At 46.8% G+C, this 116,345-nt stretch overlaps 1 protein-coding gene across 1 annotated transcript; it reads right to left on the bottom strand.

Moving 5' to 3' along the window:
* Positions 1-27,356: 27,356 nt before the first annotated feature.
* On the bottom strand, positions 27,357-101,764 carry FBXO21 (F-box protein 21). The gene is made up of 13 exons (XM_038762757.1): positions 101,738-101,764; positions 101,460-101,644; positions 84,188-84,323; positions 78,989-79,083; positions 74,347-74,468; positions 71,204-71,350; positions 63,567-63,703; positions 57,532-57,668; positions 51,121-51,297; positions 37,294-37,426; positions 33,327-33,517; positions 30,997-31,154; positions 27,357-27,518 (listed from the first exon to the last, which is right to left on the bottom strand). Exons 1-13 carry the CDS (start codon positions 101,762-101,764, stop codon positions 27,358-27,360), a joined length of 1,806 nt encoding a protein of 601 aa, XP_038618685.1. The 3' UTR covers position 27,357.
* Between the last annotated feature and the right edge of the window lie 14,581 nt (positions 101,765-116,345).

Below are 116,345 nucleotides of genomic sequence, written 5' to 3'. Positions count from 1 at the left end.
CCGCTTGTCGGCTTTGTGACTTGGGGCAAGCCACTTCACTTATCTGGGCCTCAGTTACCTCATCTGTAAAAGGGGGCTGGAGACTGTGAGCCCCGCGTGGGACAACCTGATTACCTTGTATCTACCCAGTGCTTAGAACATAGTAAGCACTTAACAAATGCTATTACTATTCTTATTATCATTATTATTATTATTATTATTATTATTATTATTATTACCTCATCTGTAAAATCGGGATTAAGACTGTGAGCCCCACGTGGGACAACCTGATTACCTTGTATCTACCCCAGTGGTTAGAACAGTGCTTGGTACATAGTAAGCGCTTAACAAATACCATCATAAATACCAAATATTATTATTATTATTATAACAATGGAAGTTGTTATGCACTTACTATGTGCCAAGCACTGTTCTAACCACTGGGGTAGATACGAGAAGCAGCATGGCACAGATACAGCGTGGCTCAGTGGAAAGAGCATGAACTTTGGAGTCAGAGGTTGTGGGTTCAAATCCTGGCTCCGCCACTTGTCAGCTGTGTGACTTTGGGCAAGTCACTTCACTTCTCTGGGCCTCAGTTACCTCATCTGGAAAATGGGGATGAAGACTGTGAGCTCCCAGTGGGACAACCTGATCACCTTGTAACCCCCCCACCCAGTGCTTAGAACAGTGCTTTGCACATAGTAAGCACTTAATAAATGCCATTATTATTATTATTATTATTATTATTATTATTATTATTATTAAGTTAATCAGGCTGAACACATTGTGACCTTGAAATCACTTCAGTTCTCTGTGCCTCAGTTCCCTCATCTGCAAAATGGGGATGGAGACATTGAGCCCCACGAGGGACAGGGCCCGTGTCCAACTCGATTTGCTTGTATTCACCCCAGTGCTTAGTACAGTGCCTGGCAAACAATAAGTGGTTAACAAATATCACGATTATTATTACTGCTACTACAGCTACTACTGCTGTTATTAATCAATCAATCGTATTTATTGAGTGCTTACTGTGTGCAGAGCACTGTACTAAGCGCTTGGGAAGTCCAAGTTGGCAACATATAGAGACAGTCCCTACCCAACAGTGGGCTCACGGTCTAGAAGGGGGAGACAGAGAACAAAACCAAACATACTAACAAAATAAAATAAATAGAATAGATAGGTACAAGTAAAATAAATAAATAAATAAATAGAGTAATAAATATGTACAAACATATATACATATATACAGGTGTGTGTTATTACTGAGTACTGTTATTATCACTGCTACTCCTGTTATTGCTATTAGTGCTACTACTACTACTATTACTAATAATAATGGTGATGGTATTTATTAAGTGCTTACTATGTGCCAGGCAATGTATTAACCGCTGGGGTGGATACAAGCAAATCAGGTTGGACACAGTCCCTGTCCCCCATGGGGCTCACAGTCTCAATCCCCATTTTCCAGATGAGGGAACCGAGGCCCAGAGAATAATAATAATAATAATAGTAATAGCATTTATTAAGCACTTACTATGTGCAAAGCACTGCTCTAAGCGCTGGGGAGGTTACAAGGTGATCAGGTTGTCCCACGGGGGGCTCACAGTCTTAACCCCCATTTTACAGATGAGGGAACTGAGGCACAGAGAAGTGAAGTGAGTTGCCTAAAGACACACAGCTGACAACTGGCGAAGCCTGGATTTGAACCCGTGACCTCTGACTCCAAAGCCCGGGCTCTGTCCACTACGCCGTGCTACTATTCCTCGTGGTTTAAGATTAGGCTGCATAGACATCAGTCAATCAATCAATCATATTTATTGAGCGCTTACTGTGTGCAGAGCAATGACCCAAGAGAATAATAATAATAATAATAACATTGGCATTTGTTAACCGCTTACTATGTGCAAAGCACTGTTCTAAGCGCTGGGGGGGATACAAAGTGATCAGGTTGTCCCACGTGGGGCTCACAGTCTTAATCCCCATTTTACAGATGAGGTAACTGAGGCTCAGAGAAGTGAAGTGACTTGCCCAAGGTCACACAGCAGACACGTGGCAGGCCCAGGCTTCAGATAAACACTAGCCAGGCTTGGTTTCCAGACTCTTGTTTATTGTGTTTTGTTCATTCATCCATTCATTCATTCATTCATTCATTCAATCAATCAATCAATCAATCAATCAATCGTATTTATTGAGCGCTTACTGTGTGCAGAGCACTGCACTAAGCGCTTGGGAAGTACAAGTTGGCAACATATAGAGACGGTCCCTACCCAACAGTGGGCTCACAGTCTAAAACATTCATTCAATCGTATTTATTGAGCGCTCACTGTGTGCAGAGCACTGGACTAAGCGCTTGGGAAGTACATCCATAGAGTCAGTGCTGTTGAAGGAAAATAATAATAATAAGGATGGCATTTGTTTAGAACAGTGCTCAGCGCTTAGAACGGTGCTTTGCACATAGTAAGCACTTAATAAATGCCGTCATTATTATTATTTGTTAAGCGCTTACTATGTGCAAAGCACTGTTCTAAGCACTGGAGCACTGTCCTAAGCGCTAGAATGACTGTTTGCTCAAAAACAGAAGCTCTGTGGAAAACATACCTTTACGAGAAAAAGGCACAGGACACAGAAGCTTCTGACAATCATTTAGGACCCCTCAATAATAATAATAATATTTGTTAAGCGCTTACAATGTGTCAGGCACTGTACTAAGCGCTGGGGTGGATACAAGCAAATCGGGTTGGACGCAGTTAATAATATTTGTTAAGCATTTACAATGTGCCAGGCACTGTACTAAGCGCCGGGGGGGATACAAGCAAATCGGGTTGGACGCAGTCCCTGTCCCATGCAGGGCTCCCAGTCTCAATCCCTATTTTCCAGATGCGGGAACTGAGGCCCAGAGAATAATAATAATAATAATAATAATAATAATAATAATAATAATAGTCATTATTATTATTATCATCATCATTATTATTATTATTATGGTATTTGTTAAGCGCTTACTATGTGCCAAGCACTGTTCCAAGCACCGGGGTAGATACAAGGTCATCGGGTTGTCCCACGTGGGGCTCACAGTCTTCATCCCCATTTTACAGATGAGGGAACTGAGGCCCAGGGAAGTGAAGTGACTTGCCCAAGGTCACACAGCAGGCACGTGGTGGAGCCGGAATTAGAACCCAGGACCTTCTGACATCCTGTCCCAGGCTGTAGCCACAACACCACGCTTTCCCAGGGAATCAGTCAATCAACTCATCGATCGATGGCATTTATTGAGTGCTTTCGTGGGCAGAGCACTGTACTAAAAACTTCAAAAAATACAATACAACGGAGTCGGTGACGTTCCCTGCCCACAGGGAGCTTCATTCATTCATTCAATCATATTTATTGAACGCTTACTGTGTGCAGAGCACTGTACTAAGCGCCTGGAAAGTACAAATCGGCAACATATAGAGATGGTCCCTTCCCAACAACAGGCTGACAGATGGTCTAGTGGGGAGACAGGCAGAAAAATAAATTACAGATAAGTTCCATGGCTCAGTGGAAAGAGCCCGGGCTTTGGAGTCAGAGGTCAGGGGTTCAAATCCCGGCTCCGCCACATGTCTGCTGTGTGACCTTGGGTAAGTCACAACTTCTCTGGGCCTCAGTTACCTATCTGTAAAATGGGGATTGAGGCTGTGAACCCCACGTGGGACAACCTGATGACCTTGTATCTACCCCGGCGCTTAGAACAGTGCTTGGCACATAGTAAGCGCTTAACAAATACCATAATAATAATAATTATTATTATTCTCTGGAATAATAGTCACAACTTCTCTGGGCTTCAGTTACCTCATCTGTAAAATGGGGATTAAGACTGGGAGCCCCTCGTGGGACAACCTGGTCCCCTTGTAACCTCTCCAGTGCTTAGAACAGTGTTTTGCACATAGTAAGCGCTTAATAAATGCCATCATTATTAATTATTATTATTATTATCATCATCATCATCATTATTATTATTATTATTATTATTCTTCAGAACCGAGGGTGGGGTGAATATTGAGGGCTCAAAGGGGGCAGATCCCACCACACAGGTGACGCAGATGGGAGAAGGAATAGGGGAAATGAGGGCTTAGTTGGGGAAGGCCTCTTGGAGGAGGTGGGATTTTTAAATAATAATAATAATAATGATGGCATTTGTTAAGCACCTACTATGTGCAAAGCACTGTTCTAAGCGCTGGGGGGGGATACAAGGTGATCAGGTTGTCCCGCGTGGGGCTCACACTCATCATCCCCATTTTACAGATGAGGTAACCGAGGCTCCGAGAAGTTAGGTGACTCGCCCAAGGTCACACAGCAGACATGTGGCGGAGCCGGGATTGGAACCCATGACCTCTGACTCCAAAGCCCGGGCTCTTTCCACTGAGCCATGCTGCTTCTCCGAAGCCAACCTGCAGAGCTGTAGTATTTATCCTAGTTGGTTAAATAAGATAACTAGTCTGTGGGGAGGCCTTCCCAGACTGAGCCCCTTTCTTCCTCTCCTCCTCATCCCCCTCTCCATCCCCCCCATCTTACCTCCTTCCCTTCCCCACAGCACCTGGATATATGTATATATGTTTGTACATATTTATTACTCTATTTATTAATTTATTTTACTTGTCCATATCTATTCTATTTATTTTATTTTGTTAGTATGTTTGGTTTTTTTCTCTGTCTCTCCCTTTTAGACTGTGAGCCCACTGCTGGGTAGGGACTGTCTCTATATGTTGCCAACTTGTACTTCCCAAGCGCTTAGTACTGCTCTGCACACAGTAAGCGCTCGATAAATATGATTGATTGATTGACAAAGCACTTGGGAGACTACGATATGATGATGATGAGGATGGTATTTGTTAAGCGCTTCCTGTGTGCCAAGCACTGTTCTAAGCGCTGGAGGAGATACAAGGTGATCAGTTTGTCCCACGGGGGGCTCACAGTCTTCATCCCCATTTTCCAGATGAGGTCACTGAGGCCCACAGAAGTGAAGTGACTTGCCCCAAATCACACGGCTGATGAGCGGCAGAACTGGGATTAGAACTCACGAGTCCAGTGCTCTGCACACAGTCAGCGCTAAATAAATACAATCGAATGAATGAATGACCTCTGACTCCCAAAAGGCCAGGCTCTTTCCACTAAGCATATTTGTACATCTTTATTACTCTATTTACTTGTACATATTTATTCTATTTATTTTATTTGGTTTATATGTTTTGTTTCGTTGTCTGTCTCCCCCTTCTAGACCATGAGCCCACTGTTGGGTAGGGACCGTCTCTATATATTGCCAACTTGGACTTCCCAAGTGCATAGTACAGTGCTCTGCACACATAGTAAGCGCTCAATAAATACGATTGAGGATGATGATGATGATGGTGCTTAAACCAAAACTACCCACTCATACCAATCAGATTAAGTAATTCGAACACACTTGTAAATTACAAAACAAGAAAATAAAAAGAAGTGTACTAAATAAGGCTTCGAAGGCGGGGAGAGCGGTCGCCCGTCAGTTAAAAACAGGATGGGTGTTCCAGGACAGGAGGGTGGACGTGGGAGAGTGATTGCCAGCGAGATGGACGGAGTTAGAAAAGCGAAACATGTGCGTTGGGTTGAAGCCGAAAATCAGATAATTAAGGGAGGAGGGAGGAAACTGAGGGATTGTCTCTCTTTATTGCTGGATTATACTTCCCAAGCGCTTAGTCCAGCGCTCTGCACACAGTGAGCGCTCGATAAATACGACTGAGTGAATGAACCAGTGAATGGACAACGCCTGGAGCTTCTGGAGGATCCATTCATTCATTCAATTGCGTTTGTTGGGCGCTTACTGTGTGTAGCGCACTGTACTAAGCGCTTGGAAAGTACAAGTCAGCAATAGAGACAATCTCTGCCCACACCGGGCTTCAGTCTGGAGGGTTAAGTGCTTAATATGTGCCATCCACTGAACAAAGCAATGGGATGGACATGAGCTAATTAGGTTCATTCATTCAATCTTATTTATTATTATTATTATTAATAATAATAATAATAATGGGATTTGTTAAGTGCTTACTATGTGCAAGGCACTGTTCTAAGCGCTGGGAGGGATACAAGGTGATCACGTGGGACAACCTGATCACCTTGTAATTTACCCAGCGCTTAGAACAGTGCTTTGCACATAGTAAGTGCTTAATAAACGCCATTAAAAAAAAAAAGTTGTCCCACGTGGGGCTCACGGTCTTAATCCCCATTTTATAGATGAGGTCACTGAGGCTCAGAGAAGTGAAGTGATTTGCCCAAGGTCACACAGCAGACATGTGGTGGAGCCGGGATTAGAACCCATGACCTCTGACTCCCAAGCCCAGGCTCTTTCCACTGAGCCACGCTGCTTCTAATTGAGCAGTTATTGTGTGCAGAGCACTGTACTAAGCACTTGGGAATGTACAACGCAAGAAACAGAAGGGATTCCCTGCCCACAACAAGCTTACAGTCTAGAAGCGGGGAGACAGACAACAAAACAAAACAAGTAGACGGGCATCAATAGCATCAAAATAGATAAATAGAATTATAGATATATTCATTCATGCAATCGTATTTATTGAGCGCTTACTGTGTGCAGAGCACTGTACTAAGCGCTTGGGAAGTCCAAGTTGGCAACATATAGAGACGGTCCCTACCCGACAGTGGGCTCACAGTCTAGAAGATATATACACGTCATTAATAAAATAAATAGAGTAATAAATATGTACAAATATACACAAGCGCTGTGGGGAGGAGAAGGGAGTGGGGAGATATTGGAGAAGCAGCGTGACTCACTGGAAAGAGCCCGGGCTTTGGAGTCAGAGGTCATGGGTTCAAATCCCGGCTCCGCCAACTGTCAGCTGTGTGACTTTGGACAAGTCACTTCACTTCTCTGCGCCTCAGTTCCCTCATCTGTAAAATGGGGATGAAGACTGTGAGCCCCCCGCGGGACAACCTGATCACCTTGTAACCTCCCCAGCACTTAGAGCAGTGCTTTGCACATAGTAAGCGCTTAATAACCCAAGCGCTTAGTACAGTGCTCTGCACACAATAAGCGCTCAATAAATACGATTGATTGATTGATTGATTGATTGATTAGTAAGCACTTAATAAATGCTATTATTATTATTACGATTATATTGGACAGGACATTTTTGGAGAAAAATCATCCGGGCGGCAGAGTGAAGTGTGGACTGGAGCAGGGAGAGACAGGAGGATGGGAGATCGGAGAGGAGGCTGATGGGGAAATCGAGGCAGGAAGAGTGTTTGGATCGGGTTGGTAGCAGTTTGGATAGAGAGGAAGGAGAGGATTTTAGCAATGCTGTGAAGGTTGAATAGAGAGGATTCGGAGACAGATTGAGTGTGTGGGTGGAATGAGTCGAGAATAATGCCAAGGTTGTGGGCACGTGACGCGGAGGAGTGTGGTGAGAAGTGGCACGGCTCAGTGGAAAAGAGCACCGGAATAGGAGTCAGAAGGTCATGGGTTCAAATCCCGGCTCCGCCAATTGTCAGCTGTGTGACTCTTCCCTTCTCTGGGCCTCAGTTCCCTCATCTTTAAAATGGGGTTGGAGACTGTGAGCCCCACGAGGGATAGGGACTGTGTCCAACCTGATGAGCTTGGCTCTATCTATCCCAGCTCATCCAACCTGATGAGCTTGGCTCTATCTATCCCAGAGCTTAGTACGGTGCCTGCCACGTAGTAAGTGCTTAAGAAATGTCATAATAAAGCATTTGGGAATAATAGTAAAAAAAAAAAACATTAACTGTGGTATTTGTTAGGCACTTACTGCGTGCCAGGCACTGTTCTAAGCGCTGGGGTAGATACAAGGTAATCAGGCTGTCCCACGTGGGGCTCACAGTCTCCATCCCCATTTTCCAGATGAGGTCACTGAGGCCCAGAGAAGTAAAGTGACTTGCCCAAGGTCACCCAGCAGACAAGTGGCGGAGCCTGGATTAGAACCCAGCTCCTTATTTATTAATGGTATTTGTTAAGCACCTGCTACGTGCCAGGCACTGTACTAAGCGCGGGAGTGGGTATAAGCAAATGAGGTTGGACGCAGTCCTTGTCCCACATGGGGCTCACAGTCTTTATCCCCGTTTTCCAGATGAGGTCACTGAGGCCCAGAGAAGTGAAGTGACTTGCCCAAGGTCACCCAGCAGACAAGTGGCAGAGCCGGGATTAGCACTCACGACCTTCCGACTCCCGGGCCCTGGCTCTAGTCGCTCCACCATGTTGCTTATGTGGCCAACTCGTACTTCCCAAGCGCTTAGTACAGTGCTCTGCACACAGTAAGCGCTCAATAAATACGATTGAATGAATGAATGAAATGCTTCTCCTGTTCCTTCTGGCTCTGCAGGGATTATGTCTATTTAACGTTCTACTGAACTCTCAATCAATCAATCAATCAATCGTATTTGGGGTAACTGATACAGAAATAAATGGTAATAAATTCATTCATTCAGTCATATTTATGGAGCACTTACTGTGTGCAGAGCACTGTACTAAATACCACTGATTGATCAGGGTATCAATCAATCATCAATCAATCAATCGTATTTATTGAGCGCTTACTGTGCGCAGAGCACTGTACTAAGCGCTTGGGAAGTCCAAGTTGGCAACATATAGAGACGGTCCCTACCCAACAGTGGGCTCACAGTCTAAAAGGGGGAGACAGGGAACAAAACCAAACAGGTTCCGCACACAGTAAGCGCGCCCCAAAATATGGCTGAACGGATGAATGAGTTATTACCAGGCCTGGTTTTATATTTATTATTTATTTATTTAATGGCATTTATTAAGCGCTTAACTATGTGCAAAGCCCTGTTCTAAGCGCTGGGGAGGTTACAAGGTGATCAGGTTGTCCCACAGGGGGCTCACAGTCTTCATCCCCATTTTACAGAGGAGGTAACTGAGGCACAGAGAAGTTAAGTGACTTGCCCAAAGTCACACAGCTGACAATTGGTGGAGCCGGGATTTGAACCCATGACCTCTGACTCCAAAGCCCGGGCTCTTTCCACTGAGCCACACCGCTCACATATACACCAGGCCGTGAAAAAGCACCAGTGAAGCGCTAACGCATGAGCCCGCTGTTGGGTTGGGATTGCCTCTGTTGCCGAATTGTACTTTCCAAGCGCTTAGTACAGCGCTCTGCACACAGTAAGCGCTCAATAAATACGACTGAAGGAATGAATGAACGGTGGACTAACTCTTACCGTCTGGCCCAGAGGCCTTCCCAAACTGAGCCCCCTTTATCCTCTCCTCCTCCCCACCCTCCCGCCCAACCTCCTTCCCCTCCCCACAGCACCTGTATATATATTTGTACAGATTTATTACTCTATTTATTTTACTTGTCCATATTTACTATTTTATTTATTTTGTTAATGATGTGCATCCAGCGTTAATTCTATTTGTTCTGACGACTTTGACGCCCGTCCACGTGTTTTGTTTCGTGGTCTGCCTCCCCCTTCTAGACTGTGAGCCCGTTGTTGGGTAGGGACCGTCTCTAGATGTTGCCGACTTGTACGTTCCCAAGCGCTTAGTGCAGCGCTCTGCACACAGTAAGCGCTCAATAAATACGATTGAATGTACGAATGAATGAATGGCCCCAGATCAGGGCCGTTACGGACGTGTTGCCTTCGAACGAAGCGTTGGCATGGCACGAAGCTTGAGGGCTTGAAGAAGGAGCAGACCCCTCTGTCCTCCCCCGGGGATAATCAATCAATCAATCGTATTTATTGAGCGCTTACTGGGTGCCGAGCACTGTACTAAGCGCTTGGGAAGTCCAAGTTGGCAACATATAGAGACGGTCCCTACCCAACAGTGGGCTCACAGTCTAGAAGACTGTGGGATAAGGGCGGAGTGGCCGCCCTCCACGGAGAGGAGGCTCAGGGCTACGTTTTCCGTTTTTCCGGGCTGGAGTGGGCAGAATACGGGCTAGGAAATTCATTCATCCAATCGTATTTATTGAGCACTTACTGTGTGCAGAGCACTGGAGGAAATGGATCTATGTATATATGGATACATGTATATTTTTAGACTGTGAGCCCACTGTTGGGTAGGGACTGTCTCTATATGTTGCCAATTTGTACTTCCCAAGCGCTTAGTACAATCAATCAATCAATCAATCAATCGTATTTATTGAGCGCTTACTATGTGCAGAGCACTGTACTAAGCGCTTGGGAAGTACAAATTGGCATCACATAGAGATGTATGTACTCTATAAAATAGAGTAATAAATAGAGTGGGTAGGGAACAAGTCTACCAACTCTGTCATACCGGACTCTATAAGTGGCCAACTTGGACTTCCCAAGCGCTTAGTACAGTGCTCTGCACACAGTAAGCGCTCAATAAATACGATTGATGATGATGATGATGGTGGATATATCTGTATATATGTATATATGTTTGTACATATTTATTAATCTATTTATTTATCTTACTTGTACCTATCTATTCTATTCATTTTATTTTGTTAGTATGTTTGGTTTTGTTCTCTGTCTCCCCCTTCTAGACTGTGAGCCCGCTGTTGGGTAGGGGCCGTCTCTATGTGTTGCCGACTTGTACTTCCCAAGCGCTTAGTACAGTGCTCTGCACACAGTCAGCGCTCAATAAATCCGATTGATTGATTGATTGATTGATTGATTCCGGGCCTCAGAGCACTTGTTCGATCATTCAGTCATTCAGTCAATCGTATTTATTGAGCGCTTACTGTGTGCAGACCACTGTAGGAAATGGATCTTCCCTGCCCCAGAGCACTTATTCGATCATTCAGTCATTCATTCAGTCTTATTTATTGAGCGCTTACAATGTGCAAAGCACTGTACTGCCACTTAGGAGCGTATATAGTGCTATATATATAGGAGAATATGTACAAATGTATATACTTGCATATATTTTTACAGATTTATTATTCTATTTTACTTGTACATATTTACCATTCTATTTGTTAATGATCAATCAATCACATTTATTGAGCGCTTACTGTGTGCAGAGCACTGTAAGAAATGGATCTTCCCTGCTCCAGAGCACTTATTCTATCATTCAGTCATTCATTCACTCGTATTTATTGAGCGCTTACAATGTGCAAAGCACTGTACTACCACTTAGGAGCGTATATATTGTTATATATATAGGAGAGTATGTACAAATGTATGTACTTGCATATATTTGTACAGATTTATTATTCTATTTTACTTGTACATATTTACTATTCTATTTACTTTGTTAATGATCAATCAATCAATCAATCGCATTTACTGAGCGCTTACTGTGTGCAGAGCACTGTAAGAAATGGATCTTCCCTGCCCCAGAACACTCATTCGATCATTCAGTCATTCATTCAGTCGTATTCATTGAGCGCTTACAACGTGCAAAGCACTGTACTACCACTTAGGAGAGTATATATTGTTATATATATAGGAGAGTATGTACAAATGTATATGCTTGCATATATTTGTAGATTTATTATTCTATTTTACTTGTACATATTTACTATTCTATTTACTTTGTTAATGATCAATCAATCATATTTATTGAGCACTTACTGTGTGCACAGCACTGTACTAAGCGTTTGGGAAGTACAAGTCGATATGATGTGCATATAGCTATAATGCTACTTATAGGATATATTTTTATATAGACTATAAATATCTATATATCCTATAAATTATATATTTATAATTTTATTTATAGTTTTTGAGGAGTTTAATAAGCGCTTACTATGTGCAAAGCATTCATTCATTCAGTCGTATTTATTGAGCGCTTACTGTGTGCAGAGCACTGTACTAAGCGCTTGGGAAGGACAAGTTGGCAACATCTAGAGACGGTTCCTACCCAACAGTGGGCTCACAGTCTAGAAGGGGGAGACAGACAACAAAACAAAACATATTAACAAAATAAAATAGAATAAATATGTACAAATAAAATAGAGTAATAAATATGTACAAACATATATACATATATACAGGCACTGTTCTAAGCACTGGGGAGGTTACAAGGTGATCAGGTTGTCCTACGGGGGGCTCACAGTCTTCACCCCCATTTTGCAGATCGGGTCACTGAGGCACAGAGAATAATAATAATAATAATAATACTGTTGGTATTTGCTAAGCACTTACTATGTGCCAAGCACTGTTCTAAGCGCTGGGGAGGTGACAAGGTGATCAGGTTGTCCCACGGGGGGCTCACAGTCTTCACCCCCATTTTACAGATGAGGTCACTGAGGCACAGAGAATAATAATAATAATACTGTTGGTATTTGTTAAGCGCTTACTATGTGCCAAGCACTGTTCTACGTGCCGGGGAGGTTACAAGGTGATGAGGTTGTCCCACGGGGGGCTCACAGTCTTCACCCCCATTTTACAGATGAGGTCACTGAGGCACAGAGAATAGTAATAATAATAATAAATAATAATACCTTTGGTATTTGTTAAGCGCTTACTATATGCCAAGCACTGTTCTACGTACTGGGGAGGTTACAAGGTGATGAGGGTGTCCCACGGGGGGCTCACAGTCTTCATCCCCATTTTACAGATGAGGTCACTGAGGCACAGAGAATAGTAATAATAAATAATAATACTTTTGGTAATTGTTAAGTGCTTACTATGTGCCAAGCACTGTTCTACGTACTGGGGAGGTTACAAGGTGATCAGGTTGTCCCACGGGGGGCTCACCGTCGTCATCCCCATTTTCCAGATGAGGTCACTGAGGCCCAGAGAAGTGAAGTGACTTGCCCAAAGTCACACAGCTGACAATTGGTGGAGCCGGGATTTGAACCCATGACCTCTGATGGAGTCGGGATTTGAACCCCTCACCTCTGACTCCAAAGCCCGGGCTCTTTCCACTGAACCACGCTGCTTCCCCAAGGAGAGTTTTATATATATTGTTATATATATATGTAGGAGAGTATACACAAATATAGACTTGTATATATTTGTACAGATTTAGTACTCTATTTTACTTGTCCATATTTACTGTTTTATTAATTTTGTTAATGATGTACATCTAGCTATAATTCTATTTGTTCTGACGATTTTGACACCCGTCTCCGTGTTTTGTTTTGTCGTCTGTCTCCCCCCTTCTAGACTGTGAACCCATTGTTGGGTAGGGACCGTCTCTAGATGTTGCCGACTTGTAATAATAATAATGATGATGGCATTTATTAAGCGCTTACTATGTGCAAAGCACTGTTCTAAGCGCTGGGGAGGTTCCAAGGTGGTCAGGTTGTCCCACGTGGGTCTCACGGTTTTTAATCCCCATTTTACAGATGAGGGAACTGAGGCCCAGAGAAGTAAAGTGACTTGCCCAAAGTCACACAGCCGACAATTGGCAGAGCCGGGATTCGAACCCATGACCTCTGACTCCAAAGCCCGGGCTCTTTCCACTGAGCCACGCTGCTTCACGTAGAACCGTGTTTGGCACAGAGTGAGCGCTTCACAAAGACCGTAACAATAATAACGACTCAGTGGAAAGAGCCCGGGCTTGGGAGTCAGAGGTCGTGGGTTCAAATCCCGGCTCCACCACTTATCAGCTGTGTGACTTTGGGCAAGTCACTTCACTTCTTCGGGCCTCGGTTACCTCATCTGGAAAATGGGATTTAAGAGTGTGAGTCCCCTGTGGGATGACCTGATTACCTTATATCTACTTAGGCACTTAGAAAAGTGCTTTGCACATAGTAAGCGCTTAATAAATACCATTAATAATAACAACAATAAAATAATAATAATAATAATAATAATGATAATGATAATTTCTCCTACATGAGGAATTTCAAAATAATCTTTCTCCCACTCTTTCCTGGGTCACCTTGACTTTCTCCCTTTATTCACTCTCCTCCCTGCAGCCATGAGCACTTAGGAGCATCAGCGAGGCTCAGTGGAAAGAACCCGGGCTCGGGAGTCGGAGGTCATGGGTTCTAATCCTGGTTTCACCACTTGTCAGCTGTGTGACCTTGGGCAAGTCACCTCACTTCTCTGGGCCTCAGTTCCCTCATCCGTAAAATGGGGATGAAGACTGTGAGCCCCCCGTGGGACAACCTGATTAACTTGCACCTCCCCCAGCGCTTAGAACAATGTTTGGCACATAGTAGGCGCTTAATCTCTATGTGTTGCCGACTTGTACTTCCCAAGTGCTTAGTACAGTGCTCTGCACACAGTAAGCGCTCAATAAATACGATTGATTGATTGATTGATTAACAAATGCCATTATCATTATTATTATATCTTAAGGGTAGGGACTGTCTCCAGATGTTGCCAACTGGTACTTCCCAAGCGCTTAGTACAGTGCTCTGCACACAGTAAGCGCTCAATAAATATGATTGATTGATTAATGTATTTCTTTATATTAATGTCAGTCTCTCCCTCTAGACCGTATGCCCTCTGTGAGCAGGGAATGTGTCTGTTATATTATTATCGAGAAGCAGCGTGGCGCAGTGGAAAGAGCCCGGGCTTTGGAGTCAGAGGTCATGGGTTCAAATCCCGGCTCCGCCAATTGTCAGCTGTGTGACTTTGGCCAAGTCACTTCACTTCTCTGGGCCTCAGTTACCGCATCTGTAAAATGGGGATTAAGACTGTGATCCCCCCATGGGACAACCTGATCACCTTGTAAAGCACTCACATAGTAAGTGCTTAACAAATACCATCATTGTCATTATTATTGGTAGTATGGACAACCTGATCACCTTGTATCCCCCCCCCCAGCGCTTAGTACAGTGCTTTGCACATAGTAAGCGCTCAATAAATGCCACCATTATTATTATTATTAATATTACTCTCCCAAGTGCTTAGAGCAGTGTTCTGCACACAGGACACACTCCAAAAATAAGATCAATTGAATTTTTCAGTAGGGCGCGTTGAGATGTCTATTTCTATCTCAAGGAGTGGGCGGGCAGAAATTTGCATTTCTCTCCAGCTAGTTGGATTTTCTCTTGTTCTTTTTCCAATCTGCGACCATGCTAATTGCTAATAATAATAATAATATTCCTTCCTCTCCTCCCTCCTTCCTCTCCCCCTCGCCTCCCTCTCCATCCTCCCCATCTTACCTCCTTCCCTTCCCCACAGCACCTGTATATATGGATAGATGTTTGTACAGATTTATTACTCTATTTATTTATTTATTTTACTTGTACATATCTATTCTATTTATTTTATTTTGTTACTATGTTTTGTTTTGTTCTCTGTCTCCCCCTTCTAGACTGTGAGCCCACTGTTGGGTAAGGACTGTCTCTATATGTTCCCAAGTGCTTAGTACAGTGCTCTGCACACAGTAAGCGCTCAGTAAATACGATTGATTGATTGATTGATTAATAATGGTATGATGATGGCATTTGTTAATTGCTTACTATGTGTGAAGCACTGCTCTAAGTGCTTGGGGGGATACAATAATAATAATAATGATAGCATTTATTAAGCGCTTACTATGTGCAAAGCACTGTTCTAAGCACTGGGGAGGATACAAGGTGATCAGGTTGTCCCACGGGGGGCTCACAGTCTTAATCCCCATTTTACAGATGAGGTCACTGAGGCCCAGAGAAGTGAAGTGACTTGCCCAAAGTCACACAGCTGACAAGTGGTAGAGTAGGGATTAGAACCCATGACCTCTGGCTCCCAAGCCCGGGCTCTTTCCACTGAGCCACGCTGCTTCTCTTATTTGTTAAGAGAAATTATTTTATTTGTTACATCCTGATTTGTATTTGTTAAGCGCTTACTATGTGCCAAACACTGTTCTAACTGCTGGGGTAGATTCATTCATTCATTCGATCATATTTATTGAGCGCTTACTGTGGCTAAGCAAGTTGGACACAGTCCCTGTCCCACCTGGGGTTCACAGCCGTAATCCTCATTTTATTATTATTATTAATAATAATGATGGCATTTGTTAAGCGCTTACTATGCGCAAAGCACTGTTCTAAGCTCTGGGGAGGATACAAGGTGATCAGGTTGTCCATACTACCAATAATAATGATAATGATGGTATTTATTAAGCGCTTACTGTGTGCCAAGCACTGTTCTAAGTGCTGGGGGAGACACAAGTTAATCAAGTTGGAATGCAGTCCCCGTCAATCAATCAATCAATCAATCAGTCATATTTATTGAGCGTTTACTATGTGCAGAGCACTGTACTAAGCGCTTGGGAAGTACAAATTGGCAACATATAGAGACAGTCCCTACCCAACAGTGGGCTCACAGTCTAAAAGTCCCACATGGGACTCACAGTCTTAATCCCTCTTTTCCAGATGAGGTAACTGAGGCCCAGAGAAGGGAAGTGACTCGCCCAAGGTCACACAGCAGACACGCACAGTGTGGCTCAGTAGAAAGAGCGCGGGCTTTGGGGTCAGAAGTCATGGGTTCAAATCCAGGCTCCACCAATTGTCAGCTGTGTGACTTTGGGCAAGTCACTTCACTTCTCTGCGCCTCAGTTCCCTCATCTGGAAAATGGGGATGAAGACTGTGAGCCCCCCGTGGGACAGCCTGATCACCTTGTAACCTCCCCGGCACTTAGAACAGTGCTTTGCACATAGTAAGCGCTTAAGAAATACCATCACTATTATTCATTCATTCATTCATTCAATTGTATTTATTGAGCGCTTACTGTGTGCAGAGCACTGGACTAAGCGCTTGGGAAGTCCAAGTTGGCAACATCTAGAGACGGTCCCTACCCAACAGCGGGCTCACAGTCTAGAAGGGGGAGACAGACAACAAAACAAAACATATTAACAAAATTAAATAAATAGAATAAATATGTACAAGTAAAATAAGTAGAGTAATAAATACATACAAACATATATACATCTATACAGGTGCTGTGGGGAAGGGAAGGAGGTAGGGCGGGAGGAGATGGGGGGGAGAGGAAGGAGGGGTCTCCGTGTGGGAAGGCCTCCTGGAGGAGGTGAGCTCTCAGTAGGGCTTTGAAGGGAGGAAGAGAGCTAGCTTGGCGGATGTGCGGAGGGAGGGCATAATAATAATTATCATTATTATTATATAATAACATTATATAATACATAATATATAATTATACATAATAATCATCACTATTATTTAACAATATCATATAATACATAATAATATTATATATAAGTATATAGTATATATTATATAATACATAATATATCTACATCATAATATATTACACAATATAATCATATATAATATTATATAATATATAAAATAAAATGAAATACAATAAAATATAAAATAAAATTAAATTAAAATTAAAATAAAATTACTTAATATATATAATTATATAATATAATATATAACACATCATATCTATATTATATTACACAATATAATCATATATGATTTGACATAATATATAATATAATATAAAATAAAATAAAATATAAAATAAAATGCAAAATTAAAATTAAATTGAAATTAAAATAAAATTATATTTTTATATAATTATAATATATATAATATATAATTTATCATACCTATATTATAATATATTACATAATATCATTATATATGATCTTATATAATATATCAAATAAAATAAAATATAAAATGAAATATAAAATTAAAATTAAATTAAAATTAAATTGAAATCAAAATAAAATTATATTTGATATATAAGTATATAATATATATGATATAATATATAATATATTGTATCTATAGTATAATATATTACATAATATAATTATATATAATATAATATAATATAATTATGTAATATTAATATTATTATTATTACATGGTGGAGCCAGGATTAAAACCCGGGTCCTCAGGCTGCCAGGCCCGGGTTCTTTCCGCTAAGCCACACTGGAAGTTTCCCAACAGCCAAGCTTCGGAAACCCGCCGCCATCCTCCGGACGTGGGGACGGATTTCAAGGGGAAGTGGTCTCAAAGGCGCCCGGGTTTCTGTTGGGTTGTACTCCCCGCACACTTAGAGAAGCAGCGTGCCTCAGTGGAAAGAGCAGGGGTTTTGGAGTCAGAGGTCATGGGTTCAAATCCACCGCTCCACCACTTGTCAGCTGGGTGACTTTGGCCAAGTCGCTTCACTTCTCTGGGCCTCAGTGACCTCATCTGGAAAATGGGGATGAAGACTGTGAGCCCCACAGGGGACAACCTGATCACCTTGTATCCCTCCAGCGCTTAGAACAGTGTTATATATATATATATAACAGTGTTATATATATATATAACAAATGCCATTATATATATATATAAAATGGCATTTGTTAAGCACTTACTATGTGCAAAGCACTGTTCTAAGCGCGGGGGGGGGTACAACGTGATCAAGTTGTCCCATGTGGGGCTCACAGTTTTAATCCCCATTTTACAGATGAGGGAACTGAGGCTCAGAGAATTTAAGTGACTTGCCTAAGGTCACACAGCAGACATGTGTTGCCAACTTGTACTTCCCAAGCGCTTAGTACAGTGCTCTGCACACAGTAAGCGCTCAGTAATTACGATTGAGACTGTGAGCCCCTTTTAGACTGTGAGCCCAATGTTGGGTAGGGGCTGTCTCTATATGTTGCCAACTTGTACTTCCCAAGCGCTTAGTACAGTGCTCTGCACATAGTAAGTGCTCAATAAATATGATTGATTGATTGATTGATTGATTGATTGATTGATGATGGCAGAGCTGGGATTCAAACCCATGATCTCTGACACCAAGTAAGCATTTAATAAATGCCATTAACCCCCCCTCCCAAAACCACATAGTCAGTGCTCAACAAATCTCTATCCATTTTTTTATGGTATTTGTTAAGCGCTTACAATGTACCAGGCACTATGCTTAGAACAGTGCTTGGCACATACTAAGCGCTTAACAAATACAAATAAGGATGTAACAAACAAATAAAATAATTTCTCTTAACAAATAAGAGAAGCAGCATGGCTCACTGGAAAGAGCACAGGCTTGGGAGCCAGAGGTCATGGGTTCAAATCCCTGCTCCACCGCTTGTCAGCTGTGTGACTTCGGGCAAGTCACTTCACTTCTCTGGGCCTCAGTTCTCTCATCTGTCAAATGGGGATGAAGACTGTGAGCCCCCCGTGGGACAACCTGATCACCTTGTATCCCTCCAGCGCTTAGAACAGTGCTTTGCACATAGTAAACGCTTAATAAATGCCATTAACCCCCCCCCCAAAAAAACCACATAGTCAGTGCTCAATAAATCTCTGTCCATTTTTTTAATGGTATTTGTTAAGCGCTTACAATGTACCAGGCACTATGCTTCGAAGAGTGCTTGGCACATAGTAAGCGCTTAACAAATACAAATAAGGATGTAACAAACAAATAAGATAATTTCTCAACAAATAAGAGAAGCAGCGTGACTCAATGGAGAGAGCACGGGCTTGGGAGCCAGAGGTCATGGGTTCTAATAATAATAATAATAATAATAATAATAATAGCATTTATTAAGCGCTTACTATGTGCAAAGCACTGTTCTAAGCGATGAGGAGGTTACAAGGTGAGCAGGTTGTCCCACGGTGGGGGGGAGGGGGGGGCTCACAGTCTTAATCCCCATTTGACAGATGAGGGAACTGAGGCCCAGAGAAGTGAAGTGGCTTGCCCAAAGTCACACAGCTGACAAGAGGCGGAGTCAGGATTTGAACCCAGGTCCTTCTGACTCTCAGGCCGGGGCTGTAGCCACTAGGAAACACTATTTCTCATCCTTTAATCTTTTACTATGCCATTGATTGGATTTGAAGGGCCTTTTCATTTAACGCCATCTCTCAGTGCCCTCTGGAGTCAAACAGGAAATCTTGGAACACCTTCGGACTTCCCGCTCCAATCAATCAATCAATCAATCGTATTTATTGAGCGCTTACTGTGTGCAGAGCACTGTAGTAAGCGCTTGGGAAGTACAAGTTGGCAACATATAGAGACGGTCCCTACCCAACAGTGGCCTCACAGGTGTGAAGCAGCGTGGCTCAGTGGCTACAGCCCGGGCTTGGGAGTCAAAGGTCATGGGTTCCAATCCCGCCTCCGCCACTTGTCTGCTGTGTGACTTTGGGCAAGTCCCCCTTCACTTCTCAAGCGCTCAGTCCAGTGCTCTGCACACAGTAAGCGCTCAATAAATACGACTGACTGAATGAATGAAAGTCACAACTTCTCAGTTCCCTCATCTGTAAAATGGGGATGAAGACTGTGAGCCCCCCGTGGGACAACCCGATCGCCTTGTAACCTCCCCAGCACTTAGAACAGTGCTTTGAACATAGTAAGCACTTAATAAATGCTATTATTATTCTTCTCTGAGCCTCAGTTCCCTCATCTGTAAAATGGGGATGAAGACTGTGAGCCCCACGTGGGACACCTTGATCACCTTGGATCCCCTCCAGCGCTTAGAACAGTGCTTTGCACATAGTAAGCGCTTAACAAATATGCCATTATTATTATTATTATTATTATTGTTATTATTATTCTCTGGGCCTCAGGGACCTCATCTGTTAAAGGGGATGAAGACAGTGAGCCCGCCGTGGGACAACCTGATCACCTTGGATCTCCCCCAGTGCTTAGAACAGTGCTTGGCACATAGTAAGCGCTTAACAGATACTATTATTATTATATTGGGATTATTGTTATATTAACGGTTGGTTTTAAGTGGCAAGAAGGAGCCCAACACTGGCTGGACGGCTCACCAAAGGGCCAATCTCGCCGTTCCCCTCTCCGCACCGAAAAGTGCAGCAGGGTGGCCTTTTAATTTCTCTTAATAATAATAATAATAATAATAATGATGGCATTTATTAAGCACTTACTATGTGCAAAGCACTGTTCTAAGCGCTGGGGAGGTTACAAGGTGATCAGGTTGTCCCACGGGGGGCTCACAGTCTTCATCCCCATTTTACAGATGAGGTAACTGAGGCCCAGAGAAGTTTAAGCCACTTGCCCAAAGTCACCCAGCTGACAATTGGCGGAGCCGGGATTTGAACCCATGACCTCTGACTCCAAACCCCATGCTCTTTTCCACTGAGCCACGCTGCTTACTCTTACTCTTAACAAATAAGAGAAGCAGCGTGGCTCGGTGGAAAGAGGACGGGCTTTGGAGTCAGAGGTCATGGGTTTGAATCCCGGCTCTGCCACTTGTCAGCTGTGTGACCTTGGGTAAGTAACTTAACTTCTCTGTGCCTCAGTTGCCTCATCTGGAAAACGGGGACTAAGACTGTGAGCCCCACGTGGGACAACCTGATCACCTTGTATCCCCCCCAGCGCTTAGAACAGTGCTTTGCACATAGTAAGCGCTTAAGAAATGCCATTATTATCATCCCCAGCGCTTGGAACAGTGTGTGGCACATAGTAAGTGCTTAACAAATGCCATTATTATTATTATAGTCTTCATCCCCATTTTAAAGATAATAATAATACTAATGATCAATCAATCAATCGTATTTATTGAGCGCTTACTGTGTGCACAGCACTGTACTAAGCGCTTGGGAAGTACAAGTTGGCAACATATAGAGACAGTCCCTACCCAACAGTGGGCTCACAGTCTAAAAGATAATAATAGCATTTGTTAAGCGCTTACTACGTGCAAAGCACTTTTCCAAGCGCTGGGGAGGTTACAAGGTGATCAGGTTGTCCCACGGGGAGCTCACAGTCTTCATCCTCATTTTACAGATGAGGTAACTGAGGTGCAGAGAAGTGAAGTGACTTGCCCAAAGTCACACAGCTGACAGTTGGCGGAGCCGGGATTTGAACCCATGACCTCTGACTCCAAAGCCCATGCTTTTTCCAGTGAGTCACGCTGCTTCTCCATACCATGATGATGGCATTTGTTAAGCGCTTACTATGTATGAAGCACTGTTCTAAGCGCGTGGGGCTCACACTCTTCACCCAGTGCTCTGCACGTAGTAAGTGCTTAATAAATGCCATTATTATTATTCACCCCCATTTTACAGATGAGGTCACTGAGGTTTTTCCGACTCCCAAGCCCGTGCTGTACCCATTAACGGCTTCTCTTCAGCCACGTTCCCTGCCCACGGGGACCTGAAGTCAGCTGGGTGACTTTGGGCAGGTCACTTCACTTCCCTGGGCCTCAGTGACCGCATCTGGAAAATGGGGATGAAGACTGGGAGCCTCATGTGGGACAACCTGATGACTTCGTGTCTCCCCCACTGCTTAGAACGGTGTTGGGCACATAATAATGATGATGATGATGATGATGATGATGATGATGATGGCATTTACTATGTGCAAAGCACTGTTCTAAGTGCTGGGGGGGATACAAGGTGATCAGGTTGTCCCACGGGGGGCTCACAGTCTTAATTCCCATTTTTATAGATGAGGGAAATGAGGCCCAGAGAAGAGAAGTGACTTGCCCAAAGTCACACAGCTGACAAGTGGCGGAGCCGGGATTTGAACCCATGACCTCTGACTCCAAAGCCCGGGCTCTTTCCACTGTGCCACGCTGCTTCCCCATTAAAGGGAGGAGACAACTGGTACTTGTGGCATCTAATACCTGTGGTATTTGTTAAGCGCTTACTACTACTACTAATAATGATGGCATTTATTAAGCACTATGTGCAAAGCACTAAGTGCTGGGAGGTTACAAGGTGATCAGGTTGTCCCTCGGGGGGCTCGCAGTCTTCATCCCCATTTTCCAGATGAGGTCACTGAGGCCCAGAGAAGTGAAGTGACTTGCCCAAAGTCACCTAGCTGACCACTGGCGGAGCCAGGATTTGAACCCATGACTTCGGACTCCACAGCCCGGGCTCTTTCCACTCTCTTCTATAATAATAATGGCATTTATTAAGCGCTTACTATGTGCAAAGCACTGTTCTAAGCGCTGGGGAGGTTACAAGGTGATCAGGTTGTCCCTCGGGGGGCTCGCGGTCTTCATCCCCATTTTCCAGATGAGGTCACTGAGGCCCAGAGAAGTGAAGTGACTTGCCCAAAGTCACCCAGCTGACCATTGGCGGAGCCTGGATTTGAACCCATGACCTCGGACTCCAAAGCCCGGGCTCTTTCCACTGAGCCACGCTGCTTCTCTTCTATAATAATAATAATAATGGCATTTATTAAGCGCTTACTATGTGCAAAGCACTGTTCTAAGTGCTGGGGAGGTTACAAGGTGATCAGGTTGTCCCTCGGGGGGCTTGCGGTCTTCATCCCCATTTTCCAGATGAGGTCACTGAGGCCCAGAGAAGTGAAGTGACTTGCCCAAAGTCACCTAGCTGACCATTGGCGGAGCCAGGATTTGAACCCATGACTTCGGACTCCAAAGCCCGGGCTCTTTCCACTCTCTTCTATAATAATAATGGCATTTATTAAGCGCTTACTATGTGCAAAGCACTGTTCTAAGCGCTGGGGAGGTTACAAGGTGATCAGGTTGTCCCTCGGGGGGTTCGCGGTCTTCATCCCCATTTTCCAGATGAGGTCACTGAGGCCCAGAGAAGTGAGGCGACTCGCCCAAAGTCACCCAGCTGACAAGTGGGGGAGCCGGGATTCGAACCCGTGACCTGTGACTCCAAAGCCCGGGCTCTTTCCACTGAGCCACGCTGCTTCTCTTCTAAGTGCCGGGCGCTGTACTAAGCGCCGGGGTGGACAGGAGCCAGGTTGGACACACAGTCCCTGTCCCCCGTGGGGCTCACGGTCTCCATCCCCGCTTTCCAGATGAGGGGACCGAGGCCCAGAGAAGTGACGTGACTCTCCCGAGGCCCCCCAGCAGCCGCGGCATCTACTATGTGCTAAGCGTCCTGCTGAGTCCTGGCGCGGAGACGGGACAGTCTCTTCGGGAAATTTCTGAGAAGCGGCCGGCTTTGGACGGCGATGCGGATGCAGTCCCTCGTGGGCGAGCGGCCCGTCTTCGTCCGACGCCTCACCTCGAACGCGGTCCCAGCCCCACATTGGGCTCACCATCATCATCATCAATCGTATTTATTGAGCGCTTACTGGGTGCAGAGCACTGGACTAAGCGCTTGGGAAGCCCAAGTTGGCAACATATAGAGACGGTCCCTACCCAACAGCGGGCTCACAGTCTAGAAGGGGGAGACAGACAACAAAACCGAACATACTAACAAAATAAAATAAATAGAACAGATATGTACAAGTAAAATAAATAGAGTAATAAATCTGTACAAACATATATATAATAAATAGAATAGATATGTACAAATAAAATAGAGTAATAAATCTGTACAAACATATATCCATATATACAGGTGCTGTGGGGAAGGGAAGGAGGTAAGATGGGGGGATGGAGAGGGGGACGAGGGACGAGCACATTGGGCTCACGGTCTTGATCCCCATTTTACAGATGAGATCACTGAGGCCCAGAGCAGTACGGTGTCTTGCCTGAGGTCGCACAGCTGACACGTGGCAGAGCCGGCAAAAATTCCTCCCTCGTGGCTTCCAGGCTGTCCATCCCGTCGCCCCCTCGTCCCTCCCGTCCCTCCCGTCCTTCTCCAGCCCAGCCCGCACCCTCCGCTCCTCTGCCTCCGCTAATCTCCTAATCTCATTCATTGAGCGCTTACTATGTGCAGAGCACTGTACTAAGCGCTTGGGAAGTCCAAGTTGGCAACATCTAGAGACGGTCCCTACCCAACAGCGGGCTCACAGTCTAGAAGGGGGAGATAGAGAACAAAACCAAACGTATTAACAAAATCAATCAATCGTATTTATTGAGCGCTTACTGTGTGCAGAGCACTGTACTAAGCGCTTGGGAAGTCCAAGTTGGCAACACCTAGAGACGGTCCCTACCCAACAGTGGGCTCACAGTCTAGAAGGGGGAGATAGAGAACAAAACCAAACGTATTAACAAAATCAATCAATCGTATTTATTGAGCGCTTACTGTGTGCAGAGCACTGTACTAAGCGCTTGGGAAGTCCAAGTTGGCAACATCTAGAGACGGTCCCTACCCAACAGTGGGCTCACAGTCTAGAAGGGGGAGACAGGGAACAAAACCATATTAACAAAATAAAATAAATAGAATACATATGGACAAGTAAAATAGAGTAATAAATATAATAATAATAATGATGGCATTTATTAAGCGCTTACTATGTACAAAGCACTGTTCTAAGCGCTGGGGAGGTTACAAGGCGATCAGGTTGTCCCACGGGGGACTCGCAGTCTTAATCCCTATTTTACAGATGGGGAAACTGAGGCCCAGAGAAGTGAAGGGACTTGCTCGGAGTTGGGTAGGGACCGTCTCTATGTGTTGCCAACTTGTACTTCCCAAGCGCTAAGTACAGTGCTCTGCGCACAGTAAGCGCTCAATAAATATGACTGATTGATTCATCGATTGACAATTGGCGGAGCCGGGATTTGAACGCCTGGCCTGAGGTTACAAGGTGATCAGGTTGTCCCACGGGGGGCTCGCAGTCTTAATCCCCATTTTACAGATGAGGGAACTGAGGCCCGGAGAAGTGAAGTGACTTGCCCAAAGTCACCCAGCTGACAACTCCATGGAGCCGGGATTTGAACCCATGACCTCTGACCCCAAAGCCCGGGCTCTTTCCACTGAGCCACGCGGCTTCTCATGCTGCTTCTGCAGTCAGTATACCTGAGAGCGCTTAGTACAGTGCTCTGCACACAGTAAACGCTCAGTATATACGACTGAATGACTGCATATCCGCTACTCTTACCAGGAACGGGCAAGGACAAAAAAAGAGATAGCCGCTTGCCCGCTTCTACATCACTTCACTTCTCTGGGCCTCAGTGACCTCATCTGTAAAATGGGGATGAAGACTTTGAGCCCCACGTGGGACGACCCGATCACCTTGGATCCCTCCCAGCGCTTAGAACAGGGCTTCGCACGTAGTAAGCGCTTAACAAATGCCATCAATATTTTACAGATCATCATCATCAATCGTATTTATTGAGCGCTTACTATGTGCAGAGCACTGTACTAAGCGCTTGGGAAGTACAAATTGGCAGATGATGATGATGGCATTTGTTAAGCGCTTACTATGCGCAGAGCACTGTTCCAAGCGCTGGGGGAGGAGTACAAGGTAATCAAGTTGTCCCCCGTGGGGCTCACAGCCTTCACCCCCGTTTTACAGATGAGGAAACTGAGGCTCAGAGAATCAATCGTATTTATTGAGCGCTTACTGTGTGTGGAGCACCGTACTAAGCGCTTGGGAAGTCCAAGTTGGCAACATCTAGAGACGCTCCCGACCCAACCGTGGGCTCACAGTCTAGAAGGGGGAGACAGAGAAACAAACATATATACATATACCGGTAATATACATATGAAGCGCTTACTATGTGCAAAGCACTGTTCTAAGCGCTGGGGAGGTGACAAGGTGATCAGGTTGTCCCCCGGGTGGGCGCTCTCCCAGTCTTCATCCCCATTTTCCAGATGAGGGAACTGAGGCCCGGAGAAGTGAAGTGACTTGCCCGGAGTCACCCGGCTGACAGTTGGCAGAGCCGGGATTTAATAATACTACTAATTATAACGGCATTTATTAAGCACTTACTATGTGCCAAGCACTGTTCTAAGCGCTGGGGAGGTGACAAGGTGATCAAGTTGTCCCATGGCGGGCTCAGAGTCTTAATCCCCATTTTTCAGATGAGGTAACTGAGGCCCGGAGAAGTGAAGTGACTTGCCCGGAGTCACCCGGCTGACAGTTGGCGGAGCCGGGATTTAATAATACTACTAATAGTAATGGCATTTATTAAGCACTTACTATGTGCCAAGCACTGTTCTAAGCGCCGGGGAGGTGACAAGGTGATCAAGTCGTCCCATGGCGGGCTCAGAGTCTTAATCCCCATTTTCCAGATGAGGTAACTGAGGCCCGGAGAAGTGAAGTGACTTGCCCGGGGTCACCTGGCTGACAGTTGGCGGAGCCGGGATTTAATAATACTACTAATAGTAATGGCATTTATTAAGCACTTACTATGTGCCAAGCACTGTTCTAAGCACTGGGGAGGTGACAAGGTGATCAAGTCGTCCCATGGCGGGCTCAGAGTCTTAATCCCCATTTTTCAGATGAGGTAACTGAGGCCCGGAGAAGTGAAGTGACTTGCCCGGAGTCACCCGGCTGACAGTTGGCGGAGCCGGGATTTAATAATACTACTAATAGTAACGGCATTTATTAAGCACTTACTATGTGCCAAGCACTGTTCTAAGCGCCGGGGAGTTCCAAGGTGATCAGGTTGTCCCACGGGGGGCTGACAGTCTTCATCCCCATTTTCCAGATGAGGGAACTGAGGCCCAGAGAAGCGACTTGCCCATAGTCGCCCAGCTGACAAGGGGAGGAGCCGGGATTCGAACCCACGACCTGGGACTCCAAAGCCCGGGCTCTTTCCGCTGAGGCACGCTGGCCTTCTTCGTGGCGGTGGGCCCACCGGACGCTTCCCACCTTGACGTCGCCGACTTGGACTTCCCCCGGCGCCTAGTCCAGTGCCCCGCACACGGTAAGCGCTCAATAAGTGGGATCGATTGATCGGGGCCGCCCCCCCCCCCGCCCCCCGCCCCGCGTCAGTCGTCGGGGCCCCGCGGGGCCTCGAACTCCGCGTCCTCGGGGTAGCGGGCGGCCAGCTCCGCGTTGGCCAGGTAGCGGGTGCCGGTGAACTCGGAGAAGTAGCGGCCGATGTCCGGGTGGGAGATCTCCCGGGGCTCCAAGGTGGATTCCAGGTTCTCTGTGGGGTTGGAAGGGGAGCGGCCGGCGTTATTCCCGGGGGGGGGGGGGGGGGGGGGGGGCAACTTTAGCCCTGCTTTCCCGGCGCTCCGGGGGCGGGCGGTGGTCAGTCGGCGTGAATTTATTAATAAATCAATAAATATATCAATTAATAATACGATATTATAATAACATATTATATGTAATATATGATAATAATATAATGATAATATATTGTTACATGCAACAATCTATCATAATAATATAACACGCAACATACAATAATATAATGCAAAGTATAGTAGAATAATAGCAATGAATAATAAACATTATATTATAACATTAATAAATATCGTTCACAATTATAAATAATTGATAAATTTATTCCTTGATAAATAAATACTGCACACAGTGAGCGCTCAATAAATACGACTGACTGATCGATTAGTAAAAATATATTATAATAATAAATAATATATTACATATCTTGAAATAATATTAATAGATATTATTCATGATTGTAAATACTCATTAAATGAATTTATTTATTAATAAATAAATACTGCACACAGTAAGTGCTCAATACGATTGATCGATCGATTAGTAAAAATATATTATAATAATGAATAATATATCACATATCATAAAATAATATTAATAGATATTATTCATAATTATAAATACTTAATAAATTGATTTTTTATCAATAAATACTGCACACAGTAAGCGCTCAATAAATATGATTGATCGATTAGTAAAAATATATAATACATAATAAATAACATTATATATAAAATAATATTAATAAATATTATTCATAATTATAAATAATTAACAAATCAATTTATTCATTAATAAATACTGCACACAGTAAGTGCTCAATAAATACAATTGATTGATTGATTGACTAATAATAATGACGGTCTTCATTACGCACTTACTATGTGCGAAGCACTGTTCTAAGCAGGTTGTTCCACGGGGGGCTCACGGTCTTCACCCCCATTTTACAGATGAGGCCCACAGAATAATAATGATAATGGTGTTTGGTAAGCGCTTATTATGTGCCAAGCACTGTTCTAAGCACTGGGGGGGATACAAGGAGATCAGGTTGTCCCACGGGGGGCTCACGGTCTTTATCCCCATTTTACAGATGAGGGAACTGAGGCACAGAGAATAATAACAACAACGGTGTTTGGTAAGTGCTTATTATAATAATAATAATGGCATTTATTAAGCGCTTACTATGTGCCAAGCACTGTTCTAAGCGCTGCGGGGGACACAAGGGGATCAGGTTGTCCCACGTGGGGCTCACGGTCTTCATCCCCATTTTATAGATGAGGGAACTGAGGACCACAGAATAATAATAATAATAATAATAATAATGGCGTTTGGTAAGCGTTTATTATGTGCCAAGCACTGTTCTAAGTGCTGCAGGGGACACAAGGTGATCAGGTTGTCCCACGTGGGGCTCACGGTTTTCATCCCCATTTTACAGATGAGGGCGCTGAGGCCCACGGAATAAGAGTAGTAATAATAATAATAATGGTGTTTGGTAAGTGCTTACTATGTGAGAAGCACTGTTCTGAGCACTGGGGGGATACAAGGTGATCAGGTTGTCCCACGGGGGGCTCACAGTCTTCACCCCCATTTTCCAGATGAGGGAACTGAGGCCCAGAGACGTGAAGTGACTTGCTCAAAGTCACACAGCTGACAGTTGGCAGAGCGGGGATCCGAACCAATCAATCAATCAGTCGTATTTACTGTGTGCAGGGCACTGTACTAAGCGCTTGGGAAGTACAAGTCGGCGTCACACAGAGACGGTCCCGACCCAACGACTTCCGACGGCTCTTTCCACTGAGCCACGCTGCAGAGAGGTGAAGTGACTTGCCCAGAGTCACCCAGCTGACAATCAATCAATCAATCAATCGTATTTACTGAGCGCTTACTGTGTGCAGAGCACTGTACTAAGCGCTTGGGAAGTACAAGTCGGCGACAGGCAGAGACGGTCCCGACCCAACGACTTCCGACGGCTCTTTCCACTGAGCCACGCTGCAGAGAGGTGAAGTGACTTATAATAATAATAATAATGATGGCATTTATTAAGCGCTTACTATGTGCAAAGCACTGTTCTAAGCGCTGGGAGGATACAAAGTGATGAGGTTGTCCCACGTGGGGCTCACAGTCTTCATCCCCATTTTACAGATGAGGGAACTGAGGCCCAGAGAAGTGAAGTGACTTGCCCAAAGTCACACAGCTGACAAGTGGCCGAGCCGGGATTTGAACCCATGACCTCTGACTCCAAAGCCCGGGCTCTTTCCCACTGAGCCACGCTGCTTCTCTAGCTCCCCAGGGTCACCTAGCTGACAATCAATCAATCAATCGTATTTATTGAGCGCTTACTGTGTGCAGAGCACTGTACTAAGCGCTTGGGAAGTCCAAGCTGGCAACATATAGAGACGGTCCCTACCCAACAGCGGGCACTGACTTCAGTCATCAATCAATCAATCAATCAATCGTATTTATTGAGCGCTTACTGTGTGCAGAGCACTGTACTAAGCGCTTGGGAAGTCCAAGCTGGCAACATATAGAGACGGTCCCTACCCAACAACGGGCACTGACTTCAGTCATCAATCAATCAATCAATCAATCGTATTTATTGAGCGCTTACTGTGTGCAGAGCACTGTACTAAGCGCTTGGGAAGTCCAAGTTGGCAACATATAGAGACGGTCCCTACCCAACAACAGGCACTGACTTCAGTCATCAATCAATCGTATTTATTGAGTGCTTACTGTGTGCAGGGCACTGTACTAAGCGCTTGGGAAGTCCAAGTTGGCAACCTATAGAGACGGTCCCTACCCAACAAAGGGCACTGACTTCAGTCATCAATCAATCAATCAATCAATCATATTTATTGAGCGCTTACTGTGTGCAGAGCACTGTACTAAGTGCTTGGGAAGTCCAAGTTGGCAACCTATAGAGACGGTCCCTACCCAACAACGGGCACTGACTTCAGTCATCAATCAATCAATCAATCGTATTTATTGAGCGCTTACTGTGTGCAGAGCACTGTACTAAGCGCTTGGGAAGTCCAAGTTGGCAACCTACAGAGACGGTCCCTACCCAACAAAGGGCACTGACTTCAGTCATCAATCAATCAATCGTATTGATTGAGCGCTTACTGTGTGCAGGGCACTGGACTAAGCGCTTGGGAAGTCCAAGCTGGCAACCTATAGAGACGGTCCCTACCCAACAACGGGCACTGACTTCAGTCATCAATCAATCAATCAATCAATCGCATTTATTGAGCGCTTACTGTGTGCAGGGCACTGTACTAAGCGCTTGGGAAGTCCAAGTTGGCAACCTATAGAGACGGTCCCTACCCAACAGTGGGTTCACGGTCTAACAGTTGGCGGAGCCGGGATTGGAGCTCCCCAAGCGCTCCCTCCGTCCAGTGGAAGTTCCTCCCCCCGTAGGCGCTCAGTAAATAGGCGGGACGTACCTTGGGCGGCGTACCGGCACGATCCGTCCTCCACGAGGACGTTGTAGAAGGGCTGGCGGTGGCCGTGCGGCAGGCTGTGGACGTTCATGTTTCGGATCCACTCGTGGCCCATCGCGCAGGTGGGGTCCCAGCCGTAGATGACGCAGTTGTAGCCGTACCTGGGGCCGGGAATCAGGGGTCGGACCCCCGGCCCGGGAAGCAATCAATCAATCAATCAATCAATCGTATTTATTGAGCGCTTACCGTGTGCAGAGCACTGGACTAAGCGCTTGGGAAGTCCAGGTTGGCAACATCTAGAGACGGTCCCTACCCAACAGTGGGCTCACAGTCTAAAAGGGGGAGACGGAGAACAAAACCAAACATATTAACAAAATAAAATAAATAGAATAGATATGTACAAGTAGAATAAATAGAGTAATCAATTAATCAATCGTATTTATTGAGCGCTTACTGTGTGCAGAGCACTGTACTAAGCGCTTGGGAAGTCCAAGTTGGCAACATCTAGAGACGGTCCCTACCCAACAGTGGGCTCACAGTCTAAAAGGGGGAGACGGAGAACAAAACCAAACATACTAACAAAATAAAATCAATAGAATAGGTATGTACAAGTAAAATAAATGAACAGAGTAATCAATCAATCAGTCAATCAATCAATTGTATTTATTGAGCGCTTACTGTGTGCAGAGCACTGGACTAAGTGCTTGGGAAGTACAAGTTGGCAACATCTAGAGACGGTCCCTACCCAACAGCGGGCTCACAGTCTAAAAGGGGGAGACGGAGAACAAAACCAAACATATTAACAAAATAAAATAAATAGAATAGACATGTACAAGTAAAATAAATAAATAGAGTAATCAATCAATCAATCGTATTTATTGAGCGCTTACTGTGTGCAGAGCACTGTACTAAGCGCTTGGGAAGTACAAGTTGGCAACGTACAGGGACGGTCCCTACCCAACAGTGGGCTCACAGTCTAAAAGGGGGAGACGGAGAACAAAACTAAACATACCAACAAAATAAAATAAATAGAGTAGATATGTACAAGTATAATAAATAAATAAATAGAGTAATAAATCTGTACATACATATATCCATATATACAGGTGCTGTGGGGAAGGGAAGGAGGTAAGGCAGGGGGGATGGAGAGGGGGAAGCGGGAGGGACAGAAGCAGCGGGGCTCGGGGGCAGGAACCCGGGAGTCAGAGGGCGCGGGTTTGCATCCTGGCTCCGACACGTGTCGCCTGGGTGACCCTGGACAAGTCACTTCTCTGGGCCTCAGTTCCCTCAGCGGGAAAATGGGGATGAAAAGTGTGAGCCCCCCGCGGGACAACCTGATCACCTTGTATCTCCCCCAGCGCTTAAAACAGTACTTGGCACACAGTAAGCGCTTATCAATTACCAACGTTATTATGATTATTCTCTGTGCCTCAGTTCCCTTAGCTGGAAAATGGGGATTAAAAGTGTGAGCCCCATGTGGGACAACCTGATTACCCTGTATCTACCCCAGCGCTTAGAACAGTGCTTGGCACATAGTAAGCTCTTAAACACTCCCCCTTCTAGACAGTGAGCCCACTGTTGGGTAGGGACCGTCTCTATATGTTGCCAACTTGGACTTTCCAAGCGCTTAGTACAGTGCTCCGCACACAGTAAGCGCTCAATAAATACGACCGAATGAATGAATGAAATACCACAATTATTATTATTATTATTATTCTAATCCTGACCCCAAGCGGAGGCAAGTACTGAGCGCTTCGGAGAGTAGAGGAGCAGCGTGGCTTAGGGGTAACGGCACGGGCTTCGGAGTCACAGGTTATGGGCTGATAATAATAATGATGGCATTTGTACTTCCCAAGCGCTTAGTACAGTGCTCTGCACATAGTAAGCGCTCAGTAAATATGATTGATTGATTTGTTAAGTGCTTACTACGTGCCAAGCACTGTTCTAAGCGCTGGGGAGGTTTCGCCGTGATCAGGTTGTCCCCCGGGGCGCTCACAGTTTTCCTCCCCATTTTCCGGATGAGGTCGCTGAGGCCCAGAGAAGTGAAGTGACTGGCCCAAAGTCACCCAGCTGACAGTTGGCGGAGCCAGGATTTGAACCCACGACCTCCGACTCCCAAGCCCGGGCTCTTGACACACAGTAAGCGCTTAACCAATACCATCATTACTACTATCATTACCCCAGCACTTGGAACAGTGCGGGACACGTACTAAGCGCTTAACAAATACCATCATCATCAATCGTACTTATTGAGCGCTTACTATGTGCAGACCATGATTATTATACTATTATTATTATTATTATGATGATCATCATCAGCCAACGGCGCTCACCTCTTGTGCTTCATGATGCGGCCGACCGGGTAGCAGACGTCTTGGTGCTTGGGGCCCGAGCGCAGCTTCACCTCCAAGCCCACCTCTTCCTTGCGGCGCTCAATATGCTCCAGCGTATGTTGCACCAAGTAGCCCACCGCCCCGTGCTGAGACGGGTCCAGGGTCTGGATATGCTGCAGGATATCCAGGACCTCCGCGACGGACCAAAAAAACCCAAAAATGACAGTTTTTCTAAGCGCTTACTACGTGTCGGGCACTGGACTTTTAGACTGTGAGCCCAATGTTGGGTAGGGACTGTATATGTTGCCAATTTGTACTCCCCAAGCGCTTAGTACAGTGCTCTGCACATAGAAAGCGCTCAATAAATATGATTGATTGATTGATTGGACTGGACGACTCACAGCCATGGGGATACCCTTTCTTCTCACCCGGTATTTGTTAAGCGCTTCCTATGTTCATTCAATCGTATTTATTGAGCGCTTACTGTGTGCAGAGCACTGGACTAAGCGCTTGGGAAGTACTATGTGTCATGCACTGGCTCAGCGGAAAGAGCCCGGGCTTGGGAGTCGGAGGTCGTGGGTTCTAATCCTGGCTCGGCCACTTAATAATAATAATAACGAAGGCATTTGTTAAGCGCTTACTGTGTGCAAAGCACTGTTCTAAGCGCTGGGGAGGATACAAGGGGACCAGATTGTCCCCCGTGGGGCTCACGGTCTTCACCCCCATTTTCCAGATGAGGGAACTGAGGCCCAGAGAAGGTCATGGGTTTGAACCCCGGCTCCACCAATTGTCAGCTGTGGGATTTTGGGTAAATCACCTGACTTCTCTGGGCCTCAGTTACCTCATCTGTAAAATGGGGATTAAGACTGTGAGCCCCATGTGGGACACCTGATCACCTTGTAACCTCCCCAGCGCTTAGAACACAGTGCTCTGCACATAGTAAGCACTTAATAAATGCCATCATTATTTTTATTATTATCCAGCGCTTAGAACAGTGTTCTGCACATAGTAAGCACTTAATAAATGCCATCATTATTATTATTATTATCCAGTGCTTAGAACAGTGCTTTGCACATAGTAAGCACTTAATAAATGCCATCATTATTATTATTAAGTGAAGTGACTTGCCCAAAGTCACCCAGCTGACAAGTGGCGGAGCCAGGATTCGAACCCATGACCTCTGACTCCAAAGCCCGGGCTCCTTCCACTGAGCCACGCTGCACGCAGATCCTCTGATTTCCAGGCCCAGGCTATTTCTATCAGGTCGCGCTGCTTTTCCAGGAAAAATACTCAGAGGGCGGGATGATTGAACGTCAGTAATAATAATGATGATAATAATAATAATGATGGCATTTATTAAGCGCTTACTATGTGCCAAGCACTGTTCTAAGCGCTGGGGAGGTTACAAGGTGATGAGGTTGTCCCACGGGGGGCTCGCAGTCTTCATCCCCATTTTCCAGATGAGGGAACTGAGGCCCAGAGAAGTGAAGGGACTTGCCCAAAGTCACCCAGCTGACAATTGGTGGAGCTGGGATTTGAACCCATGACCTCTGACTCCAAAGCCCGGGCTCTTGCCCCTGAGCCACGCTGCTTCTCTAAGGATGAAGATGAAGGAACTGAGGCCCAGAGAAATGAAATGACTTGCCCGAGGTCAAACAGCAGGCGAGCGGCAGAGCCGGGATTAGAACCCAGGTCCCGTGACTCCCAATCCGGGGCTCCAGCCACTAGGCCACACTGCTTCTCTCCCATTCCATTTATCCCATTCCAGGGCCTGGCGTCCAACGGATGCTTAACAATTCCCATTGAAAAAAATGAAAAAGTTCCTTACAATCAAACTCGGCGGCCATTACCTCCTCCTTAATAATCAATCAATCAATCAATCGTATTTATTGAGCGCTTTCTGTGCGCCGAGCACTGTACTAAGCGCTTGGGAAGTCCAAGCTGGCAACATCTAGAGACGGTCCCTACCCAACAGTGGGCTCACAGTCTAGAAGACTTAATAATAATTATGGTATTTATTAAGCCCTTACTAATGGACTCTGACTTTCTGCGGGGTGAAAGAAACACAGCTTGTCATCGAGACTGAAATCTAGAAATCCGTGGCCAGGGCCTGGGCTTGGGAGTCAGAGGTCATGGGTTCGAATCCCGGCTCCGCGACTGGTCAGCTGTGTGACCTTGGGCGAGTCACTTCACTTCTCTGGGTTGTCCCCCGTGGGGCTCACCGTCTTCACCGCCCATTTTGCAGATGAGGTCACTGAGGCCCAGAGAAGTGAAGTGACTCGCTCACAGTCACACAGCTGACAGGTGGTGCAGCCGGGATGCTTAGAACAGTGCCTTGCACATAGTAAGCGCTTAACAAATACCATCATTATTATTATTCTCTGGGCCTCAGTTACCTCATCTGGAAAACGGGGATGAAGACCGTGAGCCCCACGTGGGACAACCTGATGACCTTGTATCTACCCCAGCGCTTAGAACAGTGCTTGGCACATAGTAAGCGCTTAACAAACGCCACTATTATTACTGTTATTGTCTGCTGTGTGACCTTGGGCAAGTCACTCCACTTCTCTGGGCCTCAGTGACCTCATCCGTAAAATGGGGATGAGCCCCACGTGGGACAACCTGATCACCTTGTACCTACCCGGGTGCTTAGAACAGTGCTTGGCACATAGTAAGCGCTTAACAAATGCCACTGTTATTATTGTTATCGTCCGCTGTGTGACCTTGGGCAAGTCACTCCACTTCTCTGGGCCTCAGTGACCTCATCCGTAAAATGGGGATGAGCCCCACGTGGGACAACCTGATGACCTCGTATCTACCCCAGCGCTTACAACAGTGCTTGGCACACAGTAAGCGCTTAACAAATGCCATTATTATTATTGCTATTGTCCGGTGTGTGACCTTGGGCAAGTCACTCCACTTCTCTGGGCCTCAGTGACCTCATCCATAAAATGGGGATGAGCCCCACGTGGGACAACCTGATGACCTTGTATCTACCCCGGTGCTTAGAACAGTGCTTGGTACATAGTAAGCGCTCAACAAATACCATCATCATTATTGAGAAGCAGCGTGGCTCAGTGGAAAGAGCACAGAAAGACCACGGAAAGAGCAGGGACTTTGGAGCCAGCGGTCATGGGTTCGAATCCCAGCTCTGCCAATTGTCAGCTGTGTGACTTTGGGCAAGTCACTTCACTTCTCCGTGCCTCAGTTCCCTCATCTGTACATTGGGGATGAAGACTGTGAGCCTCCTGTGGGACAACCTGATCTCCTTGTAACCTCCTCAGCGCTTAGAACAGTGCTTTGCACATAGTAAGCGCTTAATAAATGCCATAATTATTATTATTATTATTATTCTTCTGTAAAACTCATCCTCTAGACCGTAAGCTCGTTGTGGGCAAGAAATGCGTCCGTTTATTGTTTTATTGTAGTCTCCCAAGCGCTTAGAATAGTGAGAAGCAGCGTGGCTCAGTGGAAAGAGCCTGGGCTTTGGAGTCAGAGGTCATGGGTTCAAATCCCGGCTCCGCCAATTGTCAGCTGTGTGACTTTGGGCAAGTCACTTCACTTCTCTGGGCCTCAGTTCCCTCATCTGGAAAATGGGGATTACGGCTGTGAGCCCCATGAGGGACAACCTGATCACCTTGTAACCTCCCCAGCGCTTAGAACAGTGCTTTGCACATAGTAAGCGCTTAATAAATGCCATTATTATTATTATTATTATTAATAGTGCTCTGCCTCCAGGAAGCGCTCCATAAATACGACTGTTTTGTTTTGTTGTCTGTCTCCCCGCTTCTAGACCGTGAGCCCGTTGTTGGGGAGGGAGGGTCTCTATTTGTGGCCGAAATGTACTTTCCAGGGGCTTAGTACGGTGCCCGGCACACAGTAAGCGCTCAATAAATACAACTGAGTGAAACTGAATCAATGAACGAACGGACTCGGGCGATTAGAAAAGGGAAAACCGACGAGATACCTTTTCCGGCCAGATGCCCAAGTGGAAGTAGAGCCGGGCCTGGAGAAGAAGGTGCTGCACGTGATCCGGATACATGGCCAGATACAGATCCAAGGAGTCTCTCAAGAGTTGGTATGATTGATCGGTCCTTTCCCTGCCAGGAAAAGAAAACGGAGAAAACACGGTACTGTTGTAAGAACGGTCCTGATGCCACCCGAACCAGCTGGTAACGCTGAATGGTCCTTTCCCTACCAAGAAAACGGAAAAAAAACGGTCCCACGGTCATCATGCCACTCAAACTATTTCCATCTGTTAACATCCGCGCTTTAAGAACAGTGCTTGGCACATATAAGTGCTTAACAAACACCATCATCATCATTATTATTATTATTGACCCGTCCCCTCCCCACCAGGAAAAGAAAACGGAAAAAACGGTGCCCTCGTAAAAGCAGACTTGATGCCATCCAAGCCACTACCAGCTGGTAATGCTGAATGGTTCTTTGCCTACCAGGAAAAGAAAACGGAAAAAAATGATGCCAAGGTAAGTAGAACAATCTTCATGCCGCTCAAACCATTTCCATCTGGTAACATCAGCGCTTAGAACAGTGCTTGGCACATAGTAAGTGCTTAACAAATACCATCATCATCATTATGATTATTATTGACCCGTCCCCTCCCCACCAGGAAAAGAAAATGGAAAAAACGATGCCCTTGTAAGAACAGTCTTGATGCCATCCAAGCCACTACCAGCTGGTAATGCTGAATGGTTCTTTCCCTATCAGGAAAAGAAAATGGAAAAAAATGATGCCAAGGTAAGTAGAACAATCTTCATGCCACTCAAACTATTTCCATCTGGTAAATCAGCACTTAGAACAGTGCTGGGCACATAGCTAGTGCTTAGCAATTATTATTATTATTATTATTATTATTGTTATTATTATTATTATTATTATTGACCCATTCTCTCCCCACCAGGAAAAGAAAACGGAAACAATGGTGCCCTCGTAAAACCAAACTTGATGCCACCCAAACCACTACTAGCTGGTAATGCTGAATGGTTCTTTCCCTACCAGGAAAAGAAAATGGAAAAAAATGACGCCAAGGTAAGCAGAACAATCTTCTGTGCCACTCAAACCATTTCCATTTGGTAACATCAGCGCTTAGAACAGTGCTTGGCACATACTAAGTGCTTAACAAACACCATCATCATCACTATTATAATTATTGAGCCGTCGTCTCCCCACCAGGAAGAGAAAATGGAAAAAACGGTGCCCTCATAAGAACAGTGTTGATGCCATCCAAGCCACTACCAGCTGGTAATGCTGAATGGTTCTTTCCCTATCAGGAAAAGAAAACGGAAAAAAATGATGCCAAGGTAAGTAGAACAATCTTCATGCCACTCAAACTATTTCCATCTGGTAAATCAGCACTTGGACAGTGCTTGGACATAGTAAGTGCTTAGCAAATACCATTATTATTATTGACCCATCCTCTCCCTACCAGGAAAAGAAAACAGAAAATACAGTGCCCTCGTAAGAGCAGTCTTGATGCCATCCAAGCCACTACCAGCTGGTAATGCTGAATGGTTCTTTCCCTATCAGGAAAAGAAAACGGAAAAGAAATGATGCCAAGGTAAGTAGAACAATCTTCATGCCACTCAAACTATTTCCATCTGGTAACATCAGCGCTTAGAACAGTGCTTGGAACATAGTAAGTGCTTAACAGATACCATTATTTTTATTATTGACCCATCCTCTCCATACCAGGAAAAGAAAATGGAAAAAAAACGGTGCAATCGTAAGAGCAGTCTTGATGCCATCCAAATCATTACCAGCTGGTAATGCTGAATGGTTCTTTCCCTATTAGGAAAACAAAATGAAAAAAAATGATGCCAAGGTAAGCAGAACAATTTTCTGTGCCACTCAAACTATTTCCATCTGGCAACATCAGCGCTTAGAACAGTGCTTGGCCACAGTAAGTGCTTAACAAATACCATCATTATTATTATTATTGACCCGTCCCCTCCCCACCAGGAAAAGAAAATGGAAAAAATGGTGCCCTCGTAAGAACAGTCTTGATGCCATCCAAACCACTACCAGCTGGTTATGCTGAATGGTTCTTTCCCTGTCAGGAAAAGAAAACGGAAAAAAATGACGCCAAGATAAGTAGAACAATCTTCATGCCACTCAAACTATTTCCATCTGGTAACATCAGTGCTTAGAACAGTGCTTGGCACATAGTAAGTGCTTAACAGATACCATTATTGTTATTATTGACCCATCCTCCCCCTACCAGGAAAAGAAAACGGAAAAAAACGGTGCAATAGTAAGAGCAGTCTTGATGCCATCCAAATCATTACCAGCTGGTAATGCTAAATGGTTTTTTCCCTGTCAGGAAAAGAAAACTGAAAAAAATGATGCCAAGGTAAGTAGAACAATCGTCTGTGTCAGTCAAACCATTTCTATCTGGTAACATCAGCGCTTTGAACAGTGCATGGCACATAGTAAGTGCTTAACAAATACCATTATTGTTATTATTGGTCGACCCATCCTCTCCCTACCAGGAAAAGAAAATGGAAAAAAACGGCACAATCGTAAGAGCAGTCTTGATGCCACCCAAACCACTACCAGCTGGTAATGCTGAATAGTTCTTTGCCTACCAGGAAAAGAAACTGGAAAAAAATGATGCCAAGGTAAGCAGAACAATCTTCTGTGTCACTCAAACCATTTCCATCGGGTAACATCAGTGCTTTGAACAGTGCTTGGCCACAGTAAGTGCTTCACAAATACCATTATTATTATTATTATTATTATTAACCCATCCTCTCCCTACCAGGAAAAGAAAACGGAAAAACACGGTGCCATTGTAAGAGCAGTCTTGATGCCATCCAAACCACTACCAGCTGGTAATGCTGAATGGTTCTTTCCCTATCAGGAAAAGAAACTGGAAAAAAATGATGCCAAGGTAAGCAGAACAATCTTCTGTGCCACTCAAACCATCTCCATCTGGTAACATCAGCGCTTTGAACAGTGCTTGGCCACAGTAAGTGCTTCACAAATACCATCATTATTATTATTGACCCATCCTCTCCATACCAGGAAAAGAAAACGGAAAAAAAACGGTGCCATCGTAAGAGCAGCCTTGATGCCATCCAAACCACTACCAGCTGGTAATGCTGAATGGTTCTTTCCCTATCAGGAAAAGAAAACAGAAAAAAATGATGCCAAGGTAGGTAGAACAATCGTCTGTGCCACTCAAACCATTTCCATCTGGTAACATCAGCGCTTAGAACAGTGCCTGGCACATAGTAAGTGCTTAACAGATACCATTATTATTATTATTGACCCATCCTCTCCCTACCAGGAAAAGAAAACGGAAAAAACGGTGCCCTCGTAAGAGCAGTCTTGATGCCGTTCAAATCGCTACCAACTGGTAACACTGACCAGTCGTTTCCCTACCAGGAAAACGGAAAAATCGGTGCCACCGTAAGAGGAGTCTTGACGCCCTCCAAACCCACTATCATCTGGTAAGACTGATTCTCTAAATCAGAAAAGAAATCAGAAAAACAGAAAAAACTTGCCATTGCAAGTAGATCAGTCTTGATACAGCCGAAACCACTGCTAATGATAATAATTGCGGTATTTGTTAAGCACTTACTATGTGCCGGGCACTGCGTTAAGCGCCGGTGTGGATACAAGTAAATCGGGTCGGAGGCAGTTCCTGTCCTGTGCGGGGCTCACAATCTCCATCCCCATTTCACAGATGAGGGAACTGAGGTCCAGAGTAATAATAATAATAATAAAGGTGGTATATGTTAAGCGCTTACTATGTGCCAAGCACTGTTCTAAGCACTGAGGTAGGTACAAGGAAATCAGGTTGTCCCACGTGGGGCTCACAAGTCTTCATCCCCATTTTACGGATGAGGTAACTGAGGCTCAGAGAAGTTAAGTGACTTGCCCAAGGTCACATAGCAGACATGTGGTGGAGTCGGGATTCAAACCCAGGGCCTCTGACTCCAAAGCCCGTGCTCTTTCCACTGAGCCACCCTGCAGTGCTTTGCGCATAGGAAGCGCTTAACAAATGCCATTATTATTATCATTAATATCATTACGAGGACACCATTTTTTTCTGTTTCTCTGGAAGGGAGAGGGTGTGTCAGTGTTACCAGAGGGTACAGAATAATAATAATAATGATGATGGCATTTATTAAGCGCTTACTATGCGCAAAGCACTTTTCTAAGCGCTGGGGAGGTTACAGGGTGATCAGGTTGTCCCATGGTGGGGGCTCGCAGTCTTCATCCCCATTTTCCAGATGAGGGAACTGATGCCCAGAGAAGTGAAGTGACTTGCCCGAAGTCACCCAGCTGACAGTTGGCGGAGCCAGGATTTGAACCCATGACCGCTGACTCCAAAGCCCGGGCTCTTTCCACTGAGCCCCGCTGCTTCTCAGCGTGCCCAGGCTGAAAACCTGGTCCCTTTGAGAGCAAGTAGCTGAGCCAAGGGGGCCCTAGGATGTTTGACGGGAAAGAGCTCCACGGAGCCTGCCCCTCTGAAATAAAAATAATGATGCTATTTGTTAAACGCTTATTATGACAGCAGATCCTGGGATTTATTTCCTTTTATTTTTGGGCAGCAGATGATAGTGGTTTAGAATAATAATAATAATGGCATTTGTTAAGCGCTTACTATGCGCAGAGCACTGTTCTAAGCACTGGGGGGGGGTTACAAGGTGATCAAGTTGTCCCACGTGGGGCTCACAGTGGGACAAATAACAAATAATACTAATAACAAATACCAAATTTATTATTATTACAGTTCCTGGCACATAATAAGCGCTTACACAAATACCATAATTATTATTGCTGAGCACCTACTACTCATAAGCGCTTAGTACTGTGCTCTGCACACAGTAAGCGCTCAGTACGACTGAATGAATAAGCAGCGCGGCTCAGTGGAAAGAGCCCGGGCTTCGGAGTCAGTGGTCGTGGGTTCAAATCCCGGCTCCGTCGCTTGGCAGCTGGGTGACCTTGGGCAAGTCAGTTCACTTCTATGGGCCTTGGTTCCCTCATCTGGAAAATGGGGATGAAGACTGGGAGCCCCCCGTGGGACAACCTGATCACCCTGGAACCTCCCCTGCGCTTAGAACCGTGCTTTGCACATTGTAAGTGCTTAACAAATACCAAATTTATTATTACTGAGCACCTACTACTCATAAGCGCTTAGTACAGTGCTCTGCACACAGTAAGCCCTCAATAAATACGATTGAATGAATAAGCAGCGGGGCTCAGTGGAAAGAGCCCGGGCTTTGGAGTCAGCGGTCCTGGGTTCAAATCCCGGCTCTGTCACTTGTCAGCTGTGTGACTCTGGGCAAGTCACTTCACTTCTCTGGGCCTCTGGAAAAGGGGGATGAAGACTGTGAGCCCCCCGTGGGACAACCCAATCACCTTGTAACCTCCCCAGTGCTTAGAACAGTGCTTTGCACTTAGTAAGTGCTTAATAAATGCCACTATTATTATTATTATTATTACTATTATCTATATTCGGTTAAAAAAACTAAAATAAATGTATGAAGGAATAATCAAGTAGGGATAGGATGGGTGCTTGGATTAACATGGTCACAGTTTGGATCCCTTCTAGACTGTGAGCCCGCTGTTGGGTTGGGACCGTATATGTTGCCAACTTGGACTTCCCAAGCGCTTAGTACAGTGCTCTGCACTTGGTAAGCGCTCAATAAATACGATTGATTGATTGATTGATTTAGGCCAAAGGGATTATGTGGGGTGGCAGTGACGGGGCTGACCTGTGTGAGTGACAACACTCTTACTCAACGCAATCTTGCAGCGCTGAACCGACAAAGCCTTTCGAAACGGAGGCATTTTGGACTCGCTGTTGGGTAACGCCAACGGAATCGGGGCGGGAGGGTGTTTCCCAAGTAGCCGGTGCCGGGGGAGACGGGGGGCCGCGTTGGCTCGGGCTACATTGGCACAGACTTTGCCCCCCGGGAGCCTCGCAGCAAGCAGCGTGGCTCAGTGGAAAGAGCCCGGGCTCGGGAGTCCGAGGTCGTGGGTTCCAATCCCGGCTCCGCCACTTGTCGGCTGTGTGACCTTGGGCAACCCACTTCACTTCTCTGGGCCTCAGTGGCCTCGTCTGTAAAATGGGGATGAAGACTGGGAGCCCCACGTGGGACAACCTGATCACCTTGTATCCCCCCCGCCAAAACTGTGCTTTGCTTGTAGTAAGCACTTAACAAATACCATTATTATTATTATTATTATTATTATCTGGGCCTCAGTTCCCTCATCTGTAAAATGGGGATGAAGACTACGAGCCCCACGTGGGACAACCTGATCACCTTGTATCCCCCCCCCCACAGAACTGTGCTTCGCTTGTAGTAAGCACTTAACAAATACCATTATTATTATTATTATTATCTGGGCCTCAGTCCCCTCATCTGTAAAATGGGGATGAAGACTGTGAGCCCCACGTGGGACAACCTGATCACCTTGTATCCCCCCCAGAACAGTGCTTCGCTTGTAGTAAGCACTTAACAAATACCATTATTATTATTATTATTATTATTATTATTATTATAATTATCTGGGCCTCAGTTCCCTCATCTGTAAAATGGGGATGAAGACTGTGAGCCCCACGTGAGACAACCTGATTACCTTGTATCCCACCCAGAACAGTACTTCGCTTGTAGTAAGCACTTAACAAATACCATTATTATTATTATTATTATTATTATTATTATTATTATTATCTGTGCCTCAGTTCCCTCATCTGTAAAATGGGGATGAAGACTGAGACCCCCCCCCGTGGACAACCTGATCACCTTGTATCCCCCCAGAACAGTGCTTTGCTTGTAGTAAGCACTTAACAAATATCATTATTATTATTATTATTATTATCTGTGCCTCAGTTTCCTCATCTGTAAAATGGGGATTAAGACTGTGAGCCCCACATGGGACAACCTGATCACCTTGTATCCCCCCCAGCTCTTAGACTAGTGCTTCGCTCATAGTAAGCGCTTAACAAATACCACCATTATTATTATTGTTATCTGGGCCTCAGTTCCCTCATCTGTAAAATGGGGATTAAGACTGTGAGTCCCCCGTGGGACAACCTGATCACCTTGTATTCATTCAATCATTCAATCGTATTTATTGAGCGCTTACTGTGTGCAGAGCACTGTACTAAGCGCTTGGGAAGTCCAAGTTGGCAACATCTAGAGATGGTCCCTACCCAACAGTGGGCTCACAGTCTAGAAGGGGGAGACGGACAACAAAACCAAACATACTAACAAAATAAAATAAATAGAACAGATATGTACAAGATAAGTAGAGTAATAAATTCAATCGTATTTATTGAGCGCTTACTGTGTGCAGAGCACTGTACTAAGCGCTTGGGAAGTACAAGTTGGCAACATTTGTTACGTGCTTACTATGTGCCAGGCGCTGTATTAAGCGCTGGGGTGGACACAGTCCCTTTCCCCCCCTGGGGCTCACGGTCTCGGTCTCTATTTTGCAGATGAGATATCAGAGGCCCAGAGAATAATAATAATAATAATAATGATGGTATTTGTTAAGCGCTTACTATGTGCCAAGCACTGTTCTAAGCACTGGGCAGGTTACAAGGTGATCAGGTTGTCCCACTGGGGGGCTCGCAGTTTTACTCCCCATTTTGCAGATGAGGTCACTGAGGCCCAGAGAAGTGAAGCGTCTTGCCCAAAGTCACCCAGCTGACAGTTGGCGGAGCCGGGATTTGAACCCACAACGTCCGACTCCAAAGCCCGGGCTCTTTCCACTGAGCCGCACTGCTTCATCCTCAGCGGTCAGATTGGAAACGGTCCCGGTCCCACACGGGCCTCCCAGTCAATCAATCAATCAATCAGCCGTATTTATTGAGCGCTTACTGTGTGCAGAGCACTGTACTAAGCGCTTGGGAAGTCCAAGTTGGCAACATCTAGAGACGGTCCCTACCCAACAGTGGGCTCACAGTCTCAGTGCCCGTTTTCCAAATGAGGTAACTGAGGCCCTGGGAAGTGAAGTGACCGGCCCAAGGTCACACAGCAGGACCCGGATTAGAACCCATGACCTTCCGACGCCCTGGCCTGGGCTCTATCCACTAGGCCATGCTGCAGGGAACGTGTCCACCAACTCTGTTGCCCTGGACTCTCCCAAGTGCTTAGTACAGTGCTCTGCACACAGTAAGCGCTCAATAAATACTGCTGACTGATTGACTAATTAATCAAGGAGCAGCGTGGCTCAGTGGAAAGAGCGCAGGCTTGGGAGTCAGAGGTCCTGGGTTCAAATCCCGGCTCCGCCAACTGTCAGCTGTGTGACTTTGGGCAAGTCACTTCACTTCTCTGGGCCTCAGTTCCCTCATCTGGAAAATGGGGATTAAGATTGTGAGCCCCCCGTGGGACAACCTGATCATGTTGTAACCTCCCCAGCACTTAGAACAGTGCTTTGCACATAGTAAGTGCTTAATAAATGCCGTTAAAAAAAAAAGTCACTTCACTTCTCTGGGCCTCAGTTACCTCATCTAGAAAATGGGGATTAAGACTTGTGAGCCCCCCATGGGACAACCTGATCACCTTGTAACCTCCCCAGCGCTTAGAACAGTGCTTTGCACATAGTAAGCGCTTAATGACATTATTATTACTATTAATACTATTACTATTGAGAAGCAGCGTGGCTCAGCGGAAAGAGCCCGGGCTTTGGAGTCAGAGGTCAGGGGTTCAAATCCCGCCTCCGCCAATTGTCAGCTGTGTGACTTTGGGCAAGTCACTTCACTTCTCTGTGCCTCAGTTACCACCCCTGGAAAATGGGGATTAAGACTGTGAGCCCCCGGTGGGACAACCTGATCCCCTTGTAACCTCCCCAGCGCTTAGAACAGTGCTTTGCACATAGTAAGTGCTTAATAAATGCCATTATTATTATTATTATTATTATTTATAATTAAAAGCATGAAAACACAGGGGGACGGTTCTAGAAAATAAAAAGGCAAGCACTTGTCGTGGTTCAAGTATCGGGAGAGCAGCATGGCCTAATGGTTACAGCCTGGGCCTGGGATTCGGAAGGTTCTGGGTTCTAATCTCCGCTCTGCCACTCATCTGCTGTGTGACCCTGGGCAAGTTGCTTCCTTTCCCAGGGTCTCAGTTACCTCATTTGGAAAATGGGCACTAAGACTGTGAGGCCCGCTGTGGGACGGGGACTGTTTCCAACCTGACCGCGCTGCATCTCCCCACCAGCGCTTAGTACAGTACCTGGCACAGAGTAAGCACTTGGCACGTACCATTTTTTTAAAAAAAAAATACTGCAGCTTCCTGAAAATTTTGTGGCAGATGAAAGACAGCCACGTGATCCCGAGACAGCTCTTTCGACGTTCCTAAAGGACAAGACATTTCCACGGCTCTAAAAAATTCCAGGAAAAGCCAATGACCACTTGGCAATGATCCGGACTGGGTATTTTACTTCAGGGGGACGAAAAGCCGCTTAGAGAAGTAACGAGGATTAGGAGATAGATCTCGGGACTGAGAGTCGGAAGGACCTGGGTTCTAATCCCGGCTCCACCACACCTCTGCTGCTGTGTGGCCCTGGGCAAGGGGCTTAACTTCTCTGAGCCTCAGTGACCTCATCTGTAAAATGGGGATGAAGACTGTGAGCCCCACGTGGGGCAACCTGAAGACCCTGCAACTACCCCAGTGCTTAGAGTCCTAGCTCGGGCAGTGGCTAGCGAGGGGCAGGCCGTCGGCTACAGGGCAAAAATCCCCCGTGTTGGGCAGCGGCGGCCCGGGAAAGAGTCGAGGGCGGGGACTCGAGTTGACTGTGTGGAAGGAGGCGATGGTAATAATAATAATAATAATAATAATAATAATCAATCAATCGTATTTATTGAGCGCTTACTATGTGCAGAGCACTGTACTAGTATATATATAGTATATATATAGTATATAATAGTATTTATTAAGTGCTTACTATGTGCAAAGCACTGTTCTCTGTGCTCTGCACACAGTAAGCGCTCAATAAATACGACTGATTGATGGATTGACTGATTGTTCTAAGCACTGGGGAGGTTACAAGGTGATCAGGTTGTCCCACGGGGGGCTCACAAGTCTTAATCTTCATTTTATCAATCAATCAATCATATTTATTGAGTGCTTACTGTGTGCAGAGCACCGTACTAAGCGCGTGGGAAGTACAAGTTGGCAACATATAGAGACGGTCCCTACCCAACTGTGGGCTCACAGTCTAGAAGACCTCATTTTCCAGATGAGGGAACTGAGGCCCGGAGAAGTGAAGTGACTTGCCCAGAGTCACACAGCTGACAATTGCCGGGGCTGGGATTTGAACCCATGACCTCTGACGCCCAAGCCCGGGCTCTTGCCGCTGAGCCACGCGGCTTCTCCTAACCCGCTTCCCGATTTTTCCCCAAGAAAACTCACCGGATGCAGTACCGGAACGATTTCAGCGGGAGAGTGGGGCATTCTGGGAGAAAGATAATCGTAATAAAATGGCAATAACGACGGCATTTGTTCAGCGCTTACTATGTGCCAAGCACTGTTCTAAGCACTGGTGGAGATACAAGGTCATAATTGTAATAATAATGATGGTATCTGTTCCCACTGTTCCTAGACTGTGAGCCCACTGTTGGGTAGGGACTGGCTCTATATGTTGCCAACTTGTACTTCCAAAGCGCTTAGTACAGTGCTCTGCACACAGTAAGCGCTCAATATGATTGAATGAATGAATGAAAGCACTGGTGGAGATACAAGGTCATAATCATAATAATAATGATGGCATCTGTTCCCACTGTTTCTAGACTGTGAGCCCACTGTTGGGTAGGGACCGTCTCTAGATGTTGCCAACTTGGACTTCCCAAGCGCTTAGTACAGTGCTCTGCACACAGTAAGCGCTCAATATATACGACTGACTGACTGAATGAATGAAAGCACTGGTGGAGATACAAGGTCATAATCATAATAATCATAATAATAATGATGGCATCTGTTCCCACTGTTTCTAGACCGTGAGCCCACTGTTGGGTAGGGACCGTCTCTAGATTTTGCCAACTTGGACTTCCCAAGCGCTTAGTCCAGTGCTCTGCACACAGTAAGCGCTCAATATATACGACTGACTGAATGAATGAATGAAAGCACTGGTGGAGATACAAGGTCATAATCATAATAATCATAATAATAATGATGGCATCTGTTCCCACTGTTTCTAGACTGTGAGCCCGCTGTTGGGTAGGGACCGTCTCTAGATGTTGCCATCTTGGACTTCCCAAGCGCTTAGTACAGTGCTCTGCACACAGTAAGTGCTCAATAAATATGACTGAATGAATGAAAGCACTGGTGGAGATACAAGGTCATAATCATAATAACAACAATGGCATCTGTTAAGTACTTACTATGTGCCAAGCACTGTTCTAAGCACTGGTGGAGATACAAGGTCATAATCATAATAATCATAATAATAATGATGGTATCTGTTCCCACTGTTTCTAGACTGTGAGCCCACTGTTGGGTAGGGACCGTCTCTAGATGTTGCCAACTTGGACTTCCCAAGTGCTTAGTACAGTGCTCTGCACACAGCAAGCGCTCAATAAATACGATTGAATGAATGAATGAACCAATGAATGAAAGCACTGGTGGAGATACAAGGTCATAATAATAATAATAATGATGGTATTTGTTAAGCACTAACTATGTGCCAAGCACTGTTCTAAGCGCTGGGGGAGATACATGGTAATCAGGTTGTCTCACATGGGGCTCACAGTCTTCATCCCCATTTGACAGATGAGGTCACTGAGGCCCAGAGAAGTTAAGCGACTTGCCCAAAGTCCCACAGCTGACAAGTGGTAGAGTCGGGATTAGAACCCGTGACCTCTGACTGCCAAGCCCTTGCTCTTTCCACTGAGCCACGCTGCTTCCCAGAGAAGTGAAAAATGATCATGATAAGACAAATAATAGCATTTGTTAAGTGCTTACTATGTGCCAAGCGCTGGGGGAGATACAAGGTGATCAGGTTGTCCCACGGGGGGCTCACAGTCTTCATCCCCATTTTCCAGATGAGGGAACTGAGGCCCAGAGAAGTGAAGGGACTTGCCCCAAGTCACACTGCTGATAAGAGGCGGGGGCGGGATTAGAACCCACGACCTCTGACTCCCTAAGCCCGGGCTCTTTCCACTGAGCCCCAGCTGCTTCCTCGGAGTCCACGGGGTCGCTATGGGTCGGAGACGACTGGAAGGCAAAAACCATGGCTTGTTAAGTGCTTACTGTGTGCTGAGCACTGTGCTAAGGGCTGGGCTACGTACAAGTTTATCAAGCTGGACATGGTCCCTGTCCCACACAGGGCTCACACCCTTAATAATAATAATGATGATGGCTTTTATTAAGCGCTTACTATGTGCAAAGCACTGTTCTAAGCGCTGGGGGGGATACAAGGTGATCAGGTTGTCCCACGGGGGGCTCACAGTCTTCATTCCCATTTTACAGACGAGGGAACTGAGGCTCAGAGAAGTGAAGTGACTTGCCCAAGGTCACACAGCAGACATGATGATGATGCTGGGATTTATTAAGCGCTTACTATGTGCAAAGCACTGTTCTAAGCGCTGGGGAGGTTACAAGGTAATCAGGTTGTCCCACAGGGGGCTCACAGTCTTAACCCCATTTTACAGATGAGGGAACTGAGGCTCAGAGAAGTTAAATGACTTGCCCAAGGTCACACAGCAGACATGTGGCGGAGCCAGGACTCGAACCCATGACCTCTGACTCCCAAGCCCGGGCTCTTTCCACTGAGCCACGCTGCTTCTCTTAAATCCCATTTTTGACAGGTGCGGTCACTGAGGCCCAGAGAAGTCAAGTGACTTGCCCAAGGTCACCTGGGAGACATGGGAAGCAGCGTGGCCCATTCATTCATTCGTATTTATTGAGCGCTAACTGTGTGCAGAGCGCTGTACTAAGCGCTTGGGAAGTCCAAGTTGGCAACATATAGAGACGGTCCCTACCCAACAGTGGGCTCACAGTCTAAGAAGGGGAGACAGAGAACAAAACCAAACATACTAACAAAATAAAATAAATAGAATAGATAGGTACAAGTAAAATAAATAAGTAAATAGAGTAACAAATATGTACGAACATATATACATATATACAGGTGCTGTGGGGAAGGGAAGGAGGTAAGATGGGGGGGACGGAGAGGGGGAACATATGTTAAAACATATTAACAAAATAAAATAAATAGAATTAATATGTACAAATAAAATAAACAGAGTAATAAATCCGCACAAACATATACATGTATATCCAGGTGCTGTGGGGAGGGGAAGGAGGTAAGACGGAGAGGGAGGAGAGGGCTCAGTCTGGGAAGGCCACATGGGGCTCACAGTTTCAATCCCCACTTTCCAGATGAGGGAACTGAGGCCCAGAGAAGTCAAGTGACTGGCCCAAAGTCACACAGCGGACCAGTGGTGGAGCCGGGATTCGAACCGACGTCCTCTGCCTCCCAAGCCCGGGCTCTTTCCACTGAGCCACGCTGCTTCTCTGTTCTCTTTTCCTTGCCCTGCTTAGGTCCCCCACTGCGGCTGCCCTGATTAGATCAATCAATCAATCGTATTTATTGAGCGCTTACTGTGTGCAGGGCACTGTACTAAGCGCTTGGGAAGTCCAAGCTGGCAACATATAGAGACGGTCCCTGCCCAACAGTGGGCTCACAGTCCAGAAGGGGGAATTAGGATGAGATTCTAATCCCGGGCCCGCCGGGCGTCTGCTGTGTGACCTTGGACAAGTCACTTCCCTTTTCGGGTCCTCAGTACACTCACCTCGATGCGGAGTCTTACCGTTTGCCCAGGCTTAAGAGGTTTCCCACCATCCTCTGGAGCACCTCCTTGGCGTTGACCACAGCGTAGAATTCCTCCGTCACGCGGTGACCGATCAAGTACTCGCACTCCTTCACCGTCAGCTGTTTCCCCTTCCCGAAGGCGTCTATGTAGGTGTAGTCGAAGATGTCCGGGCTTCTAGGGAGAGATCGCAAACCCAAGGCTCGGAGGGTGGCTCGAATAATAATAATAATAATAATAATAACAACAATAATAATGATGATGGCATTTGTTAAGCACTTACTATGTGCGAAGGAGGATGGTTCGAATAATAATGATAATGATGGCATTTGTTAAGCGCTTACTATGTGCCAAGGAGGATGGTTCGAATAATAATGATAATAACGATGGTATTTGTTAAGCGCTATGTGTGGAGGATGGTTCGAATAATAATAATAATGATGGCATTTGATAAACGCTTACTATGTGCGAAGGAGGATGGTTCGAATAATAATAATGATGATGATGGTATTTGTTAAATGCTTACTATGTGCGAAGGAGGATGGTTTGAATAATAATAATAATGATGATGGTATTTGTTAAGCGCTTACAATGTGCGAAGGAGGATGGTTTGAATAATAATAATGATAATAATGATGGCATTTGAAAAACGCTTACTATGTGCGAAGGAGGATGGTTCGAATAATAATAATGATGATGGCATTTGTTAAGCGCTTACTATGTGCGAAGCAGGATGGTTTGAATAATAATAATAATGATGATGGTATTTGTTAAGCACTTACTATGTGCGAAGGAGGATGGTTCGAATAATAATAATAATGATGATGGTATTTGTTAAGCGCTTACTATGTGCGAAGGAGGATGGTTCGAATAATAATAATGATGATGATGGTATTTGTTAAATGCTTACTATGTGCGAAGGAGGATGGCTCGAATAATAATAATAATAATGATGGCATTTGTTAAGCGCTTACTATGTGCGAAGGAGGATGGTTCGAATAATAATAATGATGATGGTATTTGTTAAGCGCTTACTATGTGCGAAGGAGGATGGTTCAAATAATAATAATGATGGCATTTGTTAAGCGCTTACTATGTGCGAAGGAGGATGGTTCAAATAATAATGATACTGATGGCATTTGTTAAGCGCTTACTATGTGTGAAGGAGGATGGTTCAAATAATATTAATAATGATGGCATTTGATCAGCGCTTACTATGTGCGAAGGAGGATGGTTCAAATAATAATGATACCGATGGCATTTGTTAAGCACTTACTATGTGCAAAGGAGGATGGTTTGAATAATACTAATAATAATGATGGCATTTGTTAAGCGCTTACTAGGTACAAAGCACTGTTCTAAGCGCTGGGGCGGGCACAAGGTGATCAGGTTGTCCCATGGGGGGCTCACAGTCTTCATCCCCATTTTCCAGATGAGGGAACTGAGGCCCAGAGAAGCGAAGTGACTTGCCCAAAGTCCCACAGCTGACAAGTGGCGGAGCCGGGATTAGAACCCATGACCTCCGACTCCCAAGCCCGGGCTCTTTCCACGGAGCCACGCTGTTTCTCTAATAATGATGGCATTTGTTGAGCGCTTACTCTGTACCAGGCACTGTACTAAGTGCCGGGGTGGATACAAGGAAATCGGGTTGGACATGGTCCCTGTCCCACGTGGGGCTCACTGTCTCCATCCCCATTCTACAGATGAAGGAACTGAGGTACAGAGAAGTGAATAATAATGATAATAATGGCATTTATTAAGCGCTTACTATGTGCAAGGCACTGTTCTAAGCACTGGGGAGGTTACAAGGTGACCAGGTTGTCCCACCGGGGGCTCACAGTTTTCATCCCCATTTTCCAGATGAGGTAACTGAGGCACAGAGAAGTGAAGTGACTTGCCCAAAGTCACCCAGCTGACAAGTGGCGGAGCCGGGATTTGAACCCATGACCTCTGACTCCAAAGCCCGGGCTCTTTCCACTGAGCCACGCTGCTTCTCTAAGTGAAGTGACTGGCCCAAGGCCACACAGCAGAAAAGTAAGAGAAGCAGCGTGGCTCAGTGGAAAGAGCCCGGGCTTTGGAGTCAGAGGTCATGGGTTCAAATCCCGGCTCCTCCAACTGTCAGCTGTGTGACTTTGGGCAAGTCACTTCACTTCTCTGGGCCTCAGTTCCCTCATCTGGAAAATGGGGATTAAAACTGTGAGCCCCCTGTGGGACAACCTGGTCACCTTGTAACTTCCCCAGCGCTTAGAAGAGTGCTTTGCACATAGTAAGCGCTTAACAAAAACCATCATTATTAAGTGGTAGAGCTGGGATTAGAACCCAGGACCTTCTGAGTCCCAGGCCTGGGAAATGTCCAGTACACTGTGCTGCTTCCAGCCAGAAGATGGCCTGGCATTGCTTTATTCATTCATTCATTCAGTCGTATTTATTGAGCGCTTACCGTGTGCAGAGCACTGTACTAAGCGCTTGGGAAGTCCAAGTTGGCAACATCTAGAGACGGTCCCTACCCAACAGTGGGCTCACGGTCTAGAAGACTTTAGAGCCCGAGCCTGGGAGTCGGAGGGCGTGGGTTCTAATCCCCGCCCTGCCACATGTCAGCTGCGTGACCTTGGGCAAGTCACTTCACTTCCCAGCGCTTAGAACGGTGCTTTGCACATAGTAAGCTCTTAACAAATGCCATCATTATTATTCTCTGGGCCTCAGTGGCCTCCTCTGGAAAAGGGGGATTACGAGTGGGAGCCCCAGGGGAGACCGGGACTGTGTCCAATCTGATTAAATTGTATCTACTCCCAATGCACAGAACAGTGCTTGGCACATAATAATAATAATAATGATGGCATTTGTTAAGCGCTTACTATGTGCAAAGCACTGTGCTAAGCGCTGGGGGGGAATACAAGGTGATCAGGTTGTCCCACGTGGGGCTCACAGTCTTCATCCCCAATTTCCAGATGAGGGAACTGAGGCCCAGAGAAGTGAAGTGACTTGCCCCAAGTCACCCAGCTGACAATTGGCGGAGGCAGGATTCAAACCCATGACCTCTGACTCCAAAGCCGGGGCCACGCTGCTTCATATAGTAAGCGCTTAAGAAATGCCACAGTTATTGTCTCCCCCTCCTAGACTGTGAGCCCGTTGTTGGGTAGGGACCGTCTCTATATGTCGCCAACTTGGACTTCCCAAGCGCTTAGTACAGTGCTCTGCACACAGTAAGCGCTCAATAAATACGATTGAATGAAGACTGTGAGCCCCCCATGGGACAACTTGATCACCTTGCAACCTCCCCAGCGCTTAGAACAGTGCTTTGCACATAGTAAGCGCTTACAAATGCCATTATTATTCATTCATTCATTCAATCACTTTTATTGAGCACTTACTGTGTGCAGAGCACTGGACTAAGTACACTGTGGAGGGTGGTTGCGTGTCAGAGAAATAATAAGGATAATCAATCTATCAATCAATCGTATTTATTGAGCACTTACGGTGTGCAGAGCACTGTACTAAGCACTTGGGAAGCACAAGTTGGCAACATATAGAGACGGTGCCTACCCGACAGTGGGCTCACAGTCTTGTACTTCCCAAGCGCTTAGTACAGTGCTTTGCACATAGTAAGCGCTTAACAAATGCCATTATTATTCATTCATTCATTCACTCGTTTTTATTGAGCGCTTACTGTGTGCAGAGCACTGTACTAAGTACACTGTGGAGGGTGGTTGCGTGTCAGAGAAATAATAAGAATAATCCAATTTGTACTTCCCAAGTGCTTAGTACAGTGCTCTGCACACAGTAAGTGCTCAATAAATCATGGCTCAGTGCAAAGAGCCCGGGCTTTGGAGTCAGAGGTCGTGGATTCAAATCCTGGCTCTGCCACTTGTCAGCTGGGTGACTTTGGGCAAGTCACTTCACTTCTCTGGGCCTCAGTGACCTCACCTGCAAAAATGGGGATTAAAAGTGTGAGCCCCCCGTGGGACAACCTGATCACCTTGTAACCTCCCCAGCGCTTAGAACAGTGCTTTGCACATAGTAAGCGCTTAACAAATACCATCTTCATCATTATTATTATAAATATGACTGAATGAATGAACACGACTGAATGAATGAATGAACTTAACGAGTACTGTAATTATTACAGTATTCACTCATTCGATCGTATTTATTGAGCGCTTACTGTGTGCAGAGCACTGTACTAAGCGTTTGGGAAGTACAAGTTGGCAACATCTAGAGACGGTCCCGACCCAACAGCGGGCTCACAGTCTAGGTGGGTATGGGCTCTAATCCCGGCTCTGCCACTTGTCAGCTGTGTGACTCTGAGCAAGTCACTTAACTTCTCTGGGCCTCAGTTCCCTCATCTGTAAAATGGGGATTAAAACTGTGAGCCCCCAGTGGGACAACCTGATCACCTTGTAACCTCCCCAGTGCTTACAACAGTGCTTCGCACATAGTAAGCGCTTAACAAATACCGTCATTATTATTATTATCAATCAATCAATCAATTGTATTTATTGAGCACTTACTGTGTGCAGAGCACTGTACTAAGCGCTTGGGAAGTACAAACTGGCAACATATAGAGACAGTCCCTACCCAACAGTGGGCTCACTGAATGCATGAATAAACACGACAATGAATGAATGAACTTAACGAGTAATCAATCAATCAATCAATCAATCGTATTTATTGAGCACTTACTGTGTGCAGAGCACTGTGCTAAGCGATTGGGAAGTACAAGTTGGCAACATAGAGAGACAGTCCCTACCCAACAGTGGGCTCACTGAATGAATGAATAAACACGACTGAATGAATGAACTAAACGAGTAATCAATCAATCAATCAATCAATCAATCAATCGTATTCATTGAGCGCTTACTGTGTGCAGAGCACTGTACTAAGCGCTTGGGTAGTCCACGTTGGCAACATATAGAGACGGTCCCTACCCGACAGTGGGCTCACAGTCTAAAAGGGGGAGACAGAGAACAAAACCATACTAACAAAATAAAATAAACAGAACAGCTATGTACAAGTACTGTAATTATTACAGTAATTATTACAGTATTCATTCATTCGATCATATTGACTGAGCGCTGACTGTGGGCAGAGCACTGTACTGAGCGCTTGGGAAGTCCAAGTTGGCAACATAGAGAGACAGTCCCAACCAACAGTGGGCTCGCAGTCTAAAAGGGGGAGACAGAGAACAAAACAAAACATACTAACAAAATAAAATAAATAGAATAGCTATGTACAAGTACTGTAATTATTACAGTAATTATTACAGTATTCATTCATTCGGTCGTACTTATTGAGCGCTGACTGTGTGCAGAGCACTGTACTAAGCGCTTGGGAAGTACAAGTTGGCAACATCTAGAGACCCAACAGTGGGCTCGCAGTCTAAAAGGGGGGGAGACAGAGAACAAAACCAAACATACTAACAAAATAAAATAGAATAGACATGTACAAGTACTGTAATCATTACAGTATTCATTCATTCGGTCGTATTGATTGAGCGCTGACTGTGGGCAGAGCACTGTACTTGGGAAGTACAAGTTGGCAAGTGACTTGCCCAAGGTCACACAGCTGACAACTGGCAGAGCCGGGATTTGAACCCATGACCTCTGATTCCCAGACTGAGCCCCCTCCTTCCTCTCCCCCTCGTCCCCCTCCCCATCCCCCCCGCCTTACCTCCTTCCCTTCCCCACAGCACCTGTATATATGTATATATGATTGTACATATTTATTACTCTATTTATTTTACTTGTACATATTTATTCTGTTTATTTTATTTTGTTAATCTGTTTTGTTTTGTTTTCTGTCTCCCCCTTCTAGACTGTGAACCCGCTGTTGGGTAGGGACCGTCTCTACATATTGCTAGCTTGTACTTCCCAAGCGCTTAGTACAGTGCTCTGCACACAGTAAGTGCTCAATAAATACGCTTGATGATGATGTTGCTAACTTGTACTTCCCAAGCGCTTACTACAGTGCTCTGCACACAGTAAGCGCTCAATAAATACAATTGAATGAATGAATCAATGACTCCAAAGCCCGTGCTCTTCCAACTGAGCCACGCTGCTTGTACTTCCCAAGCGCTTAGTCCAGTGCTCTGCACACAGTAAGCACTCAATAAATACAATTGAATGAATGAATGACTCCAAAGCCCGTGCTCTTTCAACTCAGCCACACTGCTTGTACTTCCCAAGCGCTTAGTACAGTGCTCTGCACACAGTAAGCGCTCAATAAATACAATTGAATGAATCTAGAGACCCAACAGCGGGCTCGCAGTCTAGAAGCGCTGTACTAAGCGCCGGGCACTGTTGTGGACTTACCCTAAGCGTTTGGGAAGTACAAGTTGGCAACATCCAGAGTCCCAACGGCGGGCTCGCAGTCTAGAAGCGCTGTACTAAGCGCCGGGCACTGTTGTGAACTTACCCTTTGGCCCCCCGGCCCCAGCGCAGCAGGAAGTGGCCGGGGAAGTTGACGGGCTCCAGGGGGACGCCCAGATCCCGGGCGATGGTGAGGTAAAGCACGGACAGGCTGATCGGCATTCCCGTTCGGCGGATCAGAACCTGGACGGAGGAAGAAAGATTCGGAGGAAGAAAGATTCCCGGGACGGAGCTCTCGCCCACCTCCCCACAGACCCCTGACCTCTCTCTCTCTCTCTATCCATAATAATAATAATAATAATAATAATAATCTCTCTCTCTCTAGCCCTTTCTAATAATAATAATAATAATCATGATGATGGCATTTATTAAGCGCTTACTATGTGCCAAGCACTGTTCTAAGCGCTGGGGAATTTACCAGGTGATCAGGTTGTTCCACGGGGGGGCTCATGGTCTTCATCCCCACTTTAGAGATGAGGGAACTGAGGCCCAGAGAAGTGAAGACTTGCCCACAGCTGACAAGTTGGCGGAGCCGGGATTTGAACCAATAATAATGATGGCATTTATGAAGCGCTTACTATGTGCCAAGCACTGTTCTAAGCGCTGGGGGATTTACCAGGTGATCAGGCTGTCCCACGGGGGGGCTCACAGTCTTCATCCCCATTTGACAGATGAGGGAACTGAGGCCCAGAGAAGTGAAGACTTGCCCAAAGTCCCACAGCTGACAAGTTGGCAGAGCCAGGATTTGAACCAATAGTAATAATAATAACGATGGCATTTATTAAGCGCTTACTATGTGCCAAGCACTGTTCTAAGCGCTGGGGAATTTACCAGGTGATCAGGCTGTCCCACGGGGGGCTCACGGCCTTCATCCCCATTTGACAGATGAGGTCACTGAAGCCCAGAGAAGTGAAGACTTGCCCAAAGTCCCACAGCTGACAAGTTGGCAGAGCCGGGATTTGAACCAATGATAATAATAATGATGGCATTTATGAAGCGCTTACTATGTGCTAAGCACTGTTCTAAGTGCTGGGGAATTTACCAGGTGACCAGGTTGTCCCACGGGGGGCTCACGGCCTTCATCCCCATTTTACAGGGAAGGTAACCGAGGCCCAGAGAAGTGAAGTGACTTGCCCAAAGTCACACAGCTGACAAGTGGCAGAGCCTGGATTTGAACCCATGACCCCTGACTTCAAAGCCCGGGCTCTTTCCGCTGAGCCATGCTCCTTCCCTAATACTACTACTACTACTAATAATAATAATATTAATAATAATTACTAATACTAATACTTAGAAGTCTAATATCCTCCCTCTCCCCCATCCCCCTCTCCATCCCCCGCCTTACATCCTTCCCCTCCCCACAGCACCTGTTTATATGTACAGATGTTTGTACTTTATTATTGTATTGTTATTTATTATTATTGTAATAATAATGATGGTATTTGTTAAGCGTTTACTATGTGCAAAGCACTGTTCTAAGCGCTGGGTTGATGATGGCATTTGCTAAGCGATTACTATGTGCTAAGCAAAGTTCTGAGCACTGGAAGTGCTCCGTTATTGTTGTATTGTCCCCTCCCAAGCGCTTAGTACAGTGCTCGGCACACGGTAAGCGCTCAATAAATACGAATGAATGAATGAATGATGACAATAATAATGATGGTATTTGTTAAGCGTTTACAATGTGCAAAGCACTGTTCTAAGCACTGGGTTGATGATGGCATTTGCTAAGCGATTACTATATGCTAAGCAAAGTTCTGAGCGCTGGAAGTTCTACATTATTGTTGTATTGTCCCCTCCCAAGCGCTTAGTACAGTGCTCGGCACGCGGTAAGCGCTCAATAAGTACAATTGAATGAATGAATGAATGATGATAATAACAATGATGGTATTTGTTAAGCGTTTACTATGTGCAAAGCACTGTTCTAAGCGCTGGGTTGATGATGGTATTTGCTAAGAGATTACTATGTGCTAAGCAAAGTTCTAAGCACTGGAAGTATGTATTTATTACTCTATTTCTTTATTTTATTTGTCCATATTTATTCTATTTATTTTATTTTGTTAATATGTTTTGTTTTGTTGTCTGTCTCCCCCTTCTATACTGTGAGCCCACCGTTGGGTAGGGACCGTCTCTATATGTTGCCAGCTTGGACTTCCCAAGCGCTTAGTACAGTGCTCTGCACACAGTACGCGCTCAATAAATACGATTGATTGAATGAATGAATGAATAATAGCATTTGTTAAGCGCTTAGACTTGTGAGCCCGTTGTTGGGTAGGGGTCGTCTCTCTATGTTGCCGACTTGTACTTCCCAAGCGCTTAGTACAGTGCTCTGCACACAGAAAGTGCTCAATAAATACGATTGAACCAAGGGGGATTGAATGAATAAAAACCAGAAAAAGACGTGCTTCTGACCAAAAACAAACAAAACCCCCACGAGTTTCTAAATAATGATAACAACAATAATAATCAATCGTATTTATTGAGCGCTTACTACGTGCAGAGCACTGTACTAATGCTAATAATTCACTAATAATAATGAAGACATTAAGCGCTTATTATGGGTAAAGCACTATTTTAAGCGCTAGGGTGGTTACAAGGTGATCAGGCTGTCCCACGGGGGGCTCACAGTCTTCATCCCCATTTTCCAGATGAGGTCACTAAGGCCCAGAGAATAATAATAATAATAATGACGGCACTTGTTAAGCGCTTACTATGTGCCAAGCGCTGTACTAAGCGCCGGGGGGATACAAGGTAATGAGGTTGTCCCATGTGGGGCTTCCAGTCTTAATCCCCATTTTACAGCTGAGGTAACTGAGGCCCGGAGAATATAATAATAATAATAATAATGGCATTTGTTAAGCGCTTACTATGTGCAGAGCACTGTTCTAAGCGCTGGGGGGGATACAAGGTGATCAAGTTGTCCCATGTGGGGCTCACAGTCTTAATCCCCATTTTACAGATGAGGGAACGGTGAAGCGACTCGCCCAAAGTCACACAGCGGACAAGTGGCAGAGGCGGGATTAGAACCCACAACCTCAGACTCCCAAGCCCGGGTGCTTTCCACTGAGCCACGCTGCTTCTCGAGAAGTGAAGTGACTTGCCCAGAGTCACCCAGCTGACAGGTGGCGGAGCCGGGATTTGAACCCATGACCTCTGACTCCAAAGCCCGGGCTCTTTTCCACTGAGCCACGCTGCTTCTCTATGATGTATGAGGCATTTGTTAAGCGCTTACTATGTGCCAAGCACTGTTCTAAGCGCTGGTGTGGATATAAGCTATTCGGGTTGGATGCAGTCCCTGTCCCCTGTGGGGCTCACAGTTTCCACCCCCGTTTTCCAGATGAGGTCACTGAGGCCCGGAGAAGTGAGATGACTTGCCCAAGGTCACACAGCAGACAAGGGGCGGAGTCGGGACTAGAACCCAGGGCCTTCTGACTTCTGGGCCGTGGCCACCAAGCCACACTGAGCCTGCTTAGCCCCAGAGAAACTGTAATTTATTTATTTCTATTAATAATAATAATGACGGCATTTGTTAAGCGCTTACTACGTGCAAAGCACTGTTCTAAGTGCTGGGGAGGATATAAAGTGATCAGGTTGTCCCACGGGGGCTCACAGTCTTCACCCCCCTTTTACAGATGAAGTAACTGAGGAACAGAGAAGTTAAGTGACTCGCCCAAAGTCACACAGCCGACAACTGGCGGAGCCAGGATTTGAACCCATGACCTCTGACTCCCAAGCCCGGGCTCTTTCCACTGGGCCACGCTGCTTCTCTGTCTGTCTCCCACTCTGGACTATAAATTCATTGTAGGGAGGGAATGGGTTGGTTTATTATTATATTGCACTTTACAACTGTCACAATTATTATTACTACAATTACTGTTACAGAGTCTGGCACAAAGTAAGCACTTAAATACCATAATTATTATCATTATCATCATTATTACAGTGCCTGCCACAAAGTAGGTACTTAACAAATACTGTTATTATTATTATTATCATTATTTTTATTGTGCCTGACACAGTAAGTGCTTAACAAATACCATTATGATTATTATTATTGTTGTGCCTGACATAGTAAGTGCTCTACAAATACCACTATTATTATTATAATTATTATTGATCATTATTCACACAGTGCCCAGCACCTAGTAAGCGCTTAACAAATCCCATAAGTCAAGGGGAAGGAAAGTATTCCGACCTCGGATTCTGTCTCCGCGGGCTGGGAGCCTCACCTCGGACTGGAGGGTCAAACTTACTCGGGTCGGGATTGTTCCGGACAGGGAATGTGCCTGCACATTCGGCGGTTCTGGACTCTCCCAAGGGCTCAGTCCAGCGCTCTGCGCACAGTGAGCGCCCAGTCGATTCCAGCGATGGACGGATGGATGGATGGAGGGTGGGAGGGAAGGAGATGGGTGGATGGAGGGAGGGATGGATGGAGGGAGGGACAGAGGGAGGGATGGAGGGATGGATGGAGGGAGGGAGGGAGGGAAGGAGATGGGTGGATGGAGGGAGGGATGGAGGGAGGGATGGACAGATGGATGGAGGGAGGGAGGGAGGGATGGACAGATGGGTGGATGGAGGGAGGGAGGGAGGGATGGAGAAAGGGAGGGATGGAGGGAGGGAGGGATGGAGGGATGGAGGGAGGGAGGGATGGAGGGATGGACAGATGGAAGGATGGAGGGAGGGAGGAAGGGAGGGAAGGAGATGGGTGGATGGAGGGAGGGATGGACAGATGGATGGAGGGAGGGAGGGAGGGATGGACAGATGGGTGGATGGAGGGAGGGAGGGATGGAGAAAGGGAGGGATGGAGGGAGGGAGGGATGGAGGGATGGACAGATGGAAGGATGGATGGATGGAGGGAGGGATGGATGAAGAGAGGGAGGGAGGGAAGGAGATGGGTGGATGGAGGGAGGGAGGGATGGAGAGACGGAGGGATGGAGGGAGGGAGGGATGGAGGGAGGGAGGGAGGGAGGAAAGGAGGGATGGATGGATGGATGGAGGGAGGGAGGAAAGGAGATAGATGGAAGGATGGAGGGAGGGAGGGAGGGAGGAAAGGAGATGGAGGGAGGGATGGAGGGAGGGATAGATGGATGGATGGAGGGAGAGATGGAGGGATGGATGAAGGGATGCCAACTTGTACTTCCCAAGCACTTAGTACAGTGCTCTGCACACAGTAAGCGCTCAATAAATACGACTGGATAAATGAATGAAGGGAGGGATGGAGGGATGGACAGATGGATGGAGGGAGGGAGGGAGGGAGGGATGGAGGGAGGGAGGGATGGACAGATGGAAGGATGGAGGGAGGGAGGGATGGACAGATGGAAGGATGGAGGGAGGGAGGAAGGGAGGAAGGGAGGAAGGGAGATGGAGGGAGGGAGGGAGGGAGGGATAGACGGATGGATGGAGGGAGGGATGGATGAAGAGAGGGAGGGAGGGAAGGAGATGGAGGGATGGAGAGACGGAGGGATGGAGGGAGGGATGGAGGGAGGGAGGGAGGAAAGGAGGGATGGATGGATGGAGGGAGGAAGGAAAGGAGATAGATGGAAGGATGGAGGGAGGGATGGAGGGAGGGGGGGAGGAAAGGGGAGGGAGGGAGGGAGGAAGGGAGGAAAGGAGATGGAGGGAGGGAGGGATAGATGGATGAAGGGATGCCAACTTGTACTTCCCAAGCGCTTAGTACAGTGCTCTGCACACAGTAAGTGCTCAATAAATACGACTGAATGAATGAATGAAGGGAGGGATGGATGGAAAGGAGATAGATGGAAGGATGGAGGAAGGGAGGGATGGAGGGAGGGAGGAGGAAAGGAGATGGAGGGAGGGAGGGATAGATGGATGGATGGAGGGAGAGATGGAGGGATGGATGAAGGGATGCCAACTTGTACTTCCCAAGCGCTTAGTACAGTGCTCTGCACACAGTAAGTGCTCAATAAATACGACAATGAATGAATGAAGGGAGGGATGCATGGATGGAGGGATGGAGGGAGGGATAGATGAATGGATGGAGGGAGGGAGGGAGGGAGGGAGGGAGGGAGGGAGGGATGGATGGAGGGATGGATGGAGGGATGGAATGATGGATGGGACACTGACCTGGTGGATGAAGAGGTTGAGGGCGTTATAGTAATCCGTTTGGTTCCCCCTGTATTTCAGCTGCTCGTAGAGGACCTGGTTGATGGCGTCCAGCACCTGCCTCTGGAGTTCTCCGTCTGGTATCATCGAGGCCCCACCTGAAACCAAACTGCCAAACTGTACTTTCCAAGCGCTTAGTCCAGTGCTCTGCACACAGTCAGCGCTCAATAAATACGACTGAATGAATGACTGCATGAAACAAAAAGCAGCAGCGTGGACTAGTAGCCAGAGCCCGGGCCCGGGAGTCAGAGGACCTGGGTTCGAATCCCGGCCCCGCCGCTTGTCGGCTGGGTGACCTAGGGCAAGTCGCTTTGCTTCTCTGAGCCTCAGTTTCCTCCTCTGGAATCTGGGCCAGTGGATAGAAAGCCGGGCCCAGGAGTCAGAAGGGCCTGGGCTCCCATCCCGCCTCTGCCACCTGTCTGCTGTGTGACCTTGGGCGAGTCACTTCACTTCTCTGGGCCTCGGTTTTCTCAACTGTCAAATGGGAATTGAGAACGTGAGCCCCATGTGGGACAGGGACTGCATCCGACCCAATTTAACTTGTATTTGCCCCAGTGCTTAGAACAGTGCTTGACACACAGGAAGCATTTAATAATAATTACGGTATTTGTTAAGTGCTTAACTTGGTGCCAGGCACTGTTCTAAGCGCTTAAGAAGTGCCACTATAATTACTATTGTTGTTATGATTATTATTATTAATCCTGGCTCTGCCACATGTCTGCTGTGGGCCCCTGGGCAAGTCACTTCACTTCTCTGGGCCTCGCTTCCCTCATCTGTAAAATCAATCAATCAATCAATCGTATTTATTGAGCGCTTAGTGTGTGCACAGCACTGTACTAAGCGCTTGGGAAGTCCAAGTTGGCAACATCTAGAGACGGTCCCTACCCAACAGTGGGCTCACAGTCTAGAAAAATGGGGATTAAGACTGTCAGCCCCATGAGGGACAGGAACTGTTACCAATCCGATTATCTTATATCTACCCCAGCGCTCAGTACAGTGCCCACTAGTATTAATAATAATAATAATACTAATGATGATGGCATTTATTAAGCACTTACTATGTGCAGAGCACTGTTCTAAGCACTGGGGAGGTTACAAGGTGATCAGGTTGGCCCACGGCGGGCTCACAGTCTTCATCCCCATTTGACAGATGAGGGAACTGAGGCCCACAGAAGTGAAGTGACATAATAATAATAATGATGGCATTTATTAAGCGCTTACTACGTGCAAAGTACTGTTCTAAGCACTGGGGAGGTTACAAGGTGATCAGGTTGGCCCACGGGGGGCTCACGGTCTTCATCCCCATTTGACAGATGAGGGAATTGTTGTCTGTCTCCCCCTTCTAGACTGTAAGCCCACTGTTGGGTAGGGGACCGTCTCTAGATGTTGCCAACTTGGACTTCCCAAGCGCTTAGTACAGTGCTCTGCACACAGTAAGTGCTCCATAAGGACGACTGAATGAATGAATGAGTGTCCCGCCGCACGGTTCTGCCCTGGCACTGTCCCGGGCCTGACAAGATAATAATATAATAATAATAATAATAATATTGCCTACTTGTCAATCAATCAATCAATCGTATTTATTGAGCGCTTACTGTGTGCAGAGCACTGGACTAAGCGCTTGGGAAGTACCAGTTGGCAACAGGCGCTTAGTCCAGTGCTCTGCACACAGTAAGCGCTCAACTCCCCCTCGTCCCCCTCTCCACCCCGCCGTCTTACCTCCTTCCCTTCCCCACAGCACCTGTACATATGGATAGATGTTTGTACAGATTTATTACTCTATTTATTGATTTATTTTACTTGTACATATCTATTCTATTTATTTTATTTTGTTAATATGTTTGGTTTTGTTCTCTGTCTCCCCCTTCTAGACTGTGAGCCCACTGTTGGGTAGGGACTGTATCTGTATGTTGCCAACTTTTACTTCCCAAGCGCTTAGTGCAGTGCTCTGCACACAGTAAGCGCTCAATAAATACGATTGATTGATTGCACTGCAGAGACGTCCAGTGCTCCGCACACAGGAAGCGCTCAATAAATACGATTGATTGAATGAATGAATGAATACCAGTTAAGTACATGAACAGACACATTGTCCGTCCCCCGACGAGCTGTCGGTAGGCTGCTTCTCTGCAGCGCAGAGACGTCCAGTGCTCTGCACACAGTGGGCGCTCAATAAATACAATTGATTGAATGAATGAATGAATACCAGTTAAGTACATGAATAAACAGACACACTGTCCGCCCCCCGACGAGCTGACAGTACGCTGCTTCTCTGCAGCGCAGAGACGTCCAGTGCTCCGCACACAGTCAGCGCTCAATAAATACGATTGATTGACTGACTGATTGAATGAATGAATGAATACCAGTTAAGCACACAGTAAGCGTTCAATACGATTGATTGACTGAATGAATGAATACCTGTTAAGCACACAGTAAGCGCTCAATAAATACGATTGATTGATTGAATAAATGAATGAATACCAATTAAGTACATGAATAAACAGACACATTGTCCGCCCCCCGACAAGCTGACGGTACGCTGCTTCTCTGCAGCGCAGAGACATCCAGTGCTCCGCACACAGTCAGCGCTCAATAAATACGATTGATTGACTGATTGAATGAATGAATGAATACCAGTTAAGCACACAGTAAGCGCTCAATAAATACGATTGATTGATTGAATGAATGAATGAATGCCAGTTAAGTACATGAATAAACAGACACATTGTCCGCCCCCCCGACGAGCTGACGGTACGCTGCTTCTCTGCACTGCAGAGACGTCCAGTGCTCCGCACACAGTAGGCGCTCAATAAATACAATTGATTGATTGATTGATTGATTGAAAGAATGAATGAATACCAGTTAAGTACATGAATAAACAGACACATTGTCCGCCCCCCCCGACGAGCTGACAGTACGCTGCTTCTCTGCAGCGCAGAGACGTCCAGTGCTCCGCACACAGTCAGCGCTCAATAAATACGATTGATTGATTGAATGAATGAATGAATACCTGTTAAGCACACAGTAAGCGCTCAATAAATACGATTGACTGATTGAATGAATGAATGAATACCAGTTAAGTACATGAATAAACAGACACATTGTCCGCCCCTCGACGAGCTGACGGTACGCTGCTTCACAGAGAAGTCCAGTGCTCCACACACAGTCAGCGCTCAATAAATACGATTGATTGATTGATTGAATGAATGAATGAATACCAGTTAAGCACACAGTAAGTGCTCAATAAATACAATTGATTGACTGAATGAATACCAGTTCAGTACATGAATAAACAGACACAATGTCCACCCCCTGACGAGCTGACGGTACACTGCTTCTCTGCAGTGCAGAGAAGTCCAGTGCTCTGCACACAGTAAGTGCTCAATAAATACAATTGATTGATTGATTGAATGAATGAGTGGATACCAGTTAAGTACATAAATAAACAGACACACTGTCTGCCCCCCGACGAGCTGACGGTACGCTGCTTCTCTGCAGCGCAGTGAAGTCCAGTGCTCTGCACACAGTAAGCGCTCAATAAATACGATTGATTGATTGAATGAATGAATGAATACCAGTTAAGCACACAGTAAGTGCTCAATAAATACGATTGATTGATTGATTGAATGAATGAATACCAGTTAAGTACATGAATAAACAGACACACTGTCCGCCCCCCCGATGAGCTGACGGTATGCTGCTTCTCTGTAGTGCCGAGAAGTCCAGTGCTCCGCACACAGTCAGCGCTCAATAAATACGATTGATTGATTACTGATTGAATGAATGAATGAATACCAGTTAAGCACACAGTAAGCGCTCAATAAATACGACTGATTGAATGAATGAGTGAATACCAGTTAAGTACATGAATAAACAGACACATTGTCCGCCCCCCGACGAGCTGACGGTACGCTGCTTCTCTGCAGTGCAGAGACGTCCAGTGCTCCACACACAGTAGGCGCTCAATAAATACAATTGATTGATTGATTGATTGATTGAATGAATGAATGAATACCAGTTAAGTACATGAATAAACAGACACATTGTCTGCCCCCACGACGAGCTGACGGTACGCTGCTTCTCTGCAGCACAGAGACGTCCAGTACTCCGCACACAGTCAGCGCTCAACAAATACGATTGATTGATTGAATGAATGAATACCTGTTAAGCACACAGTAAGCGCTCAATAAATACGATTGACTGATTGAATGAATGAATGAATACCAGTTAAGTACATGAATAAACAGATACATTGTCCGCCCCTCGACGAGCTGACGGTACGCTGCTTCACAGAGAAGTCCAGTGCTCCGCACACAGTCAGCGCTCAATAAATACGATTGATTGATTGAATGAATGAATGAATACCAGTTAAGCACACAGTAAGTGCTCAATAAATACAATTGATTGACTGAATGAATACCAGTTAAGTACATGAATAAACAGACACATTGTCCACCCCCCGACGAGCTGACGGTAGGCTGCTTCTCTGCAGTGCAGAGAAGTCCAGTGCTCTGCACACAATAAGCGCTCAATAAATACGATTGATTGATTGATTGAATGAATGAATACCAGTTAAGCACACAATAAGCGCTCAATAAATACGATTGATTGATTGAATGAATGAATGAATACCAGTTAAGTACATGAATAAACAGACACACTGTCCACCCCCCGACGAGATGACGGTACGCTGCTTCTCTACAGTACAGAGAAGTCCAGTGCTCTGCACACAGTCAGCGCTCAATAAATACGATTGATTGATTGAATGAATGAATGAATACCAGTTAAGCACACAGTAAGCGCTTAATAAATACAATTGATTGATTGACTGAATGAATGAGTACCAGTTAAGTACATGAATAAACAGACACATTGTCCACCCCCCGACAAGCTGACGGTACGCTGCTTCTCTGCAGCGCAGAGACGTCCAGTGCTCTGCACACAGTCAGCACTCAATAAATACGATTGATTGATTGATTGATTGAATGAATGAATGAATACCAATTAAGCACACAGTAAGTGCTCAATAAATACAATTGATTGACTGAATGAATACCAGTTCAGTACATGAATAAACAGACACAATGTCCACCCCCTGACGAGCTGACGGTACGCTGCTTCTCTGCAGCGCAGAGATGTCCAGTGCTCCGCACACAGTAAGCGCTCAATAAATACAATTGATTGAATGAATGAATGAATACCAGTTAAGTACATGAATAAACAGACACATTGTCTGCCCCCCGACGAGCTGACGGTACGCTGCTTCTCTGCAGCGCAGAGACGTCCAGTGCTCCGCACACAGTCAGCGCTCAATAAATACGATTGATTGATTGATTGAATGAATGAATGAATACCAGTTAAGCACACAGTAAGCGTTCAATACGATTGATTGATTGAATGAATGAATACCTGTTAAGCACACAGTAAGCGCTCAATAAGTACGATTGATTGATTGAATGAATGAATGAATACCAATTAAGTACATGAATAAACAGACACATTGTCCGCCCCCCGACAAGCTGATGGTACGCTGCTTCTCTGCAGCGCAGAGACATCCAGTGCTCCGCACACAGTCAGCGCTCAATAAATACGATTGATTGACTGATTGAATGAATGAATGAATACCAGTTAAGCACACAGTAAGCGCTCAATAAATACGATTGATTGATTGAATGAATGAATGAATGCCAGTTAAGTACATGAATAAACAGACACATTGTCCGCCCCCCGACGAGCTGACGGTACGCTGCTTCTCTGCACTGCAGAGACGTCCAGTGCTCCGCACACAGTAGGCGCTCAATAAATACAATTGATTGATTGCTTGAATGAATGAATGAATGAATACCAGTTAAGTACATGAATAAACAGACACATTGTCCGCCCCCCGATGAGCTGACGGTACGCTGCTTCTCTGCACTGCGGAGACGTCCAGTGCTCCGCACACAGTCAGCGCTCAATAAATATGATTGATTGATTGAATGAATGAATACCAGTTAAGCACACAGTAAGCGCTCAATAAATACGATTGACTGATTGAATGAATGAATGAATACCAGTTAAGTACATGAATAAACAGACACATTGTCCGCCCCTCGACGAGCTGACGGTACGCTGCTTCACAGAGAAGTCCAGTGCTCCGCACACAGTCAGCGCTCAATAAATACGATTGATTGATTGATTGAATGAATGAATGAATACCAGTTAAGCACACAGTAAGTGCTCAATAAATACAATTGATTGACTGAATGAATACCAGTTCAGTACATGAATAAACAGACACAATGTCCACCCCCGACGAGCTGACGGTACGCTGCTTCTCTGCAGTGCAGAGAAGTCCAGTGCTCTGCACACAGTAAGTGCTCAATAAATACAATTGATTGATTGATTGAATGAATGAGTGGATACCAGTTAAGTACATAAATAAACAGACACACTGTCTGCCCCCCGACGAGCTGACGGTACGCTGCTTCTCTGCAGCGCAGTGAAGTCCAGTGCTCTGTACACAGTAAGCGCTCAATAAATACGATTGATTGATTGAATGAATGAATGAATACCAGTTAAGCACACAGTAAGCGCTCAATAAATACGATTGATTGATTGAATGAATGAATGAATACCAGTTAAGCACACAGTAAGCGCTCAATAAATACGATTGATTGATTGATTGAATGAATGAATACCAGTTAAGTACATGAATAAACAGACACACTGTCCGCCCCCCCGACGAGCTGACAGTACGCTGCTTCTCTGTAGTGCCGAGAAGGCCAGTGCTCCGCACACAGTCAGCGCTCAATAAATACAATTGATTGATTACTGATTGAATGAATGAACGAATACCAGTTAAGCACACAGTAAGCGCTCAATAAATACGATTGATTGATTGAATGAATGAATGACTGCCAGTTAAGTACATGAATAAACAGACACATTGTCCGCCCCCCGATGAGCTGTCGGTAGGCTGCTTCTCTGCAGTGCAGAGAAGTCCAGTGCTCTGCACACAGTAAGCGCTCAATAAATACAATTGATTGATTGATTGAATGAATGAATGGATACCAGTTAAGTACATGAATAAACAGACACATTGTCCGCCCCCCGACGAGCTGACGGTACGCTGCTTCTCTGCAGCGCAGAGACGTCCAGTGCTCCGCACACAGTCAGCGCTCAATAAGTATGATTGATTGATTGAATGAATGAATGAATACCAGTTAAGCACACAGTAAGCGCTCAATAAATACGATTGACTGATTGAATGAATGAATACCAGTTAAGTACATGAATAAACAGACACATTGTCCGCCCCCCGACGAGATGACGGTACGCTGCTTCTCTAAAGTACAGAGAAGTCCAGTGCTCCGCACACAGTCAGCGCTCAATAAATACGATTGATTGATTGACTGATTGACTGAATGAATGAATACCAGTTAAGCACACAGTAAGCGCTCAATAAATACGATTGATTGATTGACTGAATGAATGAATACCAGTTAAGTACATGAATAAACAGACACACTGTCCGCCCCCCGACGAGCTGACGGTCCGGGGCGGGGGAAGAGGACGGGGTGCCGCTCTTGGAAAGGTCGGAATTTCGAAGTTCCCACCTGCCTTGAAGGATAAACTGGGGTGGCGGGGGTTCTTCGCCCGCAAGGCCAGGCGTACTTTGTCGGCGATGTCGTCCACCTGGGCCCGGATCGCCTCCAGGCTGATCTCTGCCAGGGGGTTGCAATACCGATCGACGAGGACGGCCCCTGAAAGCCAAGACGTGACACGGCCCGTCGGTCAGTCGATCGATAATCGTTCACTCACTCAATCCTACCGAGTCCAGTGCTCTGCACACAGTAAGCGCTCAATAAATACGATTGAATGAATGAATGAGCGCTCTAGCTCTCTTCCAGGCCCTACTGAGAGCTCACCTCCTCCAGGAGGCCTTCCCACCCTCAGCCCCCTCCTCCCCCTCTCCATCCCCCCTGCCTTACCTCCTTCCCCTCCCCACAGCCCCTGTATATATGTGCATATGTTTGTACGGATTTATTACTCTATTTATTTATTTTACTTGTACATATTTATTCTATTTATTTTATTTTGTTAATATGTTTTGTTTCGTTCTCTGTCTCCCCCTTCTAGACTGTGAGCCTGCTGTTGAGTAGGGACCGTCTCTATGTGTTGCCAACTTGTACTTCCCAAGTGCTTAGTACAGTGCTCTGCATACAGTAAGCGCTCAATAAATACGATTGAATGAATGGGGATGAAGACTGTGAGCCCCACGTGGGACAACCTGATTTCCTTGTATCTACCCCAGCGCTTAGAACAGTGTGTGGCACATAGTAAGCACGTAACAAATACCATCATTATTATTATTATCAATAATAATAATTACAGTATTGGCTAAGCGCTTACTATGTGTCGGGCAATGGACACACTGTTGGGTAGGGACCGTCTCTATATGTTGCCAACTTGTACTTCCCAAGCGCTTAGTACAGTGCTCTGCATACAGTAAGCGCTCAATAAATACGATTGAATGAATGGGGATTAAGACTGTGAGCTCCACGTGGGACAACCTGATTTCCTTGCATCTACCCCAGCGCTTAGAAAAGTGCGTGGCACATAGTAAGCGTGTAACAAATACCATCATTATTATTATTATTATTATTAATAATAATAATTACAGTATTGGCTAAGCGCTTACTATGTGCCAAGCAATGGACACACTGTTGGGTAGGGACTGTCTCTATATGTTGCCAACTTGTACTTCCCAAGCGCTTAGTACAGTGCTCTGCACGCAGAATGAATGAATTGCCGGGCTGGGGTCGATACAGTACAACTGAACACCCTGATATCAATTAATTAATTAATTAATTCAATCATTCATTCATTCAATCATTTATTGAGCGCTTACTGTGTGCAGAGCACTGTACTAAGCGCTTCGGAAGTATAAGTTGGCAACATATAGAGACGGTCCCCACCCGACAACGGGGATGCAAGCATATCGGGTTGGACGGACAGTCTCATTAGAGAAGCAGTGTGGCTCAGTAATAATAAAAATGATAATGATGGTATTTGTTAAGCGCTTACTATGTGCCAAGCACTGTTCTAAGCGCTGGGGTAGATACTAAAACTATGGCTCATAGTTTTAATCCCCATTTTCCAGATGAGGTCACTGAGGCCCAGAGAAGTGAAGTGACTTGCCCCAAGTCACCCAGCTGACAAGTGGCAGAGCCGGGATTAGAACCCACGACCTCCGACTCCCAAGCCCGGGCTCTTTCCATTGAGCCACGCTGCTTCTTAAATACAACTGAATAACCGAATATACAAGCATAACAGGTTGGATTTTTATTCATTCATTCATTCATTCATTCGTATTTATTGAGCGCTTACTGTGTGCAGAGCACTGTACTAAGCGCTTGGGAAGTCCAAGTTGGCAACATCTAGAGACGGTCCCTACCCAACAGCGGGCTCACAGTCTAGAAGGGGGAGACAGACAACAAAACAAAACATATTAACAAAATAAAATAATTAAAATATGCATTTATCCCCCTCCTCCCCCCTCCATCCCCCCCCGTCTTACCTCCTTCCCTTCCCCACAGCACCTGGATATACGTATATATGTTTGTACATATTTATTACTCTATTTATTTATGTATTTTACTTGTACATATCTATTCTATTTATTTTATTTTGTTAGTATGTTTGGTTTTGTTCTCTGTCTCCCCCTTTTAGACTGTGAGCCCACTGTTGGGTAGGGACTGTCTCTATCTGTTGCCAACTTGTACTTCCCAAGCGCTCAGTCCAGTGCTCTGCACACAGTAAGCGCTCAATAAATACGATTGATTATGATGATGAAGTGGCAGAGCCGGGATTAGAACCCACGACCTCCGACTCCCAAGCCCGGGCTCTTTCCATTGAGCCACCGCTGCTTCTTAAATACAACTGAATAACCGAATATACAAGCATAACAGGTTGGATTTTCATTCATCCGTTCAATCGTATTTATTGAGCGCTTACTGTGTGCAGAGCACTGTACTAGGCGCTTGGGAAGTCCAAGTTGGCAACATCTAGAGACAGTCCCTACCCAACAGCGGGCTCACAGTCTAGAAGGGGGAGGCAGAGAACAAAACAAAACATATTAACAAAATAAAATAATTAGAATAATTAGAATAAATATGCATTTATCCCCCTCCTCCCCCCTCCATCCCCCTCCATCATTATTATAAATACCACCGGGTTCAAATCCTGGCTCAGCCACTTAATAATAATAATAATAATGATGGCATTTATTAAGCGCTTACTATGTGCAAAGCACTGTTCTAAGCGCTGGAGAGGTTACAAGGTGATCAGGTTGTCCCACGGGGGGGCTTACAGTCTTAATCCCCATTTTACAGACGAGGTAACTGAGGCACAGAGAAGTGAAGTGACTTGCCCAAAGCAAACAGATGACAAGTGGCGGAGCCAGGATTTGAACCCATGACCTCTGACTCCAAAGCCCGGGCTCTTTCCACGTTGCTTCAGAGACGTGAGGGAACAGAGGCCCAGGGAAGTGGAGCGGCTTGCCCAGGGCCACACAGCAGACAAGTGGCGGAACCGGGATTAGAACCCAGGACCTTCGGATTCCCGGGCGTGTGCTCTCTCCACTTGGCCGTGCTCCTTTTAGGGATCACAGGGGAACGATTCCTCGGCCCTTGGGGGGGCTGGGAAGGGGCGGGAGGGAGGGATTCGATCGGCACGGGCCCCGGGATGTCGAGCCCACCTTCCAGGAAGGATTCCTGGTTCTCCACCTGCTCCAGAAATGCCTTCAGGCTCTTCAAAATCTCCTGCTGCCGGAGGAAATACAGAATTTTCTTGGCGTAATACTTCCGCGTCAATGCCTTCCTGAGGAAAAAGGGCAGAACAAGCAGGGCTGAGTCTTCCAAATACAATAATAATAATAATGATAATAATAATAATAACAATAATGACGGCATTGGAGTCTTCCAAATACAACAGCAATAATAATGACGGCATTGCATATATGTTTGTACGTATTTATTACTCTATTTATTTTACTTGCACATATCCTATTTATTTTATTTTGTTAATATGTTTTGTGTTGTTCTCTGTCTCCCCCTTCTAGACCGTGAGCCCGCCGTTGGGTAGGGACCGTCTCTAGACGTTGCCGACTTGGACTTCCCAAGCGCTTAGTCCAGTGCTCTGCACACAGTCAGCGCTCAATAAATACGACTGATTGATTGATTGATTTGTTCATCCATTCAATCGGACTGATCGAGCGCTGACTGTGTGCAGAGCACTGGACTAAGCGCTTGGGAAGTACAAGTCGGCAACTTAGATACATAGATAGTCTTGAGAATGGCTCACTGGAAAGAGCCCGGGCTTTGGAGTCAGAGGTCATGGGTTCAAATCCCGGCTTCGCCCGTTGTCAGCTGGGTGACTTTGGGCAAGTCACTTCACTTCTCCGGGCCTCAGTTCCCTCATCTGTAAAATGGGGATTAAGACTGTGAGCCCCCCGGGGGACAACCTGATCACCTTGTAACCTCCCCCAGAGCTTAGAACAGTGCTTTGCACTTAGTAAGTGCTTAACAAATGCCATCATCATTATTATTATTATTAGATAGTCGGCACTGGGGTAGATACAAGCAAGATCAGGTTGGATACAGTCCTTGCATAATAATATACAAGTGTAATAAATAATATCATATAATAAATACATATTATAATATATTGCTTTGAATAATAACCCCCTTTTAGACTGTGAGCCCACTGTTGGGTAGGGACTGTCTCTATATGTTGCCAATTTGTACTTCCCAAGCGCTTAGTACAGTGCTCTGCACACAGTAAGCGCTCAATAAATACGATTGATGATGATGATGATAACATATAGCATATCATAATATATTATATATGATAATATATATATATATATAAATCGAATAAATTTATTATATGTAGAATAAATAATCGTATTTATTGAGCGCTCACTGTGTGCAGAGCACTGGACTAAGCGCTTGGGAAGTACAAGTCAGCAACATGGAGAGACGGTCCCTACCCAACGAAGGGCTCACAGTCTAGAAGAGAAAGGAACTGTTATGAAGAGAAAGGGAAAACTTTCCTTTAATAAATAATTAATAAATAATAAAAATAATAAATGTCATTATTATTATTATTATTATTATTATTATTATTATTATTATTATTATTCCCTGTGGCCACCAACCCCTTGCCCAAATCCACTCTTCCTTAGCCCAACCCACGCGACCTCTAAAAGGTTGGCAGCCCCTGCCATATTTGTCAGCCTGGCAAACAGGCCTTCATGCTTTCCTAATAATAATAATTATGACATTTAACAATAATAATGATAATAATAATGGCATTTACTAAGCGCTTACTATTACTATGTGCAAAGAACTGCTCTAAGAGCTGGGGAGGTTATAAGGTGACCAGGTTGTCCCACGGTGGGGGGGGTGCTCACAGTCCTCATCCCCATTTGACAGATGAGGGAACTGAGGCCCCGAGAAGTGAAGTGACTTGCCCAAAGTCACCCAGCTGACAAACGGCGGAGCCGGGATTTGAACCCACAATAATAGTAATGATGGTATTTGTTAAGCGCTTACTATGTGCAAAGCACTGTTCTAAGCGCTGGGGAGGTTACAAGGTGATCAGGTTGTCCCACCGGGGGCTAACAATTTTAATCCCCATTTTGCAGATGAGGTCACTGAGGCACAGAAAAGTGAAGTGACTTGCCCGGAGTCACCCGGCTGACAGTTGGCGGAGCCGGGATTTGATAATAATAATAATAATAATAAAATAATAATAATAATAATAATAATGGCATTTATTAAGCACTTACTATGTGCATAGCACTGTTCTAAGCGCTGGGGAGGCTACAAGGTGAGCAGGTTGTCCCACGGGGGGCTCACGGTCTTCATCCCCATTTTACAGGTGAGGGAACTGAGGCCCAGAGAACCGAAGTGACTTGCCCAAAGTCACACAGCTGACAATTGGCGGAGTCAGGATTGAGAAGCGGCGTGGCTCAGTGGAAAGAGCCCGGGCCTTGGAGTCAGAGGTCATGGGTTCGAAACCCGGCTCCGCCAACTGTCAGCTGGGTGACCTTGGGCAAGTCACTTCACTTCTCTGGGCCTCCGTTACCTCATCTGGAAAATGAGGATGAAGACTGTGAGCCCCCCGCGGGACAACCTGATCATCTTGTAACCTCCCCAGCGCTTAGAACAGTGCTTTACACATAGTTAGCGCTTAATACAATCATTATTATTATTATCATTACTGTATTTACCCCAGCGCTTAATACATAGCCCAGCTTCTCTGGGCCTCATAAAATGGGGATGAAGACTGTGAGCCCCACGTGGGACAACCTGATCATCTTGTAACCTCCCCAGCGCTTAGAACAGTGCTTTGCACATAGTAAGCGCTTAATTATTATTATACTATTAACAATATTAATAATTAATATAATATTAATATATTATCAATATAATTATTATTATATTATTATAAAACAACAAGAACACAATAAACAGTGACACTCCCTGCCCACAACGAGCTCGCAGTCTAGCGTGCGGGAGACAGACGGCAACACAAATAAATAAAAACTTGTACCTACCCAGCGCTTAGAACAGTGATCTACCCATAGTAAGCTCTTTAACAAATATCATAAAAAATCAAAGTTGCTCCCTAACGCGGGATGATTTACGTTCCAACTGGTGAAGCAAGCGCTTAGTACAGTGCTCTGCACACAGAAAGCGCTCAATAAATACAACTGAATGAATGAATTGAATGAATGAAACTGCTGTAAATGAAAATTTATTTATTTATTATTATTTATTTATTATTATCTATCTATCTATCTATTTATTTATTTATTTATTTAATTTGTACATATTTATTCCATTTATTTTGTTCATATGTTTGGTTTTGTTGTCCGTCTCCCCCTTCTAGGCTGTGAGCCCACTGTTGGGTAGGGACCGTCTCTATTTGTTGCCAACGTGGACTTCCCAAGCGCTTAGTACAGTGCTCTGCACACAGTAAGCGCTCAATGAATACGATTGAATGAATGAATGAATACGATTGAATGAATGAATAAAAAGGATTGGTCTAGGGGTTATTCAGAAAGCGCTCAGTACAGTGCTCTGCACACAGTAAGCGCTCAAAAAATATGATTGAATGAATATGACTGAATGAATGAATGAATGAATGAATGAATGAAAGAAAAAGGATAGGTCTAGGGGTTATTCAGAAAGCACTTAGTACAGTGCTCTGCACACAGTAAGCGCTCAATAAATACGATTGAATGAATGAATGAATGCGATTGAATGAATGAATGAAAAAGGATTAGTCTAGGGGTTATTCAGAAAGCGCTCAGTACAGTGCTCTGCACACAGTAAGCGCTCAATAAATACGATTGAATGAATGAATGAATACAATTGAATGAATGAATGAATGAATGAAAAAGGATAGGTCTAGGGGTTATTCTGAAAGTGCTCAGTACAGTGTTCTGCACACAGTGAGCGCTCAATAAATATGACTGAATGAATACAATTGAATGAATGAATGGAAAAGGATAGGTCTAGGGGTTATTCAGACAGTGCTCAGTACAGTGCTCTGCACACAGTAAGCGCTCAATAAATACGATGGAATGAATGAATGAATACGATTGAATGAATGAATGAATGAAAAGGGATAGGTCTAGGGGTTATTCAGAAAGCGCTCAGTACAGTGCTCTGCACACAGTAAGCGCTCAATAAATACGATTGAATGAATGACTGAATAAATACGATTGAATGAATGAATGATTGAATGAATGAATGAATGATAAAGGATAGGTCTAGGGGTTATGCCGAAAGCGCTCAGTCCAGTGCTCTGCACACAGTAAGGGCTCAATAAATACGATTGAATGAATGACTGAATAAATACGACTGAATGAATGAATGAATGAATGAAAAAGGATAGGTCTAGGGCTTATTCAGTAAGCGCTCAATAAATACGATTGAATGAATGAATACGATTGAATGAATGAATGAATGAATGAATGAAAAAGGATAGGTCTAGGGGTTATTCAGAAAGCACTCAGTCCAGTGCTCTGCACACAGTAAGCGCTCAATAAATACGACTGAATGAATGAATACGACTGAATGAATGAATGAATGAATGAAAAGGGATAGGTCTAGGGGTTATTCAGAAAGCGCTCAGTCCAGTGCTCTGCACACAATAAGCGCTCAATAAATACGATTGAATGAATGAATGAATACCACTGAATGACGATGAATGACTGAATGAAAAAGGCCAGGTCTAGGGGTTATCCCGAAAGCGCTCGGTCCAGTGCTCTGCACACAGTAAGCGCTCCATAAATACGACTGAAGGAATTCCGGAAGCCGCCTTACCGTCCTTCTATATTAAGGATGGCGATGAGTTCGTCCTCAAAGAAGTGCCTTGGGCATCCAAGGGTCTCGATGTCACTGAAGCCATTGCAAGGGACCTAGAAAGGAGGTTGCATCTTTCGTTAAAACCACCGACAGATGCTGGGGTCAGCGTCCGTTAGTTAGACTGTTGTACTGAATTCTCCCAAACCCCCTCTCGGGGTGGCACCTCCCCCTTTTAGACTGTGAGCCCACTGTTGGTAGGGACCGTCTCTATGTGTTGCTAACTTGTACTTCCCAAGCGCTTAGTACAGTGCTCTGCACACAGTAAGCGCTCAATAAATATGATTGATTGATTGATTGATTGGAGAGTTTCCAGTCCCCTACCGGTCTCGGCTACGGGAGGGAGAGTGGAGCAGGGGCCTGCCCGAGATGGCTCAGTGGGCAGAGCCTGGGCTTTGGCGTCAGGGGTCATGGGTTCAAGTCCCGGCTCCGCCAGTTGTCAGCTGGGGGACTTTGGGCGAGTCACCTCACTTCTCTGGGCCTCAGTTCCCTCATCTGGAAAATGGGGATGAAGACTGTGAGCCCCTCGCGGAACAATCTTGCACTTCCCAAGCGCTTAGTCCAGTGCTCTGCACACAGTAAGCGCTCAATAAATACGATTGAATGAATGAATGAATGAATGAACAACCTGATCACCTTGTGACCTCCCCAGTGCTTGGAACAGTGCTTTGCACACAGTAAGCGCTCAATAAATATGATTGAGTGAATGAATGAATGAACAACCTGATCACCTTGTGACCTCCCCAGCGCTTAGGACAGTGCTTTGCACATAGTAAGTGCTCAATAAATACGATTGAATGAGTGAACGAATGAACAACCTGATCACCTTGTGACCTCCCCAGCACTTAGAACAGTGCTTTGCACATAGTAAGTGCTCAATAAATACAATTGAATGAGTGACTGAACAACCTGATCACCTTGTGACCTCCCCAGCGCTTAGTACAGTGCTCTGCACACAGTAAGCGCTCAATACAACTGAAAGAATGAATGAATGAACAACCTGATCACCTTGTGACCTCCCCAGTGCTTAGAACAGTGCTTTGCACATAGTAAGTGCTCAATAAATACGATTGAGTGAATGAATGAACCTGATCACCTTGTGACCTCCCCAGCACTTAGAACAGTGCTTTGCACATAGTAAGCGCTCAATAAATACGATTGAATGAGTGAATGAACAACCTGATCACCTTGTGACCTCCCCAGCACTTAGAACAGTGCTTTGCACATAGTAAGCGCTCAATAAATACAATTGAATGAGTGAATGAATGAACAACCTGATCACCTTGTGACCTCCCCAGCACTTTGTAGTGCTCTGCACACAGTAAGCGCTCAATAAATACAACTGAATGAATGAATGAACAACCTGATCACCTTGTGACCTCCCCAGGGCTTAGAACGGTGCTTTGCACATAGTAAGCGCTTAACAAATACCACCATTATTATTATTATTATTATTGTATTTACCCCAGTGCTTAATACGAAGCCCGGCTTCTAGAAAGTGCTTAACAAACACCATTACAAAAAGTGTAGGCTTCAGAAGAAACCTAAACGATCAGTACACACGTAGAAAGATCTGCAATAATAATAATAATAAAAATAATAATCAATCAATCAATTGTATTTATTGAGCGCTTACTGTGTGCAGAGCACTGTACTAAGCACTTGGGAAGTACAAGCTGGCAACATATAGAGACAATCCCTGCCCAACAGTGGGCTCACAGTCTAGAAATAATAATAATAATAATAATAATAAATAATAACAATAATGGTATTTGTTTGGGCAAGTCACTACACTTCTCTGGGCCTCAGTTCCCTCATCTATAAAATGGGGATTAAGACTGTGAGCCCCATGTGGGACAGGGACTGTGTCCAACCTGATTAGCTTGTGTCTATTCCAGTGCTTAGTACAGTGCCTGGCACATAATAAGTGCTTAGCAAATACCGTAATTATGATTACTGTTATTACTATGTGCCAAGCGCTTAGTCCAGTGCTCTGCACACAGTAAGCGCTCAATAAATACGATTGAATGAATGAATACTATGTGCCAGGCACTGTACTAGCCTGTACAATGGGGATGCAGACTGTGAGCCCACTGTTGGGTAGGGACTGTCTCTATATGTTGCCAACTTGTCCTTCCCAAGCGCTTAGTACAGTGCTCTGCACACAGTAAGCGCTCAATACGATTGACTGATTGATTGGTTACTAGGCAAACTGGGTTGGACAGTCCCTGTCCCACATGGGGCTCACAGTCTTCATCCCCATTGTACAGATGAGGGAACCGAGGCCCAGGGAAGTGCAGTGACTTGCCCAGGGCCACGCAGGAAGCAGCGTGGCTTAGTGGCAAGACCTGGGCTTGGGAGGCAGAGGCCGTGGGTTCTAATCCCAGCTCGGCCGCTTGTCCACTGTGTGACCTTGGGCAAGTCGCTTCACTTCTCCGTGTGTCTCAGTTCCATCATCTGTAAAAATGGGGATCAATCAATCGTATTTATTGAGCGCTTACTGTGCACTGTACTAAGCGCTTGGGAAGTACAAGTTGGCAACATAGAGAGACGGTCCCTACCCAACAGTGGGCTCACAGTCTAGAAGGGGGAAGCGCAGAGAATCAATCAATTGTATTTATTGAGCACTTGCTGTGTGCAGAGCACTGGACTAAGCACTTGGGAAGTACAAGTTGGCAACATAGAGAGACGGTCCCTACCCAACAGTGGGCTCACAGTCTAGAAGGGGGAAGCGCAGAGAATCAATCAATCAATCGTATTTATTGAGCGCTTACTGTGTGCAGAGCACTGTACTAAGCGCTTGGGAAGTACAAGTTGGCAACATATAGAGACGGTCCCTACCCAACAGTGGGCTCACAGTCTAGAAAGGGGCTGAGGACTGTGAGCCCCACGTGGGACAACCTGATGACCTTGTATCTCCCCCAGTGCTTAGAAAAGTGCTTGGCACATAGGAAGCGCTTAACAAATATCATCATTATTATTACTATTATTACTATCCCCCCGCCTTACCTCCTTCCCTTCCCCACAGCACCTGTATATATGTATACAAATACCACCATTATTATTACTATTATTATTATCCCCCCGCCTTACCTCCTTCCCTTCCCCACAGCACCTGTATATATGTATACAAATGTCACCATTATTATTACTATTATTATTATCCCCCCGCCTTACCTCCTTCCCTTCCCCACAGCACCTGTATATATGTATACAAATACCACCATTATTATTACTATTATTATTATCCCCCCGCCTTACCTCCTTCCCTTCCCCACAGCACCTGTATATATGTATACAAATGCCACCATTATTATTACTATTATTATTATCCCCCCGCCTTACCTCTTTCCCTTCCCCACAGCACCTGTATATATGTATACAAATGTCACCATTATTATTACTATTATTATTATCCCCCCGCTTTACCTCTTTCCCTTCCCCACAGCACCTGTATATATGTATACAAATGTCACCATTATTATTACTATTATTATTATCCCCCCGCCTTACCTCCTTCCCTTCCCCACAGCACCTGTATATATGTATACAAATGCCACCATTATTATTACTATTATTATTATCCCCCCGCCTTACCTCCTTCCCTTCCCCACAGCACCTGTATATATGTATACAAATACCACCATTATTATTACTATTATTATTATCCCCCTGCCTTACCTCCTTCCCTTCCCCACAGCACCTGTATATATGTATACATGTTTGTACGTATTTATTTCTCTATTTATTTATTTTACTTGTACAGATCCTATTTATTTTATTTTGTTAATATGTTTTGTTCTCTGTCTTCCCCTTCTAGTGGTGGGTAGGGACTGTCTTTTTATGTTGCCAACTTGGACTTCCCAAGCGCTTAGTCCAGTGCTCTGCACACAGAAAGCGTTTAATAAATACGATTGATTGATCGATTGATTAAGTGGCGGAGCCGGGAGGAGAACCCATGACCGCCTAAGATGTGGGGATGGAGAGGGGGACAAATACCAGAATTATTAATATGTGCAACAGTATGAAGAGGAGGAGGTAAATGGAGGGAAGAAAAATGTGAGATTCCCGGTCAGGAATTTCTTGCCGGACATCTGCCTACATTACCAGGAATGGTGTTTGTTGAGTTAATAAGCAATACCATCTTTTGGAGAGATGTTTGTATAAATACACATCTCTATAAATACATCTACCCTTACGCATACATAATACTTGGAATACATCATCATCAATCGTATTTATTGAGCGCTTACTATGTGCAGAGCACTGTACTAAGCGCTTGGGAAGTACAAACTGGTAACATATAGAGACAGTCCCTACCCAACAGTGGGCTCACAGTCTAAAAATACATATACCTGAGGGTATACGTATGCCCTCATGCTTGGAAAAATCAATAAGTGGTATTTATTGAGTGCTTATGGTGTGCAGAGTATTGAATTAAGTGCTCAGGAGAATTCAGTAATATGAATATAATTCTCCTACAAGTGAGACACCGAAGGGAAGAGCTGGGGGAGTAGGACGGGGGGGAGGGAAATAGCAGAGGAGGAGGAGGAGGAGAAGAAGGAAACTTTAGATTGAAGTCCAACACTTTGGGATATTGTTATCCCAATCCTCATATAATAATAATAATAATAATAATTGGCATTTGTTAAGCGCTTACTATGTGCAAAGCACTGTTCTAAGCGCTGGGGAGGATACAGGGTGACCAGGTTGTCCCACGTGGGGCTCACAGTCTTAATCCCCATTTTACAGATGAGGTAACCGAGGCCCAGAGAAGTTAAGTGACTTGCCCAAGGTCACACAGCAGACATGTGGCGGAGTTGGGATACGAACCCATGTCATATCAGACAGATAATTGCTCTTCCCCACTTCAAAACCTTACTGAAGGCCCATCTCCTCCAAGAAGCCTTCCCTGACTATGCCCCCCCCTTCTCCCACTCCCTTCTGCACTGCTCTGACTTGCCCCTTCGTTTGCCAACTTGTACTTCCCAAGCGCTTAGTCCAGTGCTCTGCCCACAGTAAGCGCTCAATAAATAGGATTGAATGAATGAATGAATGAATGAATGAGTCGCAGGCCCGGGCTCTAGCCACTGCGGCAAGCGGCGGGCCGGGATTTGAAGGCGGCCAGCCGGCGGAGGATCCCGAAGGGACCTTCCTTACGTGCTCCGAGAAGAACCGCTTGGAAAACGACGCCACGATCCTTTGCGCTTCGAGGCCGGCGTTTTGCCGCGCTTTGTACTCCTCCAGCCAGTTGACGCTGTCCGCGAGGTTGTAATGCTTCAGGAGCGTTGGCCACCTGCCACGAGAGAGGGGTAATAATGAATGATTATGCTATTTGCTAAGCGCTTTCTATGTACCGGGCACTGCGCTGAGCCCCCGGGTGGCTACGAGCAAATCGGGTCGGATTCGTGTGGGGCCCGCGGTCTCCGTCCCCATTTTACAGATGAGGGAACTGAGACCCCGAAGAGTTGGGTAGGGACTGTCCCTATATGTTGCCAATTTGTACTTCCCAAGCGCTTAGTACAGTGCTCTGCACATAGCAAGCGCTCAATAAATACGATTGACGATGAAGTGACTTGCCCAAGGTCACCCGGCAGCCAAGTGGCGGAGCCGGGATTAGAACCCAGGTCCTTCTGGCTCAAAGGCCCGGGCTCCAGTCACCGGGCCGCGCTGTTTGCTGTCTTACAAACCTGTAACTCTGGTATTACACTCCACTCATAATCAATCAATCAATCAATCGTATTTATTGAGCGCTTACTGTGTGCAGAGCACTGTATAACATCATAATATGATATTAATCATATAATAATAATAATTATAGTATTTGTTAAGCGCTTACTATGTTCTAATAGCTGGGGTAAATACAAGAGAAGCAGTATGGCTCAGTGGAAGGAGCCTGAGCTTGGGAGTCGGAGGTCATGGGTTCTAATCCCGGCTCCGTCACTTGTCGGTTGTGTGACTTTAGGCAATTTACTTCACTTGTCTGTGCCTCAGTGACCTCAGAGAAGCAGCGTGGCTCAGTGGAAAGAGCTCGGGCTTTGGAGTCAGAGGTCATGGGTTCAAATCCCGGCTCCACCGACTGCCAGCTGTGTGACTTTGGACAAGTCACTTCACTTCTCTGTGCCTCAGTTACCTCATCTGTAAAATGGGGATTAAGGCTGCGAGCCCCCCGTGGGACAACCTGATCATCCTGTAACCTTTCCAGCGCTTAGAACAGTGCTTGGCACATAGTAAGCGCTTAATAAATCCTATCATTATTATTATCTGGAAAATGGGGATTAAGGCCGTGAGCCCCCCGTGGGGCAACCTGATCATCTTGTAACCTCTCCAGCGCTTAGAACAGGGCTTGGCACATAGTAAGCGCTTAATAAATCCTATCATTATTATTATCTGGAAAATGGGGATTAAGGCCGTGAGCCCCTCGTGGGACAACCTGATCATCTTGTAACCTCTCCAGCGCTTAGAACAGGGCTTTGCACATAGTAAGCGCTTAATAAATCCTATCATTATTATTATCTGGAAAATGGGGATTAAGGCTGTGAGCCCCCCATGGGACAACCTGATCATCTTGTAACCTCTCCAGCGCTTAGAACAGTGCTTTGCACATAGTAAGTACTTAATAAATGCCATTATTATTATTACCTGGAAAATGGGGATTAAGGCTGTGAGCCCTGCGTGGGACAACCTGATCATCTTGTAACCTCTCCAGAGCTTAGAACAGTGCTTTGCACATAGTAAGCGCTTAATAAACGCTATCATTATTATTATTATCTGGAAAATGGAGATTAAGGCTGTGAGCCCCCCGTGGGACAACCTGATCATCTTGTAACCTCTCCAGCGCCTAGAACAGTGCTTTGCACATAGTAAGCGCTTAATAAATCCTATCATTATTATTATCTGGAAAATGGGGATTAAGGCCGTGAGCCCCCCGTGGGGCAACCTGATCATCTTGTAAACTCTCCAGCGCCTAGAACAGTGCTTGGCACATAGTAAGCGCTTAATAAATGCTATCATTATTATTATTATCTGGAAAATGGGGATTAAGGCTGTGAGCCCCTCGTGGGACAACCTGATCATCTTGTAACCTCTCCAGCACTTAGAACAGCGCTTTGCACATAGTAAGCGCTTAATAAATGCTATCATTATTATTATTATCTGGAAAATGGGGATTAAGACTGCGAGCCCCAAGTGGGACAACCTGCTCACCTTGTATCCCCCGCAGTGCTTAGAACAGTGCTTGGCACACAGTAAGCGCTTAACAAACGCCATCGCCATTATTATTATTACAAGGTAATCAGATCGCCCCACGTGGGGCTCACAGTCTCAAACCCCATCTTCCAGATGAGGTCACTGAGGCCCAGGGAAGTGAAGCGACTTGCCCAAGGTCACACGCGAAACCGGGATTAGAACCCACGACCTCATCTGCTTCATTCAGCCCACATATTCCATCTGTCACCACATCCTATCCGTACCTCGCTCTCGCCTGTCCCGCCATCGACCCCCGGCCCACGTCCTCCCCCGGGCCTGGAATGCCCCCAATCCCTCTGCCCATCCGCCAAACTCGCTCTCTTCCTCCCTTCAAGGCCCTGCTGAGAGCTCACCTCCTCCAGGAGGCCTTCCCACACTGAGCCCCTTCCTTCCTCTCCCCCTCGTCCCCCTCTCCATCCCCCCCATCTTCCCTCCTTCCCTTCCCCACAGCACCTGTATATATGTTTGTACATATTTATTACTCTATTTATTTATTTTATTTGTACACATCTATTCTATTTATTTTATTTGGTTAGTATGTTTGGTTTTGTTCTCCGTCTCCCCCTTTTAGACTGTGAGCCCACTGTTGGGTAGGGACTGTCTCTGTATGTTGCCAATTTGTACTTCCCAAGCGCTTAGTACAGTGCTCTGCACATAGTAAGCGCTCAATAAATACGATTGATGATGATGATGTTCGACCTTCATCGTAGTGCTAAAATCCGCCCTTTCCTCTCCATCCCAACTGCCGCCCCGTTGATCCCAGAACTTCTCCCGTCCCATCTTGACTCCTGCATCGGCCTCGTCCGCACAGAGGTGACAGTTAAAGCCGTGGGAGCGAAGGAAATCTCCAAGGGAGACTAGGTGGGGGACCCCAAATTCTAGGTTGGCACAGTGGAGAGGGCAGAGGCCTGGGAGACACAAGGTCACTTGTCGGCTGTGTGGCCTTGGAAAAGTCACTTCACTTTGCTGGGCCTCAGTTCCCTCATCTGGAAAATGGGGAGTAAGACTGTGAGCCTCATGTGGGACAGGGACTGGGTTCAACCTATCTTCTATCTATTTGTTAATGGGGTGCATCTAGCTTTATCTCTATTTATTCTGATGACTTGACACCTGTCCACACGTTTTGTTTTGTTGTCTGTCTCCCCCTTCTATAATAATGATGGCATTTATTAAGCGCTTACTATGTGCAAAGCACTGTCCGAAGCGCTGGGGGGGGGGATACAAGGTGATCAGGTTGTCCCACGGGGGGCTCACAGTCTTCATCCCCATCATCATCATCATCATCATCAATCGTATTTATTGAGCGCTTACTATGTGCAGAGCACTGTACTAAGCGCTTGGGAAGTACAAATTGGCAACATATAGAGACAGTCCCTACCCAACAGTGGGCTCACAGTCTACAAGGGGGAGACGGAGAACAAAACCAAACATACTAACAAAATAAAATAAAGAGAATAGATATGTACAAGTAAAATAAATAAACAAATAGAGTAATAAATCTGAACAAACATATATACATATATACAGGTGCTGTGGGGAAGGGAAGGAGGTAAGATGGGGGGAAATGGGGATTACTATTTTACAGATGAGGGAACGGAGGCCCAGAGAAGTGAAGTGACTTGCCCAAAGTCACACAGCTGACAAGTGGCGGAGCCGGGATTTGAACCCATGACCTCTGACTCCAAAGTCCGTGCTCTTCCCACTGAGCCACGCTGCTTCTCTGCGAAGCAGTCTCTTTTAGACTGTGAGCCCGTTGTCGGGTAGGGACCGTCTCTCTACGTTGCCGACTTGTACTTCCCAAGCGCTTAGTCCAGTGCTCCGCACACAGTAAGCGCTCAATAAACAATAATAATAAAAATAATGATGGCATTTGTTCATTCACTCATTCAATCGTATTTACTGAGTGCTTACTGTGTGCAGAGCACTGTACTAAGCGCTTGGGAAGTACAAGTTGGCAGGAGAAGCAGCGTGGCTCAGTGGAAAGAGCACAGGCTTGGGAGTCAGAGGTCATGGGTTCGAATTCCAGCTCCACCACTTATCGGCTGTGTGACTTTAGGCAAGTCACTTAACTTCTCTGTGCCTCAGTTACCTCTTCTGTAAAATGGGGATTAAGATTGTGAGCCCCCCGTGGGACAACGTGATCACCTTGTATCCCCCCCAGTGCTTAGAACAGTGCTTTGCACATAGTAAGCACTTAATAAATGCCATCATCATCAACAAATCGAAACGGTTCCTACCCAACAGTGGGCTCACAGTCTAGAAGGGGGAGACAGAGAACAACACAAAACATCTTAACAAAATAAAATAAATAGAATAATTTGTTAAGCGCTTACTATGTGCAAAGCACTGTTCTACGCGCTGGGGGGGATACAAGGTGATCACGTTGCCCCACGTGGGGCTCACAGTCTTAATCCCCATTTTACAGATAAGGTAACTGAGGCTCAGGGAAGTTAAGTGACTTGCCCAAGCAGACATGTGGTGGAGCCGGGATTCGAACCCATGACCTCTGACTCCAAAGCCCGTGCTCCTTCCACTGAGCCACGCTGCTTAAATAAATACGATTGAATGAATGAATGAATGAATAATCCAGCGCTCAGTACAGTGCCTAGCACATAGTAAGATCTTAACAGATACCATAATTATTATGATGTAACCTTGGGAAAGTCACTTGGCTTCTCTGAGCCTCTGTTTCCCCATCTGCGAAAAAGGATAACGTTCTCCCTCTCTATTAGAAGTGAGAGAATGAATGATTGAATGAATTCATGGAATGAATTCAATACGACTGAATGAATGAGAATGAGAATGAATGGTCGTGGGTTCTAATCCCAGCTCCGCCACTTGTTAGGTGACTTTGGGCGAGTCACTTCACTTCTCTGGGCCTCAGTGACCTCCTCTGTAAAATGGGGCTGAAGACTGTGAGCCCCCCGTGGGACAACCTGATCACCTTGTAACCTCCCCAGCGCTTAGAACAGTGCTTTGCACATAGTAAGCGCTTAACAAATCCCATCATCATTATTATTATTATTCTCTTGGCCTCAGTTACCTCCTCTGTAAAATGGGGCTGAAGACTGTGAGCCCCCCGTGGGACAACCTGATCACCTTGTAACCTCCCCAGCGCTTAGGACAGTGCTTTGCACATAGTAAGCGCTTAACAAATGCCATCATCATCATTATTATTATTCTCTTGGCCTCAGTTACCTCCTCTGTAAAATGGGGCTGAAGACTGTGAGCCCCACGCGGGACAAACTGATCACCTTGCATGTATATATACATATATGTATATATGTTTGTACATATTTATTACTCTATTTAATCGTCCCCCCTCCATCCCCCCATCTTACCTCTTTCCCTTCCCCACAGCACCTGTATATATGTATATATGTTTGTACATATTTATTGCCCTATTTCTTTATTTTACTTGTACATATCTATTCTATTTATTTTATTTTGTTAGTATGTTTGGTTTTGTTCTCTGTCTCCCCCTTTTAAACTGTGAGCCCACTGTTGGGTAGGGACTGTCCCTATATGTTGCCAATTTGTACTTCCCAAGCGCTTAGTACAGTGCTCTGCACATAGTAAGCGCTCAATAAATACGATTGATGATGATGATGATGACAACCTGATCTCCTTGTAAACTCCCCAGCGCTTAGGACAGTGCTTTGCGCATAGTAAGCGCTTAACAACTGCCATCATCATCATCACCATGAATTCATTGAATGCATTCAATACGACTGAATGGATGAGAGCCCCATGTGGGACAGGGACGGTGCCCCATCCGACTGTATTGCACCTGCCTTCCTCTATTTGATTTGTACTTCCCAAGCGCTCAGTACAGTGCTCTGCACACAGTAAGCGCTCAAGAAATACGATTGAATGAATGAATGGACGAAGCTTGAGAGACTCCCACAGTCAGGGGGTGGGAGGGAGAGGAGGAGCCCGCGAAGGAGACGGAGAAGGAACGGCCGGAGAGACGGGAGGAGAACCAGGAGAGGACGGAGTCCGTGAAGCCGAGGTTGGATAAGGTTTCCGGTAGAAGGGGTGGGCCGCAGAGTTGGACTGTGAGCCCACTGTTGGGGAGGGACCGCCTCTATATGTTGCCAACTTGGACTTCCCAAGCGCTTAGTATAGTGCTCTGCACACAGTGAGTGCATAACCTTTGGGGAAAGGAGACTTGAAGGGAAGCACACAGATAATTTTGTTGAAGCCCCCTTGGGGATCTCGAAATGGCTCATTTACAATAGCTAAAGGGCAACTATGATAGTTCTTGGGCGCAACTGCAGTTGTTTCCGGCCATAACAATTGGGTAAGCATGTTGATTTAGAAAAAGGACCCAATTTGTCTGATTAAAACCACGTGAATTCCAAAACTTCACAGAGCCATTAAGTGCTTTAAGTGCATTAAAGCACATTAAGCGCTTAGTACAGTGCTCCGCACATAGTAAGCGCTCAATAAATACGATTGATGATAGCCACAGTTTCTTTTACACCTGATCTTCCATTAAGGTAAAGCTTAGACTGTGAGCCCACTGTTGGGTAGGGACTGTCTCTATATATTGCCAACTTGTACTTCCCAAGCGCTTAGTACAGTGCTCTGCACACAGTAAGCGCTCAATAAGTACGATTGATGATGATGATGATAAAGCTGGGGTTGGGGCAGAAACAAAGCAAACTTCTCTTTACCCTCTGTAGTCTAGTAGCTCGGGAATATTTTATCTGCAAGGGGTAGTATATTGACAAAGTAATATAGTTTCCAACTGGAAAAACACAAATGCAGTTCTGTTAGTAAATGAATTAACATTTAAGTGAATGTTAAAGGGCTCTGTAACCTGATTACCGTTTTGTTAATATGTTTTGTTTTGTTGTCTGTCTCCCCCTTCGAGACTGTGAGCCCGTTGTTGGGTAGGGACTGTATACGCTGCCAACTTGTACTTCCCAAGCGCTTAGTCCAGTGCTCTGCACACAGTAAGTGCTCAATAAATACCATTGATTGATTGATTGATTAGTACAGTGCTCTGCACACAATAAGCACTCAGTAAATACGACTGAATGAGTGAATGAAGCGCTCAGTAAATACCATTGAATGAATTAAGGAATGAATGTTGGAGGCAGCTGAGAGGTGGAGGAGGATGAGGATGGAGTAGAGGCCGTTGGATTTGGCGAGGAGGCCATTGGTGATAAATATAATATAATATAATATGATATAATATAATTTAATATAGAGTAATAATATAACAATAAATATAATAATATATTATAATATAGAATGATAACAATAATATATAATATATTATAATATAATATAGAGTAATAAAATATTATAAATATAATATAGAGTAATAAATATTACTCTATTTATTTTACTTGTACATATCTATTCTATTTATTTTATTTTGTTAGTATGTTTGGTTTTGTCTCCCCCTTTTAGACTGTGAGCCCACTGTTGGGTAGGGACTGTCTCTATATGTTGCCAATTTGTACTTCCCAAGCGCTTAGTACAGTGCTCTGCACACAGTAAGCGCTCAATAAATACGATTGATGATGATGATGATGATCTTGGAGACGGCGGTTTCTGTGGAGCAAAGGGGACGGAAGCCAGATCGGAGGGGGTCCAGGGGAGAGTTGGTGGAGAGGAAGTTGGGAATAGACGACTTGCTCGAGGAGTTTGGAGAGGAAAGGTAGGAGGGAGATGGGGCGATACCCGGAGGGAGACGTGGGGTCAAGGGAGGGTTTTTTTTTTAGGATGGGGGAGACGTGGGCGTGTTGGAAAGCAGTGGGGGGTGGGGGGCACCATTTCATTCATTCATTCAATCGTATTTATTGAGCGCTTACTGTGTGCAGAGCACTATACTAAGCACTTGGGAAGTACAAGTTGGCAACCTACAGAGACGGCCCCTACCCAGCAACGGGCTCACGGTCTAGAAGGGGGAGACAGATAACGAAACAAAACGAGTAGACAGGTGTCAATACCGTCAGAATAAATAGAATTATAGCTATAGACACATTCATTCAATCGTATTTATTGAGCGCTTACTGTGTGCAGAGCACTGTACTAAGCGCTTGGGAAGTACAAGTCGGCAACATACAGAGATGGTCCCTACCCAACAGGTCACAGTCTAGAAGGGGGAGACAGACAACAAAACAAAACATGTGGTCAGGTGTCATCAGAATAAATAGAAGTAAAGCTAGATGCACATCACTGACAAAATAAATAGAAGACCAAATATGGACAAGTAAAATAAACAGAGTAATAAATCTGTACAAACGTCTATACAGGTGCTGTGGGGAGGGGAAGGAGGTAGGGCGGGGGGATGGGGAGGGGGAGAGGAAAAAGGGGGCTCAGTCTGGGAAGGCCTCCTGGAGGAGGTGAGCTCTCAGTAGGGTTTTGAAGGGAGGAATCAATCAGTCGTATTTATTGAGCGCTTACTGTGTGCAGAGCACTGTACTAAGCGCTTGGGAAGTCCAAGTCGGCAACCTATAGAGACGGTCCCTACCCAACAGCTCACAGTCTAGAAGGGGGAGACAGACAACAAAACAAAACATGCGGTCAGGTGTCATCAGAATAAATAGAAGTAAAGCTGGATGCACATCACTGACAAATAGAATAGAACAGCAAATATGTACGAGTAAAACAGAGTAATAAATCTGTACAAACGTATACACAGGTGCTGTGGGGAGGGGAAGGAGGTAGGGCCGGGGGGATGGGGAGGAGGAGAGGACTGTGAGCCCACTGTTGGGGGGGGACTGTCTCTGTATGTTGCCGATATGTACTTCCCAAGCACTTAGTACAGTGCTCTGCACATAGTAAGCGCTCAATAAATACGATTGATGATGATGATGATGATGAAAAAGGGGGCTCAGTGTGGGAAGGCCTCCTGGAGGAGGTGAGCTCTCAGTAGGGTTTTGAAGGGAGGAATCAATCAATCATATATGAGTGCTTACTGTGTGCAGAGCACTGTACTAAGCGCTTGGGAAGTCCAAGTTGGCACCATATAGAGACGGTCCCGACCCAACAGTGGGCTCACAGTGTAGAAAGAGGGCTAGCTTGGCGGCTGTGCGGAGGGAGGGCATTCCGGGCCAAGGGAAGGACGTGGGCCCCCTTTTAGACTGTGAGCCCACTGTTGGGTAGGGACTGTCTCTATGTGTTGCCAATTTGTACTTCCCAAGCGCTTAGTACAGTGCTCTGCACATAGTAAGCGCTCAATAAATACGATTGATGATGATGACTGTCTCTATGTGTTGCCAATTTGTACTTCCCAAGCGCTCAGTACAGTGCTCTGCACATAGTAAGCGCTCAATAAATACGATTGATGATGATGATGGACGGCGGGACGGGCGAGAATGAGGTACAGTGAGGAGGTGAGCGGCGGCAGGGGAGCGGAGGGTGCGGGCTGGGCTGGATATCGAACGTGGCATCGTTGGCCAAGTTTCTCGATGACACTGGCACTCTTCCGGCCGGCGCCGGGCAGGACAAGGCTCAGGGCGGCCAACATTTTCCGCATCGGGCGAGCGGGGCCACCGTGACCCCCCCCAGTCTCCTTCAGGAAAAACAGCGTGGCTCAGTGGGAAGAGCCCGGGCTTTGGAGTCAAAGGTCACGGGTTCAAATCCCAGCTCTGCCAATTGTCAGCTGGGTGACTGTGGGCAAGTCACTTCATTCATTCATTCATTCGACTATATTTATTGAGCGCTTACTGTGTGCAGAGCACGGGACTAAGCGCTTGGGAAGGACAAGTTGGCAACATCTAGAGACGGTCCCTACCCAACAGCGGGTTCACAGGCCTGGGCTTTGGAGTCAGAGGCCATGGGCTCAAATCCCGGCTCTGCCAACTGTCAGCTGTGTGGCTGTGGGCAAGTCAATTCATTCATTCATTCATTCAATCATATTTATTGAGAGCTTACTGTGTGCAGAGCACGGGACTAAGCGCTTGGGAAGGACAAGTTGGCAACATCTAGAGACGGTCCCTACCCAACAGTGGGTTCACAGGCCTGGGCTTTGGAGTCAGAGGTCACGGGCTCAAATCCCGGCTCTGCCAATTGTCAGCTGGGTGACTGTGGGCAAGTCACTTCATTCACTCATTCATTCGATCGTATTTATTGAGCGCTTACTGCGTGCAGAGCACGGGACTAAGCGCTTGGGAAGGACAAGTTGGCAACATCTAGAGACGGTCCCTACCCAACAGTGGGTTCACAGGCCTGGGCTTTGGAGTCAGAGGCCACGGGCTCAAATCCCGGCTCTGCCAACTGTCAGCTGGGTGACTGTGGGCAAGTCACTTCATTCATTCATTCATTCGACTATATTTATTGAGCGCTTACTGTGTGCAGAGCACTGTACTAAGTGCTTGGGAAGGACAAGTTGGCAACATCTAGAGACGGTCCCTACCCAACAGTGGGTTCACAGGCCTGGGCTTTGGAGTCAGAGGCCATGGGCTCAAATCCCGGCTCTGCCAACTGTCAGCTGGGTGACTTTGGGCAAGTCACTTCACTTCTCTGGGCCTCAGTTACCTCATCTGTAAAATGGGGATTAAGCCTGGGAGCCCTATTTGGGACAACCTGATCACCCTGTAACCTCCCCAGTGCTCAGAACAGTGCTTTGCACATAGTAAGCGCTTAATAAATGCCATCATTATTATTATGAGAAGCAGCAGTGGCTCAGTAGGAAAGAGCCCGGGCTTTGGAGTCAGAGGTCATGGGTTCAAATCCCGGTCCACCAACTGTCAGCTGTGTGGGTCTTTTAGACTGTGAGCCCACTGTTGGGTAGGGACTGTCTCTCTATGTTGCCAATTTGTACTTCCCAAGCGCTTAGTACAGTGCTCTGCACATAGTAAGCGCTCAATAAATACGATTGATTGATTGATTGATTGTGACTCTGGGCAAGTCACTTCACTTCTCTGTGCCTCAGCTCCCTCATCTGGAAAATGGGGATGAAGACTGTGAGCCCCCCGTGGGACAACCTGATCACCTTGTAACCTCCCCAGCGCTTAGAACAGTGCTTTGCACATAGTAAGCGCTTAATAAATGCCATTATTAGAAGGGGGGGGGGGGAGACAGAGAACGAAACCAAATGCATCGGAGTGGGCCGGACTGGGGGGAGCGGGCGGGATTGGAACCAGGGGGAGTGAGCCGGACCGGACGGGAGGGGATCGGAACCAGGATGAATGGATCGGATCCGACCGGACCAGGGTGGGTGGATCGGAACCGGGGGGAGGGGACCACACCGGGGGGGAGGGGGATTGGAAACGGTGTGGGGGGAGCAGATTGGAGTGGGCCGGACCGGGATGGGCCGATCGGAACCAGGATGAATGGATCGGTCAGGACCAGATGAGGGTGGGAGGATCGGGACCGGGGGGAGGGGACCGGATTGGGGCGAGTGGATCGGAACCAGGATGAATGGATCGGATCGGACTGGACCAGGGTGGGCGGATCGGAACGGGGAGAGGGAACCGGACTGGGGCGAGTGGATCGGGACCGGGATGGATGGATTGGAGCCGGACGGACCGGGGGGAGGGGATAGGAACCAGGATGAATGGATCGGATTGGGGTGGGCGGATCGGAACCGGGGGGAGTGAGGGGATCGGAACCAGGATGAATTGATCGGATCGGACCAGACCGGGGTGGGCGGACCGGAACCGGGCGGGAGGGGACCGGATTGGAGTGAGCAGATCGGAACCGGGATGAATGGATTAGAGCGGGATGGACCGGGGGAAGGGGACTGGAAGAGGGGGGAGTGAAGGGGTTGGAACCAGGATAAATGGATCGGATCGGGACCGGGGGAAGGAGACAGGACAGGGGCGAGTGGATCGGAACCGGGATGGATGGATTGGAGTGGGCCGGACCGGGGGAGAGGATCGGAACCGGGGGGAGTGAGGGGATCGGAATCGGGATGAATTGATCGGATCGGATCGGGGTGGGCGGACCGGAACTGGGATGGATGGATCGGAGCGGGACGGACCGGGGGGAGGGGGATCGGAACCGGGGGGAGAGCCCTGCGCTTAGTACAGTGCTGTGCACGTAGTAAGCGCTCAATAAACGCCATCATTATTATTCTTATTATCAGAACCAGGATGGATGGATCGGATCGGATCGTACCGGGGTGGGCGGATCGGAACTGGGATGGATGGATCGGAGCGGGACGGATCGGGGGAAAGGGATCGGAACCGGGGGGAGAGGCCCAGCGCTTAGTACAGTGCTTTGCACGTAGTAAGCGCTCAATAAACGTCATCATTATTATTATTATCAGGACCAGAATGAATGGATCGGATCGGACCGGACCGGGGTGGGCGGATCGGAACCGGGGGGAGGGGCTCGGCCCTTAGCACAGTGCTTTGCACATAGTAAGCGCTCAATAAACGCCATCATTATTATTCTTATTATCAGGCTCAGGATGAATAGATCGGCCCCGGCCCGGGGGGGGGGTAGCGGATCGGCACCGGGATGGATGGATCGGAGCGGGACGGACCGAGGGGAGGGGCCCGGCGCTTAGCACAGTGCTTTGCACGTAGTAAGCGCTCAATAAACGCCATCATCATTATTGTTGTTGTTCTGCCGGCGCTTAGCACCGTGCTTTGCACGTAGTAAGCGCTCAATAAACGCCATCATCATTATTATTGTTGTTGTTGTGCCGGCGCTTAGCACGGCGCTTTGCACGTAGTAAGCGCTCAATAAAATCCATCATCATCATCATTATTGTTGTTGTTCTGCCGGCGCTTAGCACGGTGCTTTGCGCGCAGTAAGCGCTCAATAAACGCCATCATCATTATCATCATTATTGTTCCTTCCTCTCCCCCTCCCCTCTCTCTCCATCCCCCCATCTTACCTCCTTCCCTTCCCCACAGCACCTGTATATATTTATATATGTTTGTACATATTTACTACTCTATTTATTTTACTTGTACATATCTATTCTATTCTATTTATTTTGTTAGTATGTTTGGTTTTGTTCTCTGTCTCCCCCTTTTAGACTGTGAGCCCACTGTCGGGTAGGGACTGTCTCTATTTGTTGCCAATTTGTACTTCCCAAGCGTTTAGTCCAGTGCTCTGCAGATAGTAAGCGCTCAATAAATACGATTGATGATGATGATGATGATGATGATTATTGTTGTTGTTCTGCCGGCGCTTAGCACGGAGCTTTGCACGTAGTAAGCGCTCAATAAACGCCATCACCATCATCATTATTGTTGTTGTTGTTGTTCTGCCGGCGCTTAGCACGGTGCTTTGCACGTAGTAAGCGCTCAATAAACGCCATCGTCATCATCATTATTGTTGTTGTTCTGCCGGTGCTTTGCACGTAGTAAGCGCTCAATAAACGCCATCATCATCATCATCATTATTATTGTTGTTGTTCTGCCGGCGCTTAGCACGTAGTAAGCGCTCAATAAACGCCATCACCATCATCATCATTATTGTTGTTGTTCTGCCGGCGCTTAGCACGGTGCTTTGCACGTAGTAAGCGCTCAATAAACGCCATCATCATCACCATCATTATTATTGTTGTTGTTCTGCCGGCAGTTAGCACGGCGCTTTGCACGTAGTAAGCGCTCAATAAACGCCATCATCATTATCATCATTATTGTTCCTTCCTCTCCCCCTCCTCTCTCTCCATCCTCCCATCTTACCTCCTTCCCTTCCCCACAGCACCTGTACATATGTATATATGTTTGTACATATTTATTACTCTATTTATTTTACTTGTACATATCTATTCTATTTATTTTATTTTTGTTAGTATGTTTGGTTTTGTTCTCCGTCTCCCCCTTCTAGACTGTGAGCCCACTGTTGGGTCGGGACCGTCTCTAGATGTTGCCAGCTTGTCCTTCCCAAGCGCTTAGTCCAGTGCTCTGCACATAGGAAGCGCTCAATAAATACGATTGATGATGATGATGATGATTATTGTTGTTGTTCTGCCGGCGCTTTGCACGTAGTAAGCGCTCAATAAACGCCATCATCATCATCATCATTATTGTTGTTGCTCTGCCGGCGCTTAGCACGGTGCTTTGCACGTAGTAAGCGCTCAATAAACGCCATCACCATCATCATTATTGTTGTTGTTGTTGTTCTGCCGGCGCTTAGCACGGTGCTTTGCACGTAGTAAGCGCTCAATAAACGCCATCGTCATCATCATTATTGTTGTTGTTCTGCCGGTGCTTTGCACGTAGTAAGCGCTCAATAAACGCCATCATCATCATCATCATCATCATTATTGTTGTTGTTCTGCCGGCGCTTAGCACGGTGCTTTGCACGTAGTAAGCGCTCAATAAACGCCATCATCATCACCATCATTATTATTATTGTTGTTCTGCCGGCAGTTAGCACGGCGCTTTGCACGTAGTAAGCGCTCAATAAACGCCATCATCATTATCATCATTATTGTTCCTTCCTCTCCCCCTCCTCTCTCTCTCCATCCTCCCATCTTACCTCCTTCCCTTCCCCACAGCACCTGTACATATGTATATATGTTTGTACATATTTATTACTCTATTTATTTATTTTACTTGTACATATCTATTCTATTTATTTTATTTTTGTTAGTATGTTTGGTTTTGTTCTCCGTCTCCCCCTTCTAGACTGTGAGCCCACTGTTGGGTCGGGACCGTCTCTAGATGTTGCCAGCTTGTCCTTCCCAAGCGCTTAGTCCAGTGCTCTGCACATAGGAAGCGCTCAATAAATACGATTGATGATGATGATGATGATGATTATTGTTGTTGTTCTGCCGGCGCTTAGCACGGTGCTTTGCACGTAGTAAGCGCTCAATAAACGCCATCATCATCATCATCATTATTGTTGTTGCTCTGCCGGCGCTTAGCACGGCGCTTTGCACGTAGTAAGCGCTCAATAAACGCCATCACCATCGACATTATTATTGTTGCTGTTCTGCCGGCGCTTAGCACGGCGCTTTGCACGTAGTAAGCGCTCAATAAACGCCATCATCATCATTATTATTGTTGTTGTTGTGCCGGCGCTTAGCACGGTGCTTTGCACGTAGTAAGCGCTCAATAAACGCCATCATCATCATCATCATTATTGTTGTTGCTCTGCCGGCGCTTAGCACGGTGCTTTGCACGTAGTAAGCGCTCAATAAACGCCATCATCATCATCATTATTATTGTTGTTGTTGTGCCGGCGCTTAGCACGGTGCTTTGCACGTAGTAAGCGCTCAATAAACGCCATCATCATCATCATCATTATTGTTGTTGTTCTGCCGGCGCTTTGCACGTAGTAAGCGCTCAATAAACGCCATCATCATCACCATCATTATTATTGTTGTTGTTCTGCCGGCGCTTAGCACGGTGCTTTGCACGTAGTAAGCGCTCAATAAACGCCATCATCATCATCATCATTATTGTTGTTGTTCTGCCGGCGCTTAGCACGGTGCTTTGCCCGTAGTAAGCGCTCAATAAACGCCATCATCATCATCATTGTTGTTGTTGTGCCGGCGCTTAGCACGGTGCTTTGCACGTAGTAAGCGCTCAATAAACGCCATCATCATCATTATTATTGTTGTTGTTCTGCCGGCGCTTTGCACGTAGTAAGCGCTCAATAAACGCCATCATCATCATCATCATCATCATCATTGTTGTTGTTCTGCCGGCGCTTAGCACGGCGCTTTGCCCGTAGTAAGCGCTCAATAAACGCCATCATCATCATCATTATTGTTGTTGTTCTGCCGGCGCTTAGCACGGTGCTTTGCGCGCAGTAAGCGCTCAATAAACGCCATCATCATCATCATTATTGTTGTTGTTCTGCCGGCGCTTAGCACGGTGCTTTGCGCGCAGTAAGCGCTCAATAAACGCCATCATCATTATCATCATTATTGTTCCTTCCTCTCCCCCTCCTCTCTCTCTCCATCCCCCCATCTTACCTCCTTCCCTTCCCCACAGCACCTGTATATATTTATATATGTTTGTACATATTTACTACTCTATTTATTTTACTTGTACATATCTATTCTATTCTATTTATTTTGTTAGTATGTTTGGTTTTGTTCTCTGTCTCCCCCTTTTAGACTGTGAGCCCACTGTCGGGTAGGGACTGTCTCTATTTGTTGCCAATTTGTACTTCCCAAGCGTTTAGTCCAGTGCTCTGCAGATAGTAAGCGCTCAATAAATACGATTGATGATGATGATGATGATTATTGTTGTTGTTCTGCCGGCGCTTAGCACGGAGCTTTGCACGTAGTAAGCGCTCAATAAACGCCATCACCATCATCATTATTGTTGTTGTTGTTGTTCTGCCGGCGCTTAGCACGGTGCTTTGCACGTAGTAAGCGCTCAATAAACGCCATCGTCATCATCATTATTGTTGTTGTTCTGCCGGTGCTTTGCACGTAGTAAGCGCTCAATAAACGCCATCATCATCATCATTATTATTGTTGTTGTTCTGCCGGCGCTTAGCACGTAGTAAGCGCTCAATAAACGCCATCACCATCATCATCATTATTGTTGTTGTTCTGCCGGCGCTTAGCACGGTGCTTTGCACGTAGTAAGCGCTCAATAAACGCCATCATCATCATCATTATTATTGTTGTTGTTGTGCCGGCGCTTAGCACGGTGCTTTGCACGTAGTAAGCGCTCAATAAACGCCATCATCATCATCATCATTATTGTTGTTGTTCTGCCGGCGCTTAGCACGTAGTAAGCGCTCAATAAACGCCATCATCATCACCATCATTATTATTGTTGTTGTTCTGCCGGCGCTTAGCACGGTGCTTTGCACGTAGTAAGCGCTCAATAAACGCCATCATCATCATCATCATTATTGTTGTTGTTCTGCCGGCGCTTAGCACGGTGCTTTGCCCGTAGTAAGCGCTCAATAAACGCCATCATCATCATCATCATCATCATTGTTGTTGTTGTGCCGGCGCTTAGCACGGTGCTTTGCACGTAGTAAGCGCTCAATAAACGCCATCATCATCATTATTATTGTTGTTGTTCTGCCGGCGCTTTGCACGTAGTAAGCGCTCAATAAACGCCATCATCATCATCATCATCATCATCATCATTGTTGTTGTTCTGCCGGCGCTTAGCACGGCGCTTTGCCCGTAGTAAGCGCTCAATAAACGCCATCGTCATCATTATTATTGTTGTTGCTCTGCCGGCGCTTAGCACGGCGCTTTGCCCGTAGTAAGCGCTCAATAAACGCCACCGTCATCATGATGATTACGGTTGTTCCGAGTCCCGGTGCGGAGGCCTACCTGTTCCCGAAGCTGTTCCTCCAGACGTTTCCGTGCGGGCGGCAGAGGTCCCGGAGGCGGCGGCACACGGCCGACAGGCGGCCCAGCTCGGCGGGGCCCAGGGAGCCGCAGCCCGCGATCTGCTCCAGCACCTCCTCGGGGAGGCAAGGAAGGGACACGCACACGCCCGGAACGAACTCCGCACCCTCCGCATCCTCATCCTCCTCCTTCTTCTTCTCCTCATCTTCCTCCTCCTCTTCCTCCTCCTCCTCAGGCCTCTCCGCCGCCGCCGCCGCCGCCTCAGCCTCCTCAGCCGCCGCCGCCATGCCGGCCGCTGACGCGATGACGCCACCGCGCCCCGCAGGCCCCGCCCACCGACTGGCGCGCCCTCCTCCTGCCCCGCCCACCTTAGGCCCCGCCCACCGCACCCCCGCCCCAGGCCCCGCCCACAGGGGGGGCAATCTCGGCCGGCCCCGCCCACCTCAGGCCCCGCCCACCGCAGACCTTCCCCCGCAGGCCCCGCCCACCGCAGACCCCCGCGCTCCCTCTTACGGCCACGCCCACCTACCCGCCCTCCCAAAGACACGCCCAACACAGGCCCCCCCCCATTCACCTCTGTTCCCACGACGGGCACCCCCTCTTCCGGCCCCGCCCACCGCAGACCCCCCCCCCCCGCGCTCGCAGGCCCCGCCCACCGACGGGCGCGCCCTCTTCCGGCCCCGCCCTCCTCCGACCCCGCCCACCGCAGACCCCCCTCCCCCGCCCTCGCAGGCCCCGCCCACCGCAGGACCCCCCCCCCGCGCGCAGGCCCCGCCCACAGACGAGCGCTCCCTCTTCCGGCCCCGCCCACCTCAGGCCCCGCCCACCGCAGAACCCCCGCGCTCTCCGGCCCCGCCCACAGACGCCCTCCCGGCCGGCCACGCCCACACACCCCGCCCTCCGAGACTCCGCCCACCACAGGCCACGCCCACCTCGGATTCCCTCATTCATTCGATCGTATGTATTGAGCGCTTACTGTGCTCAGAGCACTGTACTAAGCGCTTGGGAAGTCCAAGTTGGCAACACATAGAGACGGTTCCTACCCGACAGTGGGCTCACAGTCTAGAAGACCGCCCTCCGCATCCTCCTCGTCGTCTTCTCTTCTTTCTCCTCCTCCTCCAACTCAGGCCGCTCCGCCGTTACCGCGCCCCCGCAGACCCCGCCCACCGTCGGGCGTTACCTCTTCCGGCCCCGCCCACAGACGCCCTCTCGACAGGCCCCGCCCACTTCAGGCCCCGCCCACCGCAGACCCTCGGCCCGCAAGCCCCGCCCACCGACGGGCGCTCCCTCTTCCGGCCCCGCCCACCTACCCGCCCTCCCAAAGACACGCCCAACACAGGCCCCCCCCCATTCACCTCTGTTCCCGGTTACCGCCGGCCCCGCCCACCACAGGCTCCGCCCACCACGGGTCAGGGCCGCCACAGACCCCGCCCACAAACCCCGCCCTTCTCAGGCCCCGCCCACCACACGCCACGCCCACCGCAGACCGCGACCGCCACAGGCCCCGCCCACCACAAATCACGCCCGCACGCCCCGCCCTCCTCAGGGCGCTCCCACCACAGGCCACGCCCACCTCGGACCCCGGCCCCCACAGGACACGCCAACCACACGCCCCGCCCCCACGCCCCGCCCTCCACAGGCCCCGCCCACCAGAAGCCCCTCCCACCGCGGGCCATGCCCACAGCAATCCACACCGCCCTCCCGCCCTCCTTAGGCCAAGCCCACCAACGGCCACGCCCACAGACCCCGCCCACATCAAGCCACGCCCACCACAGGCCACGCCCACCCCGGGGCATCGACCGCCACAGGCCACGCCCACCGCAGCCCCTGCCCACCACAAGCCACGCCCACCACGGACCCCCCCGCCCGACACAGGCCCCGCCCACCACAAGCCACGCCCCCACACCGCCCTCCTTAGGCTCCGCCCACCACAGGCCCCGCCCTCCGCATGCCCCTCCCCCACAGGCCACGCCCTCCGTGGGCTCCTCCTTCCGCAGTTGTTGGGTAGGGACCGCCTCTATGTGTTGCCAACTTGTACTTCCCAAGCGCTTAGTACAGTGCTCTGCACACAGTAAGTGCTCAATAAATACAATTGATTGATTGATTGATTGATTCCCAAGCGCTATTAGAACCCAGGTCCTCTGACTCTCAGGCTTGGGCTCTTTCCACTAGGCCTGGGCCACCATCTGTCTGGGGTGGTATATTTATTCGCCTCCCCAAAGGAAGGGGGCTAGACTGGAGTTGTCCAGAGTTCTCTTCCAGTTGTCGGGTTTTATGTCTTCATTTAGATGTACAATTTCCTACTTGTTACTCAACTCACGTGAGTCAGTCAACTCATAATTGATCGATTGGACGAGAGCCGTCACCGCCATTCTTCTTAGGACGGATGTTCTTCAACTCCGTTGGCTGCAGGTCTCAGGCCTGCATCACCTACATATCTATTCTATTCATTCTATTTATTTTATTTTGTTAGTATGTTTGGTTTTGTTCTCTGTCTCCCCCTTTTAGACTGTGAGCCCACTGTTGGGTAGGGACCGTCTCTATATGTTGCCAACTTGGACTTCCCAAGCGCTTAGTACAGTGCTCTGCACATAGTAAGCGCTCAATAAATACGATTGATGATGATGATGATGATGATCACCTCAGGGGCTGCAGCCTGAGAGGAGCCAGCACCAGAGAAGGGATCATTGCCCATTTTTCTTTTTTTTTTTAGGTTTTATATCATAGAGGGCCACAGGCTAAAGGATTTTCTTGGCTTTGGATAAATCCAGGCTAGGCAATACAGCTCCCACTATAATTCTGCAAGATGACATTGCCTGCAAAGTCCTGCTGTCATCCCAGCAGCTCTGCTTACTAACAGGCAGGGAGAAGATCCCAGATTTGGAAACCAATCAATCAATCAATCAATCAATCATATTTATTGAGCACTTACTGTGTGCAGAGCACTGTACTAAGCGCTTGGGAAGTCCAAGTTGGCAACATATAGAGACAGTCCCTACCCAACAGTGGGCTCAAAGTCTAGAAGGGGGAGACAGAGAACAAAACCAAACATATTAACAAAATAAAATAAATAGAATTGATATGTACCAACCAGAACCACCGATCCCAAGGGAACAAGTTGCAAATTCATATACTCATCCCTGCATTTGCTGATCTCTAGGTTTTGGGGGGCAGAGGCTAATATACTCAAAGCCGGACTGCAAAAGAAAGAAATAAATGGGAGGTTTGGATGCTTGGGATGGGATAAATCTAGAATGTGAGCCTGTTGTTGGGTAGGGACCATCTCTGTACGTTGCCGACTTGTACTTCCCAAGCGCTTAGTACAGTGCTCTGCACAAAGTAAGCGCTCAATAAATACGATTGAATGTATGAATGAATGTTCGGCACACAGTAAGCGCTCAGTAAATACGACTGAATGAATGAATGAATGAACCCCGCCCGCCTTAGGTCACGCCCACCACAGGCCCCACCCGCAGATTTATTACTCTATTTCTTTTACTTGTCCATATTTACTATTCCATTTATTTTGTTAATGATGTGCCTCTAGCTTTACGGCACATAGTAAGTGCTCATACCAACATTATTATTATTGTCTGGGCCTCATTTACCTCATCTGGAAAACGGGGAGGAAGACTGTGAGCCCCAAGTGGAACAACCTAGTCACCTTGTAACCTCCCCAGCGCTTAGAACAGTGCTTTGCACATAGTAAGCGCTTAATAAATGCCATTATTGTTATTATTATTATTATTATTATTATTATTATTATTATTCTAATCGTTCTGATGACTTGACACCCATCCACATGTTTTGTCTTGTCGTCCGTCTCCCCTTCTAGACGGTGAGCCTGTTGTCGGGTAGGGACCGTCTCTAGATGTTGCCGACTTGGACTTCCCAAGCGCTTAGTCCAGTGCTCTGCACACAGTCAGCGCTCAATCAATACGATTGAATGAATGAATGAATGAGCCCCGCCCTCCTTAGCCCCGTCCACTGATTGATTACTCTATTTCTTTTACTTGTCCGTATTTACTATTCCATTAATTTTGTTAATGATGTGCCTCTAGCTTTACTTCTATTTATTCTGACGACTTGACACCCGTCCACATGTTTTGTTTTGTCAATCAATCAATCAATCAATCGTATTTATTGAGCGCTTACTGTGTGCAGAGCAGTGTACTAAGCGCTTGGGAAGTCCAAGTTGGCAACATCCCTACCCAACAGTGGGCTCACAGTCTAGAAGGGGGAGACAGAGAACAAAACCAAACATATTAACAAAATAAAATAAATAGAATAGATATGTACAAGTTAAATAAATAAATAAATAGAGTAATAAATATGTACAAACATATATACATATTCATTCATTCATTCAATCGTATTTATTGAGCGCTTACTGTGTGCAGAGCACTGTACTAAGTGCTTGGGAAGTCCAAGTTGGCAACATCCCTACCCAGCAGTGAGCTCACAGTCTAGAAGGGGGAGACAGGGAACAAAACCAAACATACTAACAAAATAAAATAAATAGAATAGATATGGACAAGTTAAATAAATAAATAAATAGAGTAATAAATATGTACAAACATATATACATATTCATTCATTCATTCAATCGTATTTATTGAGCGCTTACTGTGTGCAGAGCACTGTTCTAAGCGCTTGGGAAGTACAAGTTGACAACAAATAGAGACGGTCCCTACCCAACAGCAGGCTCACAGTCTAGAAGGGGGAGACAGACAACAAACCAAAACATATTAACCAAATAAAATAGAATAAATATGTACAAGTAAAATAAATAGAGTAATAAATACGTACAAACATATATTCAGGTGCTGTGAGGTGGGGAAGGAGGTAGGGCGGGGGGATGGGGAAGGGGAATAGGGGGAGAGGAAGGAGGGGGCTCAGTCCGGGAAGGCCTCCTAGGAGTCTCAATTCCCATTTTCCAGGTGAGGAAACTGAGGCCCAGAGAAGTGAACTGACTTGTCCAGGGTCACCTATACGGGTAGGGGCCGTCTCTAGATGTTGCCGACTTGGACTTCCCAAGCGCTTAGCACAGTGCTCTGCACACAGTCAGTGCTCAATCAATACGATTGAAATGAATGAATGAATGAACCCCGCCCACGAAGGCCCCACCCACAGTCAGTCCCACTCCCATCCACGCCCACCGCCTGTCCCCCACTCCAGAGCACTGGACCAAGCGCTTGGGAAGTTAATTAATTTAATGATGGCATTTGTTAAGCGCTTACTATATGCAAAGCACTGTTCTAAGCGCTGGGGGGGTTACAGTGTGATCAGATTGTCCCACGGGGGCCTCACAGTCAATCCCCATTTTACAGATGAGGTAACTGAGGCTCAGAGAAGTTAAGTGGCTTGCCCAAGGTCACACAGCAGACATGTGGCCCACCTTTTAGACTGTGAGCCCACCTTTTAGACTGTGAGCCCACTGTTGGGTAGGGACTGTCTCTATAGGTTGCCAATTTGTACTTCCCAAGCGCTTAGTACAGTGCTCTGCACATAGTAAGCGCTCAATAAATACGACTGATGATGATGTGGCGGAGCCGGGATTCGAACCCATGACCTCTGACTCCAAAGCCCGGGCTCTTTCCACTGAGCCACGCTGAAGTTCGATAGTAATAATCATCATCATAATAATGTCTGTATTCGTCAGAGAAGCAGCGTGGCTCAGTAGGAAAGAGCCCCGGGCTTTGGAGTCAGGGGTCATGGGTTCAAATCCTGACTCCTCCCCTTCTAGACTGTGAGCCCACTGTTGGGTAGGGACTGTCTCTATATGTTGCCAACTTGTACTTCCCAAGCGCTTAGTACAGTGCTCTGCACACAGTAAGTGCTCAATAAATACGATTGATTGATTGATTGGCTCCGCCAATTGTCAGCTGTGTGATTTTGGGCAAGTCACTTCACTTCTCTGTGCCTCAGTTACCTCATCTGTAAAACGGGGATTGACTGTGAGCCCCCCGTGGGACAAACTGATCACCTTGTAACCTCCCCAGCGCTTAGAACAGTGCTTTGCACATAGTAAGCACTTAATAAATGCCATCATTATTATTATTATTTAGCACTTACTACGTGCCAAGCGCCATTCTAAGCGCTGGGGGAGATACAGGTTAGTAAGGTTGCCCCAGATGGGGCTCCCCGTCTTCATCCCCATTTGACAGATGAGGTCACTGAGGCCCAGAGAAGGGAAATGGCTTGCCCAAAGTCACACAGCTGACCAGTGGCAGAAAGGGGATTCGAACCCATGACCTCTGACTGCCAGGCCGGTGCTGTTGCCACTGAGCCACGCTGCTTCAAGCCGGCGACGTCTAGAGATGGCCCCTACCCAACAAACGGGCTCACAGTCTACAAGGGGGAGACGGACGACAAAACAAAACATGGGGACAGGTGTCAGTACCGTCAGAATAAATAGAATTATGGCTGTATGCACGTCATTAACAAAATCAATAGAATAGTAAATATGGACGTCAAATAAATAGAGTAATAAATCTGCACAACATATACCCAGGTGCTGTGGGGAGGGGAAGGAGGTAGGGTGGGGGGGGATGGGGAGGGGGAGAGGAAGGAGGGGGCTCAGTCTGGGAAGGCCTCCTGGAGGAGGTGAGCTCTCAGTAGGGCCTTGAAGGGAGGAAGAGAGTGAGCTTGGCGGATCTGCAGAGGAAGGGAATTCTGGGCCAGGGGAGGACGTGGGCCGGGGGTCAATCAATCAATCAATCAATCAATCAATCAATCAATCAATCGTATTTATTGAGCACTTACTGTGTGCAGAGCGCTGTACTAAGCGCTTGGGAAGTACAAGCTGGCAACATATAGAGACAGTCCCTACCCAACAGTGGGCTCACAGTCTAAAAGGGGGAGACAGAGAACAAAACCAAACATACTAACAAAATAAAATAAATAGAATAGATATGTACAAACAAAATAAATAAATAAATAAATGGAGTAATAAATATGTACAGGCATATATACATATAAACAGGTGCTGTGGGGTAGGGAAGGAGGTAAGATGGGGGGATGGAGAGGGGGGCGAGGGGGAGAGGAAGGAAGGGGCTCAGTCTGGGAAGGCCTCCTGGAGGAGGTGAGCTCTCAGCAGGGCTTTGAAGGGAGTAGGGCTTTGAAGGGTCGATGGCGGGATGGGGGAAAATGAGGCCCAGTGAGGAGGTTAGTGGTGGCAGAGGAGCGGAGGGTGCGGGCTGGGCTGGAGAAGGACAGAAGGGAGGTGAGGGAGGAGGGGGCCAGGGGATGGACAGCATGGAAGCTGAGAGTGAGGAGTGTTTGCTTGATGCGTAGGTTGACTGGCAGCCACTGGAGATTTTTGAAGAGGGGAGTAACATGCCCAGAGCGTTTCTGCACAGAGACGATCCGGGCAGCAGAGTGAAGTAGAGACTGAAGTGGGGAGAGACACAAGGATGGGAGATCGGAGAGGAGGCTGATGCAGTAATCACTTAGTACAATGCTCTGCACACAGTAAGCGCTGAATAAATACCACTGATTGATTGATGGATGGATGCCCCGTTTCATTTTTTCAATCATATTTATCGAGTGCTTACTGTGGGCAGAGCTCTTTACTAAGCGTCGGGTTTTATTTTGTTAATGTCTTTTGTTTTGCTGTCTGTCTCCCGCTTCTAGACTGTGAGCCCGCTGTTGGGTAGGGACCGTCTCTATATGTCGCCAACCTGGACTTCCCAAGCACTTAGTAATAATAATAGTGTTGGTATTTCTTAAGCACTTACTGTGTGCAAAGCACTGTTGTAAGCCGTGGGGGGAATACAAGAAGATGAGGTTGTCCCATGTGGGGCTCACAGTATTAATCCCCATTTTACAGATGAGGGAACTGAGGCACAGAGAAGTGAAGTGACTTGCCCAAGGTCACACAGCAGACATGTGGGGGAGGTGGGATTCGAACCCATGACCTGTGACTCCCAAGCCCGTGCTTTTTCCACTGAGCCACGCTGCTCTGCACACAGTAAGTGCTGAATAAATACCACTGATTGATTGATCGATGGATGGATGCCCCGTTTCATTTTCTGAATCATATTTATTGAGTGCTCACTGTGGGCAGAGCTCTGTACTAAGCGTCGGGTTTTATTTTGTTAATGTCATTTGTTTTGCTGTCTGTCTCCCCCTTCTAGCCTGTGAGCCCACTGTTGGGCAGGGACCGTTTCTATATGTTGCCGACTTGGACTTCCCAAGCGCTTAGTACAGTGCTCTGCACACAGTAAGTGCTCAATAAATACCACTGATTGATTGATCGATGGATGGATGGATGTCCCATTTCATTTTTTCAATCATATTGAGTGCTCACTGTGGGCAGAGCTCTGTACTAAGCGTTGGGTTTCATTTTGTTAATGTGTTTTGTTTTGTTGTCTGTCTCCCCCTTCTAGACTGTGAGCCCGCTGTTGGGTAGGGACCGTCACTATATGTCGCCAACTTGGACTTCCCAAGCGCTTAGTACAGTGCTCTGCACACAGTAAGTGCTCAATAAATACCACTGATTGATTGATCGATGGATGGATGGATGTCCCATTTCATTTTTTCAATCATATTTATTGAGTGCTCACTGTGGGCAGAGCTCTGTACTAAGCGTTGGGTTTCATTTTGTTAATGTGTTTTGTTTTGTTGTCTGTCTCCCCCTTCTAGACTGTGAGCCCGCTGTTGGGTAGGGTCTCTATATGTCACTTACTTGGACTTCCCAAGCGCTTAGTACAGTGCTCTGCACACAGTAAGCGCTCAATAAATACCACTGAATTATTGATCGATGGATGGATGCCCCGTTTCACTTTTTCAATCATATTTATTGAGTGCTTACTGTGGGCAGAGCTCTGTACTAAGCGTCGGGTTTTATTTTGTTAATGTGTTTTATTTTGTTCTCTCTCTCCCGCTTCTAGACTGTGAGCCCGCTGTTGGGTAGGGACCGTCACTATATGTCGCCAACTTGGACTTCCCAAGCGCTTAGTACAGTGCTCTGCACACAGTAAGCGCTCAATAAATACGATTGAATGAATGAATGAGAGGACAACAGGACAATAAACAAATAGACACATTCCCTGTCCACAACAAGCTTACAGTCTAGAGACTGTAATCTAAATAAATACAGCAGCGAAAGGAGAACAGAACGATCGTCTATTTGATGGGAAGATGGGGTTTTAATAATTACGGTTTTTGTTAAGCGCTTACTAAGTGCCAGGCACTGTACTAAGCGCTGGGGTAGATATAAGCTTTGAAAAATCCCCCCGGCTCCCCTCCACACCCAAAAAAGACAAAGAGATAGGCGGAGTCACTTTTTAATCTCGAACCGTAATGCAAACAGGCATAAGTGTTTTTAATTGGGTTTCTCTTTTTTAATTCCAGAAAATCAGAAGATTGGAACTATACAGAAGAAGAAGTGCATGCTTAGAACGGTAACCTTTGCAGACAGAGTGGAAGCCAGTTTTCTCCAGGGCTGCTGGCATCCGTTGTACGCTTGGCAGAGATTTTTTTAGCAGCATTGAGAGCTCAGAGGTTGGATGTGGGGGGGGGAAAGAAAAAAAGAATCCACATTTCCGTGTAGGATTAACTATGACACCTGCTTGACCCCCCCAAACCCCGAAAATAAGAGTCGCGTAGAGGACGCTGCTGGGTGAAATGGTGAGTCAGGGTGTCCGCTCTGAACTCTCAGGACAGTGGTGGGGGAAACTGAGGAAATGTAGCCCAGATTTGGAGACCGGGGTCTCCAGCGGATCGAGGCCGCCTCTCCCACCTTCATCCTCCTGGACGACGCGCGGTTTTTCTCCGAGCCGGCGGGCCTTTCCGTTTACTGTCGTCTCGTCCTCTCCCGAGCGCTCAGTCCAGTGCTCTGCGCCCCGTAATCAATCAATCAATCAATCAATCGTATTTATTGAGCGCTTACTGTGTGCAGAGCCCTGTACTAAGCGCTTGGGAAGTCCCAGTTGGCAACATATAGAGACGGTCCCTACCCAACAGTGGGCTCACAGTCTAGAAGGGGTCAATAAGCACTCAATAAATACAATCGAATGAGTGGATGACTGGATAACCGCAGAGTCTCCGGGAGGGGTGCCGCCCGGCCCTCTCTGCCCTGCTACCTTCTCCGACTGAACTCTCCGTCTCTTGAGCGCTTAGTACAGTGCTCTGCACGTGGGAAGCGCTCATGAAGTACCATTGATCGACGTCTGTTCCCACTCTAGACGGGAATCTCCTTGTAGGCAGGGAACGGGTCTACCGATTCTGTTGCACTGTACTCTCCCGAGCGCTCAGTTCAGTGCTCTGCTCACGGAGAGTGCTCAATAAATGCCATCGATTGACCGACGGATCGACAGAAGGCTTTGCGGGGTCTCCGGGAGGGAAGCGGGCCCAGGATGTGGCGATCCCGCTTCTGCGCCCGCGATTCCGGAGCTTGGGATCCTCAACCCCCCCGGCCCGGTTGGCAGGTCCAGTCAGCGCAAAGGGTGATGTGAAAGCTACTAATAACAACTTGTACTTCCCAAGCGCTTAGTACAGTGCTCTGCACACAGTGAGCGCTCAATAAATACGATCGAATGAAGGAACAACGCAGCTTTTCTCGATCTGCTGGCCAGACTAGCTCCTGAGGACAGGGGGATAGGGGCGGTCGCAACGATGGAAACCAGTTCTCCCCCTGCTTCCTTAATTTAGCTCCCACCTCATTGTCCTGCTCCCTCCTCAGTTCTATCTCAGGAGTGATTCCCTTCACACTTCCCTCTCATTCCTTCCTTCATTCAATCGTATTTATTGAGCGCTTGCTGTGTGCAGAGCACTGTACTAAGCACTTGGGAATTACAAGTCGGCAACATATAGAGACAGTCCCTACCCAACAATGGGCTCACAGTCTAGAAGCTCCTTGTGGGAAGGGAGCGGGCCTGCTGGCTCTATTATATCGCCTCCTCCCAGGCGCTCAGTCCAGAGGACTCTGCCCACAATAAGCGCTCAATAAATACCAGTATTTTATTGATGGGTTCTGTAAGGCCTAATTCGTTCATTCAGCCGTATTTATTGAGCGCTTACTGTGTGCAGCGCACTGTACTAAGCGCTTGGGAAGTACAAGTCGGCAACATATAGAGACGGTCCCTACCCAACAGTGGGCTTACAGTCTAGAAACTCCTTGTGGGAAGGGAACAGGCCTGCCGGCTCTGTTTTATCGCCTCCTCCCAGGCGCTCAGTCCGGAGGACTCTGCCCACGATAAGCCCTCAATAAATACCATTATTTGACTGATCGGCTCTGTAAGGCCTAATTCGTTCATTCAGCCGTATTTATTGAGCGCTTACTGTGTGCAGCGCACTGTAGTAAGCGCTTGAAAAGTACAATTCGGCAACAAATAGACAATCCTTAATGACTAAGGTCTCCTCTCCCTGTCATCCTCCCTTTCCCCTCTTTCTTTCACTAGGGGATCATTGACTTGAGCTTAGAGTAACATAAATGTTGCCAACTTGTACTTCCCAACTGCTTAGTACAGTGCTCTGCACACAGTAAGTGCTCAATAAATACGATTGATGATGATGATGATGATGATTGAATGAATAAATGCCAGGAAAAACCAGCCAGTCACCGCTGTTTCGCTCGCTCGTAATTAATGCCATCACAGATTGGCAGTCCCACAGAGGGGCAGTCTGTTTATGCCCTCTAAACTGTCGCTCATTATGAGCAGGAATCGTGTCTGCTCATTCTGTTCCCATTGGACTCTCCCGAGTGCTCAGTACAGCGCTCTGCGCATGGTAGGCGCTCAATAAATACCAACAATTGATTGTGGACGGGGCAGGAGGAGCGAGAGGGGAAGTCTGGCGGGCTGGGGAAAAGAATGATGGTGTTTGTTAAGCGCTTACTATGTGCCGGGCGCCATTCTGAGCACTGGGATGGACAGGAGCTAATCAGGTTGGACATTCCCATTTTCCCGAAGAGGGAATCGCCTCCCAGAGAAGTGAAGCGACTTGCCCAAGGTCACACGGCAGGCAAGCGGCAGAGCCGGGATTAGAACCCAGGTCCTCCTGACTCCCGGGCCCGGGCTCTACCCACTAGGCCACGCTGATTTGGAAGCAGGATTCCGGCATCTGGGAATTGGCGATTAACGGGCGGCTTCCGAGGTTGGGGCGTCCTAGCTGGTGATGCCAGCGGAAGAACGAAGCGATTTTTTTTGTTTTGTTTTTGGCTCAGAGGACTTTCTCTCTGGGGGAAGCTCAAGGGTCATCTCTCCCACTCCCCTCCGCAGAAGGAAACATTGGCGAGCTAAGACTGTAATAAGCATCCCTTGGCCCCTAATAATAATAATAATGGCATTTATTAAGCGCTTACTAGGTGCAAAGCACTGTTCTAAGCGCTGGAGAGGTTACAAGGTGATCAGGAGGCCCCCCTAATCTCCTTGTGGGCCACGGGCCATTTCGACCAACTCTGTCGTGGTACCCTCTCCGAAGCGCTCAGTCCATTGCTCTGTGCACGGTAATAATAATAATAATGATGATGATGGCATTCGTTAAGTGCTTACTATGTGCAGAGCACTGTTCTAAGCGCTGAGGAGGATACAAGGTGATCAGGTTGTCCCACGTGGGGCTCACAGTCTTAATCCCCTTTTTACATATAACTGAGGCCCAGAGAGGTGAAGTGACTAGCCCAAAGTCACACAGCTGACAACTGGCGGAGCCGGAATTTGAACCCATGACCTCTGGCTCCCAAGCCCGGGCTCTTTCCCCTGAGCCACGCTGTTTCTCTCGCTACACAGTAGGCGCTCAATAAACACCACGGGTTGACTAAGCCACAGCAACCGTTTTCCCCCTCCAGAGGCGGCACGTTGGCCGATCCAACGCGGGCCCGGATTCCTCCCAGGTGCCTTTCTGCCGACGCTTTATTCATTCATTCAATCGTATTTACTGAGCGCTTACTGTGTGCAGAGCACTGTGCTAAGCGCTTGGGAAGTCCAAGTCGGCAACATAGAGAGACGGTCCCTACCCAACAGTGGGCTCCCAGTCTAGAAGACTTCAACCCAGGGAGTCGGCCCGTTCCTTCCCTACTCAACGGTCAAGGGCGAGAGAGGTTGGCAAATCACCGGGAAGCTTTTTAGCAAGCAGACTGCCAACTTACTCACCGTACCTCGAGCCCATTTCTGTCGCCGCCAAGTTCTCGCCCACGTCCCGGCTCCGGGCCAGGACGCCGTCCGTCTTCGTGTCCGACAGATGATGGCTCTCCCCGCCTTCAAAGCCTTATTGAAGGCCCGTCTCCCCCCAGAAGCCTTCCTTGACTACGCCCTCCTCTCCTCCCTTCCGCGTCGCCCCGACTCGCCCCCTTTATTCATCCCCCCTCCCAGCCCCACGGCGCCTACGTCCATTTATGTATCTCTATTAATGTCCGCCTTCCCTCCAGAGCTCGTTGTGGGCAGGGAACGCATCTGTTATTTGTCCTCTCCCAAGCATCTGGTACAGTGCTCAGCACAGAGTAAGAGCTCAATAAACGCGATCGACCGATGGATTGATTGCTGCCCAGGATTTGAACTCTTGCCCCCTTTCAAAGGTGAGTTTCCCAGGCTGCTTCGCGGGTCCGGCCCTGGGAGAAAGGGGCATTGGGGGCTGAATAATCAGGCTTGCCCCCTGCACTGGGGGTAAGACCCTCTTCGGGCATCATGGCCAGCTGCAAATCCCTACAAGAGGGCGGCGTGTCCATCCACGGGGCTCATTTCTTGTCGACGCGAAGCCCGGTCCGGGAAGGTCGGGGATCACTGGGCCTTGCCGGGGCTCACCTGCCCAAATATCCTTTTCCCCCTGCCCCCAAAACAGCATCGGGTGGTTTGGACCGGAGAATGGGGCCATGGCCTGGTTTTGTGGGGGGTAGGCTTTGAGCGCCCCTAGTTCACCGTAGCTTGGCCCCTCTCCCCCGGGCTCTGAGGGAAAGACGGACAAGTTGGAAGAATCCCAGCGACCGGGAACCACCGTGAGCTTGCCGTAGTGGGGATGTGTTGAGGCCTGATCTGGGCTGGGGGGAAGCAGGGGGCTTGCGGAGCCAGGAAAGGAGGAGGAGGAGGAAGGGGAGAAAGAAGAGGGAGAGAGGAGAGGAGGAGGAAGCAAGGGGAACGAGGAAGGGAAATGAGGATGGAGGAGGATGAGGAGAAAGAAGAGGGAGAGAGGAGAGGAGGAGGAAGCAAGGGGAACGAGGAAGGGAAATGAGGATGGAGGAGGATGAGGAGGGGAAGGGGGGAGGATGAGGAGAGAGAGAGGAGAAGGAAGAGGGGAAAGAGGAAGAGGAAGGGGAGGGATGGAGAAGGAGAAGGCTGCATTGGAGGGGAGGAAGAGGAGGAGGAAGGGGGGAGGCAGCAGCCAGAGAATTCCCCAGGAAGCGACATCTCACTGGGTGGTCGGCAATCCTTTGTCAGAAGCTCTGGGCCCCCTTGTCTGAGGCCTGGCTTGCTTCCTTCTGCTGGGACTCGAGGCGTGCCAGAATGCATCGCCTGCAAAAAACAGGCTGCTTGCCGGGGACGGAAAGAAGAGTCAAAAAGCAACAACCGCTGGGACTCGAGGCGTGCCAGAATGCATCGCCTGCAAAAAACAGGCTGCTTGCCGGGGACGGAAAGAAGAGTCAAAAAGCAACAACCAGAAGGAACGGGATAAGGAGGGGAAACCGAGGCTGCCCGGAGTGGGAGCTGACGTCTTAACCCGGCCACCTAGCAGCATGCCTTGGGGTGTCTCGGGTCTGGCATCTGACCCTCGATGGCACACATAGACCACCGTGGGCACATGTCTCTTATATCGTTGAACTGTCCTCTCCCAAGTGCTTAGTACAGTGCCTCGCACCCCGTAAGTGCTCAGGAAATATGACCGCTTGCCGTTCCAGCCAGCTGCTGACACCTTATCAAGCGCTCGTCCGAGCAC

The sequence above is a fragment of the Tachyglossus aculeatus genome, chromosome 21 (assembly GCF_015852505.1).
Source record: "Tachyglossus aculeatus isolate mTacAcu1 chromosome 21, mTacAcu1.pri, whole genome shotgun sequence".
In the NCBI taxonomy this organism is placed as follows: domain Eukaryota; kingdom Metazoa; phylum Chordata; class Mammalia; order Monotremata; family Tachyglossidae; genus Tachyglossus; species Tachyglossus aculeatus.
The sequence above is the reverse complement of the archived record's forward strand: the minus strand, read 5'-3'. Positions and strand labels throughout refer to the sequence as shown.

Coding starts and splice junctions, on each gene's coding strand:
- FBXO21 (XM_038762757.1), bottom strand. CDS start 101,764: ATGGCGGCGGCGGCTGAGGAGGCTGAG. Junction 57,669..63,566: donor TCAACCTCTTCATCCACCAG/GTCAGTGTCCCA, acceptor TCCTCCGTCCAG/GTTCTGATCCGCCGAACGGG. Junction 51,298..57,531: donor TGGGGCCGGGGGGCCAAAGG/GTAAGTTCACAA, acceptor ATCTCTCCCTAG/AAGCCCGGACATCTTCGACT.